The sequence below is a fragment of the Thalia democratica genome, chromosome 2, assembly GCF_965202585.1.
Source record: "Thalia democratica chromosome 2, ktThaDemo2.hap1.1, whole genome shotgun sequence".
Taxonomy (NCBI): domain Eukaryota; kingdom Metazoa; phylum Chordata; class Thaliacea; order Salpida; family Salpidae; genus Thalia; species Thalia democratica.
The window spans coordinates 34,507,059-34,611,833 of NC_139166.1; the positions used below are offsets into that span (position 1 = coordinate 34,507,059).

General features: G+C 26.2%; 3 protein-coding genes across 3 annotated transcripts; all 3 read right to left on the reverse strand.

The window, feature by feature from the left end:
• Positions 1 to 13,580: 13,580 nt before the first annotated feature.
• LOC145830044 (uncharacterized) lies at positions 13,581 to 23,556 on the reverse strand. The gene is made up of 7 exons (XM_082937938.1): positions 23,437 to 23,556; positions 22,515 to 22,742; positions 22,114 to 22,222; positions 21,713 to 21,877; positions 18,151 to 18,272; positions 16,974 to 17,151; positions 13,581 to 14,076 (listed from the first exon to the last, which is right to left on the reverse strand). The coding sequence occupies exons 1-7, from the start codon at positions 23,554 to 23,556 to the stop codon at positions 13,844 to 13,846; spliced, it is 1,155 nt and encodes a 384-aa protein (XP_082794064.1). The 3' UTR covers positions 13,581 to 13,843.
• Positions 23,557 to 37,962: 14,406 nt separating this feature from the next.
• LOC145830042 (uncharacterized) lies at positions 37,963 to 89,023 on the reverse strand. Its single transcript, XM_082937936.1, has 47 exons — positions 88,903 to 89,023; positions 83,646 to 83,725; positions 81,451 to 81,540; positions 80,471 to 80,598; positions 80,243 to 80,353; positions 79,503 to 79,655; positions 79,257 to 79,358; positions 78,746 to 78,882; positions 78,015 to 78,141; positions 77,626 to 77,745; positions 77,084 to 77,221; positions 76,312 to 76,396; positions 75,433 to 75,599; positions 72,724 to 72,834; positions 70,355 to 70,457; positions 68,817 to 68,989; positions 68,350 to 68,485; positions 67,720 to 67,783; positions 65,807 to 65,923; positions 61,177 to 61,252; positions 60,331 to 60,417; positions 59,917 to 60,039; positions 58,304 to 58,447; positions 56,994 to 57,229; positions 56,633 to 56,688; positions 56,456 to 56,566; positions 51,831 to 55,699; positions 51,235 to 51,315; positions 51,120 to 51,173; positions 50,816 to 50,908; positions 50,348 to 50,401; positions 49,706 to 49,810; positions 48,510 to 48,563; positions 48,360 to 48,452; positions 47,810 to 47,863; positions 47,704 to 47,745; positions 47,601 to 47,642; positions 47,436 to 47,506; positions 47,319 to 47,368; positions 45,747 to 45,834; positions 41,534 to 41,658; positions 41,338 to 41,385; positions 40,914 to 41,097; positions 40,270 to 40,397; positions 39,219 to 39,260; positions 38,801 to 38,914; positions 37,963 to 38,477 (listed from the first exon to the last, which is right to left on the reverse strand). The coding sequence occupies exons 1-47, from the start codon at positions 88,968 to 88,970 to the stop codon at positions 38,434 to 38,436; spliced, it is 8,478 nt and encodes a 2,825-aa protein (XP_082794062.1). The 5' UTR covers positions 88,971 to 89,023; the 3' UTR covers positions 37,963 to 38,433.
• A 195-nt stretch (positions 89,024 to 89,218) lies between these two features.
• LOC145849729 (DNA sliding clamp PCNA-like) lies at positions 89,219 to 90,137 on the reverse strand. Its single transcript, XM_082954764.1, has one exon. The coding sequence runs from the start codon at positions 90,106 to 90,108 to the stop codon at positions 89,323 to 89,325; it is 786 nt and encodes a 261-aa protein (XP_082810890.1). The 5' UTR covers positions 90,109 to 90,137; the 3' UTR covers positions 89,219 to 89,322.
• Between the last annotated feature and the right edge of the window lie 14,638 nt (positions 90,138 to 104,775).

Here is a 104,775-nt window from a genome sequence, read left to right on the forward strand (position 1 = left end):
ATGTTGACTACTTAAAAACGATTTGATAAATGTAATACAATAGTTTTTTGCACATTAAAGTAATACAAGAGGTTTAGAGAATATAATCTTTGCAATACCTATGAAAAAATTTGATAGGATCACATTTTGGTATTCTTGTTCTAGTCAACAGAAAGTTTTTAAAACTAAACCAAAAATAAAATGACCACCGCTCTATAAGGCAAAAAAAACTAGTTATAAGAAATAACTATAAAAACTTACCCTAATCAGCCAGAGTTTATTTCAAAAGCTTTAAAAAATTATAGCACCTTGTGCATTTGTTTCTAACCCAGTGTGCATTAAGTATAAAATCAGTTTTGTACGCTTTTTAATGTTTTTTACAAGTTATAAAATGTCATTTAAGTATAATTACAACTAAATCTTTAAAAACACTTTTAACAGTGCACAAAATTTTAAAGATATTGAGAATTAGTGCTATTGGCTTTTTTATATTATTTTTCTAATCAATAAAGCATGGCTGTAATTTTAACCTTTTACACTTAATGTTAATAAAAGTTTATAAAAATTCCCTTTTTATACTTAATAATTGCACAGCAGAAAGTTTTACCTGAAAATAAAAATCCGTACTGTAAAGTTAAAAAATTAAGTGGTAGAATACTAGTTAAGTATAAAATATAAAAGTATCTAAAACTGAAGCAACTTAAACTTATTTAAAAAATAACTAATAACTAGCCTAAGAATTTCAAAAACTTCTATCTAGCCTGTGTGTGTGCGCAGCCCTGAAGGAATTTAAATATTATTATAAATAATTTTGTTGGTTTGTTATGAATTGGGAGTATTTTAGTTATATTTTTATTGAAAAAATATACTTTTTCTCTTTCTTTAACAACAACTTAAGGTTGTCTCACAGCACACAATAGTCCAAGCTATGGCTTTTTTAGACTTTTGACAATGATTTCTGTTGATTTTTTATCTATAAAAAAAAATCAAATTTTTAATTTAAGTTATTGAGTAAATGTTTTTTGTCCCTTTTTTGTAATAAATAAATTTCAATTAAAAAAATTCTTAAATGCTACTTCAAATGTGTTTAATGATAAACAAGTCTATGAAAAATCTAGATTTAATTATTTTTATGTGAAAAATTGTTCAAATTTCACAATTTATCTCAAAAAGTATTTAATTAATAATTTTAATTTAGCTTTTTTTTTTTAATAAACATAAATGTTTTTTTCTCATTGTTTGTCTTATTTAAAAGTGGCTTTGGTTTTGATGTTTGAGTCCAACATTGCATAATAAACAATATCATAAAAACATTAAGGTTTTTACAAATAAAATTGTTACCATGTCAATATTTTTGTTTTGAATACCTTCTTTTCAAATCTTTTTAAGTCTTACAGTTCACTAAAAACTGACCATATATTATTTCAATTTTAAACATAATATTGACTACCAAATTATTATAGTGACATTTTTACTTTTTCTTTAATTTTGATATTTCAATTAAACTAACTTTATTTTACTGAAAATTTTTATTTATTTAAAGTTTAAATAAAGTAATCAATTTCTAAAGAATAATAAAAATGAGAACTAAAAATGGTAAAAAAAAAACAAATATTATAATAAAACTAACAAGCAGAAAAGTGAGCAGGGACCTGATTTTATACAACTATTTTTTTTCAGTATTTTATAGAGCAACCTTTTAAATTTTGCTTAATGTTGTTTCCAATGATTATAACAGTATGTTGTTTGACTCAACAAGCTTATCAAAAGAGACTTTATTATATATACAATTTTTTTGCAAGTTCTTTATATTACTATTAAATAGTAAAATATATTTGAGTGGGTAGCTTATAATTTACATAGCATTTGTAAAAAAATTCAAAATATTTTTTTGAACTGTATGCTTGGTAATTTTTTTTAATAAGTAAATAGTCTTCTATATAAGTAAAAAAAAAAGTGATTCTTTTTATTTAAATAATTATTTAAAAATTATGTGTTTTTGATATTGGTTTTATTATTATTTTCAGGTTGTTAAAAAAAAATTAGTACATATCACAAGAAATTTTAAAATAATTAATTTTTTTAAATACATTTTGTATTTTAAAGATGTATATTAATAGAATGCTAGTTCTGTACTTTCACACAGTATAATGCTTTTAAAGAAGTTTTGTAACTGAAAGATTTAAGACTTGCCTATCCAGCTTCAGGAATTTGGGTACCAAGTTTTAGGTTAGTGTCCAAGAGATATTCAAAAATATAAAAATGATAACTACAATAGGGTAAAAACATTTTTTTACCGTAGAAACGTAAACTTTGTTGATATCTACTACTTGATAGTATTGTACTTACCGCCTGTATCGATTTAAAATAAGTTGCTATTGTGGCTTTATTCATAATACATGTAAGAAGTAAGACCAATTCGAAGTATAGTTTAAAAGTCATTAAACTTTTTAAGAGAGTTAGGTATTTACAAAAATACTAAGTACATCCAAATTAAAAAAAAATTAATTAACTATCTAATAATACATTTTTTTATATCTATAAAACATTACTTTAAAAATTGCGCTAAAGAAAATAAAAGTACATATGTTTGCAAAAGTTTAATTATATAGTGTAAGTTGATTTTGTTACCTAAACTTAGAATTAAACAACTTTTAATACAAAAAAAAAAAAACATTAAATTGAGTCTAGGTTAACTCAAAACTCTTAAAACTAAATAAAATCAAGCTACACGAATTAATCAAGCACTTATTTTTTTATAAGATATATTAAGATATATATATATATATAAAACTTAACAAATACTTTCGGATAATATATACTTCGAATTAAATAGAAGGTTTAAATAACTATATTTGTCTGTTAATTGTCTTATTAATAAAACACTTTCATTGAAAAACTAAAAAAAAATGTTTAAATAAGTTTTACTAGTTAAAAACTACAACATTTTAAATGGGTTATGGTAAACAATGCACGAAGAATCTTTTGCATGAAAACAATTTTGCACGAAGAGTCACCTTTTCACGAGTGACAGTTTTGCACAAAGTAAAATAAATAACTATAAATAAAAAAATTAATAATAAAGTTATCTACCAAGAAAAGTGTTTGAGAGGCAACAGTGATAATATAAAAAAAACATATATATAAAATACAAATACGATAAATCAAAAACCGACCAAGGGTAAGGGTTTGGAATAAAAATGGTTAAAAAAAAATACCGGCCTAGAGTAAGGGTTAGGGGCAACAGTGAAAGTAAAAAAAAAGTTTTAACCCGTGCAAAAATGTATTCGTGTAAAAGTGACCATTCGTGCAAAAGTGCCTTTAAGCAAAATTGTCTTTTTGTGCATTCTTGACACCTACCCATTTAGAAACTTAAAATGATTTTATGTTTTGAGATTTAGTTGGCAAGTTTTATCTTTTTACACAAATTGTAAAAAAAATAACTCAAAAACAAATCTAATTAACGAGCGTTAACTTGGTTTGCAAGGCTTTTTTTGTATTTTTTTTTGAACCAAACTTTAATACCAATTATTTTAAATTTGTTTCATGCTAACTTGGAACTTTTTTTTTATTCTAAAGAACTTTCTTTTGCTTAACTTTTCACAATAATTTTCATTGAATTGGGGTTATACTTTTGTAGTGGGGCCCCTTTAAAATGTATTGTTTTTTTGCATTTTTTAACTTTGCAACGTTTTTCTCTATAAATATTTTTTTTTTTTTTTTTATTATCATTATGGTTACAAAATTAAGTTTTAAGACGTTATTAATTGTTGTTCTTCAAATAAACTTTTTTTTATAACTTACGCTTAAATAAATTTTTCAGAAAAGTTCCACATTTGCATGAATAGGAAGTTTCGTCGATATTTAACATTGCGATATTTGGATATACAAAGAAATGTTATAAAACTTTACGGAATTGAAAAGGTAACTTCTAATCCAATTGGAATCCTGAAACTTTACAGGATTCCTCTTCAGAGGAGGTTCTATTTTTGTGATTTGTTTCTATTTTAAAATTCTATCGAAAACTTTTTTATATAATTATAATTTAAATCTACATACTTGAACGCAATATTAACGCTAGCTAGCCTAGTAAAAACTATTTTATGAAGCTTTACGGAATTAAAAAGGTAATTTTTAGTCCATTTGGAATCCTGAAACTTTACAGGATTCCTCTTCAGAGTTTCTATTTTTGTGATTTGTTTTTAATTTTAAATTTTGTTGAAATTTTTTTTATATAATTATAATTTAAATCTACATACTTGAACGCAATATTAACGCTAGCTAGCCTAGTAAAAACAATTTTATGAAGCTATTCGGAATTAAAAAGGTAATTTCTAGTCTATTTGGAATCCTAAAACTTTACAGGATTCCTCTTTAGAGTTTCTATTTTTTTAATTTATTTTATTGTTGAAAACATTTTTATATAGTTATAATTTTAAGTTTTCATACTTAAAGGCAATATTAACGCTAGCTAGCCTAGTAAAAACTATTTTATGAAGCTTTTGGAATTCAAAAGGTAACTTCTAGTCCATTTGGAATCCTAAAACTTTACAGGATTCCTCTTCAGAGGTTCTATTTTTTGTGATTTATTTTATTTTTTTATTTTGTCGAAATTTTTTTTATATAATTATAATTTTAAGTCTTCATACTTAAAGGCAATATTAACGCTAGCTAGCCTAGTAAAAACTATTTTATGAAGCTTTTGAATTGAAAAGGTAACTTCTAGTCCATTTGGAATCCTGAAATTTTACAGGATTCATCTTCAGAGGTTCTTTTTTTTGTGATTTATATTTATTTTTTTATTTTATCAAAAACTTTTTTATATAATTATAATTTAAATCTTCATACTTGAACGCAATATTAACGCTAGCTAGCCTAGTAAAAACAATTTTATGAAGCTTTTCGGAATTAAAAAGGTAACTTCTAGTCCATTTGGAATCCTGAAACTTTACTGGATTCCTCTTCAGAGGTTCTACTTTTTTGATTAATTTTTATTTTAAACTTATATTAATTAATTATACAAAAAATTATAATTTAAAATTTGATTATTTATAAAATTTGATGGAAAGTTTTGAGCTAACATTATTGTTCAGTCAAGCGTCAAAGGGAAAGCTCTCAAAGTCATATGGTTTACTGATGCAAGATGATCACAGTTAAAATAAGGAGAAAATTAAGTGTACACAAGAAATTACTGATGTAATGTAGCATAAAGTCTAGTAAAAGTTTTCGTTTAAATTATAACAAAATGTTGGTAGAACTTTAATGAGTTTTTATTACAATAATTGAAGATTAAGACTACTCAACAATTGTTTTAACATCTTAACTTTTGGTTTTTTATACAAGAAAAAGTTTAACCGACTGTTTAACGAAACATTAATAAAAAAAACAAAGGTATAATTGAAAGTTTTTTAGTACTTGAACTCATGTTAAATTTGTTAAATGTATTCAGAGCGTGTGCAATAATAACAATTATCTTCTCGCTTATAAAACTTGTTATCCTCTTCCGATAGATTCAAACAATTTACGGCATGAAACCATTTGAAGCAGTTCTCACATTGAATCTAAAACAGATACTCAAAATCAGCGGTTCTTATTTTTTATTTTTTTTTACCTCTTTTTAAAAGATTATTACCAAATTTGCTCTAAACTCTAAACAAAGGCGAGTTTTTCATTTTAAAACTTTTTTTCTTAGAGTACTGTACGTTACTAAGCAGCATTGTTTGTTTTTCTTCAGAATAAAGTTTTTAAGGCGGTTCTGAAAATCGTACACTAATGTTTTTCTTTGAACATCATGTATATTTTCTATACCTTTCTGATCTACTTCATATTCTAGTTTCTTATTTAAAATTGGTAAGTTCAGATACTCCGATTCCTGTAAAAAAATAGATTAAAGGTTACTTATCACAAATTCCTATGCTGAAAAGGAAGTGTTATATAAAAAAATAAACAACAAACAATTTCTGTCTTCTTTTCTTCTGCATCTTTATCTTCATCAGAATTTTTTTTTTTTGTAATATCGTCAACAAAGGTTTCCTTGTATATAATTAGTTTTAAAAAAGTTTACACTTAACTATAATCTTTTTTAATTAATATATTTTACCTCTTTACCAAATATATTGTCAACAGTTTGTGCCTTTTCAATAAAATCACTTTCTTTATCATCGACATAATTTATTCTGGACAAGATATTCTCAGGCTTAAAAATAAATTTGATTTATTAAAAAAAAAAATGACTAAACATTAAAAATTGAAAAATTGTTTGTTAAGAAAAGTAATTATACCTGTTCACTAAAGATATTTTCAACAGTTTTTGATTTTTCAATGAAATTATTTTCTTTACTATCAACATTCATTTTTTGGACAAGTTGTTCTCAGGCTTAAAAATAAATTTGATTTATTAAAAAAAAAAGACTAAACATTAAAAATTGAAAAATTGTTTGTTAAGAAAAGTAATTATACCTGTTCACGAAAGATATTTTCAACAGTTTTCGATTTTTCAATGAAATCATTCTCTTTACTATCAACATTAATTTTTTTGGACAAGTTGTTCTCAGGTTTAAAAATAAGTTTGATTTATTAAAAAAAAAGTATGACTAAACATTAAAAATTGAAAAATTGTTTGTTAAGAAAAGTAATTATACCTGATCACTGAAAATATTTTCAACAGTTTTTGATTTTTCAATGAAATTATTCTCTTTACTATCAACATTCATTTTTTTGAACAAGTTGTTCTCAGGCTTAAAAATTAAATTGTGTTTTAAAAAACGGTTACGAATAAACTTTAAGAATTGAAAAATTGTTTGTTAAGAAAAGTAATTATACCTGTTCACTAAAGATATTTTCAACAGTTTTCGATTTTTCAATGAAATTATTTTCTTTACTATCAACATTAATGTTTTTGGACAAGTTGTTCTCAGGCTTAAAAATTAAATTGTGTTTTAAAAAACGGTTACGAATAAACTTTAAGAATTGAAAAATTGTTACTTAAGAAAAGTAAATATACCTGTTCACTAAAGATATTTTCAACAGTTTTCGATTTTTCAATGAAATCATTTTCTTTACTATCAACTTTCATTTTTTGCACAAGTTGTTCTCAGGCTTAAAATAAATTTGATTTATTAAAAAAAAGACTAAACATTAAAAATTGAAAAATTGTTTGTTAAGAAAAGTAATTATACCTGTTCACGAAAGATATTTTCAACACTTTTCGATTTTTCAATGAAATCATTCTCTTTACTATCAACATTAATTTTTTTGGACAAGTTGTTCTCAGGCTTAAAAATAAGTTTGATTTATTAAAAAAAAAATATGACTAATTATTAAAAATTGAAAAATTGTTTGTTAAGAAAAGTAATTATACCTGATCACTGAAAATATTTTCAACAGTTTTTGATTTTACAATGAAATTATTCTCTTTACTATCAACATTCATTTTTTTGGACAAGTTGTTCTCAGGCTTAAAAATTAAATTGTATTTTAAAAAACGGTTACGAATAAATTTTAAGAATTAAAAAATTGTTACTTAAGAAAAGTAAATATACCTGTTCACTAAAGATATTTTCAACAGTTTTCGATTTTTCAATGAAATTATTTTCTTTACTATCAACATTCATTTTTTTGGACAAGTTGTTCTCAGGCTTAAAAATAAATTTGATTTATTAAAAAAAAAAGACTAAACATTAAAAATTGAAAAATTGTTTGTTAAGAAAAGTAATTATACCTGTTCACGAAAGATATTTTCAACAGTTTTCGATTTTTCAATGAAATCATTCTCTTTACTATCAACATTCATTTTTTTGGACAAGTTGTTCTCAGGCTTAAAAATTAAATTGAGTTTTAAAAAACGGTTATGAATAAACATTAAAAATTCAAAAATTGTTTGTTAAGGAAAGTTATTATACCTGATTACTGAAAATAGTTTCAACAGTTTTTAATTTTTTAATGAATTCATCTTCTTTACTATCAACACGCATTTTTTTGGACAAGTTGTTCTCAGGCTTAAAAGAAAATGAGTTTTCAAAATAAATTTATGTATAAAGTTAAAAAATTTTTGTATTGTTTTATAAGAAAATCAATTATACCTGATTAACATACATTTTTTCAACAATGTTTGATTTTTTAGTAAATAAATTTTCTTTAAAAGTAATAATAACTTTCCAGATAAGTTGTGCTTAGCCGTGAAATTAATTAAACGTGTCATAAAGTATTTAAAACTTAGTATTTTCAAAACAAGAAAGTTTTATATAAACTAGCAAAATTTAACCTTTATACTTGATAAGTTCTTATCCTCAATTTCAGAACTTGATTGTCCGGTTTCTTCAGACTGCTGTTCAAAGCATATAACTTCTTTTTTAGCAGGGGGCTCATCAGCTACCTATTGAAAGATAATTGAATAAAAACAGATAATAATTATTTTTTTTGAATATATAGATTCAGATTTAAAAACTTACCTCGGTATTTTTTCAAAAACCCTTCGAATTTTCAACTGGGCATCTCTTTTTTTGTGTTTTGTTTTTATAAAATGTAGACAAACCAAGCTTGTCAAACAAAACATCATAAGCTTTAGTTGTGTCTTTTTCTAAGATTAAAAAAAAATTACACTGATGAGCTGCCTGAAATAGCTTGTTTATTTCTTTTAAGATTTCTCTAATTTTTGAAACTCTCATTTTACTACCTATCACGCTGTAAATTTAACTAAAATTAATAACTTTAATTGAACTTTTTTGAAACAACAGTAGAAGAACTTTAAACTATAGTTCAATAATTATTTCACTATATTTTTTTGACTTAGATTACATCAAGTTGTTTTGTTGTTATAATTATTTTTCGGGTAAATATCTTTATTTCCATCAGGAACTCTGGAAAGCCTATTATCGTAATAGCTATAATAATTTATTTGGTGCCTGGTATCCTTAATTTCACCAGCATTTGTATGGTATCCATTGCAACCTATGGACGTAGGTTACTTATATAATAAGCTTTACTTTTACTAAGTTTATATTCAATAATACTTAGGGCCTCTATATAAAAGTAAGCTTAACAATGAATGAACATGTTGTACTAAATAACTATTGCTAACACTAAAAAATACATAAAGAACATCATACTTTACAAACTACTTTAATTTTAGTCAAAACAATACACAAGAATCTATCTAAAGGGAAAATACTTAATAAAGTATAAAACAAAATAATATTAAAATGCTTAGTTTTTAAATAATGAACAATAAAAAAAAAACACTGTTAAAAACATACTTTAAATAAGACAGAAAACAATTAAATGACTATTCAACAAAAATAACATGTTTACTGCAGCAAGCTGTGGCTATCTCAAACCACTTTCTATGGCTGGTTTATATAGCAACGTTCTTAACTTTATGCAACATTACATCAGTAATTAATTGTCTGCACTTTATTTCCTCCTTATCTTAACTGTAATCATGTTGCATCAGTAAATCACATGACTTTGAGAGTTTTCTCATAAACGCTTTAATGAACAATGATGCAAGCTCAAAACATTCCATCAAATTTAATAAGTAATCAAGTTTTAAACTATAATTTTTTTGTATAATATAAAAATATAAGTTTAAAATAAAAATAAGTTATAATTTTTAAATTATAAAAATAATTTGTAAGACAGTTTTTACTAGGCTAGCTAGCGTTAATATTGCGTTCAAGTATGAAGATTTAAGTTACAATTATATAAAATAAAAACTCGATAAAATTTTAAAATAAAAATAAATCACAAAAATAGAACCTCTGAAGAGGAATCCTGTAAAGTTTCAGGTTCCAAATGGACTAGAAATTACCTTTTCAATTCCGTTAAGTTTTATAACATTTCTTTGTATATCAAACTATCGCAATGTTAAATATCGACGAAACTTCCTATTTATCACATTTGCACAGTTTTGGTTCTTTTTTTACATGGTTTTATAGCAAAAGTAAATTATTTTTTTAATAAGTTTTATTTTTAACAGAATTATATAATTTAGTTTTATAACGTTATTATATTTTTTCCCAACTTATTATTATTTTTCAAATATATGACCCATTCAAGTTTTACCTAAATTCTTAGTATTTGATCAAAAAATACCTCAAATTACGTAAACAAAAAACTTAGGTAAAACTTGTATGGGTCATGTATTTGAAAAATAACAATAAGCTGGGAAAAAATATAATAACGTTATAAAACTAAACTATATAAGTCTGTTAAAAATAAAGCTTTTCAAAAAAAAAAAATTACTTTTGCTATAAAACCATGTAAAAAAAACCAAAACCGTGCAAATTTTGATCTTTTCTGAAAAATTTATTTAAGCATATGTTATAGAAAAATAGTTTTTTGAGAAAAAAAAAATAAGACGTCTTAAAACTCAATTTAATAAGTATGTTAATAATAAAATAAAAAATTGGAGAAAAACGTTGCAAAGTGAGAAAATACAAAAAAAAACATTAAATTTTTAAAGGGGCCCCACTACAAAAGTAAAACCCCAATTCGATGAAAATTATTGTGAAAAGTTAAGCAAAAGAATGTTCTTTAGAATAAAAAATAAAGTTCCAAGTTAGCATTAACAAAATTGGTTTTAAAGTTTGGTTAAAAAGAAAAATTACAAAAAAATCCATTCAAGCCAAGTTCACGCTCGTATCTAATTAACCTGTTGATCTTAGTATTTACAACAACGGTATATTTCCTTTTAAGTACATAATAATCAATGAACTTTACCGCAAGACCAACAACAACAGCATCCGAGACAATCCTACGAGCGGTTTCGTCCTTATTATGACTCATGAGGCAGGAATAGCCGCGAGAAACCGCTATTGTGATCTTAAACAAGCGGGGTTAAGTAAAAAGCACTGAAGCGACCGTTTGTGGGTAAAGTTGAAAAAATGACACAGCTAAATCATTCACAGCCCAACGTCTCAGACATTGTCAGCTTATCATGAGATTATAGTCTGCGCTCGTTTGATCAGTTTTAGCCAGTATTTATTTCGGCCATCATCAACATCTCAACTTTGTTGATGATGGCCGAAATAAATACTGGCTAAAAAGTACATAATAGTAGTCTTATTCTGAACTTTTTATTTCTTTTAAATTCTTTATTTAGTTATTTTTTTGTATACTATAAGTCCTGGACATGACTTTAAACTGTATCCTGGTGTATGACTCGATAACCGAAAGGTTTTTTTCGTACACCAGGTCCTTGGACCAAATATTTGAGCGCTTTTTTTTTTGTTCAGTAAACAATCAGCATTTTGTGTAAACGATGATTAAGTATGTATTTTTAAAAATGCAATTTTTATATTTATTTTAAATTAAAATTTTCATATTTTCTTCATTATCTTTGGGACGAAACTTTTGGGACTGTTTTAATCTTTTAAAAAACAACGGCCAACGTATACATATTTAATGATTTTAATTAAATTAAATTTTAAGATATTTTTTTTAGTAAGGCCCTATTGAAAAAAGATAAAATTCTGCTATTTTGTTGGTTAAGAACATTTTTGTTCAATTACAAATTTTAGTTTATTTATTTTTATTTTTAAAACATAACTAAACCAATTTGTATTAATTTTTTTTTGTTTCCATGGTATATCTTCGAACATATTTTGTGTTATAGTGAGCTACATTATTAATTTGTCAAAATGCAATTTAGTTTATAAACTTTTGTAAAACATTTTGGTATAAAATAAATTCTTAAATTGTTCCTAAAGCTTTTTGATTCAACTCAGTATAGTTTTTAAGATTGGGTTTTTTAAAAACCATGTAACTAAAAATTGTTTTTGTTAAAAAAACCTTGAACTACTATAAAATTTGTAACAGAAATTGCTCCTTGAACATCCTGATGTTATTCACGTAACAACATACTGTTCTTTTAATTGTCTGGAAAAAACCAATTAGATAAAAAAAATTATTAAAACTGACTTCTAAATAAAATAAAGATAAATTATATGAATAGCACTAAGTGGATCCACCGTCCTAAACACTAAAAGTAGTAATAATTGATCTATACTTAGAATCTGATATTTCTTGAATAAAAAAGTATAACTCTTAAATATGAAAAAAAACATCATTTAAAAATTGCCAGGTTTGCTTAACCCTTATTTTAAAGTGATTTTGATATACCTCAGTAAGAAATTGTTACAATGTTGTTATGCAAAACAGTATTTATAAGTTCTTGACCGAGACATTATAATAAACAGCAGTGTTTTATAAAGTTTTCGTATTTGAAATTAGTTTAATTTTCACGGATTTTTGTAGAACTTGCTTCCTTTTGCTTGTAACATTAGAGTATTCATACCTTATTTCGATTAATCTTTCTTTTGTAGAAAAAAACTATAGGTAAACGAATACTTAAAATTTTATGAGCGTTTACCTTAATTATTAACACCTGTTAATGTAGTTATTAGACAATCTTTTTGGAAAAGTTATAGTATGTGAATATTACATCTAAGTAAGTGACAGTATATTTTCTATTTATCCTAAATTTTAAAACTCAATTCAAAAATTTTAACTGTAAAATTTTGAGTCAATTGTACAATCAAAAGAAATGAGATAAATATACCTATTTTTTTATGTCATCAAAGACAGATAATTTTAAACATAAATAAATGTAAAAAATGTAAACTAAAAGTTAAAGCTATATTTGTTACAACTAAACTTAATTTGATAAGTGTATAATTTAGTAAAATTATTATACATCTCTTATAAAAAGAAATATATAATAATATTACTAGATTAACTAAATTACTTTCAACAGCTTTACCTAAAGGGCTCTTAAATACTTTATTGCGAATATTTGAATTCAAAAATTACAGTAAATATGTTTTATACAGGCAATACAATTGTTTGTAATCCTCAGCTGTAGCTCGAACTTAATTGCACTGTGCTTAACATTAATACAAAAGTTACACAAAAATCAAAAAAAAAAATTGTGACGTAATTATGAAATTTTGTAGAGAAAAGATTTCAGTGCAAAAAATGAACTTCCTTTTAAACATACAACTAAAAATCACAAAACTACAAATAAGTGACCAAAACATTAAATATTTTAAAATTTATTGAATTTAAAGAGGAGCTTTTTCATTTGTCGACAATACAACATGAATTCGTACTCTTGTTTAAGTAACCCTCTTTTTTCAACGCATATATAACGGCAGTTGATTTTTTCAAGCACAGCCTACGGACAGGGTCATTACCATCTGCTAAGTCTCGTTTTTATAGATACCACCTTTAAATTTTTTTTATGGTTGCATATCCGAATCTGAACTGAGCTGAGCATAAGCCGATGTTGAATTTTTTCTCAAGGTCAAAGTTATTTGTTGCCTTGTAAAAAATGTTCTCCGAACGGCAATTTCCCCCATTCAAATCATATTTGCAGTCACTTGCGCAATTATATTGATTCTTAATTTAATTACTTTTACTTGATATTTTTGGTTATGTGACTCGGAGAGATTAATTAAGACTACTTAAAATTGATGTAAGGAAAATATTCTATCATAGTTTAAAAAATTAGAAGCTATGATTAAGTATTCTTAGATAAGGTTTTATTTTCCTTTACATGTGAGAAATTTCAACAAAAGAAAATGCAAATATCTTTATTTTAAACAGTTGGATCAATAACTTTTGTTAAAATATATTTTTAACTTCAAATATTATGCATAAAAGTTATGTAAAATAGACAAAATTAGAATTTCAAAAAGTATTCAGGATAGTTAATTGTAAGTGATATAACTTAAGAATTTAAAACATACTTTAACTCCAAAAAAAGAATCATTTATTTATGTTTAATGATTTAAAAGCGAAATGTAAAAAAAGATTGCCGGCTTTTTGACAGCGACTTCACCAAGGGTCCTTACGTTCACACGTTCTATGTATCATCGAGCCAGGATTCTATAATTGGGTGCAATTTTAAAACGGATCTTTCAGGTCCTAACTCATTATAAATTTCTCGTTTTAGTTGAAATTCATTAAAATAGTTTAGAGATGACAAAACTGAAGCACCGGTAAACACATTATAGCATCTTCCGTCGCAAGCATTTATCTTGAATGTTTGATTTTGTAAAATTTTATGAAGCTCGTTATTAATTCTTTCCGGAAAACCTTTTAAAAGTTAATCTTCTAAAAACATAGTTAAAAAAACATAATATATTTGATAATTAAACAACTTTAGTTAAATAAAACAAAATCAGTAGATAAAATATATCTGTTAAAAAGTAAAACTAAAATTTAACAAAACCTAATTTGCCTAGTAAATTTTTTGACTAATCTTAAGTCTTTTGTAACTTTTGATTGGTATCAACCAGGGGCGTAGCGTGGGGAGGGACGCTGGCGCATGCGTGCCACCCAAAAAAAAAAAAAGAAGTAAAAAAAAATGTAATATCTTAATTCTTTATTGTTTATTTTTTCTGATTAATTTGCCGTTTTTCAACTAAGTTTTTCTAGTATTTGAAAAGTGAAACGAAATTTCAATACTAATTAGTGACAAGTTAGGGAAATTACCCAGTATACTGATTCGGTCCGTGATTTCAAATGTGCACCAATGTTGATGCAAAACTCCATAAGGAAAAATTTTATAACTTCATTAACTTCATAAGAATTTACACTCAAACAGTACGCAACCAGTTAGTGCACCGCAGTAGTATAACCTTATGAGAGAATTTTCTATAAGGACAAATGCTAACATTTTGTTAGCAAACCATAAAACTAAACCTGTTTTATAGTGATAATGATTCAAGAATAAACAAATAGTAGCAAAAATAGCAATTAATAACTGCTAATAAAATAAAAATAAATTTATATTAAGAACAAAAAAAATTAACAACATAATTTAAAAGATAAAAAACAAAAAAAAAAATAAAACAAATAAAAAATAAACAGTTCATACTGTGAATGCAGTTTTAATCTCACTGTACAAAAATTATTCTTTAAATTACCCTAAACTTAAAATTTTTATTAAAAGTAGTTTCTTTTTTTATTAAGATAACAAACAAATCAAACTTGCTATTCTATCAGCCATAAAGTTAAAAAGTTAATCAATTTTTGTAGCAAGTTATTTTAAAATTTATTCAGTCACATCATGAATAATATTATAGTAACTTGTAAAACAGATTTTTTACAATCAATATTTAGTCTTAAAGACTTATTTGATTAATTTTAAATTGAAATTTATTTAATTTTAAATCAAGTTTAAATGGTATTTAAAAAAATTTCTTTCTACCCACTGTTTGTAGTATTTAAAAAATGCTATTCCCTAAAGATCATAGAAAAACTGATATCAAGATAAGTGAAAAGCTATATTTTTTGTGAATTTTTAAAAGCATTGAAAAGGTTGACCTTCAAAAATTTATTTTTTAATTTTTTTGTTTTGTATCAGAAACATTTAGTAAAATCTTTCCACACACTCAGGATAACTCAAGATTCTATGAAGTTTTGGAAAACTTTAGTATGACTCAGTTAAAACTAGGATAACTTTTTTAATTTTTTATAAAATTAAGTATTTTTAAGCTCAGGCTGACTAAGGATATATTTTTTTTTTTTTTGTTAACTCAGGGTAGATTAAGTTGTTTTAAAAGCTTTTTTTAACTGCCTAGTTTCTATTAGTTTAAAAACAATAAAAAATATCTTTAAAATAATTTAAAATGCCTGTGATGACACATGATATTTTTAAACTAACTCAGGATAGTTATTTTGACTCAAAGAGTGGCAAGGCAATCCTGATAGCTTCAAAGTTGGTTGTTTTTTGAAAATTTGTTTTATAAAACTAAATAAAAAGTAAAAATCTGTTTTCATTAATTTTTAGATTATTATTTAAAAAAAATATGCAAAGTAGTATTGTATGGAATGTTGCAAGTCTAAAAATATGTCAGATAGGAAAATTATCTGAATCTCAAAAACTTGAATTGAAAAATAGCAGACCAACACCAAATATTGCTATTACTCAAGACTGCAGTTCAAGTGGTATAAATTTTTAATTTTTGTTTATATTTCAGATTTTCTTCATTTGTTAAGATATACTTTACAGTTTTATATTGTAATATAGCCAAAAATGTAGAAGTTAAAAAAAAAAAAACTAGCTCTTTAGATTCAAAACTTTTAATTTTAATATTGAAATTTTAACATTTTTATATAAAAGATAGAGATAGTATATTGAAAGCTGCAACAAACTAAAAGTATGACTTATTTTAAGTTTAATACAATTCTTTTTTGCTGATATAAAATAGATATTGGACATTATTTAGAAATTGCACAGAGAAAAATGTTTTGATGTATTAATTGTTGTACTTAGTTGACTATTTATTTGTAGTTTAAGGCCATAGGGGGGGTAAGCCATGTTTTTTAGAAGTTGATCTTATTTTATAGATTTTTTTAAAGCTTTAAGATACTTTTTGTTGTTTTAAAAAATTCGAATTTTTTTTTTAGATATGAACCGTCAAAATCGGGCCGCATAATAGGTTCCCTATGGGAAGGGAAAACTAAAACAGCGAAAAAAGGCTAGTTTGTTTGAAATCTATCTACTAATACTTTTTTCAAGCAATCTTCTTCAAACTTAAACAGTTTAATCTTTATACAATAACAAAAAAACATTACTTGTGAATTTAAAAAATTGTAGTAATTTTTTTATTTTTGAAAAAAAAAAAGACTGTATTTTTAAATTTTTCATATAAAATTTTTATTTATTTTAATTATCTAAATTCATAAGTACATTTTTTTCTTGTAATGTAAGGAACATTTTCTAAAATTTGAAGAAGATTGCTTGAAAAATGAAGGAAATAGATTTTTAGTAATTTCTTAAATTTCTGAGAAAATTGACCCCGAAAAAATTGCGGCCCAAAAGTTTTAATTTAAGGGATTTTTTGAGAAAAAAATTTGCGCACCCCCTGACCAAAATACCACGCTACGCCACTGGTATCAACTAAAAAAATATTTTAATTTTTATAGTAATATTCTTAAGGTTTTAGACAATAAAACAATAAAGTTAAACTTTTAGCTAAAATGACCTTTTAGTAGCGACGTTCCACCGCTTATAATGATATTATCGCAAACTTTTGGGAAATTAGACACTTTTTCACATATCATCTTTAAACAATCATTTATACCAGTATCATGTTTTGACTTTGTACTCGACTCGAACAAAACTTCAGTTACTGTGTAAGCTTTTTTGTTCAAGCATATAACCTTCGGTAAAATTTAACTATACTTTTAAAACCGAGTAAAATTTTTATTTCTTAAAAAAAATCTAGCTAAGTTAGTTTGTTAAATTTTCTTCTTGATAGAATTTATTCATAAAATTAATTTGTCATGCAAGCTTAGAAAATTTTTGGATGCATCGTTAAATGCAACAAAAAATCAAACACATGAAGAAAATTTTTAAATAGAAGTGATTTTTTTAAAGTGTGCACTTGTACTGTACGTACACAGTAGTGTAACGAAACAATTTTTCTGTATCTAATAAATTTTCGGGGGAATTAGAAGTATTTAATAAACAGCAGTATACTGTATAAAATTTTAGTCTAAACTCTAATTTTTTCATAAATCTAAAATGCGTTTAAATATATTTTTTAATATCAAAAGCACTAAAACATAAATGCAGTAAACTTTGATAACTAATTTTATTTAACTAAATATATGATTGATCTTTTGTAATTTTTTAAATATTTATCTATACTTCTTCATCAATAAACAGTTTGAGAACCATTGCAAGATAAGCAATTGAAAACTTGCTGACTATTATTAATTCTTAAAACTTAAATTTAAACTTTTGTTAAATGGCTTCGAATTAAATGAAACTTATTTTGAAAAGAATTTTAAACGGCTGGGATTATATTTAGTTGCTTATAATATAAAGTTTACAGAAGCCTTATTTATTTGGATGAAAACTTAAAACGTAAAGTAAACCTTGAATCAAAAAATATTAAATTATATATCTATCTGTTCTAGACAAGACATTAAACTGTATCCATGTGGTGTACAACTCGATGACCGAAAGGTTTTTTCGTACGCCAGGTCCTAGAACCAGTTATTTTGAGCGCTTTTTTTTTGTTTAATAAACAACATATATCAAGTATTTAAAGTGAGTCAAGATAATTTAAATACTATAATTACTTACAAATTTTCGTAACTAAGTTAGTTGCTTATTGTTTATATAGATTTTTAAAGTCTTTTGAAAATTCTTACTTTACCGTCTGGTAACTTAAAACTGTCTTGTTTATGTTCTTTAAACTCTTTATCGATATTTTCTTTTGACTTCGCTATTTTACAGCACTGCTTTTTTAAATTTTCCAGTTCGTAATAGTTCTCTGTTGTAATTTTTTATTGACTCTTAACATTTTTTTAGCTTTATATTTTTAAAGCAGAGCTAATATAATGTACAATATTCGATACACAAAATTTAAAATTAAACTAAACAACAATTATATCTTATTGATAATTTCTGTTTTGTATTGTCTATATAAAACAAAACAGCTTTTAAATGTTATACGACAAAATGTTTGTTGCAAAAATGTTTTTGACATAGTTATTTAGAAACTATATATTTAACAATGTTATTTTTAAATATTTTTTTGCATAACTGTAAGACTATTAGTTAAATTTGCACTGAGCCCCTTTCCACAACTACGATTCTTGAAGGTAAAAAATGTCTACACTATACTGTATGTTTTAAGATACCTGTCACTTTTAATACAATGTTCTTATACAAGAACATTTAAAACATTTAAACTGCTAATCAACCAACCGTAGGCATTTCTACAACTATAAGTTTTAAAAATTCTAACAAAAAAAAAAAGCTAACTTACTTTTTAATTACATAAAATAATTTCTTAAAAATGAACTTTTTTGTAAGTATAATATGACAAAAAACAACATTCCTAAATAAATTTTATACAAAAAATAACGATAGATACTTTTCGTTCTTATTGAAGTTCAGTAGAAAATATTTTAGTACACATTTTTCGTCTACTACTGTATACAACTAAGCTAAAGAATATATACTAACATTTATGAAAGCTTGTTATAATAGATAGGTTTCTAATTTAAATATTATGACTTATTTAGTATCAAGGTTAAACTTTAATATTATATTCCTTAGCTTAGTTGTATACAATAGTATTTGAAAAGAGTATACAGTGATTTGTCGCTTATCCAGCTCCTCGTTTATCTAGCTCCTCGCTAATTCGGCCGGTTTTAGTCGAGAAGTAGATTTATTTAACTTAGTTAAAATCAAAGTTTTACGACAAATATAACTCTAATTTAGTTCCTTAAACTAAGCAAGCAACTTATAACTACGTCGTAGTTCTAATATTTTTTAAGTTAATTTTATAATTCATGGTTTACGCTCTCAGTAAATAAAAATGTTTTTTATTATTCAATTGCGAGATTTTATGATTTCGATAAGTAAGACATATATTTTTAAAACAGTCAATATACTTGTTTTAAAAAAATGATAAAAAAGCAAAGAAAAAAACTAATTTAACTAAAAACAAGCTAAAAGTTTACTAAATGGCAGAGAATAATGTGTCTAAATTTGTTATAATATCTATAATAACCTCTATTTTTTCTTTTTTCATAAAGAGATTTGATGTTTGTTACAGTGCAGTTTTTTTTTAAATTAGTTTCAAACTTAATCAAAGTTAAGTTTCATTCATTTTTTGTCTGTTTTAATTGTTTGTTTCGTTAAAAAATTGAAAACAAGATAAAAAATAAAATACTGGAAAACTTAGTGTGCGTTTTTTGTATGCATTGCATAATATAAAAGATGTAGATTATAAAAGAAAACAATGTTATTTTCTTACCCGACCATAATTACATAATTACATAGCTTGCCAAACATGGTCAGATAAGCGAGGAAGCACTGTACTAAAAAAAATTCTACATAAACTCAATAAAAATTCAAAGTATTTGTTTTAATTTTTTAAACATCGTTCCTAATTAATTAATTCTTTTTTAACAGTTGTAAACTTACCTTATTTATTTTATAAGTGAAAGCTACATTTATGGCTTACTACTAATTGGTTATACTTTTTTGGTTATTGACTAATTTTTGATTGCATATTCTTAAAAAGATAATTAATTTGTAAAAAATGTGTAACTTTTGAAATAATTTAAACAGTTTTTGAAGATACTAAAGCGTATTTCAAATAAAGTAATTTTTTTCAAGTGAAAGAATTCAAAAAGATTATCAGAATCAAGTTAATTTTGAAGTGTTTCTTAAAACATATACTTAACTGAAATATTAAACAAACATATATATTTATAGACCAACAAGATCTCTATTATCTTATCTTCTGCCAAAGTTGATTTTGAATCTTTCTGGTCTTTTTACTAAGGTAACTAATAAATTTTTTTATCTCAACAACTAATTTGTTTTTATAACTTGTTATAATCCACATTTACTTTACATATAAAAAACATAATTCTTTATTTATGATGTTTTGCCAAAAAATTAATAAAAAATTCACTATAACCACAAAAGTTGATTGCTTACAATACCCATTATAAACACTTAATACTTATTCCAGACAACTTAATATATTAAGAAATTGTATTTAAAATGGTTGAAAATTAAGTGTATGGAATTTAAATCATTTTTATTTTGATTATATAATAAGATTAAAATACTTTTATGTTTCAAATAAGTGTTTTTGTTTTTGTTATAATTTTAATTACAGATTCTCTCACAACTTAAAAGTGTTCTATCAAAACCAAGATCCATTTCGACTTAAGGTTTTTTTTTGTGTACTAATAAAATTATCGACCAAAATGTTGAGCGCTTATGTAATAAAACTACTTACAAAAAATAAACAAGTTTTACAGTTAAAACAAATATAATGCTGAAGTTAAACTACTTATGTAAAAAAAATGTACATTTTTGCAATAAAGAATTACTAAGGTATTCTGAATAAATCATAAAAAAAAAATTTTCAATTAATAGAAAATAGAAAATGAAAGTTTCTTTGTTCTTTAAAATTCGTATTAGTTTAATTTTTAGAATCAAGTAGTGAACTTTTGCAATAAAGAATTGCTAAGATATTCTGAAAAAAAAAACTTTTAATTAATAGAAAACAAAAGTTTCTTTGTTCTTTAAAAATCGTATTCATTTAATTTTTAGAATCAAGTAGTGAATTACCGATAGTGATAATGTTATTGTTTTGTGCATTACAGTCCCATGCATGTTAGATATGTATAACAGAGATCGATTACAAACTAAAGTAACTCAAAGTACTGAGACTCAATATGCTAATTATATTTGAAATAACAAAATTTTGTTACCTTAAATTAAGTGTGACCGGATTTGATTACGTGACCGGTGGTTAAGTCTTTGACGATGTACACTGAGTTAAAGTTATAAAAAAAAGAAACTTACTTGGATTGCCAAAGTAAATTGTAAAAAAAAGGAAAACCAATTTGCAGTTCCAGACTTTTCTGTTTATATTTACTTAAAAAAAAATTAATGCAGAAATTATAAAAATTTTAAATGGATCTTATTCGTTTGTGATTAAGCTGCTGCCTAGAGTTATAAAGGTTTATATTCATCTTTTTAAGAATACTTCGGTAAAAATCTTGTTATTAAACGTGGATAACGTAGGTATGGCATATTATTATTAATACTAATTAAGGCAATTTAGCTTAACTAAATTGTTTTTCACCAAATAGGCTAGTTCAAATTTAAGAAAAGTGTTTTGTTTAGAAATTTTTCTTTATTTTTAAAGTAACCCGGGTTATAAAAAAGTAAACAAACTCGACAAGGAAAACTCGCTGTGACCTTGTTCCAGTAAAACCTCTTTTAATCGGTCATCAACGCTTTTGCTACAAACATGTGATTTACAGCTACCAGTTGATAAAGTTTCACCATTAAGTATTGGTGTTACACTTGTTAGACCTCCTCCACTGTCTAGTACTGTTCCTAAATTGAACAAATGTTTAATTTTAAGAGCTTTAAAAAATAAAAATAGATGATTTACAATTTTTTCTTGCAACGTTAGAGAAAAACTTCACTAAAAAAACTTAACAATTTTTTTTTAACTATGAAGTAAATAGACTACTTAAAATGAAGATATTCGATGTTGATTTAAGAAAAATGATTATACGAAAAATTAATTAAATTTTTCTATAAAGTTATTAAAGTTAAATTTTTTGAACCTGTGAGTAGCCCACTTGAAAACAGTGATAGCTTTGATTGTATTATAGAAGCAAAAGATACAACTTGAAACTCTTCAAATAATATTTCCATAGTTTTAGTCAGGTCGTTCTAAAATAAAATAAAAATATTTGTTTATAAAATCATCACAACTGTTTATTACTTTGGTAATTAATTTTAGGCACTTAAAAAAATTGATATTTCTAAATAGACAAAATAAAGATGTTTTTATTAAAAGTATACACCGAAAAACAAAAAGTAGTTTTGAATATAGTTATTGTGTTTTAACTTTTTTAATCAAAACTAAAAAATTTACTAAAAATGTAAATAAATAATTTATAAATAACAAAGCTATCCTATTATTTACAATCAATACTGTTTATCACATTTTTTTAGAAAATACATTAGTGGTAGCAGCTGACGCCGGCATAAAAACATGACTCTCTTTCGATAAAACTCTAAGTTCGTTATCAAAAACATGATGCCACAATTTCGCAGCTTCGCCCCAGTTTGTGAAACACCCTTTTTCTATTGTATTAGACGTTGCACCAAGAACAGTTGTGGGTCTATAAGCTTCGTCACCGACAAAAGTGTCTCTATATTCCCATCCTAAGATCGGTTTTCCGTTTACCTGCTAAGCATACCTAATGATAATATAAAACTCTACGTATTTTTCAGTTATGTTTTTCAACGATACTTGTTATTTATTTTTGATTTAAGTACTTTTTAGAAATTTAGTGAAATTTTAAACAAATGGAAATGTGCACAACAATGATAATTTTTAAGGAGTAAATTAGAAGATTTTAATAAACAACATTGTTACTTGTTTAAATGTTGTACGTAGGAACTATTTTTAAATTCAACATTAAAGAACTTTTTTGGATCAAGACCGGTTTTCAATACTTATATTATACGTATAAGTATTACTAATTTAAAGAATTTTTTTTAAACTTTCTAAGGATAAGTTAAAACAACTTAAACTTTGTCTTATTTTAAACAGTACTTCATAAACTTGTAAAATAATTAAGCATTCGAAAACTGAAGAAACAAATCTGTTGGTAGTAGATTGTTATTTATACTATTATAAACTATGATACTTAACAGTGGTATTATACTACTGTAATTAGGTGTACTTAATTAATGTTTTAATATAAAACATAGTTAAAAATAGAAAATAATTAATCGAACCGAAACAAGATAGAATATTTTGACACTCAAAAAAAAAAATTTCTAACATCCTTTGCTTTTAAAATTATTTTGAATATTAACTAAGAAAAATAGTTTAAAATGTTGAAGAACTTTTACCATTTCTTTTAAGATCAAACCTCACTTTTTAGTGGAATTCCAACTATAGGTCTGAAAACACTTCTTGGATAGTCGTCGCCTGAAAAACCGCTTTTAATGAACGATGTTCCATTTTCTATGATGACTTGCCGTACGTCCATTTTATTTTATTTTAAAGTGTATGTTTTAAACTTTTGAGTCTTTTAAGTATATTAATCAATTAGATAAAAATATTTTTTCTAATTTTCTATATAAAACTGTTTTCAGAACTAGATAATACTCTCAGGTAGTTGTAGTAAAGTTTACAATAACTTTAAATTTTAATGATAAAGTTAACATTGTTACTTGATGTTTCTTTTTATAAAAGAGGGAAATAATAAAACTTTAAAACTATAGCTATAACTTAAAATTTTGAAAACTATCCCAGACTATAGTTATAAAACTTTTTTTTTTTGGGTTACTTATACTTATTACTAGTAATTTACGTAATAAAATATTATAACTACTTTTAGATAAAAGAATATCTTTACGCTAAACGCTTTAAAATATAAAAGAGTATTATAACGCTTTGTATAGAGCCAAATACTTTAAAAAAACTTGACCGTCTATATTTACAAATAACCATGACGAATACAAAGTATTTCTTTTGTTTGCATGACGAGAGAGCATATCATCTACGTGTTTTGATTTCTACAAAACCTTATTGAGAAATTCACAACTTTTCGTGTAAAGTCAACGTTGTGAAATGTTTTTTAACAAAAGTAAGCATTGAATAATTTTTTTTTTTTTGAACTAGAAAGAAAATGTTTTTAGATTGTATTATTAAATTTATCTAAAGCTCTTAGTTGTTTTTAAGTGTTTAACCTATCAAATATTTTAGCAAGCTGAAAAATTTATTAAGTTTTCAAAAAGTAAAACTTTAAAGTTATCAAAACATAGCTTGTGTTCGTTATCTAAATGTGCTTTAAACGTTTGTAAAATTTATTTTTCAATTTTCAAAAATAATTACAAAAGCAAAAACTGTATAAATTTAAAAAAGAATTTTATTAAAATTTTATCAGTTTTTTCTGAGGTGTGCATATGTGATAGTTCGAGACGGATAAGTTTTGCACTAAGGGTCACTTTTGCAACAGTCGTCAACTTTGCACAGAGGGTTAATTTTGCAGCAGTGATAGTTTCGCATGAAGCGTCATTTTGGCACGGTTGATTTTTGTGTAACAAAGATAAAATTAAATTTAGAAAAGTAAATATTAATATATGCTTAAAAAACAACAACTAGGGGTAAAGGTTAGGGGTAACAGTGACAGTAAAAAAGTAACGACCAAAGGTAAGGGTTAGTGTTAGGGGTAACAGTAATATTAAAAAATATATATAATGTAATAAATAAAGTTAAATAAATTGAAAACAATATTTTAAACCCGTGAAAAAATGTCAATCCTTAAAAAATGACTACTTGTGCAAAACTGTCTACGTGCAAAAGTAAGCTTTGGTTTAAAAGTGTACCTTCGTTTAAAGTGTGCATTTCTGACACCTACCTATGATAGTTGATGTACCTAGAAAAAGTATACTATTAAAATAAGTTTAATATTAAACTAAAATGTCATTCAAACAGATACAATTTACAATTTATTTTATAGAAAAAAAATCGTTTACAGTTCTAATTAATGGTACACTATGAAAAAACTCCAAGGTTTAACATTGAAAGCAGCAAACTATTTTTGAAAGATTAAACAGCACTAATGTTTGTTTAGATGTCAAGTCTAAACAAAATGTTTAAGTTTTACTATAGTAGTGTCGTGGAGTAGTTGGGATGACATTGCTAGTTTCTGGTGAAATTCAAGATTTAAAACCATAAAAAAAAAGAGAAAAATCATGCTAAAAAGCGTCAAGGAATCTGGATTAACATAACCAAATTTTTAAAAGCTGTACAAAGTTTGCTACACATATTTTTTTCTCTAACAAGCAACTAAGGTAATTAAAAAAAAAAAGATAAAATTGCACAAATTTAAAGTAAATGTGCAATAAAGAATTTATAAAGTGGTGCAATAACGAATTTAGAAAGTAGTGCACCATCTCAAATTATTGGTAGGCAGCTTTTTTAGTTGGTGGGCCAGATTTACTAAAAAAATCTTAGCGGTACTCGTAATTAAAAAAAAAAGAATTATAACAAAAAATGCTTAAAAGTAAAGTTACTACGAAGTAATAACTTAATTAACACAATTTTATGTTAAAATTTAAATACAAATACGGTTTAAAAACACTTTTATTTAGTTATCAAAACTTCCATTTTTTTCTTTCTGCCGTCCTTTTTGGGAATTAAAGTTCAAAAATGAAGTCTTAAGTTTATAAAACAGCTAAAAATAAATTCGAATATAAAAAAGCTTATTAGGGTTACGTAACTTACGACGTACTTTAGTTTTTCTGGATTGATATTTATTTGATTTTTACGAACGAAACTGTTTTTATGGCAATTAATTGTAAAAAAAACTAATTTTTGGTACTTTTTATGTACTAATATTTAAAACAAAATTTAACTGGCTACAATTTTCATTGTGTTAATTATTTTTATTAAATTCGTTCAAGATATTTTAAAGCAGACTCAGTTTTGGTCAAAGACCTCTTCAGTGCTTGTTTAAAAAAATCAAGAAAGATATATGATAGTCATGGAAAACAGTGCTAAAATAAAAAAACGAATAAAAACAAATAAATTTACTTAAAAACAAATCGTTACTTAAAAAACAAAACTAATTAAATTTTTATTCTACGGTTAAATGTATCTTACGACTTACAGTGTTAATTCTTTAAAAAACTCAGGAGGGGTCGGGGACCCCAACTTGGGGAGTATATATTGTTTATTGAACGATAAAAAAGCGCTCAAAAAGTTTGGTTTTTGCACCTGGTGTACAAAGGAACCTTTCGGTTATCGAGTCATACACCACGTATGTTAAAAACTCAGTAATACATTCAATCAGACAAGACTTAAATTTTGGGTGGGTGTCAGAATGACACAGCGACAAAATGACACGGTGCGTCACTTTGGCACGGTGCGTCACTTCGATACGGAGGGTCACTTTGGCACGGCAACAAAATGACACGGTGCGTCACTTTGGCACGGCGACAAAATGACACGGTGCGTCACTTTGGCACAGCGACAAAATGACACGATGCGTCACTTTGGCACAGCGACAAAATGACACGATGCGTCACTTTGGCACGGAGGGTCACTTTGGCACAGCGACAAAATAACACGGTGCGTCATTTTGGCACGGTGCGTCACTTTGGCACGGAGACTAAATGACAGGGTGCGTCAGAATGGCACAGCGACAAAATGACACGGTGCGTCACTTTGGCACAGAGGGTCACTTTGGCACAGCGACAAAATGACACGGTGCGTCACTTTGGCACGGAGGGTCACTTTGGCACAGCGACAAAATGACATGGTGCGTCACTTTGGCACAGCGACAAAACGACACGGTGCGTCACTTTGGCACAGCGACAAAATGACACGATGCGTCACTTTGGCACAGCGACAAAATGACACGATGCGTCACTTTGGCACAGCGACAAAATGACACGATGCGTCACTTTGGCACAGCGACAAAATGACACGATGCGTCACTTTGGCACGGAGGGTCACTTTGGCACAGCGACAAAATAACACGGTGCGTCATTTTGGCACGGTGCGTCACTTTGGCACGGAGACTAAATGACAGGGTGCGTCAGAATGGCACAGCGACAAAATGACACGGTGCGTCACTTTGGCACAGAGGGTCACTTTGGCACGGCGACAAAATGACACGGTGCGTCACTTTGGCACGGAGGGTCACTTTGGCACAGCGACAAAATGACATGGTGCGTCACTTAGGCACGGTGCGTCACTTTGGCACAGCGACAAAACGACACGGTGCGTCACTTTGGCACAGAGGGTCACTTTGACACGGCGACAAAATGACACGGTGCGTCACTTTGGCACAGAGGGTCACTTTGGCACGGCGACAAAATGACACGGTGCGTCACTTTGGCACAGCGACTAAATGACACGGTGCGTCACTATAGCATGGATTAACAAACTTATAAGCAAAACTAAACTTCTTCAGTAATATAACTTTTAATTGTAAAATTTTGATAGTAATTAGTTAAACAAAAGATATATTATATTTTTTCCAAACTATAGTAGCTTGATACATTTGAAACTATATATGATACATTGCTTTTAAATTTAAGTCATAGTATAAAAACAAAAATATTCTTAAGTTTTATTTTTTACATTTTACGATTTTTCATATTTATGTAATGAATAAAATTTGGTATTTTTTGTTAAAAGTTTAATTAATTATTTATTACCAGGAATTGTTATAAAAAATTACTAAGATTTAATTTAATACAGAGTTATTTCGTAGTAAGAATAAGTCATGCGTGTTTTAACTCTAGTTTTTAAAAATACAGAATTAAGCTGCTTTTGTAGTAACTAGTTATTTATATTAAATATGTATATATATTTATATTCAACAAAAGTTAATAAGTTAGGATGTTTACTTAAAACTCTGTATTGAAAATATATAATAAACTTGTCCAAAAGCAAATAATTAAAATAAACGGACCTGGAGCCTAAATTTATGAAAAAGTTAAAAATAGTATTATGAACAATTGAGAGAAAATTAAGAGTCTGATGCAACCATTCATGCGCATTTATATATTTATCACTTTAAAAAAAAAATCACTAGAAGAGGTTATACATACAACATTGCTGTTGTAGCCTTCTAATTAAAGCTACCGCCATTCTATTAAAGTTAATTCTTTAAGTCTTTTTTATTTTTACAAAACTTTTTAGTCTAAAATAAAAAAAATTAAACTTAGAGTATGACAGATGTTATAGTATTTTATTGCATATAAGGATTTAATTGCATTTATATTTAATACAAAATCAGTAAATAAATTTCATAATAATACAGTAAAAGCAGGTTTTAATTTGCTTGTAAAACATTTCTTCTACTTTATATTCTTGAGTATTATAACAAAGTTATAAAAAACTTGGTTTTGTCTTAACTGTGTTATGAAAATAATATTTAATTTTCTTTTTTTAATCTTTCGAACAAAAAAAGGAGTTTTTTGTAAAAATAAATACATTTTCTAGGATTTCTAAAAACTTTTTTGTAAAATTTTGAAACAATATTGTTTATTAATTAGGAGTTAAATTCTTTATGACGAAAAAGTAAAAAAAGAAAAATTTTATTATTATATTTTCGTCAGGGAATGCAGTATTTTAGTTCAAAATTGCAACCTATTAAGTCGCCAAAAGAGCGCAAGTATCAATTTTTTAAGCATAAAAACGTAAAATAAGAACCGCATTAGAATTTAGAATTACAACAGCAGAAAAGTTGCTTTCGATAACGTCTGAGTTTTAGTTTATAAAACAAATTTTCCTCTGTATTTACATCTACTAGTTTATTGTTTTGATGTACTGAATGATTGATCTAAAATGAAGATTGTATTTTTTAAATCAGAATGTTGCTGAAGTTTAAAAAATATGTTTATATGAGTTTTTATCTTCTTAGTCGTAAAATGGCAAGTCATTTTCTAATTTTTATTACTCGTTTCAAGTTCTAGTACTAAACTGTGTTTAAGTTTTTCCATTCGAAAGATATCAAAAATAAAATCCCTTTAATTTTGGCAGTCGTATTTTGTTAAAAAAGTTGCTGCTTTTGCATCTGTGTGAACGTTGTTTGATACAAACAACTAGTTGTTGTTTATTAAGCACAGCTTTTAAGCACACCTAACACCTTGCTACTGCTTAAAAATAAGCATGTTGTTTATAAGTACGACGATGAGAATAGAAGGTATAAACAGTACGTGTTTCACTTTATTTTATGAAGTCACGATCAAAAATTCCTGCGGTCTTTGTTTTTAAAGTTAATCAATGTGATTGTTGCTGATTCTACAAAACTGGTTAGAAGACAGGAAACCGAAAAGTTTCCTAGAAAAATAAGATCGTTGTCCATACCAATAAAGATTGAAGTTTCACAACAAACCGTGTCTTTTTGTCGCTGTGCTAAAGTGACCCTCCGTGTCATTTTGTCGCTGCGCTAAAGTGACCCTCCGTGCCAAAGTGACGCACCGTGTCGTTTTGTCGCTGTGCCAAAGTGACCCTCCGTGCCAAAGTGACGCACCGTGTCGTTTTGTCGCTGTGCCAAAGTGACCCTCCGTGCCAAAGTGACGCAACGTGTCATTTTGTCGCCGTGCCAAAGTGACCCTCCGTGACAAAGTGACGCACCGTGCCAAGGTGACGCACCGTGTCATTTTGTCGCTGTGCCAAAGTGACGCACCGTGTCATTTTGTTGCCGTGCCAAAGTGACGCACCGTGCCAAAGTGACGCACCGTGTCATTTTGTCGCTGTGCCAAAGTGACCCTCCGTGCCAAAGTGACGCACCATGTCGTTTTGTCGCTTTGCCAAAGTGACGCACCGTGTCATTTTGTCGCCGTGCCAAAGTGACCCTCTGTGCTAAAGTGACGCAACGTGTCATTTTGTCGCCGTGCCAAAGTGACCCTCCGTGCCAAAGTGACGCACCGTGTCATTTTGTCGCCGTGCCAAAGTGACCCTCCATGCCAAACTGCCGCACCGTGCCAAACTGACGCATCGTGTCATTTTGTCGCTGTGCTAAAGTGACGCACCGTGTCTATTTGACGACCGTGTCATTTTGTCGCTGTGTCATTCTGACCTGCTCCCTAAATTTTACAAGTGTTAATTATGAATCAATATGTTTAGAAATATTAGTAGGAATTAATAATAAAAAATGTAATTTTTTTTTAATATGATTGTTATATCGTCATCCCGGAGGTTCGATTCATGAATTCAGTAAAAAATTCTCAGATTTTTGTTAAAAAATATAAAGAATTATGAATATATTTGTATATTTGGAGATGTTAGTTTAAACTGTTTAAATTATAAAGTTACCTCAGTGAATACTTATCAACTTACTTAAATAAAATTAATGGCTTTAGTCTTACAAATATCATCAAAGTCCCCATTAGAATTAAAAATTCTAAGGTACATTGATAGACCATTTCAACACCAGAAAAAGTTATTCAGTACAAAGTACTTTTGTCAGTTATATCAGGTCAGTTTCTCCTTTTAATAAAACTAAAAAATTGCAACCTAATGAAAAATAATTTCAAAAATAAAAATCAGTACTTTCATTGCTTTTCATAAATCAATACCAAAAAACTTTCAGCAGATGCTTCACCTATTTATAGCATACACGAAACTAATAATTTAATTTAACCAAAAAGTTCTATTGATACAAAGTTTTATAACTTGATAGGAAAAATTAAAGAAATAACTTACAAAAATGTTTTAAATACAAAGCTATCTAAAGCTAAACTAAAGTTGAAATCAAAACTTTGGATAACTAAAGCAATATTAAAATCCATAAAACAGAAAAAAAAATATTCAAAAATATCTGCAAAAGTATTTTCAAAAATACAACTAAAATTCAAGAAAACAAAAAGTATAAAAACAAACTTACAAAAATTAAAACAATATCAAAAAAGGCATATACTATGAAAACATGCTTAAAACTTCTAAAAAAATACATTTAAAATTTGGAGAATAATAAATAACATAACCAATAGGAAAACACAAGAAAACCAGTTCCCGGACCAGCTAGATATAAATGTAAATGCTTATACCAAACCAGTTAAAATATTTAATGAATTAGATATTTATTTTGCGAACATTGGGTTAAAGACCTGTACAAAAAAAGTCATACTTTAAACTCAGGTAATAAAATAAAAAATGTTAGTAACACTTTCTTCAGGTTAGAAGTAACAGAATTAGAAATATTTAACATTATAAAAAACTTAGATTCAAACAAAGCCAATGGTTATGATAATATATATAGTTTATTGAACGACAAAAAATACGCTAAAAATATTTGGTCGTAGGACCTTGTGTACGAAAAAACCTTTCGGTTATCAAGTCGCACACAACGGACACCTTTTAACGTCTTGTCCAGGACATTAATATCTCAGTAAAAATTCTTAAAAAATTCAACAGTCCTGTCTCTTAAGTTTTAAGTGAATTGATTATCAAGCATATCATGAATATAATATCCAAATAGTTTAAAACTAGAAAAAGTAATTCCAATATTCAAACCAGGATCAAAAAAGTTACCAGGAAACTCTAGACCAATCTCAATTTTATCTAACTTAAATAAAAAGTAATATACAATCGTTTATATAGTTTTTTGCTAAAAATAATGTTTTAAAAATTTCACAATTTGGTTTTCGAGAGAACCACTCTACTACTATGGCTTTGTCTGAATTTGTAGAAGGTGTTCTGAACAGGTTTAATAAGGGAGAAGCAGTATAAGCGGTATTACTTGATTTAAGTAAAGCATTTGACAGTGTTGGTAGAAGGATTTTGCTAAACAAATTAGATTGTTATGGTGTAAGAGGGAAAATGCAATTGTTAATTAAATCTTACTTGACTGAAAGGAAACGTCTGTAATTTTTGCAGGTATGAATCAACACGTGAACAAATTGACGTAGGAGTACCACAAAGTTCAGTCCTAAGACCTCTTTTATTTCTTGTACACATTAATGATCTACAAATCAATCATAGCTTAAAAGTATTAAATTTTGCAGACAACACTGTATAGAACATTTAAAAAAACACATATTTACAAGACAGTCACAAACTTAATTTTGAACTTCAAAAAGTGTCAAGTTGGCTTAAAGAAAATAGACTTAAATTAAATATAAATAAAACTAGATATATTCTATTTCATCCAGTTAAAACAATTTTTTGAAAAGTATAAAATTTAAAGTTAAAATAGGTAAAACAGTAGTAAAAATGGTAAAAAGTTACAAGTACTTAGTAATAACAATAGACAATAATTTAAGTTTAGCAGAACATATTGAAATGATAAAAGGAAATTATTAAAGGCGATTGGTATTCTTTATAAAACAAGGTACTTTCTAAATGAAAAGTATTTATACTTAATTTATAATTTTCTTTATATGAGCCATATAAGGTATGGTCTGTTATGCTGGGACAGAACTAATAAAAACAAGTAAATGAAATCAATATACTCATAAATTAAGCACTCGAGTGCATTCACTGCAAAATGTACAACGAGAGTGTAAGTAACTTGAAAATAACAAAAAAATATTATATGTTGAAAATTATTCAAGTATGAGGTGGGAGTTTTTATGTTCAAATTTGTAAATAGTTTTTTACCAGTAAGTTTTAAGTATTACTTTAAAAATATAACTAAAGCACATAGCCATTCAACAAAGTCGTTAAATTTTTTTTATATTTATTCTTTCAAAAATTTATTTTGCAAACTAAGTTTCGGTAGAATTCTATTTGAATAAGATTTATTTAAGCACTGACGAGGTCTTTGACCGAAACTTAGTTTGCAAAATAAATTTTTAAAAGAATAAATATATTACTTCTCCTCCAGCAGTTGAGATCTCTCTATTTGTTTTCTTAAAACCAAAACATATAATTTTTTTTTATATCAAGATTTAAAAACAGTAACGGTCATAAATTACTAGCTTATCAAGGTAAGTAAGCTTTGTACAGACCTACCAATTTAGAAGATTAAAGCCATCTTGGAAGTTTCCAAGTTGAATTAAAGGATAATTTATTAAATGATCAACTAAATAAATAGAGTTTACATAAGATGAAAAGGAACTTTATTTTTTTATCTATAAACAGTAAATTAGTATTTATTTTCATTTGAGTAGGTATTTATATTTTTTTGAATACAAGACTTGGGTTTCAATAGCATTGGTCCAGTCTAGTTTATAGGAAGTTTTAATATGTCTTTTTTTCTGTTTATAGTTTGATAGTGTATTAGTAAACTATTTCATTTAATAGTCTACATTTGATCTGTGTAAATAAAATTATTAATTTTATGTACATTTTTGCAAGAAAACAAACAAAAGTTGAATATTTAAATCATAAGCTGAAATTAGTATCAAAATTTGAAACTAGTAATAGATTGACTTATTTTATGATTATTATTGTTTTTTATTTTGTTTATAAACTTTTTTTTTTCAAAAAAACTTATTGACTATTATAAGTGTTTTTTGTGATTGTTTACATAATTATTTTGGTTTAGTTAAACTTCCTATATTTAGATATTTATTCAAATTTGTAAAAACTGATAGTTTTAATTCTAAGGGTATATTTATTTTGGGAACGGGTAAAAATTGCACGAAGACAAAATTGCACAAGGTTACTAAATTGCACGAGGGGACTAAATTGCAAGAAGATACATTTGCACAAAGACAAAATTGCACGAAGACAATTTTTCACTTAGGGTCAATATTGCCGGAGTAAAATTTTTGCACGGAGGGTCATTTTTGCAAGTGAATAAAAAAAAAATAACAGAAAATTAAAAAATAAAAATTAAATAAAGTAAAAGATAACTTGATAAAAAACAAAAAAATAGATACTGACCGAGAGTAAGAGTTAATGGTAACAGTGATAGTAATAATTTAAAGAAATAAATAAATGAAAACAGATTGATTGAAAAAAAGCTACCGATCGAGGGTTAGGCGTAACAGTGATAGTAAAAATTAAATTAAAAAATTAAAATAAAATTAATAAAAATAAAAAAATAATAAGTTACCAACCAAGGGTAAGGGTTAGGGGTAACAAAGATAAAAAAAAATTCAACACGTGCAAAAATATCTCCGTGCAAAATTGTCTGTTCGTGCAAAAGTGTCTTCGTGCAATTTTGTACGCTCGTGCAAATTTGACAACTACCCATTTATTTTATATTTTTTATTTAGTTTAAGAAAAATAAATCTCTTTATTTGGGTAAAGCTTTGTTTTGCTTTTTTTTTGAATATTTGTGTTTTAATCTATATAAATATCTATATAATATCTATATATTATTTTAATCTATATTTTAGCTCATTATAACTTTAATTAAAGTTGGGTATGCAAGTCGATGACCGAGAGGTATTTTTGTGTACCTAGGTCCTTGAACCAAAAAAATTTAAGCAAATTTTTTTTTTTTTCAATAAACGTTATTAATGGATGTGAAATGATCGGATTAAATGATTTAGAAATATTTCATTATAGAAAATGGTGAAATCTCATTAAGTATTTTTGGTTTATTTAACAACAAAAATTACGCCCAAAGTATTTAGTCCTAGGACCTGGTATACGAAAAACCTTTCGGTTATCGGTTATAAAAGAATCGATTATAAAAGAACTACAGTGAACTGACATTGAAAACTTCAAAATCCCATTCATAGAAACAAGTAGAAAATGAACTAGTTATAATTGAATCTAGTAAAAGTTATCTATATAAAGTTAAGTTTTAACAATGTTTTCTAAATCTGGAATCTATTTAATACACTTCATTTTCATAAAAACTCATTTACCGAGCCTTTTATGTTTTAAATGAAGATTAGCGTAAATAAAAAATTTTATAATACTTCTCAGTAGGCAAAATAATTCAACATTTAGAAATAGTTTCATTATTATAAAATTAAAAAAACAGTACTATTATAGAAAACTTGTTAGTTTAAATATTAATAAATGTTGTTGTGTTCAAACATAAAAACTAACTTTCTTTACAAAACAACACTGTCTTTTAAATATTTACTTGAATGATTAATTATTTTTTCTCTGTTACTAAAAGTTTGATTTGATACAAAGCTATTAATAAATTGGTATACTATCAAAATCCACCCGTGTTCAAAATCTACCCGATTTTTTTTACATTTTTTTTATTTATTAATTTATTTTATATACTTTTTGAACTTTTTTATATGCTTTTTATTTATTTCTCACTATTACTGTTACCCCTAACCCTTACCCTCGTTCGGTAAGCGGTTCTCGAATTTGACTGGGTGGATTTTGATCGGATGGATTTTGAACGTGTCCAAATAAATTACTAAGACAAGAAAAATCATTTTTTTATCATAGTTTAACTAAATAGCTATTATATTTAAAACACATATATAAGTCTTTATTTACGATTAAAAAGCTCTCTAGAATGATACAAACATTTAGTAAGGTACAAAGTGATTTTTTACTTTATGTTTAATTTGCTCAGCTCATTTTCTAAGCAGTATGAACAAAGTCTTTAAAAGTTTTTTAGTTATAAAAACAGCTTATGTAGAAGCAAAAAAATACTTTTAGCGGATCATCAGTTTTTATTAAAAAACTTAACTTTTTTAAACTTTAAAATTATTCATTTTGTAATTTTAAAATTTTAATTTAATTTAAGTAATATATATTGCGTGATTTAAGATTACATCTTTAACTACTTTTCTAAGTGACAATGATGTTATTTATATCTATTTAATTGTTATTGCTTACATAACACAGCGTACTTGAAATTTTAATATTTATTTTGTTTACATAAAGAGGAAAGTTTTACATATGTCCCCTGAACAAGTCAATAAACTTTATCCGTAGTGTATAACTTGCTGATTGAAAGAATTTTTTATACACCAGACCAAACTTTTTGTCTTTAATAAAAAATACTCAATAGTTTTAGCTTGCCTAGTATTAACTTAAAAATGTAGTCTTTACACACTAATAACTATAACATAAAAAAACTTCCTTTGTTTAAGCTTAAAATACTTCTTTTTTATTTTTTATAACAGAAAAATTCTTGTTGTAAATTTTCTTGCTTTTTAAAATGAAAAATTGTAAATTTTAAAAATAGTTTAGTTATATGTACGGCAGATAAAAAAAAAAAGTTTCAGTAAAGCTGTTGTCTAAAAAAATAGTTTGAAGTAAGTTTTGAAAATAAAAATTTTTTAGGAAGTTAAATTTTAAGAAGTTTAAGAAGAAAAAAAAAAAAGTTAAACTAATGATAATAGATCTTAAAACAGCAATAATAAATAATCTAAATACCGAAAACAATCTTAGAAAAACAGCGTAGTTTTGACGGATTCGCTGAAGTATATTAAATAGTTTAAAGATAAGAGTTTTTTAGTAATTTATAAAAAAAAATTTCACTAATTGAATTGGCGCCCAAGACTTAATAAGATTAGATGTTTACAAAGTAACACATGAAAGTGTTAAAATAACAAAAATACCGTTATACATAATTACTCTTTATAATGCAGATAGCTGTGTTAGATTTAAAACACTACTATTTTATAATAGTTTATACTACTAGTATAGATTAGCAAACGAGTCAGTTTATCTATGTTAACTTACATGTTAGTTGGTAGATTCTATTGTTTACATTGATAGGTTAGCACTTATGAATAAAGGGATCGAATCAAAGTTAAAATTGAGCAAATGACAGAACAAGTCTACTATGCTGCTAAAGGCAGATATATTTTACATTTTATGCGATTCTGATACTAAGATGGAATGACAAATACAGTGTTGCCACTCTTTGAGTCAAAAAACTGTCTTGAGTTTTTTCAAATCCCATAATCTTTAAAAAACTTTTCAAAATTAAGTCCTTCAACAAAATTTGTTATAAACAAAAAATATAATCATAACTCATTTAAAATCTAGAAAAAAATTGAAACAATAAAGTTAATTAAACATTTATTAAAACTATGAATGCATCTAAAGCGGAGACTATTTTGAACAGTCCGAGCTACTCAGTCTATTATACTGAATCTACTTTAGTATCTTAAAAATTGTATTTCATCTAATTAAGCAATTTTTATTACTAATTTGAAATAGCAATAAAAATTTGTTTTGATAATACAGTTTCGTAAATCTTTTCTTGTTGTTTAATGATAATAACTATTTCAGCTTTTATCAAACCTTTATAAGTTTTAAGCAAATAAGTATCATTGCAATCTTTAATTATCTGGAATAAGTTGCTAAAATGTTTATGAATAAAATCTTAGTGTTTCGTTTTATTAGATATAATACATATAATTAAATTTTATAATAAATAAGGTAACTAAACATGTAATAAGTAAGCTAAAAAAAAAAATCTCATTTGAAATCAAGTATTCTTTGAACCAATTAAATTTATGGTAAGCGTTACTTATTATACATTTATCAGTTTGTTTAACATTTTAAACTCGTTTTTTTTGTACAAATTATCTTAAGAAATCTATTAAATGTCTTGTCTGTTAACGAATAATGTTTAGCTTAAAAAAATATTATATTTGATATAAGTTTGTTTTACCTGATCTTCTGCCAAGAGTGAAAAAATTATTAGTGATAAAAATTTCACTAATTTAACTAATAGTTTTAATGTTTCGTTTTAAATTAATCTTTAACAAAACTTTAGGTACTTTATGTTCGTTGTAAAAACTGTGGTTTACTAATTATCTTAAACAATTCTAATGTTCTAAATAGTAATCTTTTTGTAGAACCTTTTTTTTTGCAAAGATCTCGATTTTAAAGAAGATTAAATAAGTTAGAAACTGCCATGATAATACAGAAGATTTTAACAAGCCAACAAGCACAGAAAAGTCTAGTATTAACTTTTTACAATTAGTAACTTGTCTATGCTGTGAAGACTTACAAACACATTTTATTTTTTCTATATGCTATAGAAATTGCCAAAAAAGTTTAAAGAAATATTTAAAGGTAAATTTTTATTATGCCATTTATTTGCATTTTTTTAAACTGAATTTATAAATCAATAAGAATATAGTATATAAAAATTCAAAGAACTGAAAACTAATATTTCCAAAGTTTTATGAAAACATTTTTAGTTTATATGATGTGAAACGGACAATGGTAATATATTTAATATTTTATCAAGGCAAACAGATAAAATAACAAAAGCACTAATTTTTAAATAAACATTAAATTAAAAAAAATCATACTTGCCACATAGCATTTTAAGTGAAATCAGTACGACTGGCTGCTAACTAAAACTTTAAAACTAATCTGCAGATTATAATAAGTAAAAATAAACTTATTTCTTTATTTGTAAAGATAAAAGTAAAAGAAGGGTTTTATAATTCAATGCAAATAAATTTGTTAGAGCATTGACATAAAACGAAACGCCTATGTTGTTTAGTATTAAACAACAAAAAAAGAAAAATTGAAAAGTGAAAATTTAAAATATAAATAATTATTGCTGCTTGCAGTCCGTTGTTCCTGGAGGAAGTTCTTTTGCTGCAATTAAAATTTTTTTGATTATCAGATTTGAACTACTTCAAAATACTAACTATTAGTTTAAAAACATACAAAGAATTGTATCCATAAAAATTAACATTAAAAACTTGAAATTTATTATAAAAATAAAAGCTAGCTAAAAAATAATTTTAACACACGTCGTAAAAATAAATTAAGTTATTTAAAAAAATATTCAAGTACCATAAGGAAAACAACTTGCACATCATAAGTTGGGAATTAATTTTATATCGTAGCAGATTTTGCAAAAAGTAATCGTAACTATTTAATTGAAACAACAACAACTTGCTTAAAAAACAACTAACTCAATTTAGGCTGTTGCTGAATTGTGTTATGTTCAGCTTGTTCTTGTAGGGAAGACAACTTTGGTTGAGGATTTGTTTTTGCTGCAGATGGTGGGGACTTATCACATCTTTTAACTAAAGAATATTTACAAACACAATGAAATATTTATATTTAAAAACAAAGCGTAAAAATAATCACATGTTTTTAACAAATAAGTAACTCTAAGTAAGTTTTGGTGTTCAAATGTTTTAGATTTTGTAAACACAAACAGCTTATAAAAGTATTATTTTGATATACTTTTGTTTTTAGCATAATCAAACAAGACTATTGTGCTTTAGTAAACATTATTACAAAAACAGTCTTAAAATTGAACTGTATAAGTATAATTTTAAAGTTTTATTTAAAATATTAAACTTATAATTTTTTTTTATAACTTACGTTCGTTTATCTTTACTCCAATTTTTGCAGCGCTTTCCTGAGCTGTAATTGAAAATTTATTTTATTTTTAGACAATTTAAAATTACTTATAATATTTTTTTTGTAATATCTCCATTAGGAGTAAGCAAACCGCAGCCCGCTAGTCAAATGTGGCATGCCAAGCAAAAATATTAGGCCCATTACGTGCTTTTTACTTAAAAAACAGCTTCTTTAAACAAACTAGTTTTTTTTGTTTGTTAGTAAGCTGTCGTGTCTACTATTAAACTGTCCAAAAATACTACGACTGACAAACATTTTTTTCTTTTAATGTTACTTTTTTTAGTAATTGTGATTCATACCTAATAAGAGGCTGCCGACCTCATTCTAAATGATTTCAAATTTTTTTTTAATGACGGGGTATTAATAAAAACTAACTTATTTATGATTAAAGGTTGAGATAAAAATATCTTAAAAACTGCAGTAAAAATTTAAATGTCAAAGTTTTTGTTTCTGTTTGTGTATACTAAATTCAAATTAAAAAAAAAATATATATTATACACACAAATATCTTATTAAAAAGAAAGATCTTTACTAATAAAGTTTCAGCAGTGTGGCCACTGATTTTGAAGAAATTCTTTGAGCTTTTCAAAAGTACACGTTTTTGGGTCTATTTTTAGTTTAAAGTTAAGTTTAAGGTAAAAAAAACTGTGTTATATAGTATAACAATATTAAAAATATACTGAAAAATTACTTTAAATGTGTTTTTGTTAAAAAAAAAAATTTGATGACGACAATTTTTTTTATCTATATGATAGACTTTTTGTATCAAATCAAAATTTTACTACTTAACATGTGAAAATTGTTTAAAATTCAAGGTTAGTGATTTTTGTTAAAAGTTCTAGGTTTAATTTAAGCCTAAATTGTCAAATTCCAGTTTAAGTGGCTACCCTGTCTCATGTACGTGAACACTAATTATTTTGATAATAGGCATGTTAGTGTATTTTCGTAAAGTTCTAAAAATTTGTAAAGCACATGCTTGAACGATAATTTTTTTTAGTTAAAGTTCACTTACCTTTGTCACAAATTTCATTAAATCTTTCCAAAATTTGGGTGTTTTGAGGTTGTTTCAAGTACGCTAATAAGTCTCGCCTAAATCTTCTGTTGTTGTTTTGGATATCAATCATTGAACTCAACTCAGTACTGTTACGTTATGATATTACTAAAGGCTAATGATCTAATAAAATAAAACAAATATCTCAGTTAAATAAAATCTTATTGAAGTTAAAAAATGTAGTAAATTTGATCAGATTTTTTTTCTGACTTATATAAACAATGAACTTCACCGCACGATCAACAACAACGGCATCCGAGACAATCCTACGACCGGTTTCGTCCTAATTAGGACTCATCAGGCAGGAATAGTCGCGAGAAACAGCTGTTGTGATCTAACCAAGCGGGATTAAGTGCAAATGCACTGAAGCGACCGTTTGTGGGTAAAGTCCGAAAAACAAAGTCTTTAAGTAATATTTACTGGATAAATGAGAATGTAAATACTGATATATAGTAATCAAACATTCATTCATAATAACGTAGTATAAAACTATTAAAATACATATAATCGCTGTTCAACTTCTTATCTTTTAGAAAGCAGTAATAAAAAATAAATATCATTTGCACTATATAGCAATAGTTGATTTTGTATGTAATCTAACTAACTATAAGCAGCTGTATTTTTCATCTAATAATTTGCTAGTTAGTTGTAACCAGGTGACTTCATGTTTAACATTACTTTCAGGACAAGGCAAATCGGTACAGATAGTTATTGATGTTTGTTTACTCGATCTAGTCACACGACCACTTCGTTCTTGTATAACCTCAGTTTTAGGTGGTTGTTGGTATGCTGTTGAATAAATAAACCTAACAAGCAGATTCATAAAACGAACAAAATTAATACTCTGAGTTATTTTTAAGAAAGAAAACAACAATGAAACTTTTAACATGATCTTTTATGAACTGTGTAAACAAAGAAAAAAAGATAAAAATTTATGATTGGATTTATTTTACAAGTATTATTGAATAAATAAATTCTCAAATGCTTGCTACTTATATAGTTAATTATGCTTTATTTTATAAAACTCACTTTTAATGACAGACTTTTTGGATTTGTCTACTACTTCTGCAGACTTACCTAAAGTTATTAAACATTTTGAATATATAATAAAACTGTTTTCAAGTAATTAAAAATTACAATAAGAAGTAGTTCTTTACAAAAATAATTAGGTTATATTTAAAACACAAATACTAAAAACTTATGAGTACAAAAAATTTTAACTTACTGATTTTAGGGTGCCACTTTTTGCATATATTTTCAATTTCTACATCACGTCGGGCTAATTGCATCACTTCTTGGTACATTAATACTCTCCACTCGATGTCATAAGACATCTCTTCAAATTCTTTTCTGTAATATTCTTCAAACTTATAACTTATTTAAAACATCTGTAAGAACTACAATCAATTATTTTCTAAATAATATTAGTTAATTTTACGAACATTATAAATAGTTGGTGGTTCAACTGTCTGCATTTATTATTAAGGTTTAGATCAGGATTTCCTAAACTTGTTTTCAAACACCCCTTATTCAAAAAAAAGCACCTCTTTATTACAAACCCTGGAATATCTAGTGTAAGTTTCAAATCTCCCGTTAAGTATCCTATGGATATTTAAACCCCGGAATATCTAGTGTACGTTAAAAGTTTCCTATTCTCAGACCGTTTTAAGTTTTTAAAAACGTTTTGTAAAACATAAAACAACAAGGTGTTTATATGCTAAGTATAAACCTGCAGTAAAAAGACCTCTAGCCGTTCTATTTAGCATAGTAGGTAAAAAAAGCACGGTTTATCTGTATCTTGTATTCAAATCACAATTTTTTACCTACTACGCCCAATAGAACAGCTAGAGGTCTTTTTACTGCAGGGTTATACTTAGCACCTTGTTGATTTATGTTTTACATTTTAACTTTCATATTAAACAAAAATCAGTAATTTATAACATAGTTTAATTAACAAATAGTTAAAACATCTATATAAGATCCTTAATTTAGATACCCGATTGCTCCTTTCAAAGACACTAATTAATTAATTATGTTACTTATTGTATAATATACATGTAGTTTAAGTTATGGTGGTTTTATGTGTGGTGCTGTAACTTAATTGTTGGTCAGACTTTGAAAGCTTAATAACAAGTTTGATTTTTGTGCTTTGTTTTAAAATTTTTCAATTTAAATGCAATCTGCTTTCTAATTGTATCTAACTTTAATTTTGTTATAATTTAGATTTAACCATTATAAACATTTAATAATTTTTAAATTTATTTATTTACAAAGGCAACAATGTTTCTCCCCTAAGGGATCTTCAGGCCTGTAAAATAAAATAAACATAAGACGATGGACAACTTAAGAAAATACAATACTGCAAAAAATTATAATTGAATTCAAATTAAAATTAAAAATGTATAGTGCTATTACTAGATAATTAGTTAACAAAATTAAAAGTTTTATAATAATGAAAAAGACTTTTTAAATTTTGAATATGATTTATACTTACAATAGATGATTTGTTCTATATAGATTTGGATTTAGCTTATAACAACACAAAACAAAATGGCGCTTAACAAATGAGGGTACAAGTAATAACAAAAATAGAATTAAGTTATAAAAGAATTAATACGTTAAATTAAAAAAAAAAAAATTCCTAAAGTGCGGGCAGGTGTAGAAGAGCTCTTGTCTTTTGTTTAAAATTCGTTTCTTATTAGCAAGTGCTATTTCTATTTTTTCCAAATTGCAAGTCTTACAGATTTTACCTATATTCTTCATTTCCCTGATCTTGTGCATTATGCTCCATCTTAAATCGTAGCTGGTGTTATTGTTTTTAATCTCCAAATGTACTTGGAAAGCTCTGTTCCCTTGTTATTTTCATTCTTAATGTCACTAATGTGCGCACACCATCTCTTTTTGAACTGGCTTCCTGTGGATCCTATGTATTCTTTTGTTTCGATCTGACTGGTAATCGTCGCCTTATAAACAACATTCCCCTGCAAACATTTGCCACTTAAGGGGCAAGAGTTTTTGTCGCGGCAGTTGCACGTTTTTTCCTCTTGGTTGTTCTTATGATTCAGTTTATTTAGTATCTTCTTATTGTGGCTACTTATTAGTGATTTGAAATTATCCATACAACAGTATGATATTTTGCAATTACTTCTGTTGAAGATCTTTTTCATGCTCTCTGTTTTGAAATGTTTGTCAATTAGGTCTAAGAATTTCCTCCCAATGTTGGTTTTTACTGACTGGCAGTATGGGGGATTAAAATACATAATTCTTCTTGTTCGTTTACGTTTCTTCTTGTCAACAGGGTTGGTTTTGTTTTCATATTCAAGCTTGTGTTTGAAGTTGGATTGGAGCAGTGCAACTTGGTAGCTATGTTTTGCATTATCAAAGGTTCTTAGGTCTGTTGACAGTCTATTTAGTCTTTTCTCAATCATTTGGGTAGGTTTTTCTTGATTATCTTCGGGTGGTTGGAGTCACTACTGATATATCTGATTGAGGAGTTTTCTTTTCTGTATGGCATATAGCAATTGTTTGCGAGGTCTAGTGTGATGTCCAAGAAGTTGCATTTAGTCATACCAATTTCCATTGTTATCTTGAAACCAATGTCTTTAAAGGTCTTTATTGTTTGTTTTTTTATATTCTCGAGGTCCTGGTTGTTTTTGTGCTTGATAATCGCCAAGCCATCATCCCTATATAGGCCTATCTGGTTTGACTTGTATGTTTTCCCTAATCTATCAAGAATGTGCAGACCAATAAGGTCGCATAACTCAGCTCCGAAGTACAACCCCATAGGGACGTCAAACGATGATTCTTGATTTTTCTTGGTCCATACTTTTCCATCGTAGGTAAGAACTGAATTACAAGTGTGTGATACAATCTTCACATCTTCTTCACTTATCTCAGTGAACTTTCTTGCAAACTCTATAGCATTCATAAGGTGTGTTAGTTTGATACTCGGGTAAAATTTTTAGATATCGAAATTAACAAAGCATTTTTTCGATTTTTCATTTATACTGAAAAACCATTTAATGACTTCGTAAGAATTCTTCCATTGGATTAACGTTGACTTCTTTTTTATTTGGTTCATAATATTTTCTAGTATATTCTTACTTATTTTACCTAGGAACTTTAGGAAATTTTTTTTTTTAACTTAACGTATTAATTCTTTTATCACTTAATTCTATTTTTGTTATTACTTGTACCCTCATTTGTTAAGCGCCATTTAGTTTTGTGTTGTTATAAGCTAAATCCAAATCTATATAGAACAAATCATCTATTGTAAGTATAAATCATATTCAAAATTTAAAAAGTCTTTTTCATTATTATAAAACTTTTAATTTTGTTAACTAATTATCTAGTAATAGCACTATACATTTTTAATTTTAATTTGAATTCAATTATAATTTTTTGCAGTATTGTATTTTCTTAAGTTGTCCATCGTCTTATGTTTATTTTATTTTACAGGCCTGAAGATCCCTTAGGGGAGAAACATTGTTGCCTTTGTAAATAAATAAATTTAAAAATTAACTTTGTCTCCAAAACCAAAATTGTCGAGACCTGTTGTGCCCAAGGAATAATCCTTGCATATAAACATTTAATAAATAAAATATACATTATACCAAGTTTCAGTGGCTTTTATTGCCTTTACTATTGTCTAATTTATTAATTCAATAATTAATGTCTGTTGTTTTACTTTTTATTCACAATAGATTACACATTACTTTTTTAAATTAAAGCGCTCTAATACTTTTTCCAAACATAATGAATAAATTATTTAGCATTGTTGTATAAATTAACTAGCCAGTCCTAATGTTCATATTTATTGTGACGTAATTATTAGTTATATTTTTTATAATGATTAGTTAATAGTAAAAAATAAGAATTATTACTTTCTTTAAACTTATGTAAGTAGTTTGTACATTATTTTGCATTTTTACTTTAATTTATTTAATTTAGACTGAATACTTATAAATATTATATACTTTTACAATAGTCGAATTTAATGTTAAGTATTTTATCTATTATTAACTTATAAAAATCTGTAGCAATGATTTTTATTTTAAATGGACACATGTATATACCTACTTTAGCTTCTATTCTTTCCTTACAGTATTTATTTTGATACAGAGCTCAGTTGAAGTGTATTGACCCATTTAACACACAAAAACATATGTCACTGTAATAAAAGAAGGATAGCGTATAATTTGTTTTTATGATATATTCCTTTGAACTTGTTTTTCTACGATCTTTTGTTAACAAACGCTTAAATTTATATTTTGAATAGTTATACTAAAATACAAATTTTTATTAAAGAAAAAAAAAATCTGCAGTATCAATATAAATTAGCTTTAAAAACATCACAGGTAAAATAATTGGTGTTAATTATTCAAGTTGACTTTTAAAACGTTTTTTAAGTATTTACAATAAAATATATAAAATCTAACTCTCTGTCTGCTATTAAAGCTCGAGTACTTTCAATTTTTTTCTTCATCTTTTCACGGCGTTCTGGAGTTATCTGGCTTTTCGTAATTTCTAAAAATATCAAAAATATTTTTTTTGTTACCTTACAAAAATATACAGTAATAAAATTAAACTTTAGTAAACAATGAAATAAACTAAGTGTTTACATTTAAGAAACTGAAATTTTATTACAGGATTTATTAAGAAAAATATTAAAATTTATACTTTTTCTGCCCTTCTCCAATGTAAATTCTAAATTAAGAAAATAACAGAATATTTAATCCATTAAAATATAAGGTTAATATTTTTCATTCAATTATAATTAAAAAAGGGTGTAGTTATTATGGTCATCACAAAATATTAATATCAATAAAATTTGTCTGAGGATCTCATTAAATAAAAATTTGATCCAATATTTTGTGAGAGTTGCTAGTTACCAGTTCACTGCATGAGCTTTATTTGATAAATATTTAATTATTTTTAACCTAGTACTTTTAATAAAGGCAATAGATGTGAATAGCAACTCACATTTGAACTACAGTAACCTCTCACATCTTTACGCAATCGTGACGTCACGCACTCTCGTTTAGTTACGCATTTTAGAATTCTAAAAAATTCTAATTTTTTTTTAATATTGCACAAACTAGGTTTATTGAAAATTTTTTGTTTAAAATATGATTTTAAATAATAACTCATCTCTCTATATCTTTAGACTTTGTAAACTTGTGTTCCTTGACTGATTGATAAACATTTATACTTCAGTTTAATTTAAATTAAAAAAGCTGTAGTAACATAAACAGTTTTTATTAAAGATTTTCATATATTTTATACATTATTGTTCAAACGAAGAAATCCATTACAGCACCAAAAGCATATTGTTGTAAAAGGCTATAGAAACAAATTTTAATAGATACAACACACCATTTCTTAATTGTAAACAAGTGCTTAATTATAAATTGAACTTGCTTTTTAGAATATAATATTAATGTATAGAATCAAATAAGTCACATAAAAACAAAGATAAAGATAAAAACTATTTTTTATTAAAGTAAGTAAAATTTTTCTACAAGTAATATTATTTTATATAAATTTAAATCTTTTTTTTTATGTATAGTTTATCTTTTGTTTTTATATTTATAAATAAAGAAAACAATTGTTAAAAGTGGAAAAGTCCCCAGTCTGCTTTAAACAAAAAGCAACATCAAAAAACAGCCATTATAGTAAATATATTTGGTACCTCTCGTATCTTTACGATCTCTCATATCTTTACGCATTTTTTCTGTGGACACAATGTGCGTAAATAAGCGAGAGGTTACTGTACATTTATTTGATAGTATTTTTAAGAATACTCATTAATTTCCTAAAAAATTAGAAATACACAACTTTTAAGGATATTATGGACAAACAATATAAATAACTTGAATTTAAAACTTTAAATTAAAATAAGATATAATAATCTGTATGCAACATTGGTTGTAGAACTAGATAATAACAATCATTTATCGAAATAAGAATAACAAAATTGTAATATATATAAACTTGTACGATTGACTTACTTTCAGCAATTGAAGTACTTGGTGCGAAGCTCACTCGTTTTTCTCTTACCCTAGAAATTTATTATTATTTAAACCTTTATACAATTAAGGCTAACAAAAAATAATTATAAAACTTACATTTCATACTCTGAAGGTCTAAGCTTATTCGTTCGAGTGTCTTCATTGATTTCTTTTTGCTTGCTTTCAGCCTGCGACAAAGTATTCTATGAGTTTTAAACTAATAGTCGTACTACACAAATAAATACTATTTAATTGCTAAACAAATTCAAATGTATAACTTACAAGTTTTTTATTCTCTGATTCCAATTGCATTTTACTACATTGCTGAAAAATAAATAAATTAAAGTTCAAGTATAATACAAAGAAAAACAAAGTAAAAACTAACCAAAATAACCTTTTCTTTTTGTAAATTTGAAACTTCAGATGTCTATAAAACTATTTTGTTAGTATTCCAAAAACTTAATTTAAAATGCTTATTCAACAAAACTAACTTGCGTGTTTAATTCTTCTTTTATGTTTAAAAACTCTGTTTCTTTTTTCTTTAACTGGAATAATATAAATGTAGTTGAAATGTAAAATTAAGTGTTTAAAGTGAAATTTTTTATTAATAAAAATACTTTATTTAAAAGTCTATATTAAACTATATACAGGGTGGCCACTGGCTTTTGAGAATTTTTTCCAGGTTTTATGAATTTCTTTTATGTTTTTGAAAGTACACATTTTTGGTCTATTTTTAGTGTAAAGTTAAGTTTAAGTTAAAAAACTGTGTTAAATAGTATAACAACATTGAAAAGATACTGTAAAGCTAGTTTAAATGTGTTTTTTTTTATAAAATACATTTTGATGATAACAACTTTCTTAATTTATATGAAAGATTTTTCGTGTCAAATCAAAATTTTACTACTTGAACGCAAAAAATGCTTAAAATTCTAGGTTTATTTCAAAATTTCATTAACTCTAGGTTTAGTGACCACCCGTATATATAAACTTACTTGCAAATATGAACTACTTAGTTTAATGTAAATAAGTATAACAAATTACTTTGTCTTTTATGAATTCTACATCGCTTTGTAATTTTAAATTACAGGATTTTGACTCAGCAAGATTAAGTTTCATTTCGCCTAACTTTTCCTTCTGTTTAATCAATATAAATAAAAAAAAAAAAATTTGTTATAAAATCTAAAAACTTACGTTTTGAGCATGTTCTTGTTTAATTTGTTCATAATCTGCCAACTTCGTTTGGTACTGCACAAAAACATACTAGTATTAAAAATATAATAATTTGAATACTAGTTTTATTAAAATAACCTATTATCAGTAGGGTATACAAGCGGAACTTAAGGCGATGAGAACACCAAACCACTATTGGGTGGGTCTAAGCATTTATCATTACTAATTTTGCTTTAATTTATAAGCTTTTAGTATATTAATTTATAGTTATACTTTTATCCATTGTAAAATTTAAATAATATTAAGTTTTCTAAAAAGTTTCCAACGCAAAAGTGGAAAGAAAAGAATTTCATGTAAACTTTTAAAGAAAAAAATATTTTGCAGGTTTTTTAAGCGAGGGACCTAGAACTTTCAGCAAACGTTTGTTGCACATATTTTAAACAAATTTAGAGAATAAATAAAGTACGAGTAAAATAATTAAAAACTTTTTTTTTTTTGGAAAAACTCTAAACTACAATTTTTTTATTATTCTACAAAGATTAAAATGACAAAGTGAGAAAACAAATGTTTAAAACTCTGAAAGAACGAAGTTTTTTTTCGTGTTAGGTTGTTTTTTCTTCCATTAGGGACCTATTAAATTACCCAAAATCTGAGAATTTAGCTAAAAACTGTAAAGCAAGATTAATTATTTAGTAAAAAAAGTACTCTATTACCAAAAAACAATACCAAACATAAACTAGTCTCACTAATTTTGTCTAAAATGTATTATAAGTGTTGTTGATATACACAAATTAACTAATTACAGTAGTTCAAAAAGCAAAATTTTTACGTACAACCTCAAGAAATACTGGTCAAAAAGAAAGTTAGTAAGACAGAGTTTTTACAGTTGAAAGAAAAGTATACTTAGGTAGAATTTACTATCTCCACGCGCATTTTATTTTTTATCAACTTTTAATACCGTTTATTTTTCACCGTACAAAAGACCTACACAAACTTTTAAGATCTAGTTTATTCCAGTCGACTGAAATCAAATTGAAATTACGCATTTTCTTTATTTAACCCTAAACATCTTTATATGACTAAAATTGAAAAACATGTAACAAAATATTGTACCAAAAAAAACTTAGATTAACTGATGAATTTGCTAAAAAACGCACTAAGAAATTTGTAACTATGTAGTTAAAAATTAATCATGAATTTTAAGTTGTTGTTTTTACCTCACGAATTTCAGCATGAGTATTTTCTTTAAAAGAAAATATTTGAGCTTCTGATTTGGCTTGACTTTCTTTCCATTGATTATTTAACCTTTCTATTTCAGCATTCTGTATTTGAAAGTTTATAACAAAAGTTAAGGAAAAAATTAATACTGTCACTAAGCAGTAGAAATGTGATACTCAGGGTTGCTAAATGTTTTTGGCAAATTTTCACCAGGTTTTTAAAAGTATACAATTTTTGGTCTATTTTTAGTTTAAAGTTAAGTTTAAGGTAAGATACTGTGTTAAATAGTATAAAAACATGAAAAGATACTGTAAAGTTACTATAATTATGTTTTCAATAAATTTTTTTTTTTGATGATGATAATAAAATTTTATCTATATGACAGATTTTTTGAGTCAAATCGAAATTTTACTACTTAACATGTTAAAATTGTTAAAAAATTCCAGGTTTCAAGGTTTAACCTGGAATTAGCAAGCCTGGATACTGTTTTAGTATGTAAACTTTTTAGATAAAAGACAAACCGTGTTTAAAAATTGAAATGAAATAATAAAAAAAACAAATACTTAAAGCAGGTTAAGAAGAAACCTATCAAAATATATACTTTCAAAATTATAAAAAATTAGCAATAATTAAGAACAAACTTTATCTCTGATTGCGATCCGTAACTGCACACATTCTTTGTCTTTTGAGGTCAACTACATAAAATTAATTTTATACTTTATTATTATTATTTACCATACTTAATTTTTTAATTAATATTTATTATTTTATTTCAACACTTAAAGTATTTATAAGTACTATTATAGGAAGGTTTTTGAACGTATTTATATACCAGTTGCAAATGGTATATAAATAAAGTATTTATCCTTTTAAATTATAGACTAAATATAATAGTATACTTATTTAATAATTAAAAATGTAAGTATGTAGTAGAACAAAAAAAAATTACCATTTTAGTAAAATAAACTTAAAACTACTTCGAATTTAACTAGTTTTTTGTTTAAAAAAAAACCAAATCCCTAAAGCAGAAGGGAATTAAATTTAACTTTATTTCAAAGATAACGTTATTTCATCAAAACTACATATAAAAACATATTACAATGACTCACTTCTCCAACACGTGACTGCTTTTCATTTAGGGCACTATCCAATAAAACACGTTGATTTTGTATTTCCTTTTCTAGACGTTTAACCTTCAGCTCCTAAATTATGAGAACCATATAAACAATGGTTAACTACACAAACATATCATTAAAGTGCCAATTGGAAAAAGTAAACTTATCAATAAATACATGGTTTAAATCAAGCACAATAACTAAAACTAAAAAAACTATATTAAATTAAAATTCAATAATATTCCTGACGTACACATAATTTTGTGACAAATTTTAATGTTCAAAATATATTACTAACGTATTCTTCTTTTTTCCTTTCCGATTCATTAAGATAATAATTTTGCTTCTCTAGCTAAAATAAAAGTTAATTAAGTTATGTACCATAAAACATACTTTATAAAGTAAAAAAAAACCTCTTCATTAGCTTTGAAGTATTTATCTGACCAAATTTTAATGTTATTTCTTTCTCGTTCCGACGACTCTTGTATCATTTCCTAGAAAGAAAAACACCAATAAATACATTTAAAAAGTTTTTATATCATATAAAAGTCATACGTAAAACTTTAAAGAATGTCTTACTTCAATTAAAAAAAAACTTCATTACATAAAAAATTGACTTAGTAAAATAACATGAGCTAAAAAGTTTAAAATCTTCAGATACAAGCATGAAAATAAGGATTCTTACAAAAATTGAGAATTTTTTAGTTTTTTTAGGTATAAACAATGTTAATTACCTTTATTTTTTATTAATTAAAAATGCATATTATAATAGCGTAAAATAATCAAATTTTTTAGATTTTTTCCTATGTTAGAACTAAAAAAAAAAAAAAAACTAAAAACTACTTTACGATCAAACTTAGTAAGTATGAAATAAATGATAATATTGAAAAAATTGTTAATAATAATACTCTCGTGTTCCTCCAATTTGTTTCCGAACTATAACATTATCTTTTAAAAATTAAGTTTTATAAAAATATTTAAAATAAATATATGAAACACGTAAACTAACGTAATTTTCTTCTAATGATTTAGTAGCAAATTGTTTGTAATCCTCGAACTTCGTATTGACCGCAGATTTTTCTTCAATAGCTGCATCTCTTTCCGCAGTCAACTGCTGAATCGTTTTTTTATCAGCCAGGGATACTTTTCCCGCCTCTGCACTTTTCTTTAACTTCTCGCATTCAAGTTCCGAAGACTGCAAGCTTTCTTCCAAAGACTCGATCCTACGCTCAAGACTTTTTTTAAACTTCTCAACGTCTTTTACTTGACTTGATAAGCTGCTGACTTCTTGCAATAGCAAACTTTTTTCTTCTTCGACACTTTTGTACTGACTTTCTAGTTTTTCTTTTTCTCCTTCAAGCTCCTTATTACTGCTTAGATATTCGTCTAGTTCATTATCAACACGCTTCAATTTTTCAACCAACTTTTCTTTTTCTTCTTCGAGTTTAATAACTTTTTCTTTATCACCGTTTTTGTTTTCTACTTCAACTTCTAGCTTCTTTTCAACTTCTTCAAATTCAACTTGCTTGTCTGCAACGCTAATTTCCAATAGTTTTACTTTGTTTTCAAAATATGAAGTTTTTTCCTGCCATCTTTTTAATTCATTGCAGGCGAGCAAAAACTGTTTTTCAAACTCAGTCATGTTTTCTGCGTTTTCTTCGAGAAGAGCTTTTCTTTGAAGAAACTGTGGATCTTCGCATAATTGCAAACTGCACACCTCTCGCTTCAGTTTGTTGTTGTCGGTAGTCATGTCTTGCAGTTTTCTTTCAGACTTACCAAGTTCTTCTTTGCAAGTTTCAAGCTGCTCATTTAAGTTTTCTTTGAAATGCTTTGCAAATTTGACGTCGTCAGCTGCTTTTTCCTTTAAAAGGTTGCATTCATTTTGAGCTTCAACAAGTTTACTTTCAGTTTCAGTTAATTGCATTTTTACTTCTGCTATCTCAATTTTGAACTTGTTCATGTATTCAATAGCTTCGTCTTTTTCTTGTTCTAACCCGTCAACGTACATTTTTCTTCTCCTGCGTTCTAATTTTAAGTCATCAATTTCATCTTTCATCTCCTCTAACTTATCGTTGCTTCCTGTTTCTTTTAATAAAACATTTTGTTCTTTTAACTTTTCTTCGAGAGAAAATTTACTTTTTGAAACTTCATTTAGCTCTTCTTTTAATGTACATATTTCAGTCAAAAAATTATCTTTTTCTTTATATAGCTTTTCAGCTTCTTTTTCTTTAGATGTCATTAAGTGTTTCATCTTTTCAATTTCACTTTCAAAGTCTGATTTTTGTTGAGTTAAGTTAGTGATTTTTTTTAGCAAATTTTCTTGTTGAAGTTTTATACTCTCACTTTCTTTATTAGTTTGACTTTCTTTTAACACCAATGAATTTTCAATCTCTTGAAGTTTTTCTTGACTTGTTTGATATTTCTGCTTCAAATTTCCGAGTTCAGTTGAAAGAGATAAGTTTTTGTTATTTAAATTTTCAAAATCGGTCAACTGAGAGGAAAACTTGTTTTTTGTTTCAGTCAGTTTTTCTTCAGCGGTTAATTTTGACTCTAGCAAATGCTTTATTTCTTTATTCAATTCCGAAACTTTTTTAGATGCACTTAAAAGTTGATCACGATTGTCAGCTAACTCCTTTTGTAAGTTAAGGTTTGTTTTAGATACCTTTTCTCTTTCGATACGTACGGTATCATAGTTAGTCGACATATCTGATAAGCATTTGCTTTTATGTTCCAGATCTTCTTTAATTTTTAACAGTTCTGTCTCTGCATTAACAGCCTTATCACCTTTAAATTCTAATTCTTTTAAAATTTTACATTTTATTTTGAGTTCTTCTTTAATTTCTAAAAGATCTGCTTCAAGGTTTTCTTTAGATTTTAAAGAAGATTGAAGCATTAATTGTTTTTCGACATTTTCATTGTACTGTTTCTTTATACTGTCAAGATCAGCTGTCAATATGCTTACTTTATCTTTCAAACTTCTGTTGTCATCTGAAAATCCTGATAGTTTTTCACACGTTTCACTAAGTTGCTTTTCTAATGAAGCCTTAAAGTCTAACAATTGTTTATTTTCATTTTTCAGAAGCTTATTGCTAGTTGACAATGCAGCCACGTTGACATTGAGATTATCACATTGTTTTTGAAGTTGCTCTTTTGCTTCCATCAGTCCACTGTTGTCTTTTTTATTTTCTTTTTGCAAGGTAACTATTTCTTTCCGTAAGCTGTTTTCGTTTTCTTGATATTTTCTTCTCAAATCACTCTGAAGGGTTTGCACCTTCGCCTCATATGACTCTTTTAGGGAACATAATTTAGCTGACTCTTCGGTAATAAAGTTTTCAGCTTTTTCCAAAGATTCTTGAAAATCTATTTCAATTTGATTCTTTTCTGATTCAGCAACTTGTAACTTTTTTTCTAATTCTTCTTTAGAAAACAGGTTGTTTTTAATTGTTTTCTTGAGTTCACTTACTTGATCTACCAAAGCTTTATTTTCAGATTGCAATGAAGTATTGCCTTTGTCCAGTTTTGAAAGAAGTTCTTCTTTCTCAGCTTCAACTAACTTCTTTGCTTCAGTCATTTTGTCGAGCTTTAGTTTAAAACAACTTTCATCAAAAGTTTTTTTGTTTTCCTTCTCGCCTTCAAGCTTCACAATTTCCTGCTGCAATTCTGATAGTTTAGAATTAAGATTTTGCTTCTCTTCGGCGGCTTGAGCTTGCAGGTTTTCTATTTGTAATTTGAAGCTGTTTATCTCTACACTATGATTACTACAAAGATTCTGGTTCATTTTATGCAACTCTGATTTCATGCCTAAAACATTATCGTTTTCCATTTTTAGATTATTCAGTTCAATTTGATTGTTTTTAAGCTTGCTTTCTATTTCAACTACTTTTTCTTCAAGAGAAGTTTTTAAATTTAGAACTGAATTCAGTTCTTCTTGCATAGCATTAAATCTAGATACAATTTCATCTTTTTCTTCAAGTAGTTTTTCAGTGCTTTCAACCTTGGAATGAAACCTACTTTTAACTTTTTCGATTTCATTTTCGAGGTCTGATTTTTGTTTAGTCAAGCTAGAGATGTCCTTTTTGAACATATCATTTTGCAATTTCAAACTACCACATTCTTCGGTAGTTATATTTTTTTTGGTAGCCAGCGAAGATTCAACAACTTGTAGCTTTTCCTGACCTTCTTCGTACTTACGTCTTAAATTTTCAAGTTCAGAAGTAAGAGATACATTTTTTTCTTCCAACTGAGATTTATTGTTCGACATGGCCAATAAGTTTTCATTTAAGATTACACACTTTTGTTTTAAGTCTTCTGCATTCACAGCTTCAATTTCTTTTGACTTGAGTTCTTTTATGATAGCGCATTGATTTTGCAGTTGCTCTTTAACTTTTATGAGATCAGCTTCTGCATTTTCTTTTAATTGTAAATGATATTGAAGTTGATTTTGTTTCTCTACGTTTTCTTTGTATTGCTGTTTAAAGTTATCAAGTTCTGTTGATAGCAAGTAGATTTTACTTTCTAATTTGTCATTTTCATCAGCTTTAGATGCGATAATTTCACATTTTTCTGCTAACGTTTCTGCTAGCATACGTTTTTTATCGTTTAAATCTTTATTTTCAACCGAATGCAAAGAAAGCTGTTCAGATTTATCAGCTAGCTGCTTTTCTAATGCATTCTTACATTCTAACAATTCTTGTTTTTCAGTCTCAATGACTTTCATAATATCAACTTTTCCTTCAAGTTCAAAACTTTGTTTTTTTAGTTCGATCATCAGCTCATCTTTTACACCAAGTTCTCCCTTTAGATTATTAGTTTCTTTGTTTAGCTCTATGATTGTAAACTTTTGTTCTTCCTGCCTTTTAGACGACTGTTCACACGCTTCTAAAATTTTAGTAACAGATTAAGAGTATTTAAAAACTTTAATATATACAGGGTTGCCACTCGTTTTTTCAAAAAAAATTCTAGGTTTTCCAAATTTCTTCCAGGTTTTTAAAACTACACATTTTCGGTTCTATTTTTAGTTTTAAGTTAATTTCTATAAAAGAAACTGTGTTAAATAGTATAAAAATATTGAAAAGATACTGTACAGTTACTTTAAATGTGTTTTTTTAACAAAAAAATTTCTGATGATGACAAAAAAATCTTACTTATATGATAGATTTTTTGTGTCAAATCGAAATTTTACTACTAAAAATGTTAAAACTATTTAAAATTCCAGGATTTTCCAGGTTTTTCCAGGTTTATTTCAAAATTTCCTAAATTCAAGGTTTTTCCAGGTTATTTTTGCCTAAATTGTCGAGTTCCAGGTTTTCCAGGTAAAGTGGCAACCCTGTATTTAATACAGTTTATAAAAAAATGCGTTTATATTTTTCAGTTTATTATTTTAGGTCGCAACTTTTTTTGTCACCGAAACCTGGTTGTAAATAAAATACTTAATCTGCACATCTTTATTTTAAAAACTACGTTTAAACTTTTTTAACTCCTGGCTGGTTTGAATAGTTGTGTATATAAAGTAAGTTGTGAGGTTGTTATACTATTCTTGTGTATTTAATTATAGTATTTTTAAAATTATAATTAGGTATAGTTTTAAAATTTGCAAAGGTCAACTTTTCTTATTCAGTAAATAAAATAAAAAACCTTGTAAATGTTTTATTTTTTCTTTCATAGCTTCCACCAGTGGTTGTATTTCCTTCTCTTGTTTTTCTTTCATATTAAGCAATTCAGACTGCAATTTTTCGTGTTGCTCAACTATAAAGAAACAAAAATTAAATTGAAAGTACGATGTAAACATTAGAAAATGATCTAGTTGCTTACCTGATACTTTTTGATCAGTATTGGTAATACAAGTCTGCGTATTTTTAACTGCTTTCCTGTTGTAAATATTTTTTTATCAAGTTTAATCATGTTCACAAGAACTTTCCAATTCACTTTAAGCTTATAAATTAAAGCTTAAAAATAATAAATCTCATGAATAATGTTGCTTTTTCAACGAGCTATTCTTGAAAAAATAGTAAATTGACAAAAAGTAATCTGAGATCAGTTTTGGTTTTATACAAACATCTAATATATAAACTGTTTATAAAGCATGGTAAATTTTATATATAACATAATTAAAAATTGTTTACAAAAATTATTACACTAAAAGGTATCAAACAATTGCTAGGCGGAAACTGACTTTAATTTTTCTTCATTTTGATCTTTAATTTGTGCTTTAAGATCATTCACTTGCTGGTGCAGATTTTCGATGACTTCAGCATCAGCTTCTTTCATCTCACTTTCAATGGAAGAAGTCGTAACAGACCTACGCATTTTTGGAGGTCGCGAAGATGACATACCTGAAGAGAAATCGCACATTGCTTTGTAGCTGTCAAGATCCTTTTCAAGTAACTTTAGTTTTTCCGTTTGTTCTCTCTAAAAACACTCAATAGTTAATCAAAAGTTGTATTTATCAAACAATAAATAACCATATGATGTAGTTATCTAGAAATTTTTAAATTGGGCATTGTATTAGTCAAATATGGTAACAGAAAAAAAACTACGATATAATTCTTTGAAGTTACCAAGTCAACATTAGTTTCTAGGTAAAGCTGAAAAATTAGTTATCAACTGAACTCTAATAGTTAAAAACAAGCAGAAAACTTAACGTCAATTCTACACAATAAGGTTGACTAAGATATTAAGATAATAATTAAAACTAGTGAAAAATATAACTAAGTTTGCAAATTCTGTAGGAGCTATGTGTTCTATGGTTGGCAACTTACGGCCCGTAACTGATTTTGAGTTAAATAAATTTATAAGTAATTTACATGTACGATATTGTATAAATTTTCTAATGAGTAAACTATGGTTTAAGTTTAATGATTATATTGATATAATCTTGTGGTTGAACATATAAAAACTCTTAACTAGTTTACCAAATTATAACGTTCCATATAAAGTTATTTTAGTAGGTCCGGCTCGTTATGTATAATGGCTGCCACATCTGGACTACCGCACTAGATAAGTTGCCTACCCACGGTTGCCACTCGTTTGTCCAAATTTTTTCCAGGTTTTTAAAAGCACACATTTTTGGGTCTATTTTTAGTTTTAAAATAATTTCGATATAAGAAACTGTGTTAAACAGTATAAAAACATTGAAAAGATACTGGAAAGTTACTTTAAATGCGTTTTTTGATAAAAAAATTTTTTGATGATGACAAAAAAGTCTTATTTATATGACAGAATTTTTTGTGTCAAATCGAAATTTTACTACTGAAAATGTTAAAATTATTAATAATTCTAGTTTTTTTCAAATTTTCTCAAATTCCAGGTTTCCAGGTAAGTGGCAACCCTGCCTACCACTAATCTTACGACATAAAATTACTACACAAGTAATTTTAAATTATAAGTTTAATAAACTTCCAGATATATTTTCTAAATGAGGTTAGTCAACAATAAATATTATACAATATACCTAGCAGCTACTAAGTAAACAACAAAACAAACCAATTCAAGTTCAAGATCTTCTTTTTTGGTTTTCATTTCGCTCAACTTGCGGTTTGTGTCAGAAAACATAGATTGAGCATCAAGAGCATTTTTTTCTGATCTTTTAACTACTTCCAACAACTCGCTTATCTGCTTTTTTTCTGTCTGTATTTGAGTATTTACTAATTAAACTCGAAGACGATAAATATACACCCACGACTAAATTATAAGTACCTACTTGTAATGTTATGTTAATAATTAAGTAACAAGTTTTTGCTTTAAACTTAATGGTCTTGGTAGAAAAAGATAATCAAAAAATGTTTATTAGTTGATAAGGTTTGATATGTATAGTATACAATTTTTGTGTTCGATTTTGTTTCAGTAATATACAATAACATTAAAAATAAAAACAGACAAAAATTTATAAATAAATAAAAGTAAAATTATATAAGATTATTTAAAAATTAAGTTCTACTATTTAAACTTGTTTGGTATTATTATTAATATTAGATTTTATACTTTATATGTGATAATAAAATAAATTATAAAATAAACGTGCATACTAAAATTCAAACGTGTTAACAATATTGGTATCTAAAGTGGGAACGGGTCTAAATTGAACGAAGACAATTTTGCACCAAGGGTCAGTTTTAACATTTTTGCACGATTTACATTTTTGGACGAGAGTAAAAAACAGAATAAAATTAAAATAAGTAAAAAAAGACAAATTAATAAAAAAAAAAAAAAAAAAGAAAACAAATTACTAAATTTCATTAAAAAAAAAATTAAAAAATAAGCTATCGACCGAGGGTAAGGATTAGGTTACAGTGATAGTAAAAAAAAATTCAACCCGTGCAAAAATGTATTTGTGCAATTTTGTCCCCTCGTGCAATTTTGTACGCTAGTAAAAATTTGACAGCTACCAATCTTAAGTATAACTAAATGTGCATTAGGGTGTTTATAAAAAAAGCAGTCTTTAAACTTTCAGCTGGAAATTGTTTTCCGTTTCGAAATTTTCACAGGAACACCTTGTGCAAAATTCTAGCTAAATTGAAGCCTCATATATCTAGGCGAAATCAACTTTTTTGAAAACAACCCTAATGTAAAACTTAATTTACCAAAAAAATTTAATCTTAGTTTTTTGCTGGAATTTTTTCTTCATGTAGCAATTATCACTTAAGCACGTGCTGCAGAATTTAAGACGATTTGAAGAAAGTTTTATGGATGCGCTTCTTGATAAGAAAAAAAAACTTAAAATGATAAAACTAAAAAACAAAAAAAAAACCTACGTGAAACTTTCTTTAAAATATCTTAAATTCCGCAGAACGTGTTTTTGTGATAATTGGTACATGTAGAAAAATTTCTAGCTAAAAAGTTTAAGACAAACTTTCTAAGTAAATCACAGTTTACATTGGGGTTGTTTACATAAAAAATTGATTTTGCCTTGATCTACGTTTCATCAGCTAAAATTTTGCACAAGTTGTTTTGGTGATAATTTCCAAATGTAAAACCATTTTTAGCTGAAAACTCAAAGGTCGCATTAATTGCAAGGAGACTGATGTGTATTGACTAACTTAACATATACACAACTAAAATTACTAAAAGAAATATAATAGTTCTAGTAAAACTGTAACCTCGTTCGTTGGCCCGAAATTTTCTGCAAAATTCAACTTTTGCTCTTTTATTTGGTTTTTTAGAGTTCTTATTGTAGATTCCAACAGTTCAATTTGCTCACATGATTTTACTTTAGATTCCAACTGTAATAAAGAGTATTTCTTTTTAATTTTTGACAACATTAGTTGTAATTTTAATGATCAACCGAACTTTTAAATTTAAAACCCAACTATTAAATAATTGGAAAACATCCATTAAGAACCGTATGCAAAAAATTATGTTAGTGTTATTAACAATATTTTAGAAAAAAAATTCTTTCAGAATTATATTTTTAATTGATTTAGTGTTTTAAAGAACACTAAGTATAAATACTGCAATGTTACTTTTATAACTATTTTTTTACTTATTAACTACTATATATAAAAAAACTTTACATTAGATGATATCTGCTTTTCTTCAATTTGTTGGTTAAGATTAGCAAGTATCACTTTTTGCTCTTCAATAGTTGCCCTAGATGTTTTCTAAAATAATAAAGTTATTACTTAAAAAAGTACTTAACAACTTATCAACTTTTAAAATTTTTAACTACAAAACTTAAATATAAAATAAGGTGAAACAAGCTAACTGCATAAATTAATATTAAACTATGCTAGTAGTTGCTTCTTACCACTTTTTTTAAATTATAAATTGCTAATATAAGGGTATCAAGTTCATAAGATTCCTTATGGAAAGACTATATTTAAAAAGGGGAAAAGACTATTTCATTAAAAATCTAACTTCTGTTACAAATCTGAAGCACTTATTCTTTAACTTTCCCAGTCTAATCTTTATAAAATTTTAAAAGATTTGTGTTGTAAAAAATTTGAGTTTGTTTTTTATCTAAAAAAATGAAACAATTATTTCTTTACTTAACTCGTAATATACTTTATTTTAATAGTTAGAATACGATTTCACATTTTAAAAGCATGGAAAATTTCCTAAAATTTGAGGTCAATTGCTTAAAAAATGAAGTAGAAGATAGTTTTAAGCATATTTTAGTCTCGAGAAGTTAGCAATAAAAACATTTATCTAAAAGTTTATATCTGATACTTGGGACTGAATCTACAAAATTAAATATCTTCTTTTTTTCATAAAAAAAAGTTTTGATGTTAAATAATTTAAGCTTCCTTTCAAATAAAGTCAGTGATAATTTTTGCTTAAAAATGTTGGACTGCCCTCTATGGCTTTAACAATTTTATTTAAACGTAAAAAAGTAAATATTTTAGTAACTATAAACTTACTTGTTCTTCCATAATTGCAACTTTTTCCATTTCGTGAAATTCCAAAGTTTCCATCACAGATTGCAACTCATTTTTACTGTTTATAATAGCTTTATTAATATTTTGACGTGGTTCTTTTAATTTAACTTTATAAAAAAAACTTTTGATTGCGTTACAGTCAGGGTTCGTATATAAATTTGCACATTTAGCCAAACATGTAGGGGTAGGGAGTACAGCACATTTTTTTGGTTATGTTGTAAAATTCATATGAGGAGTCTTGATTTGGATGTGTTTTGGTATCATTAAGAAGAATTTCAAAAAAAATTTAAAAAATCCCTAAAAAAAAACTGCACCCCAAAAAACTGATCTGGACCCCAAAAATCACATAATTTTTGATTTTTTGACTTAAATAGTAATAAAGTCACTCATACACGTCCTAGACTTATATTTTATATCTTAAATTAAAGCTAATAATTATAGGCATACACTTAATGACATTTCAACTGCTTTTGGAATATTTTGACGTCATAATCACACAAAATATGTAAATTTTATCTGTAAAATGGTGCGTTTTGAAAAATTAAGAAGCATAGCTGGTTGTCTAATTTAATTAAAACAAAATATTCTAAAATAAAACTTTGTAGATATACTTACTTACCTTTAAAATTTAGGTGATGTTGTATGTATATTAATGGGATATTTGATGTCATAATTCATTTAGCTATAAGTATTTAAAAATAACCTAAGAATGTTATTCAATTTGCATTACAAAAACATAACGAATTACAAAAAAGTTATAATTTATTATAGGCAACATAATGTTGTATGGCATTAAACATTAAGTTAATGATTGCAAAATAAATAGAGACTAGTATAATAAAGAAATAAAGAACATTGCATAATAAAACGAACATTGCACTGTATCATTTAGTATTTACACTTAAGATTACTGCAAAATGACTGATACTTTTAAAAATACTAGTATAAAATAAATGTTAAATGATTGATAAAAATCTTACTGACTATATGTACATAATACTCATAAAAATACATAAAAACTACTTTTTAACTTTATGTAAAAGACATCTGTTCTACTATTAAATCTATTTGGACATGGTTTCTCAGTGAAAAAGTAATAGATCTTTCATTAGAAACATCCCATTCCCCATCAACTTTACAATCAAGAATAAAATCTAAATGCAAGTTTAGCAAATCACGTTTAGGTGGGTGTTTCCACTTCGAATTTCTTCTGTCTTGAACTCTCATGAGGTGGTCCATCTTATAAGTCCCATCATCATTTTTACCTTCACACATAGCAATATACCATGTGTCTGATAACCCTTCACTAATTAATGTGACATAAAAATTCCCTTCCATAATATCTTCATTTTTTTCTTTCTGTATATTGGGGGAAGAACCCCCTACAATTAATAATGCATCAGTGTTTGTTGGTAAAGAACATAGAGAGCACTCATCATCTTCTGCAACAAGAGCACGTAAGTTTAGAAGTCTTTCTTCGTGAGTATTACCATAAACTTTAAAAAGTTCTGGATTGTATAACACTTCAGATTTGTGAGACTCTCTAAAGTAAATTAACTCATCACGAACAATAACTTCATTTCGATCAGGATGAGATTTTAAAATAGAACGCAGCTCTTCCACGCTCACTACAGGCCCACCCCAACTTTTACACAGTTTGAGACGTTTCTGCACATATTGATCCCTTTTTTTCCCTTTTTCAATTTTTTCATTTATCTGTTTGAGCTTTAAATTTTTTTGATCTGCTACCCACCTTTGTTCCATCTCATTCAGAAATTGAACGACTTTATTATTTTTTTTTTCATTTTTAGTTTGAAAAGAATCAGATATAAGTAATGTACAGTCATTTCTTATCCCTTTTGCTGTGAATCGTTGGTTTCTAAACTTTGCCACTGCTGCTCGCCTTCCAAAACCAGCAAGGTGTCTTTCAGATTCCAAGTTTTTTGTTGGGAGTCCAACCAGTTCTTCATTACTTAATAGGTTGAGCTCAGTAGCACGTGGTGGATTTGACAAACAAAACTTTCCAAAACCATATTCTCTACCTGTTTGGCGATCAAAAACTTGAGCGGCATGGAGACACATCTTCTTAAGAATTTTACAACATATCTCAGAAGTTGGGTTTAACACTTTAATATGTGGATAATGTACAACATAGGCATCCAAAGTATTCATTATTCCATTGCTGAGATCTTCGTATAGTTTAGGAAATACTTTGAGAAGGTCTTGTTAAGAGCTAACCTCAACAAAGTGTAAAAATGGTAGTGTTACCTTGTGAGTAAAGTAAAAAAGTGCCTCAAGTTCAGTCATTAGAAATTCAGAGTCAAGCAGTAGTTTGACAACTTCCACATGCTGGTTGCTTAGGTGCGTTTCATTTATAAGCATGCGAATAAACGGAAGGCTTTGCAAAATAGATGAAGCAGAATACCCAAGTTTGGTAAACCTGCGTTCGTGATAGATTGCAAGGCGATTAACTTGGTTTTCTCTGTTTAAAATGTAGTCAAAGAGATCTGCTTGATTTGTACTGTGCGCTGACTTTTCATGACTGACCAAACTTAATATTGATGAAATTGCACACTCAGTTATACTTTTTTTTTCCTCGCAAAAATGGTTTAACCGATGGATTTAAAGCTTGAAGCTTTTTTCGAAAATCTAACTTTGATTCTATTTCAGCCAATACTGTCAAGTTAGAACGATCAAAGGCCTCCACTGGATGGGATTTGCACAACAAATGAGTTAGTGGTGGAACAGTTGATTTAAAATTTTTAGACACTTCCTCCCCAATGGTTAAGTTTTTGCTAACAGAATCTGTCATGATCGAAGTTGTATTTTGCCGAAGCTGAACAGGTTTAACTGATTCTTGGGAAGAAACAGTTAAACCAGACAAAATTTGCATATTTTGTGTAATTATGACGTCATAATATATCAAAAGCAGTTGATATGTCATTAAAGGTATGCCTATAATTATTAGCTTTCATTTAAGATATAATATATAAGTCTAGGACATGTATGAATGACTTTATTACTATTTAAGTCGAAAAATCAAAAATTATGTGATTTTTGGGGTCCAGATCAGTTTTTTGGGGTGCAGTTTTTTTTTTAGGAATTTTTTAAATTTTTTTTTTAATTCTTGTTAATTAGACCAAAACACATCCAAATCAAGACTCCTCATGTATCTAGCAAACATCACCCAAGTACTCCCTACCCCTAAAACATGCCCTGTTCTGACATTTTCATTCCCAATCATTTTTTAGATATGGCTTCTTGAAATACTGACTTTGAATTGATAAGTAATTAAGGCCATAGGAAAGGGGTCAACACTTTTTTTACAAAAATTAACATTATATATTATATGAAAGCTATAACTATATACTATTATATACTTTTTACCTAATAAAAAATATTAATAGATTTTTAAGACATCGTCAATTGTGTAAAAAGTTTCTGATACAAACGTATGGAGGAAAAAAATATTTGCCTGTTTTCTGGGAATTTTTGACTAGGGAAAAATTCACTAAAAATCTATCTTCTCCTTCATTTTTAGATCAATTAACAACAAGTTTTCAGGAAATCTTCCTTGCTTAATAAAAAAATTCTTATTGTAGCATTTAAAATCAAAATAAATATAAGAATTTTACAATCAAAAAAATAAAAATAACAAAAAATATTTTAAATCAAAAAAAAATCTTACAATAGAAGAAGTGTTTATTAATTAGTTAAGACTAAACTGAAAAAGTTTCAGAAAGATTGCTAACAACTGTAAGAGAAGATATATTTTTAATGAAATAGTTTTTTTGTCTTTTTTTATCTCCATAAGGAAGCTATTAGGATCTCTGACTTTGTACCCTCATATCTCAAAAACTAACTTTAATTTTACTAAACGGTAAAAAGCAACTATAGGCTAATTTTAAAATAAAATCAACATGTAAATAAATAGAGCTTAATTACTTATGCCTTAACCTTTGCTTTACTGAACCAAGTTTTCTAAATTAAAATAATAAAAATAAAGTAGCTACCTTATTTATGATGTTACACAAACAGATTGAATAATAAAGCAATGGTTTTATTGTATGTTTTTATCTCATTAAAATTTAGGCTCTCAAACTAAATGGTTATGTAAAAAAAAAATTACCAATTTTCAATTATCTTTTAAAATTCAGAAAATTTCAAGTATTTTATTGAGAATTTCTGACATTTTTCTTATATTTTCAAATAGACTGATTTAGTCTGACACGTACGAATCCTGTACAGTATTTCTTAAAGTGTGCACTAGTGCAGCACAGAAGCCGTATAAAAAAATCAATGTGAGATTTTTTTAAATTTTAAAGATTGTTTTATAACATCAACTTGTAAAAAACAAGGTGGACACACCTATACCCTTAAGTAGTTTAAATAAATAAAATAATGTATTTATAATGCACTACTTTTAGATTAATATATTATTATTTAACGTTTATTATAACTATATATTCATAAGCATATGTTTTTTTTTGATAACTTTAAAAAACTAGTCAAGCTTTAAACTCAATGAAAGGCAGGTAATATAGTTCGTCGGTATTTAATAGTTAAAATGTATAATTTTAAAGTAAGTATTTTGTAAAAGCTAATGACATACAGATTTTTTATTTCGAGATCTTTATCATTCCAAATAGTTTCATTAATAATGCTCTTCAATCTGATAGCGGGTGATTCAATCTGCTGCTTAGCTGGAGAGTTCAACTTTGTTACAGGACTGTTAAAATTTGCAGATTTAAAATATTTAAGTTAAAAATTGTATATCTAGCTCTTATATTTGTTAATAACGGTGTCTATTTCTAAATACCTGCCTAATAAGGTTTTACATAGAAAAGTTTAATATATTTAAATACATAGTAACAGGAGTTGCCACATAAAATTTGGTAAATTTAGCCGGACTTTTCAAGATTTTGACCTACAGCCGGACTTTTCAAGATTTTGACCTACAGCCGAACCTTTACCTTCCTTTTAGGTACGCAATTTGAGTACACACTTATAGTTTAATACTCATTTAAAAACGCATATTTTGACAAGTACGCATTTATATTACATTATTTTATTAAGTACGTATTTTAGTACGAACTTCTTGTTTCGTAGTAATTTTTGAAGCGAAATAAAAACTTGCTGTTGGATTTCTTTTTTATTTAGACTAGTAATTCTTAGCTACAAACTTTCTATTGAGTAGCTGCTAAGTTCAAAATGTGTACTTCAGCGGAAGAGAACTGAAATAAGTACTTATTGGAAAATAAAAATAAATAATATAAAATTAAATATATTTTTTTTGCACTAAACTATGAATACTTTTTTCTCATTGCTAGATATACTTACCTCTATGCAAATAATCTCTAAGTGTCACAAATGTGAAGTTAATTACTGGCAAGGAAATTGTTATTAAAATATTTTAACTAAATCATAATCAACTTTGCAAAACAAAAAATGTTAATTAAATTTTTTTTTAATGTATATCATGAAGTATACTAAAAAATAAATATCCATAATCTTACTTAAAATATAAAAAAAAACCTTACAAAAGTATACGAAATTACATGGAATGAAACCGTAACTATAATTGTAAACAAGAGGCTCTCTTTAAAAACTTTAAAAAATATATAAACTATAAACTTATGTACTAGTATGAAATCATGATGTATAAATAATACAACTCTTACTAAGAAACAGTTTAGAGCAGGGTTTCCTAAACTGGGGCCATGAGGTCATAATTTGAAACTTAAACTAGATATTCTTGAGTTTTATATTCTTATAATGATGAAGAGCAAAAAAAAGGCATTTTCAAATGGTAGTTTTGAAACTTATATTAGATATTATGAAAAAAAAATTAGGAATTTTAGCGGCAACAAGCCGTAAAAGAGGGAGCCACAAAGCCATAATTATGAAGAGCAAAAAAAGGCTCACGCGGTTTTAATGATGGTAGTTTTGAGAAATATTGTAGAAGGGGGCCATAGCTTTTAGATTTCTTTAAAGGGGGCCTTTTGGAAAACCCTGGTTTAGAGTGTAAATGATTCTCGGAAAAATTTGAATTTTTAGTCCGAACTTTATAAAATTTTTTTTTCAATTTTTACTATTTAAAGGCTTTTGAAATTAATGAATTTTGTAAATTTGTAGAAAATTCTATTTTAGTCTGGCTTTTAAAGATTTTTTATTTATTTTTTACCAGGTGAAGGCTTTGGAAATTAAGGAATTTTGTAAATTCGAACTGAAAAAATATGACATTTTGACCCAAAAAACTGACTTTTGGCTATTTGGACTTAATAAATCCGAATTAGCTTAGACTTTTCCAAAAAAAATGACTTAGGCTGACCCGTGGCAACCCTGAATAAGCAAAAAACTAAAAATAGTTCGACAGTTTCATGTTAAAAATAATGTATTTTACTTACTTAGTTTTAATTTAGTTATTTATACTAAAACTAAACGTAAAACTAAAATTTTATATTTTAAGCATAAAGTACTGAATTGTGTATTTTTGGCCTAGAATTTAAATTTATTAAAACTGACGTGTTAAAGAAAGGTTCTTTAAGGGTCGAAACATCATGAATTCCACCGAAAAACGAACCACTGCCTGAAACGATCATATATTATTATACTTTATACACTTTTGATTACTTTAAATTGTTATACCACTTTTAGTTAAAGTAGTTTGATAATTTTTTTTTATATAAATGGTAATTTGATTGTATTTAACTAAGTAAATAGTCATTAATAGTTTTAAAATACATAAGGGTTTACACTACGGTATAACAAACTGTTTCAACAACTTTTAGTAAACATATCAATAAAATTGTATCTTAAGTAAATTTGAATATGTAATTATCTTAGTTTTAAGTTTTTACATAAATTTCACAATTTTAACATGAATAAATTTAAAACAGTGTATCATTAATAGTTTAACAATATATATTTAGTAGTTGGTTAATCCATCTAAAATAACTATGTTAGCTATAAAGCCAACTAATTGACGTATTTAGATAATAATAGTTTTTTCATCCCAAGTGTATGTTATAAGGATCTTAAGAAAATTGAAAACTTTGATAATAATTAACTTTATTTTTGATCTTACTTTTTGTTCTTGGTATTTATTGTTCGTGGTAATAAAAGATATTGACATAAAACTGAACTCTTTCTAACCATTAATCTTAGATTTTCCCTCACTAGCTATACCAAGCCGTTCTTTAATCTCGTTGAACTGTTCTTTGTTGTCTGCAAGTTCAATTTTCAATTTTGATATTTCTTCTTCGTAAACTATCACTGTTTTTGTCAATGTCTGTAAAAGAAAACTTAACTGTTTTATTAAAACTTTTTCGTCGGTTGAACGATTTGAAACTTCTTTATGAAGTTATTTAGTGGAAAATATTTTCAAATAAAAAGTAGTCGAAGAAATAATTAATAATAATGGTTGTAAGACTAAATAAATAATATTTAAACGAATGTGTCCAATTATAAACTTAATTGACAAAACATCCAAGGCTGCAGTATGTCTTATTCTTTCTAACGCAAGCATGTTTCCTTTACGTATTAAAATCAAAACTTATTAATTGATTCTTGAGTATAAAAATATTTCAAATACTTCCGCAAAAACAATAAAAACAAATTACTTTGTTGTCATTTTCAGCTTTTATCTGACTCATCTCAAGAGTAAGCCCACTGACTTCTGACTTGAGAATTGAATTTTTCTTTCTCAACTCATCACATTGTTGCTGTGTTTTTCTATTGTTAGTCATGGCATCTTGCAACTGGACTAAATTGCTGTTGTATGCTTGCTTAATCGCTGTTAAAGTTTAATTAGTTATATAGTAAGAAACAAAATTTTTTGGTAGATTTAAGCATTTGGTTATTATATTTAGTGAGCCTTATAAGTAAAAACAAAACTAATGATAGAAATTATAGCTTATTTTTTAGTCTTTTGTGGTTTTAATTTATTGATATTGAATTGAGACAAAAACTAGATGGTTTTATAGCTTTTTTTTTTCAAAAACTAAAAAATAGTCGCCTCTTTTCATTATATTTAGTGTAAGTTTCAAATCTCCTATTACTTTTTTTTACTCCTCATTACAAACCCTAGAATACTTAGTGTATGTTAGTCAGGGGTTGTCAAATGTTTTCGAGAAATTCCTTCCAGGTTTTAAGAAGTACAAGTTTTTGGGTCTAATTTTAGTTTAAAATTAAGTTAAAGGTAAAAAAACTATCTTAACAGCTTTGAAAAGATACAGTAAAGCTACTTTAAATGTGCTTTTAATAAAAAATTTTAAAGATAACAAATAAGTCTATAAAATAGAATACAAATAAATTTTGGTGTCAAATCGAAATTTCATTACTTTTCATGTAAAAATTGTTTAAAATTCCAGGGGTATAGTTATTTCTATTCAAAATCCAGATTTTCCCAGGATTCTACGTTTTTTAGCAACCCTGGTTAGTTTTTGTTGCCTTACTTGTTATCACTTACGTTTTTTTTTACAAAAAGTTATCCTGTAATTATACCTCACATATGTTTTACTCTTCATTACAAACCCTAAAATATCTAGTTTACAGGGTTGCCATTGGTTTTTGAGATTTTCTTCCAGGTTTTTGAAAGTACACGTTTTTGGGTCTATGTTTAATTGAAAGTTAAGTTTAAGTAAAAAACTGTGTTAAATAGTATAATAACAATGAAAAGATACTGTTAAGCTACTTTAAATGTGTTTTTACTTAAAAGGGATTTTGATGATGACAAACTTTTTTATCTATATTATCTATATCAGATTTTTTATGTCAAATCAAAATTTTACTACTTAACATGTAAAAATTGTTTAAAATTCCATGTTTTTTAATGACTTTTATTCACAATTCCAGGTTCTTTAAGATTTTTTTTTCAAATTTCTCAAATTCCAGGTTTTGTGGCAACTCGAGCTTAATTAGTTGTTGTTGCCTTATTAATTATCGCTCCCATTACTCCCTAAATTTTCAAAATTACTAGTTATTGTCTCCTGATATACCAAAATATTCAAAAAGGTTTCACTTGCTTTAGAGCTTAGTAAACAAATAAAAAGAATTGATAAAATGGTATCTAAAAAATTTTACTGTTAAAGAATATTTTATTTTTCAGTAATTTTGCTTATAGTAAGATACAATGATTTTAAAGGATTTTATAACAAACCTGCTATGTCAGGATTTTCTTGCTTTGTCATTTGGTTTATCGTTTCTTTTAATTTATCATTTTTTTGGTTTATTTCATTCATTTCTTTTGTCATGTCACTTACCTACAAATAATTGAAATTTTAAAACTAATATTAACAAATAATTAAAATTTTATCAATTTTTTTTGATATTACAAAAGCTCCAGTAGTTTTAATTATCTTAAAGAAAAGTAAACAGCTTTTTCATGGAATAAGTTCTACTAAAACTTAACTTAAACTGAGATAAAACTGCCTGTTAATCTACTTTCATTTAAATATTGTAACACACCAGTAATCTACTTCAACTAATTGAGTTACAAAGTACAGAGTTTAAAATTCTTATATTAAGAAATACATAGCATATTGCATTTTATTAACAACAAAATCAATTAGAAAAATTTTAAACAAGGGAATTTGTATTCTAGTCCAATGAATCTGAAAATCAGCTGTGCAATGTGCATTAGGGTGCTAATTAAAAAGATGCCTTTTGAGTTTTCAGCTTAATTTTTTTTATATCTGACAATTATCACAAGAACACTCTGTGCAAAACTTAGATGATTTGAAGAAATTTTTATGCTATCAAACTTTAATTTTCGGAAAACAACCTTATAGAGCTGTATGGGGATCCAAAAAGCGACCTTAAAGTTTTTAGCTGGAAATTGTTTTACATGTGGCAATTATCATTTAAACACATTTTGCAGAGTTTTAGACGATTTAAATAAAGTTTCACAAAGGCATTTCTTAATTTTATGTAAATTTTATCACTTTTTTTAAATTTTCCTGAATTTTTTGCTTTTTTCATTTAATTTTAATTTTTTTTTGAATTAGTCACTTGAGAGTTCTCTAAATACTATTAAAAAAACTTCTTTAAAAGTTGAGGTATTTATCTAAAAAAAACGTAAGAGGAGACAAATTCATAGTGTTTTTTTATTATTCACCGTTTTAGTTTTCTACTCCATTAGGGAACCTAAATTACTCTCAGATTTTAATCGTATATATAGCTTAAACAATTATTTGAATATAAAAAACCTGCAAAAAGCAATTTAAATCTTAGTTAACATTTTGCATATTAAAACAAAGCTGTAAAAAAAAACTTACCAGCTATGCCCTTAACAGTTTATCTTTAAACAACTACGTATGACATAGCTATGTCGTAATAAACTGTATCTTAATGATTAAACAGTACTTTTGACATTTAATAAAACTTCTCTAAAAACCAGGGTTCCTCGTGCAAAACGATGTTTTACAAAAGTAGGTGATGCTGATGCCTTAGTTTAATTTAATTATAAATTATGTAATAATCGACTTTAATTTTTTAAGCAAACATTCAAACTTGTAATTTGGTTCAAGCAAAAAGAATGTGTATATTACCTCTAGGTTATTTATTTTCACAAAAATTACAGTTTCAATACGGGGTTGCCACTGTTAGAGTCAAAAAATCTTCCCTGAGTTTCCCTAAGTTTTTTTCAAATCCTTAATCTTTTTTTTTGCTTCTGGTGCAATTTACTAATACATTATGCTCATTTTCCTTCTTTAATAATAAAAAGAAGGTTGTATGTTTATGCTTCTGTGTTAGATGCTTACTAAAAATATAAACAGTTTTAAATATTCAATGTTAAAAGGTTATTTCAATTGAGATTAAAAAACAAAATTTGTATTTCGTGTAAACATGTTAGTTAACTTTATACATAATAGAAAATAGTTTAATTTTTTTGGCATATTAATTAATTTCTTTTACTGAAAACAAATAGTTATAAACAAATAACTTTATTTAAGAAAAAAAAAGGACTTAAGTACAATAGAGTTTTATTTAACTACATAAGCAATTAAACACAAAAAATTTATCAAAACTTTTCGATGCATAGTTAACCACAACTTTTATACCTCTAAACTGTTTGTTTTAACTTAACTTTAGTCATGAAAAACATAAATTTAAATCTTAAAAAAAACTACAATGTTAATTTAAGAATATTGAAGAACTAACATCAAGGCTAAAAAATTTCTAAATAAGCACATAAAAATAAACATAACTAATTTTTTTGAACTAAATATTAAAACTGGATTAACTACACCTCATTTTAGATCTAGAAGAAAATCCCTGATATTTTTTCTAATATTAAAACTTCCTTAAATTTAAGAAATAATCTTAACTGCCCTGAGTTTAAAAAAGTAATCAAAATTCCCTGAGTTACCCTGAATCCCCTGATTTTGTGGCAACCCTGTGATGACAGAAATTAAACTGATTTAAATAGGTAATTATATAGTTTGAATACAAATACTATTTAATACTAAAAAAATATTTCTAGAAAGCTTAACGACTCAAGAGTTTAAATATTGTTAATTAACTGACATTTTTTTGATAAATTTTAATTTGATTTTCAAGTCTCGCATTTTTTTCTTCTTCAACTTTAAACTTTGTTAACAGGACATGATCTTCATAAGCAGATTTAGTAGAATTGCTCTGTTTATTTATTTATTTCATTAAACATTACAAAGTATTAAAGTTTATTTTACATATTAAAAAATTTATTGTTAAGTACAATATATAAGGGAATTACAAATACTTAATATATTTTAATAGTTACTAACATAGATGTGTACAAACAATAGTTGTTTATCGAACTACGATTAAAACAGTATGTTAATCATTGAATAAATAAGTTTTCCGTGAACAAAAGATTAGAAAAGTATGTTGACAAATACGTCAAATAAATAAAAAATATATTTATACATTTTTTCGTAACTTTCTTTTTTAATTTTTTAAATACGAAGTTGTTCTTAGCAAGCGCTTAACTATCTGCTGCTTATTTATTTACTTGAAAATTTAAAATTAATAGAAAACTAGTGATGTACCGGACTCACTATCCGGGTCCGGCCGGATATTGCCATTTTTGCCTGATACCCGGATACGGCCGGATCTTGATATGAAAAAAAATCCAGATCCGGGTCCGGCCGGATCCTAATTTGAAAAAAAGTCCGGGCCCGGCCGGATCCTAACAGAGATCCGGCCGATTCGGATCTAGTTAGTCAAAAAGAGCATACAGAAAAGTATTTTTTCAAAAACAAACCCTGTGTAAATTAAAAAGAGTCATTTTCGTCAGAAAATACGTTCAAAAATTAAACACCTACCGTAATTGGCTCATTTTGTTCACGACTAATTTACATTTGTTTACATTTGAACTATGATACAAACATTTCAGAAATGCAACTCTTTACCTATGTTGTAAAATTAAAAACTTTACTACCAAATTGTCAACCTTATGGCTAGCTGTTCTACTGATTATTAGATTAAAGTAATTTTAGACTCAGGCTAGTTTATACTCACTCTAGCTAGTTTTTTTTTTGACTTAAACAGTGGCAACCCTGCTAGTTTGAAAATTTTTAAAAGTCTAAGATTGCCTCAGGCTAGTTTAGTTTTTTATAAAAACTCAGGCTAGTTTTAAGATTTTTTAAAAAACTCAGGCTAGTTTTCTTTTAGATTTTGAATGAGTTTTAGATGATCCAGTTTTCAATATTTAGTGATTTTCTAGTTAATTTTGTTCAAGAACTTGATTTTAATTGATTTAAGATTGGTAAGGCTACAGGGGGGTCCACCTTGATTTTTACAAGTTGATCTTATTTGATAGATTTTAATCTTGCTACCAGATACTTTTTACAGCTTAACAAAATTCAAAGTAGTTTTCGAGATACAAGGGGTCAAAGCCGGCCAGCTCAATAGCTTCCTTATAGAAGGTGCAAACTAAAAAGGCGAAAAAAAAAAAACCATTTTATCAAAAATCTATCTCCTCCTACAGTTTTAAAGCAATCTTATTTAAATTTTCACAGTTTACTCTTTACTAAATTTTAAATCATTTGAGTGTAGGAAATTTTTTTTCTTTGGAGAAAAAGTTATATTTTTTCAAAAAAAGGTTTTTTTTTTTAATTTTAGACCTCAAATTTGTAAATTTCAATTATTTGAAATTCCAACACTCAAAAGCTTTTAAACTATGTAAGGAATACTTTTTCAAAAATTGGAGGTACCTAGTATAAAAAACCTAGGAGGAAATAGATTTTAAGTTAAATGGATATTTCCGTGTTTTTAGCTTGCGCCTTCCACTAGGTCCCTATGGAACTCTCCGGCTTTGACCGCTTATATCTCAAAAACTACTTTGAATTTTGTAAAGCTATAAAAAGAACCTGATAGCTAAGATAGTATTCTATTAAATAAGATCAACTTGGAAAAAAAAATGTTTAACCCCACTATAGCCTTAATTGTAAACATTACTTAAAATGTTCAACCTTGTGGCTAGCGTTCGACTGATTATTAGCTTAAAGTATCTATTTTTTTGGTTTTTCGAAACCTCATTCTGACCAAGGAAAGTTTATAATCATTCAGGTTAGTTTTTTTGAATCAAAGAGTGGCAACCCTGGTATTAGCTAAAATTAGGTGCTATTCTGATTGCCAAAAATCATGGAAAGTTTATTAGTTTAGCAAAAAAGATATTTAGTGTTTTTTATTGTTCTTTCAATTTCAAGTTTTTTTTTACTGTTCTTTCAATTTCAAGTTTTTATTTTGTTCTTTCAATTTTAATAAAATTTAAATGCAAATATTGTTCAGAAAATTAGCAAACATACCAGCTACTATTTTTAATCGTCAACTAGACCTTAATAACAGATCATACACTTTCTTATTATTTAATTATTTTAGCGGCACATTAATATTTTTTAGTCTAAATTTTTTCTAAAATTCAAAATTATATAGTTAGATATAACACATAAAAGATAAACTTCGCACAATTATACTTAGTTAGTAGTTAGTTATATAAAATTGCATTATCGTTCATAGTAGTTTTTATACTACTTACATTACAAATAACTTAGAGTATTAAGAATTCGGTTCCGGAACCGGCAGGATTTTAATTCGAAAAAAATATCCGGTTCCGGCCGGATCTTAATTTAAAAAAAAATCCGGATCCGGGTCCGCCGGATTCTAATTTGAAAAAAAGTCCTGATTCGGGTCCGGTACATCACTATACAAAACCAACATCAATTAAAAAATAGATAATAATTTATAATCTACCGATTTTAATCGTTTAGCACTGAAATCAGGATTTATAGAAATTCCTTTTCTTTTTTCTCGCTTTGGGACAATTCTTGCACTATCATCATCAGAATGAGGGTGAATGGACGCAGAAGGCATTGTTTCATTCAAACTTTCAAAGAACTCTTTGCCTGGCTGAAAGTTCTCTGCAATTTTGTTTTTAAGTTTCTTTTTTTTATTTAAATTTTTTTATTCTAAGTTACTAACAATTTTTTTTTTCAGAAAATAAATGTTGTTTTATTAAGTTTTACTTCTTAAAAAACATTTTACTTTATTGAAACTACTTGTCAAAAAAACTTAGGTTTCAGTCAAAAAATCTAGTTGAATAAGAACTATTAATAAATGTAACGTTAAGGATACTAAAAATTTTAATTAGGGAAAACAAATTCACAGAGAGAAATTTACAGATTTTGGTATGAAAAAATTGGACTTATTTTTTTTATTTAGATTTATTTTATATTTTATGAAATAACTATTATACTTTAAGTTAAATAATTTTTTTATTCAACTGTTTAAAAAACATGCTACAAGTGCAGCAACGGTTTACGTCTTACCGCCTGACTCTGAATCAATCGATCTTTTTGAATAACTGTGAGTAGAGTTACTTCCTGCTATGTACAAAAAAAAACAGTTTAAAGTAAATTCCAACTACTGCTACTATAAATTTTCAAAGCTTGATGTTGTTTAGTAGAAGATAATTTAATTACTTACAAAACATTTAAGTAATTTTATAATACATAAAAACCTCAATCATAACTTCATTATTTACCTAAAAAATTTTTAACTATATTTAAAATTTATAAACTGTTTTCTACTGATTTGATTAGTTTAATTCTAATTCATTTTAAAATATTTTACCTAAATCTTCTTCACAAGAAGGTCTTAATTGAGTCGTGTTTTTTAATTGCACATTTCCAGGTGCCCAAGTCATTCGTCGCGTGTCCTGAAATTAATTTTGTTTTTTAGTAGAACTTACCTAGCTAACAAATTTTATCCAGAACATCCTAAGGACAAAACTTAACTTTATACAGGGTTGCCACTCGTTTTTTCAAAAAATTTTAAGTTAAGTTTAAGGTAAGAAACTATGATAAATAGTATAAAAACATTGAAAAGATACTGTAAAGCTACTTTAAATATGTTTTTCTATATAAAAATTTTTTGATGATGACAATTAAACTTTATCTATATGTTGGACTTTTTGAGTCAAATCGAAATTTTACTACTGAACATGTGAAAACTGTTAAAATTCCAGGTTTTTCCAGCTTATTTTTGCCTAAATTGTCAAATTCCAGGTATAGTGGCAACCCTGTTTATACAACATAGTTTATAGTCGCTGAATAAAAAAAATTGCTTGAATTTTAATAGGCCTATTCTAAAACGTTACTCTGAGTACTACTTTAAACAAACATCAGTTTTCAAAAATCTTAAATTAGCTCAAAAGGGTGGAAACCTAAGATTTTTAAGTTGTACCTTACATGTAACTGTTTACTTTTTTTGGAGATCAACTTAATTAGGCTTCTATTACTAAATATACTTTATTTTAAGTGTGATGTTTAAAACCTCAAAATTTGAATTTTTTTATACATTTTTAATTAAACAAAATTTCTAAGACACTGTAAAAATAAACTACTTGTTCGAGTTTGCTAATATCAACGCTGCTTTGTTGTAACAAATTGTTGTTGTATATATCAATTTTTTTGCGAAGATTGTCTTTCAGCTCATTTTCTTGCATTGGATTGTTGTCTCTTTCTGATTTTTCTTTTTGCAACTGATTTATATTAAGATGATTTTCAAACAAAAAACTTTTTACTTGTATAAATAAATAAAACAGTTAAGCTTTTTTGGCTTTAACAAAAATAGCGATGCAAACTAAGACACACAGTAATCTTCCGGTTGAGTAAACACTTATGGAATGTGCTCAAAATGCGTACTCAAGAGGAAGATTACTGTATATACTAAATCAATATTCAATAAACATGTAAAAAGTTGTATATATTAACTTATCTAATATGATGGTAAAACAAAATTAATAAATGCATATTAAAAATTTGATAACAGAAGAATATGCTCCATGTAACTCAGCTTATCATAAAATTTATCTTTAATACCCAAGTAATATGTCTATTTCAAAAATTTTCATATAATAAAGAACAACACTAAACAAGTTCTAACTTTAACAATAGTTCTTTTAAGCTCTCTGATTTCTCTTTCGTTCTGCTGCATAATTGCATCTTTAGTGAGAACTTTGTTAACCTTTGGCTTGTTTTTTATTTGAAGGGCATTTCTTGCAAACTAGAAATATATTTATTTGAAAAAAACAGCTTAAACTTTACACATACTTTTCATTTTCAATTTAAGATTATCACATATTTAAAAAGAAAGTGTTCTAATATATAAATTCAAAGGACTGATTAGTAACTTTAATTCATTGTCCTATAAAATTAGTTACATAGAACTTAACATTTTAGTAGCCTTTCAGACCATTTTCCAGTTAATTTATATAGTTACTGTAAGCTGTGTCAATATACGTAATTAGATAAAATTATTGACTTTAAACAAACTTGTAAAGTGCTAAAAGTCTCAGTTTCAGATACAAGAGTAATGTTGCAAATAATAGCAGTGAGTTGGTTACCACCCAACGAAGACTTTAAAATTCGAGTGAGTTTGCTGTCACGAAATGATGCATGCCTGTTTAACGTAATTTTGTAACTAGTTTACTTTACAACATACAGGGTTGCCACTTTTTTTTTACAAAAAATTTTCCAGGTTTTTAAAAGTACACATTTTTGGGTATATTTTTAGTAAGTTAAGTTAAAGGTAAGAAACTGTGTTAAATAGTATAAAATCATTGAAAAGACACTCTAAAGCTATTTTAAATGTGTTTTTAAATAAAAAAACTTTTGATGATGACAAATTTTTTTTGCCTATATGATAGATTTTTCGAGTCAAATCGACATTTTACGACTTAACATGTTAAAAATTCCAGGTTTTTCAAGCGATTTTTGTTCAAAATTCCAGGTTTCCAGGTAAAGTGGCAACCCTGAATATATCTCTAAAAACCATGCAAGATTTAATTTTAATTATTAATTAGATTTATACCATAACGCTTAACATATTCTGGACAAAAAACAGTTTTTATTGTTCTTTATTAAAAGTAATTGATATTATACCTGTATATAAATAAAAAATGATACAAATTATAGTTATAAAGTAATAAACTTTGCATTATGATTAACTGATAGATTCTACAATGACGGAGAAACGAAAGCATGTAACCAATTGTAAAACATACGATTGTTTAGTAACGATTTGTTGAATAACTCTGGTCAATGTTGTGAGTGACTTATTGATATTAACACCTTCAGTAAACTGTTTACCAACAGTACCTGTCTGGCTTGCACGTTCAGACCCAGCAAGGTCTACCATGTTCTGTTTTAAAATCGATTCTAATGTTTATAAATTTTTTCAAGTAAATAAAACAACGTTGTAACATAAAGCACAAATAATTTGAATCTTTTTAACTTACATTTTTATTACTTTTTTTTGATTGTACATCATGATGTATATAACTTTTTTAAATAAGTACAAAGTTGAAATAAAACTTCATGAACTAAAATACATTTAGACAATATATTTAGTTTTATGTAAATAAAAAATTACTTAAGTTATAAATAATACTATAATAAGCTTTTCATGTGTTTAAAATGTTAAGTGCATAAAATTACAAAAACTGAATCTATTTTTAATAATTGAATACTATGTATAAGTATTTAGGTAAAATGTACTACAATATACCAACAAACCAGTTGAGCAATTGTACCAGCTGCTATGTCCAACTGATTTTTTTCTTCCTTTCGTTCTGGGTCATCAATTGTGTAGGACATAAGATCTCGACTGTCTACAGTCTAAAAATATTTTTAACATTCAACTACTAGTTTCTACAACTTATGACTAGTACTTAATTTACTCGATTTTATTGTATAAAAATATTTAATTTTGATCTTTAAAGTTGGAAATATCCAATACAAATTAGAAACTAAATAACGTACAACTTGAAAAACCGCATGAGATCTGCTACTACTTTCATTCATTTTTGTTTGGGCAGTAGTTCTGTGTTTCAAGCCTTCTTCAACTAGCTGCATTACACTTTCTACACTTTTAACTTCAACACTTTTTAAGTTCGAAACGTAAAATACCCCTTTCTAATAGAGTTATAATTAGAAGTTAGTTCATAATTTAAAAAATTGTTGTTTTTCAACAAAGTCGCCAAACCTTTTTAAATTTCACTAAAGGATTTTAAAACAATTCTTGATATATTTAAAAACTCTAAAGTATGATTTTTTTTTACTATTTATAAAATAAATTTAAAATTAAGTTAATAGTAAAATATTGAAACAATTAAGAATATAACATTTACATAGTTTTAATTTAAATTTCTATTTATTTAAACTTCTATTGGGTTTAAATAAACTCATAGTTGACAAGTGTACTTTTTTTTTATTAAAAATTAAAACAAACAATTAAGAAAAAAATACACTTAAGAATTACGTATTTTAATGAATTTTAATAAACTAAATTTTAGAATAAGTCAACAAAATCTTAACATTTTGAAGAAATATTCAAGGGTTTTATCCATTTGGTATTTGAAACACATACATTTTTTAGTAGCTGCTGCATTGTACTTTTAAATTAATCTTAAAAAGACCAATTACAACTTTTAAATTTTTATATTTCAGTAAAATATATTTAAATAAAAAACACAGTTTAGAAAAACGTTTAATGGTCTTACAATGGTTTCTCTTATTTTCAACTCGGCTTTTTCTGAATTCAGCAAGTCACGAAGAGTTTCATTGTAAATCTCAAAATAAGATATCTTGACAGTAATGACACAATCATGTTTCTGGAGGAAAAAAACAGCTAGATAAACTTTATAATAATAATCAGTTTAATATATATCTTGCATTAAGAAAAACATCTTGCAGTAAGTAAATACGAAGTTAAATAATATATATTCAACCTGCTTGATGTTTTTAATGCGTTGAAAAATTCGCTTTACAGACAAAGGTATAAGTCCCGGAAAACTTTCATTTCCCATCATTGTGTGTGTTTTACCAGAAGATGTTTGACCATAAGCAAATATAGTTCCTGGTTAAACAATATATATTAAGAATTTCGTTACTTAAACTTTACTATATGATTATTAATACTTTATTCAAAAATCATTAAATACCAGAAACTTATTAATCTATTTTATACTTAAGTCAGATTGAATTTATAGGTGTAAAATTTTTTTTAACATCTAGAAAAACTGGTTCATAAATTTACTTTAATATTTGACATATCAACTACACTTACTTTTAACTAGATATTAAATAAAACTTGCGATATACGTATTAAGTTCAACATATTTCGTGGAACTGTGTTTAGGAAAAGATAAGAATTGAAACGACTAGAATAAATTTACTAAAATTTGGTACTGAAATTGTTCTGTTGCTTAAAACTAATTATACATAAGAAGTGTGCAAAATTATATTATGGATAGCATAAAGTATTACTAAATTAAGTAAAACAACATTGGCTAAATCTCAATAAAATTTGAAAAAATAGTCGAAAATCTACAATAAAAAAATTTGAGTTCACATTAACATATAATAGCTTAAGTTAGAAAAATATTCAAGTAAAATTCAAAAATTTCAAATAAACTTTAGTATTCCTAATCTTTAGAATTAGCCTGAAATCAACTAAGAGAAGTAACCGTAAAAACTAAGAAAAAACATATATCATTCAAAATTTGTTTGAAAAATTTACACAATAACAAAAGTTTTATCACTAAGATTTTATTTAATATTAAAATAAGCATTCTATAATTTACAAAAAACATTAAACTCAACTAAATACTACTTTATCAAAACAAAACATTATGCAAAAAATTTTCAGAAAACAAAATATTTTACAAATAAGTAAATTTGAAAAAAATTATTAAAATATAGGCCCAACCATCAAATCCTTCCATTACTTTATCAACAATTGGTAAAGCTATTGCATTAAACACGTCTTCATTTGTTCTGCTCCCATCGAAAACCTCTCCTGTTAAAAATAAAAAGTTCTTCATTGTACACCGTTTTTTTAACTAGTAATGCCTGCACTTTTTATAACTTTAGTACAAAAAGTATTACAAAAAAAAATATCTAAAAGCAATTTAAGTATGCAACATAGAATCATAAATTGATCAAATTGTAAGCTTTACCTTCTTGAACTATTAACAACATAAAGTAAAATATAAAACAGGGTTCATACGCGAAAACTTGCAATTTTAGACAGAAAAGTCTCGATTAAAAGACTGACACTTTGTCTAAAAATTGTTGGTCAGCGCCATTTGTACTTTTAATCAGAAAAACAATAGATCTTATAGCTTAACTGTATTACGGAGCTTACTAATAATAGGACTTCAAGGTAAATATATTTTTTGTATTGATATTAATATTTATTAATTAGATATTGCCTCTGAAAACTATCATATTAATTTGAGTTTATGGGTCTTGAATTGTCATATAACCGCTAGAGATATATTTAACAATTTACTTTAAGAAAGAATCTTGAATCTTTTTTATTAACTTTAACTAATCACTTTATAATTTTCTTCTTTAACTGATCCTCTAACTGATAAGTATCGGTAGCTGTCTAAATTGCATGAGCGTACAAAATTAAACGAGGGGACAAAATTGCTCTAGTGCACAAAGATACTTTTGCACGAGGAGATAAAATTGCACGAAGGGTCACTTTTGCACAAAGACACTTTTACACGGATTATTTTTTTTTTATCAACTTAAATATTTTTTTTGTTTCTTATGGTTTTTTTTTACTATTACTGTTACCCCTAACCCTTACCCTCGGTCAGTAACTTTTTTTTTTGTATTTTTTTCTGTTTATTTTATTTGTTTTTCTATTTTTTTACTCTTATGCAAAAATGTAACTTGTGCAAAATTGACCCTTGGTGCAAACTCTCCTTCGTGCAATGTTGTGCCCTTGTGCAAATTTAGCTTTGTGCAAAATTGTTCTTGTGCAATTTTGTCCCCTTGTCAATTTAGTAACCTCATGCAATTTAGACCCGTTCCCGGTAAATATACTTAGTTGTTTACAAATAATTCCTGATTATGTCAAATAAAAAGTACACTATTATTGGTAAGGAATTAAAAAAAACTTTATCCTCAATTTTCTTTAGGAAACTTATAAATTTTCAAGCATTTGCACTTAAAAATACTGATATATTGCCTATATTTTCCAAAGTTAGTAAAATTAAATATTAAGACTACAAAAATCAAATGCCTATTTAGAAAGAAATTCAAAATTTAATTGTTACTCAAAAGAAAAACTTATACTTTAACTTTTTTTTAGAAATTCAGAAACGTTTTAAACATAAACCAACAAAAACTGACATATTACCAATACATTCAAAAAAAAAAATAGCGTTATGCAATCGAGCTCTTTTCAAAATAAAATTTAATTTAACCAACTTTTAACTGCAAACATTTAAGTTTCAAAGCAATCTTTTTTTCAATTCTTGTGTAGAATTTAAAATCCAAGTGTTTTATTTGTTTAAGTCAAGCTTTAAAAATATATAATGATTATCACCACCTTTAGGCTCCGCAATAAATGAAAAAAAAGTGGTAATTATCATTTAAATGGTCCACCACTGAGCGAGAATATAAAACTATGCCTTATTTTAGAATTTCTAAAATTTTCATTCAGAATTTTATTACGAAATTGAGTTCTTTCAATGTTTTAAGGTATGTAGGAAATCTAAATGCTATTAACTATATTGTATTTGATACTCAAGCTTTATCAAATTTATTAGTTCTTTTTATTCTTATAATTGTGTTTAAATTCAATAATAACTACATGTCTAAAAATATTTGGTCTTAAGAAATTTTCATTTATTTGTTTATTTCATCATTTAACTTTTTCTTAACTTTACCTTCTGTTAAGTGGCTCAGGTTCTAATGCCCGGGTCCAATGTTTTACAATGTAAATATTTCATTTTAACAACAAAAATAATAATTAATAACATTTAAATTTTTAGAATTTAAATACTATTTGATTACTTTTTACTTAATCCTAAGTCAATGGTATGCATGAATGAATGCAAAACAAATCTGCTTCTTTAAAACGAATAATTTAACAATTTTTCTAACCAAACTCATAAAGTTCATTTTTTGCCACATCCCTAACTGCATTAGATTCAACTTCCCAGAAAATGCTGCTTTCATTTTCACTGTAATCATAATATTACAAAATTAGAAAATAACATTAAAAAAACACTTATTAAATATATGATAGCAGTATAAATCTATAAAAATATATAAATATATTTTAAGCCTACACAAATATTATTTTTAACTGCCACTTGGAATAAATATAACTATTTGTCTTTTTTTTGCATTTAAAAAATAAGTAGTTGGAGTCAAAACTTTATGTTTTTTGAAGTGTGGAAATAAAATTACAGAAATTTAGAAAATAAATCGGAAATGATGTAATTGAAAGATAAATTCTAAAGATCAAGACTAACATTATCAGATGAAAATATTATAAAAAACCTTATAAAAACATACAAAAAACTGGAGCAATATGAATTTGTGTATTAAGGGCATAGGGGGATTAGAAATTTTCTTAATTGAAAATTTAACATTAGTTCTTATATCAAAATTTTGAGTATTAACTATAAGTCAGTAATTATAGAATATAAAAACTTTAAAGAACTTTTGAGATAGAGATATTTTGTAGAAGTTTCCAATACAAACGTATGGATCGCAATTTCTTATTTAGCAACATTTTGAAAAATATAAAAAATCACTAAATATCTATCTTCTCCTTCATTTGAAAGTTAGACCTTAAATTTTCGAAAAACACTCTTTACGTATTTTAGAAGACTTTATATGTTGAAATCTAAAAAAAAATGAAAAAAAATCAGCATTAAAAAGATAATATTATTAATCTATTTACTGCAACAATTTGAAGAAAATCGGTTAAAAAATGAAGGAGAAGATAAACTGTTAGATTGAAGTTTTTTTTTTGCGTTTTTGGTTCGCACCTTTTGTAAGGAACTTACTGAGCTCACCAACTTTGTGACTATCCCTTATATCTCAAAAGTTACTTTGAATTTTGATAAGCAGTTATAAATGTCTGATCGCCTAGATAAAATTCTACAAAACAAGATCAACTTGTAAAAACAATGTAGACCCCCAATGCATTAAAGTATTTTTATTTATAAATTTAACTTACAATTAGTAACTTCTGCTAACTAATATGTTTAAGAATTAACAATTTAATCTTAAAATTGTTCTAACACTTAGTCTAAAATATGTAAATCAAGTCAATTTAAGGCAACCAAGAGTATTTTTTACCCACCTCAAAGAATAACTTACTAGGCTAAGTAGACAAACAAATTTAAAATAAAAAATCAACAATAATTCTCTAGTTGTTTTTTTTTTTTTGCAAAGCTTTTTTGCTATAACTTTATACACTTACCAAGTGATAAATGAATTTAGGTAAAAATATCATTTAGTTTATTTTAAATTGGGCCGAAGATATTTTAGGTTTACATTTATAATACTTAACTAATATTGGTATCTTAGAACACTTAATTTAAAAAAGGGTTAGAAAAAGAATATATTAGCAAATAAATGGTTAGAAATGCTATTGTTTCTGTTTGAAGCAATCTGAGTATTTAGTTTTGATTCAGATTTTCAACTAGCAATAATTCCAATTTTCTAAATCTAGGAGTCTGGTTTTAATTGCTAAAATAAAACATGCTGAAAGTGAGTCAAGATTGATTTTCTCTAGTCTATAATCAAGATTTAATATCTTTTTGTACATAGCAGACCAGATTTGTTAAACATGGACTTCTACAGGCAATTTACTGTTATAAAACTTGAACTAAAAAAATATTTTAAGTTGCCTTTGCTTCAAACTATAAGAATAAACCATGAAAAATCGCACTATAACATTAGTGTCTCATTTAATTTATTTCATTTTTAATATTTTTTATCAATTTCTTTACTTAGGTGATATTCTTATCATAAAAAACTTAGTTGCAGACTTGATCTTATCCTCATGTTGTATGTTTTTCACCCAAACTCAATGAAAAAATTTATGGAATGCAAATCTAAAAACTTTTTTTTATCTTACCCCACAAGTTAATAGCTAGAACATAATCTTAACTTATGGAAAGGCATACTTACAGCAAAAAGCTCTAGCACACATTATATTTTTAAGTCTAAAATCAGGTTGGGCAAAAAAAACATTAATTAAGTTCTTTTGAAACAGTTAGAAATATGCTGTTCATTTTATTTTCTATACACATTAAGGGCATAGGGGGGTAAACACCCTTTTTTGGTTTTTGATCTTGTTTTATATAGTTTTCACTAAGCTACAAAATGCTTTTTAAAGATATAAAAAATTCAAAATAATTTTTTTGATATAGCCGGTCAAAGTTGGAGGCAACTATAGGTCCCTTATGGAGAGGCGCAAACTAAAATGGCAAAAATAGACTATTTCACTAAAAATTTATCTTCTACGTTTTTTGAGATAACTACCTCAAATGTTTAGGACATGTTCCTTGATATATTTAGAAAATTCTGTCGGAAGGAATTTATATAAAATTCAAAATTATAATCTTTTTATAAAAATAAACAAAAAAAAACATTTTTTTTTTGTTTTTTTGCTTTAAAATTTTTATTTTTTAATTTTTTTAAATTTTGTTCCAACAGAACTTTCAAATATTGCAACAAACATTTCCTGAAAATTTAAGGTAGTTATCTGAAAAAACGTAGGAGAAGATAGATTTTTAGTGATTTCTAGTTATTTGCTGTTTTAGTTTGCGCCTCCCATAAGGAACCTATTGTTGCCTCCAACTTTGACCGGCTATATCTCAAAAATTATTTTGAATTTTTTAAGTCTGTAAAAAGCATCTTGTAGATTAGTAAAAACTAAATAAAATAAGATCAAAAACCAAAAAAGGGTGTTTACCCCTCCCCCCCCCCCCCTATGCCCTTAATACAGTGCTTATTTTAACAAACTTAAAATTATTTTGTTTTAACAATTAAAAATGAAGATTATATTTGATTACGCAGGCCATCTAAAATAGTTTTGTAAAGAACTAGGTATGCAAAAGTTATTTATGGGCCTGCAAAAGGTGTTTCTGGTAAATACGATCCATTGCCTACCTCTAATAAAGGGGTGGGCAACGTAAAAAATTGACAGGCCGGATCCTAAAAAAATAAGTTCTCATCGGGCCGGAGCATTTCGGGTTAGTGATCTTTTTTAGATCCGGATCAACTTGAAATAGTTATCCGGATCCGGCTAGATACTAATTTAGAACAAAGATCCCGACCCCAATGGAAACTAATTTCAAAAAGGTTTGGATCCGGCTTGATACTAATTGATCGGGTATTTCAGAATTTTGAATCAACTTTTTAATACCAAGGTTCTCAAGTATGAAATTTTATGTTAGTTTTGACCAAGTATTCATAACTATATATTTATTATAACTCAGGACCGAAATAATAATTAATAATAAATAAGAATAATCTTTTAAAAACAATAGTTTACTTACTAAAAGTGACTCGAATTTAAAATTTTAAGATAAAACATCAACAAATTGTTAATTATTCGAAATTATCTAATTTTGGCAATCCTTGGCTGGAGTTTACATTGATAATGTTTTTCAGAAGTTATTTAATATTACAATAATAAACTATACTACCTTACAATTTAAATAAATTAAAAGAGATTCATTACACATTTAGCACGTATACAAGAAACAAAACAACAAAAAATTCTGATATAATAAACAGTTTTACCATAAAAAGCAAAAAAAAAGATGTAAATGAAACACTTAAAGTTGATCATATATTAGAGTTGTTAAATCTATTTAATGACGTTTTGTAAAATATGCAAGTGCTCTGGTTAACCAATTAGGTTTGAAATCCTTGTTGATGTTTATGGTCGGAAATGTTTGTCTGCAAATGTATGAAGTCTCAAACAATACAAATAGTTTCATGGTCATTTTTTTAAGTTGACAAATTTTGACTGTTACTTTTTGACAAAAAAATATATTTAAAGTAATGAAAATTATATGTTTGGTTTAAATTTTTATACCAACTTATCTAAAAAACAGGTAAACTTAGATAGCAAATTACTTTGGCTTAGAATTTTAATACCTTTAATTTGAAAATATCAAACAGTTATGAATAACTTATAAAATTTAACTAACTTCTGTACTTTAAAATAATGTTATCAAACAATGCATTTAAAAAACTTTCAAAAAAATACTAACATAAAATAACGAAATATTGAATTAAAAAAGAGTTTAAATAATATATTTAATATGATAAACATATCAACTTAATAGACTTTTATATTAAGATCAACTCTACTAACGAAAAACTAACACATAAAACTGTCACATTATATTTTAAATGTAAAGTTTTAAGAGTTTACCAAGAATACTTATACTAAAAAGAAGTCACTTGGAATATTTAACTGAAGTGTAAAGTTGAGCAGTTTGACTTCAAATAATTGTCAATGTTATAAGGAATAAAATATTAAAATTTATAAAAACAACTCACTACTAATCTGGGAAAGACAGCAATTTTTGACACGTCAATTTTTACAAAAGTCATTATGGTAGGTAAGATCATTAAGGATAGTTCAGCTAACAATTATTTTTAGGTAATTTGAGAAACAATTATTTTAACTGACTTGAAGCAGTACGAGGGACTATAACAAAAGAGTGTTGTTAACACTATAAAATAAAAAGCCATTTAAAAAATGTTTTCAGGGTCAAAGTCTTACAGTTTTGTTTTGTGAAAACAACTTAAAAAAGGTTTTGTACAAATTTTGTAATAATTACATTGGCAGGATGGATTTCCTTTAAATTTTGAAAATGCTTAGCGGGCCGGATCATCCACTCGCGGGCCGGATCAATTTTGTCCGCAGGCCGGATTCCATTTAAATTCAAAAAAGGTTTGGGGGCAGGTTGTTGCCGTGCGTTGCCCGCCCCTACTCTAATATGTAGATTTGGTTCCAGCATGCTTTTTATATTTTTTAACATCCAGATTTTACCAAGCTTACTTTGTGGAATAAGCAGATCAATAATAAAGACATACTATAACTCTAACCTCCAGAATTTTTTTTTATTCTACAGAATTGATTTACTTAGTAAAGTTATAAAATATAAATACACTGTACCACAGGATTTTACTAACTTATTTTTTTAAATAAACCCTTGAGAGAAATTATATAAAAATGGATCTTATTTTCAAGATATAACCCATTTACTAATTAATTACCTATCAACTTTTTCACTACCTTAATAATTAAATACTACCCATGATAGCCAAAATTAACCTGGAAACCCTGATGTAGAATCTACAGTGTAAATAAACTAACCGCTTCAATGTAGGTCTAGCTCGAATACATACTTTTATTCCACTCTCTTTAGTACTTATTTCTTCCATTTGATATTATAGATTCTAAGAACCTATTTAAGTTTAAGAATAAACTTTATCACTCTAAAAAACAATAAACTTCAACAAAAATCTTTATACCAGAAATTAAAAAATTTGAACTATATTCTTAAAAAACATTATTTAAATTCGAAAAACATTTATTATATTAAATAGACTAAAACATAATATTTACATTTTAAACTTTATGACATATTATTATCTATACAATTTTATAAAAAAAAAATTACAACTTGATTCATTATAGCATTATTTCAATTATGGATACAATTTCTCCTAAAAACATATATGCATAAAGTTTTTCCAACGAAATGCTTTAATCAATTTATCTACTACATTTAAATTAAGACTGTTCTTCATCATCAATCTTGGGAGCAAGGAAATACTTGATATGCCCCATTTCTTCAATTGGGTATTCTACAACAAGCGGCACATCATTTGACATTGAAAGAGTCACGGTTTTAGAAAGAGGAGTTGCCTTGGTAAATAGGTTAAGATACTTAATGGCAAAAGTAAGTTGAACTGGATCTTTTATGTCCACAGAAACCTGTTCATCTTCATCATCTACATTCATCTTCTGTGATAATTTGATTGTACTGCTACCCATATCACCTTTAGCTGAAAATTGGATACCATCTTTAGTGCATGTAATGACAACACAATCACTAAGCTGCTTTAAATCACGGCAAATGCGAGAAAATTTTTCAGAGGGCATTTTGATTGTGCAGCTGTACTCCTGATCTGGAATTCCAAGCTGGTCACAATCAATATCCATGAGTTTCAGTACATGATTAGATACTTCTTCACCATTTTGTGACTCAAACAACATTTCAAGATTATCTCCTGAATCTTCAGCTTTCAAAGTGATAACATCATCTTTACCTCCAAACGCAAGAAACTTGGAAAAACTGGCCATTGGAATTCCAATAGCTAAATTTCGATCACACCTGTATTTTTCAAAACCATCTGCTCTCAGCAAAAGCTGCACAAGAGATACATGACAGTTGTCCATGGCTTGCAAGGTGATTCCTACAGAGTTGCAATCCCATGATGCCTCAGATATTATGTCTTTTAAAGCATTGGTGATTTTGATCAAAAGTCCTCCTTGGATCAGTTTTGCTTCAAACATTGTAATAGTTTAAATAATTGATTTCTTTATGAATCTAAATAAAATAGCTATTGAATTTATCTTATTTATAAAAATTCCGGTTAAATGTGATAAAAATGATTTAAAATCTTGAAAATATGACTAGTAAATTAGTTGATTAAATTTATTTAACTTAATTAGACCTCTTTAAAAAATCCAAAAAAAAATTATCTTAAAATAGTGTTTTTATCAAGTTTTCTTTTTGTATATATTCAGGCATTTGAGCTTGATTAACAGTAACTTTTTCAGTTAATGGTTTTTTTTCTTTGAACTCCAACCAGTTTTTGGTCACTCAACCAGGCTAAATTTTTTGCTTTAAAGGGTGGTAACCCTACTTTAAACAAAAAAAAAGAAAAACTATGGAACTTTAAATTAAGGATTTTTTTATTTTAGTTCATTTGTTAACATGATTTCAATTGAATTAAGATAAACTAATTTTCTGTATGCAACTTCTAACTTAATTATAATTTTAGTTAAAATATTTATTGGTAATAGTAAAAATAAAGCTAATTTTTCTTTGTCATATGTATTATATTTATGAAAAGTAATTAAATTAGGTTAGCTTTTTATCATCTGTTTGGTTTCTTTTAAATTACTTGTACACTACACCAGCTTTATATGGTAGAACTGTCATTTTACTAATATTAACTATAAAAAATGAAATTTCTTTTAAAAACATATTTTTCAATTTCAATACAAGCAACTTCCAACAGTAGTTTCAATTGAAGTAATATTTATATAAACTAAGTACATAAACAATAATAATACATTATTTATAATAACAAAAAATATTATTTAAGGTCATTTAATCACAACATTTTCCAAAAAAAATATCTTGAAACCTTTTAAATGTTAGTCAAATAATTCATATTATAAAATTTTCACTATAAAAATCAATTTTTAGCATTAAAATATGTTATAAACATTTCCTGAAAACTGGTGTTTAGCACAGAAAACCTAGGAGATAATAATTTTTAATTAATTTTTTTTTTACATTTTGACAAAACTGTTTATTTCACATTTTTTTTAAAGTATAAGTAAAAGCATTCTAAAGTTATTTTTATTGTTTATAATTCAAGCTTTAAAATAAGGTTTTTTTTTCTTATGATAGGGGTGAAAAACATACAGCCACCATAGAAGTCTGGTCTGTGATATATTTTTTAGCCTAAAAACATCTTCTGCAATGCAATTAATTAAGCATTTTAAAAACAAATGTTTTGAAGTTGACACTTAATTTCATAACTAGTACACATTATAGCTTATAAAAAAATTAGTTCCACTAAATTTTCATTTTGGATTTTTTTTATTTAAAAAGTTTAATTTAACATAGTAATATTGGTGCAAATTAAATATCTTATTCACTACCAGGTTTTGGTGAAAAAAAATTCCGACCTTTTCAAGTTTAATAAAACAGTAAACTACTGTATAATAAATTAAATATAGTAAACATTACACTAAATAAATAAAACATATTTTTAAATTAAGACAAATAACTATTGAGTATAAATTAACAAAATTAAGTGGCCCTAAAGAGTTTCTTTCAGTAGATCTGTTTTGATAACTCTATTTTATAGCCATAACAGTAAAAAAAAAGTTTAAAATAAAGACTGTTATAGTATAAACAGGGTTTTCACTGACTATTAGAAATTTCTTTCAGGTTTTTAAAAGAAGTTTCCTTGTTTGTTTTTAATAAAAAAAAAATTATGGTTAACTTTTTTTTTAATTACTGACAAGATGGTGTAATGTTACTTTAAATGTGTTTTATGAAAAACAAACTTTTAAATAGTATAAAAAATTAGTGTATTACTTACCTAAGCTCGAATTTGTTATTTTACATGTGAAATTTTTCAAAAATTTATTTTTTTTTTAATTCTAGGTTATTCCAAGTATTTTATTTGCCTAAATTTTCAAATCAAGATTATTCCAGGTTAAATGACAACCTTGTAAAAAATATATCTGAGTTATAAAACAGAGTTGCCACTTTTTTAGTCCAAAAATATGTCCTGAAGCACCTTAAATTTTTCTGAGTCATCCTGAGTTCATTGAAAACGTAAAAAACTTATTTTTTTCAAACTATAAAAGTCAAGTTCTTTAATAAAATTGCATATATAAGAATTAAGCATTGTAACTAAATGAACTAAATCTCATTCAAAATATTTAAAAAAAAATGTCCTGAGACTTTTTTAATCTTAAAACTATCCTAGGTTTTTTATAAAGAAAATATTTTTAAGTCAGCCTGAGTAAAAAAATCAAAAATACCATTAGATTTTCAAAAATTTCAAAACATCTTGGGTGTGTAGCAATCTTGATAAAAGCCCAAGATATTGTTTTTCAAATACTTTGAGCAACCTTTGTTTGAAAGATATATTAACATTTTTGGCTGGTAAACTAAATGAATGTAAACTAAAAAAAAATTATTTTTGTGTAATTACTACTGGTTTTGTTATTTAGCAGAGTATAAAATATAAAGTATTATTTTGATTGACATACTTAATTGGCAAGAAATACTTTACGTGCTTACTAATCAATCTAAGTGTCTACATTGTGTTTTGTCAAAGTTAGGATACTATTTGGATACAACTTCTTTAATAATTAAGAATTATAGTTTATTTATCCCTTTGTTCACTACTGGGGTAGTTTTGCTGGTTATAACTTAAGTCTTTTATTTGTAAGCAAAAAAAATTATTAAGTTGTTGTGCCTGCTCTGACCCTAACAAGCCTGTTGTTTATAATGACTGGTTTTGAACAAAATGTTTGATTTACAAAATTGTAAGTTGGTGTAAAATACTGTGTTGACCATAGTAAATTTATAACTTTTTGTTTAATTCATTTGATTAACATAAGATTTTCAAAAAAATGTTTCTGCACATACAGTTAAAAAAGTTTGTATAAATAATTTTGAAGACATTTGTTTTTTATATGTACCCGCCATGCGTTTCTATCTTGCAACATTCAGCTCAAGAAATTTCAAAACTGTCATTAGAAATATGTATGAAGACAATTTTGCACGAAGGGTGAAATATACACGAAGACTTTTTTTTGCACAGAGAGACATTTTTCAGGGTTTGTGCGCAAAATTTTTTTTCATTTAGCCTGACTGAGACCAAATTAGCCTGACATTTTTTCAAAGTATGGAAAATCCCCTTTAGAAGTCATTTTAGGTATTGGGGGGTCTTGATTAGTACTATTGTAGTCTCCGACTTCAACAAGCTTTATCTCAAAAATATTTTGACCTTTAAAATCTGCAAAAAGCAACTCATAGTTTAGTTACAACTCAATGAAATGAGACTAAATTGTGAAAAAGGTGATTGACTCCCCCTATGCCCTTAGCATAACAAATTCAGTGATAAGTTTTAATATAAGTGTTATATCTAATCTATTACTGGTGTAAAAATTTAATATAATATATATGTACTAAACACAATTGTTCAATTTAATTAAGCATTAAGTAAAAACATTATAAACAGAAGATTTATATTAAAACTACGTGCATTGTTGAGTTTTATTAAAATTTAAAATGAAACGTTTAAACGAGTATTAAAATTCAAACAAACAGCTAAATTGTTGAACTAAGCTGTAATGTTTAAACTGTATTTTTTAATGAATTTTCATAATTGTGAGGTATACAATCTACTAAAAACAAAATAATAAAGATTTTTAAAAAAAATTTCTAGAATTAGGTTTTAGCATTTATTTTTACAAATACTGACTGATTTTGTCTTTAATAACTAAATCTTCATTAAGAAATAAATTTACATTTATATTTGTGAAAAATTTTCTCAATTTTTTTTAATCAAAAATTTTCAAGCATTTGAACTGAGAAAAACTAAGATTCTCAAATTTTTAAATAGAAAAACTGATTTAGCCTGACGTTTTTCAATTTTTTTCAAAAAAACTGATTTAGCCTGACTTAGCCTGACGTGCACAAACCCTGATTTTTGCATGAAAGGTCACTTTTGCATAATATTAAGAAAAAAGTGATTTATCTTTGAACAAAAATGTCTTTGTGCGCATTAAACTAATCCACCATTAGGACCCCTACGTCATCAGTCCACATTATTAAGTATAAGGGCATAGGGTGAGTTACTTTTTTCAAAATGATCATATTTTGTAGTTTTAACTAAGCTACAAACTGCTTTTTACATATTTCTAAAATTTAAAGTAATTTTTGAGATATAGCTGGTCAAAGTTGGAGAGTACAATACAGGATCCCACTAAAGTTAAAAATATTCTAGGGAAGGCCATGGAAAAATATCAAATTTCAAGGGAAAATTATTCTATTAGATGGAGTTAGAGAACAACTAAATCAAGCTACTGATTCATATTGTTTTTTAACTTAAATCTTATATCTATTTATATGTTAATATTACTGTACTTTTTTATCAAGTTATTAACTTTACTTTTATAGAATAGAATTTGATGTTTCAGTCTTTATGTCTACTTTATAGTTTATTACAGGATTTCATCAAAAATAAACTGTTTTGAGTGACCATAAACCTAAAGTTTAAGTGTTTTTTTTTCAAATCTTTATAACAACATTTCTCTACTGCAAACTACTAATACCTCATGTTCATTTTCTTCTTAATAATTGAAAATAAGGTTATATTTGTATTCTCTGCATTGGGTATTCACTAAATACTATTTTAAAAGATAAAATATTAAGTTTAAATTAATTGAGATTAAAAACAAAATTTGTGGCTAATTCTATGTAACTGTGATTGTTAATTTTATATAAGATAAAAATAGTTTGAAATTTTTTTTATACTCAAAATATTATTTGAGATATAGCTGGTCAAAGTCAAGATTACAATAGGTTCCTTATGGGAAGAAAAAACTAAAATGGCAAATATCTAGAAATTAATAAAAATATGTCTTGTCCTACGTTTTTTGAGATAATTAACTTAAACTTTTGGGAAATGTTCCTTGCAATATAATATAGAAAATTCTGTGACAAACACACAAAAAAAAGTTGTTTTTTGCAGAATTTTTTAAATACTGCAACAAAAATTTTCTGGAAGTTTTCTGGAGGTAATTATCTCAAAAAACATAGTAGCAGATAGTCTTTTTTTTGTCTTTTTTGTTTTCGCCCCCCTTAAAGAACCTATTGTAGTCTCTGAGTTTGATGACCTGTTATATATCAAAAATTATTTTGAATTTTAAATTTTGTAAAAAGCAACTTGTAGTTTAGTTAAAACTTAACAAAATATTAAGATCAAATTGTAAAAAAGGTATTTACCCCCTATGACCTTAAGGGATAGGGGAGTCCACCTATATTTTTTCAATTTGATCTTATTTTGTACAGTTAATCTGAGCTATCAGACATTTTTTAGCACTTACAAAATTAAAAGTAACTTTCAATATATAAATGTGATCTCAATAGGCTCATAATGGAAGGCACAAACTAAAAGGGCAAAAATAGACATTTCACTTAAAATCTATCTTCTCCAAATTCTCACTGTAACTCCATTACTAATATTTAAACTAGTTTAAAACAGGGTCAACAAACTGCGGCCCTATAAGTGTAAATGTGGCCCTCAAGCATGTTTTTTTATTTTAATGTAATGTGGCCTGCAAAAAAAAAAAGCTGAGGCCCTCAAGCATGTAAATGTGGCCCTTGAGCATGTAAATTTGACCCACTAAGCAAACTATATTTTAAATTGACTTTTTTGAAAATAAAACAGTATTTTTATTAGTTTTGTATTTAAGTTCAGCATATCATTTTAAAACTATTTATTCACTGCTTAAGCTTAAATATGTAAAAAAAGACAGATACTAGTTTTAGCAGTTTTTCTTTAAAGTTTAGATTTTACTTTTCCTTTCAAACAACAACATCTTGGGAGTGTATACAAAAGCTTACGTAATTTGAAAGTTTCTTAGATTCAGTAAGTTGACAATGCAATAAGAAATTTAAATTAGTATAAAGGATTTTATGTGTACAAACATTACAGTGTTTTACTAACATGTCAATTCTTTATAACTTTGCTCTGACATGTGATTGTAAAATTTTTTCTTTTATAACTATTTCATCACTTAATTGAAACTATTAAAGAAACCTTTAAAAGAAATGTAAGTTTTTTTTTATATTCTAGTTAACTTTTAAAAAAACTGAAACTTTAAATATGTGCTCTGCAATGTATTGAATATAAAAAGATTACTTTCAACAACTTAAAATATAATAATAGCTAAATATAAAGATGTTGATTATATAAAAAGTATACAAAGTGATCCACATCTGTTTTTTCAGCTTAGTCTTTTACAGATGTCAGTGAGAGTTGCTTGTAAATGACTAAGTGAAATGGCTATCTACAAAATGCAAAAGATTGGAAGAAAGAGAAAAAACAACATTTTATGATACCAAGCTAGAAGAGGAAATGAATATAAAATTTTTATTAATTGTTTTATTGCATCACAGTGTTTGTTGTTGTTCTTTTATTGTTGTGTATGTGTAAATTTTTTTCAATCACGAAACATATGATAGATTGCTTATTTCATTGTTTAAGAGTTAGGTGGTAATGAAAAGAACAAAATTGTTTTTTATTTAAATAAATTTATAAATAATGATAGAAATAATACTAGGACATATGTATTATATAAAATATTAATTTTAGACTCTAAAATAAAAAGGTATTTTAAATAGGCCAGGCTAGACCTCTATAAGTAGCTAAATTTGACTAAAACTGATTAAAAATAAAAACTGACTAAAACTAAATCTGCATCTCAGAAAATTTTGTAACTTGAAATTTGGCCCGCAAGAACCAGTTGCCAGCCAACCCCTGGTTTAAAGTCTGAATTTTTTTAATTTTGAAAGAAAAAAATAATTAAATTAACCATCTATTTTTTTCTAAAATTTTATTTAAATATTTTTTTTAATAACATTCTAATTCTTTTTTACTATAAAAGGAATGTTTTGTGAAAATTTAAGGTTTCTAGCTCAATAAATGAAAATAAATTTTTAATCAATTTATAGAAAATTGACTATATAAAAATTGCTGTCCATATGTTTGTATAGGAAACTACCTACAAAATCATTTATACCTTCAAATCTAATTTGAAAAAATTGTATCTATAACAACTGGCTTGTAGTTTATATTTTTAATGCATGGGGGGATAATTCACCTTTTTCACAATTTAGTCCTATTTTATTGAATTTTAACAAAGCTACAAGATGCTTTTTACAGATTTTAAAATTCAAAATAACTTTTAAGATATAGCCGGTCAAAGTCAGGACTACAATAGGTTTCTTATGAGAGAGGCAAACTAAAACAGCATATAACTAGAAATCACTAAATATTTTTTTCCTGGTACACTTTTTGAGATAACTACCTTTAGGCATTTATCTCAGTCAATGTAGGAGAAGATAGATTTTTAGAGAAATATTATTTTTTTGCTGTTTTAGTTTGCGCCTCCCATAAGGAACCTATTATTGCCTCCAACTTTGACCTGCTATCTCAAAAACTAATATGAATTTTTCAAATCTGTAAAAAGCATCTTCTAGCTTAGTTAAAACTCTTTACAATAAGATAAGGTTGTGAAAATAGTGATTTATGCCCTCAAGTTTTCATATAACAGCCAATGTGAATTTTTGTAAAAAAAAAAAAAAATGAAACTCCCCTATGCCCTTAACTACAATATTAGTTTAACTTGTATTTGATTAAGAATTATTTCAACAACTGATGATCTCTTATATTTTAATATAAGAGTGAAACATTAACTTGTTTATAATAAACTGTGAAAATAAAATATTTCAACTTAACAGCTGATATTAACTCAAACTATTCAAAAAATATTAATTTCAGACACAAAAGCTACAAGGCTAATTTCATTTATAAGAACAGTGAAAAACTAGACGCAAGACTAAAATATTTTTAAACAAGCATCTTAGAATCAATAAAAATCATTTTCTTGAAGAAAATTACAGTATACTACCGCTTAAGTACGCACTTTTTTTGGTACGCATCACGCCTTAAGTACGCACTTATCAAGAAAGGTAGAATGGCCAACATGCTGAGATTGCCTAAGACTTTCAGAAATTTTAAACTAGGGTGAGTAATCCTGAGTAGTCTAAGTGGCCAATTGTGACAGGCCTGTTATTAAATGTTAATAAATTAAATACTTATGTAGTGGTTGCAGAAAAGTGAAAAGAATAACGATATTTGAGCTGTAATGCTATTAAATTAATAAATCTAGATGACAAAACTAAAAAAACCTACAAATACAACATAGTTAAGTCATAACTTAATTTAAATGTACAAACATTGATGTTTTCCAAATGTTTGGTAAACACAATGTAGTTTGATACTTTACTTCTAACAAAACAAAATATGGCATAATACTCTTTTTTATACCATTGACTGACATTGACTTTCTATATTAATAGTATGTATTAATTATGTAGAAACTTTTCATAGACAAAATAAATCATTTTAAAATCTAATAAAAAGTTTTTCAGATTAGAAATATGTATTAAATGTTATTTAAAATAAAAAGACTTGTTTATTTGGCTTAATTATTTGGTGGCTAGTTGTAAGAAAGAAAACAAACAACTAAAGTTCATATTATACTATGTCTTCAAAAAGTACGCACTACCCGTGCTAAGTACGCACTTTTTGGTCGGATTCAATTTGCGTACTTAAGCGGTAGTGTACTGTACTTATATCACAAAATACTGAAACTAGATGAACTAAATCTCATTCTAGATCTAGAAAAAAATATGTCCTGACATTTAAAAAAAATAATATCCTGAAATTTTAATTAAAAATCTAAACTGTTCCGGGTCATCCTAAGTTTAAAAAAAAAATTAAAATATTTTGAGATTTTATAGAAAATTAAATTATCCTGAGTACCCTGAGTGTGTGGCAAACTTGTTGTTATAAAAACTATATGTTTAAAACAATATTAGACAGGGTTGCCACTCGTTTTTTCAAAAATTTTCCAGGTTTTCCAAATTTCTTCCAGGTTTTTGAAAAAAAAATCATTTTTGGGTCCATTTTTAGTTTTAAGTTAATTTCTATAAAAGAAACTGTGTTTAATAGTACAAAAACATTTAAAAGATGCTTTAAAGTTACTTTAAATGTGTTTTTTAATAAAAAAATTTTTGATGATGACAAAAAATTCTTATTTATTTGATAGATTTTTTGTGTCAAATTGAAATTTTACTGCTAAAATTGTTAAAATTATTAAAAATTCAAGGTTTTCCCAGGTTTTTTGATCAAGATTCCAGGTTTTTTTCGGGTTTTTTTCAAAATTTCTCAAATTCCAGGTTTTCCCAGGTTATTTTTGCCTAAATTGTCAAATTCTAGGTTTTTCCAGGTTTCCAGGTAAAGTGGCAACCCTGATTAGAATATGTGCAGGATTAATATTATAGTAGATCAATGTAGTAGTTAAAGTGTAAGAGTACTTTAGAATAATTTTTAAAAGGTATAATTTATTCTATAAGAACTTGAAACATTTCAATTTTTAGGATATTTACAAATCTAGGATATTTAATTGGAGGAGAAAACTATAATGGCAAATAAATAGAAATCACTAAAAATCTATTTTCTCTGTATGTTTTTAAGATAAATAATTCAAAATTTCAGGAAATGTTCTTTGCAATAATCCAAATAACCTTTAAAATTTGTTCCTGCCGATTTTTATAAATATAGTAAAGAAAATTTTCTTAAAATACAGAAAATACAGAACAACATAGACTTTTGGCAATTTCAATCTATTTTATGTTTTAGATTTCACCTTTATTTCTTTTTAGTTTATCCTTTCCGATTTAGTTTTTAAAGGAACCCATTGTACTAAATAATTTTGGCTGGCTTTACCTAAAAAAGTATTTTGAAATTTAAGAATCTGTAAAAAAGCAACTTGTAGCTTAGTTAAAACTCGACAAAATAATATTTAGTTGTGACTAAAGTAATTTACCCCAGCTATGCCTTTAAACTAATTTATTTTGAAAAAAGTATATGGATAAATGAATATAAAAATTTTAATTAACTTCTATAAGATATCTATAATATATAGAAACATTTAAAGATGAAATCTTAATGTTTTTTTTTTCATTAAAAGGTTACTAGGGTCTGTAATACATACTTTTATTTAGTCAAATGTAATAAGCAGATATTTCACAGTAGTTAAGTGTTTTATACTAAGAAATATATTAATTCAGTTGAATTCTGTATTTAACAGTGAAGAAGGTTTTAGACATTTAAAGAAATAAAGGCGCTTTGAATATTTAAAATAAGCTAAACTAATATGGCTTTGTTTATCTAGGCTCATCAACAAAATTACTTGGGTTGCAAGTAGCAGATAAGATTTTCAAACTTTTATAAACATAATTTTTTGAATAACAAAACAAAAACCCTCAAGTTCTAAAATTACAAAAATTAATTAATTCTTTGAATATTAGGTTCATGAAGACAATTATTTTTTTAACCGCTTATAAAGTATGTTCCATGTTTTGTTTTGTTATTATCAAAATAACTTTATGAGTTACTAACTGTTATCTTTTTCAGTTTTTTATTTCATAATAAAATTGGTTTTAAAAAAATATCTTAGTTACACAGTTATCATTTAAAAGTTTATTTATTCAAAAGTTTAAATAATTTTTGATATCGTTTGTATCTGTAAGTTTATCTAACACAACGATAATTAACGAACTGCTCAAAAATAAGACGCTCAAAATAATTGGTCTTAGGACCTGGTGCACGAAAAAACCTTTCGGTTATCGATTCGCACACCACGGATACCTTTTAACGCCTTGTCTAGGACAATTTGTTTCGGAAACAGGTGTCCAGGAAAAAAGTGTTTCGTCTAAGGACAAAAAGACTTCTAAGTCTCGGTTATTAAATCGTAAATCAAGTCCAAGACTTACTCAAAATATCTAAACTAAAATTTTAAAAAAATTTAAAAACTTCAAATAAATATAAAAGCAAGTTTTTGCAAAATATGCTGTATAAGTTTATTATCTTTTTGTTAATCTTTTTTGGAAAATAAAAATAATAATTTGTTATTACTAAGTTTTTATTTATTTGTTATATAAAATATTTTTAAAAATAGATATTTTTTAATTAATTTTAAATATATTTTCTGCTTCTGTTTAAGTAAAAAATTTAGCCTTTTAAGTTTATCTTTAAAAAATTCTTTTAACGTTTTATACCTTTGTTGATCAAGTATTATAAAAATTTAACTACAAATAAAGAAACCGGGTTAAAATTTTCAGTTTTAATTTCTTAAGCGAATATTTTTTTTTCATGATTATCTAATACAGGGTTTCCCAACCAGGGGTGTTCGCACCCCTTGGTGGTGCGAGGCAGCATTCAAAGGGGTGTAAGATGGCTTTTAAATGTTGCTTGATAGATAAGGAAATTGTTCTTTAATTTTGGTGACTGTAAGCTAAAACTTCGTTCACTGAACATAACTATCAATTTTTAAAGCTAACAAGCAATTTAAATCATTAAAAAAAAAATTATAGTTACGCCATAGTATAATTGAATAATTTTAACCTATGCTTTCAAATTTAATACTAATTTAGTAACAAAGAATAACATTTATTTGAAATTTAATAATAAAAAGGAAAAATGGTCATTAGATTTAAAGTGGACCTTTTGTTGAATTCTAAATCTTTTCAAGAAAATCTAGCATAAATAAAAACTTAATTTCCCGTTAAATACGTTGTGAGTGTTTGCCAAACGACGTGTCAATAGGAGTTTTTTTAAAGAAATGGGATTAGTTTTGTGTTTTTATTTTCGTTAGTTAAAAATAAAAGTTTTGTTTTTGTGTTGAAACATAGATTCATATTTATTTCGCTCGATTAAAAGTTAATTGTTTTTTAACTTATTTAGAATAGGGAAGGTAGAATAAGAGTGATATGCTTAAAACTCACTTGCTTGACCTTCAGAAAACGTTGATCGTTGCAGAAAGAGTGTGAGTTCTGCTGTTTTTTATCTTAGAAAAAAAAACTTATGCAGTTTGTTGTATTTTTTGATTTCCATATATTTAATTCCTGTTAATATAAACCACTATAAAAAAATCAATAAACAAATCTTTATCGTTTTTAATAAAATTGTTCTTAAATTAATCATTACATGTACTGTAAGGGGTGCAAGAGCAAATAAAAATATTTTAGGGGTGCGGGGCATCAAAAAGGTTTGGAACTACCGATCTAATAGTTTTGTTGCTTAAGTTTGTATTTAAAATCATTTTTAATAACTAAAACATTTTAACAACTTTACTTAAACCAACAATTAATAATTTTCTTCTATTATCAATACCTAAACTAATTCAAAATGTCTAAAATTTTATACAAAAAACATTTACCACTTTCGCTATTAAATGAGAAAGATTTAGTATTTATGCTATGTGTAGTAAACAATATAATAAAATTTATTTGATTAGCAAAGACAGTATAAGCTCTCTAAAACTCGAGTCACAAAAATTTAAATTTACTCAAGTTAGTTTTTTGCAAAATCTAACAACATTAAGAGCGATAAAAAAATGTAAATTAAGTTTAAGCATTGGGGCAGTATTTCTAGTTTAAATATTAACAATATTAGTACCAGTAATAACCTTAAGAAAAACAGTCATAAAAATGTCAATACAAAATATGTAGCTACAAGTACGTCGAAAAAGAAAGTTTAAGCTACGTTATTCATGATAATTTAAAAACTATGAGTGTCGCACTAAATACTAATACTGTTATTAATTATTAAAAATATTTTTTTTAATGAGAAAGTAAAAAATATGTTGAAGGTCTGTAATTGTCGTAAAATAAACAAAAATAACTTCCAACTTAATATTTATTGTTTAATTAAAAATAATTAAAAATGTGGTTTATAACGAAAAGGTAGAAAGTAAGAACAAGATAGAGTTTAAGTCGACTAAAAAACGAGTCGTTTTGAAAATATGTAAGTCGTTCATAAACATTACATAAGCACTTTTTGTTTTCTAAAAAATTAATTATTTTTGAGATATTGCTAAAATAAGTTTTAAAATTTACAAAATATGGTAGTAATTTATTTTATGTATATTATAAAAAGTTTTTTTCAAGATTTTAGACCATTATAATCATGTTATTTAGAACTTCTATAGAATTTTTTATTTTGTTGAAATTAGATATATGGTCCCTTAAACATTATTTTAAGAGCTTTAAATGTCAGAATTTGAATTGTCATGTAACCTTGCGAAACTTTTGGTTTTATAGTTTTGGTTAGAAATTTTAAAAGTTTAATTTACAATATTTATTACTTTTGTTAAAATTATTAATTAATAAAACATAGCTTGTATATTTTTTCAAGAGAGTTATAAAATTTTAAAACTTTTCAAAACATTTATTGCAGTAATAATTGTAACTTTACAATCAGTCTCTGAGGCACTTTTCTTTCAGACTAATAATGCAATACTTTATCACTAATCAATATTAAAAACTTCAATACTAAACTTAATTTGTTTACAATATCTATTTGTAGTTTATACAAGTTAATAATTTTGGATTTTATAGAATAATTTACACACTAAAAATTTTAGAGTTCAGAACTTAATACTACTAACGTTATAAATAGCTTTTTTTAAAGCTTGTTCGAGTCTTATACCGATTTTCAACCTTTTTATAATATTTATGCACTTACAATATTTTTTTTCTAAAAAACCTTCTATAAAACTTAAAAAGTAGAATAAGTTAGCAATAAAAATTAAAATAAGTAAATAAAAACTAGAGTTTACTAAATTTTAATACATTTATAAAAAGAAAATTTGTACGAGGATCAATGTTTTGCTTAAAAATATCAGCAATCTAGTTTAGTTTCTATAAATTTTATGAAAGGAAAACTGTATTAAAAAAGTACTAACCGTCTGTGCACTAAAAGATTTAATAAAAGCTACTGAAGGCTTCTTAAGTTTATACCATTTAAGCAGTTTATAGCTTTAAAACTTTATGTAATTTATAAACCAGCTTAGATAGCTGCTTTAAAAAATTGTGCTTAATAAAAATATATTTTGGAAGAGTAAAATTAATTTTGTAATTTTTTGGTTTTGCTGCAAGTAAAATAAGCATCATATGAACGATTTAAAAGTACATTTGAAATAATTTGTTTAAAATACAAAACATAGTTAAAAGCTTGAATTTTTCAGATTGTTAAACTTTTTGTTGAGTTTTACTGAATGAATTTTGTTTTTATAAATTTTAAATGTAAAAGCATCAATAAACAGTTATGTCATAATAAGTATTATACGAGCAGTCTAAAAACAAAACAAATATAGTTGAAGTGCATTTGAAGTAGCTTTCTTAGATAACTTAAGATGTTTTAAAGTTTTAGATTGCCATTTAGACTTCTTAATTTTTGTTGTGTTAAATAAAAAAAGATTTATAAACAATAAATGTAATAACTTAAAAATATATTTCTGTCATAGTTGATTAAGTTATTTTTTAGTTATTGTTTCCTTACTAATTTGCAGTATTTCTGTGTTTCTTTTTTTTATCTTAAATATTCAAATTTCTAAAAAATTGGTTTAATAAAATCAATTTAGATGTTTATTATCTATAAAATTGTAAATTTTCATTTTAAATCAGTTAAGTTTAATTTTTAGTCTTAAAAAAAGTTTGAGTATAACAACAGGTCAACTTTATTATTTTAATCAAGTAAAATTGACCTAAAAATTTGAACAAGT

Excerpts from the sequence above, each read along its gene's own strand:
- LOC145830044 (XM_082937938.1), bottom strand. The coding sequence starts at position 23,556 with ATGGACGTACGGCAAGTCATCATAGAAAATGGAACATCGTTCATTAAA. Across the intron at positions 22,223-22,514 it reads CGTCAGCTGCTACCACTAAT|AACGACCTGACTAAAACTAT; the intron begins GTATTTTCTAAA and ends ATTTTATTTTAG. Across the intron at positions 21,878-22,113 it reads TTCAAGTGGGCTACTCACAG|GAACAGTACTAGACAGTGGA; the intron begins GTTCAAAAAATT and ends TGTTCAATTTAG.
- LOC145830042 (XM_082937936.1), bottom strand. The coding sequence starts at position 88,970 with ATGGAAGAAATAAGTACTAAAGAGAGTGGAATAAAAGTATGTATTCGA. Across the intron at positions 68,990-70,354 it reads AGAAAATCCTGACATAGCAG|CGATTAAGCAAGCATACAAC; the intron begins GTTTGTTATAAA and ends AAACTTTAACAG. Across the intron at positions 48,453-48,509 it reads AACAAGAACATGCTCAAAAC|AAGGAAAAGTTAGGCGAAAT; the intron begins GTAAGTTTTTAG and ends TTGATTAAACAG.
- LOC145849729 (XM_082954764.1), bottom strand. The coding sequence starts at position 90,108 with ATGTTTGAAGCAAAACTGATCCAAGGAGGACTTTTGATCAAAATCACC.